Source organism: Neovison vison, chromosome 13 (assembly GCF_020171115.1).
Source record: "Neovison vison isolate M4711 chromosome 13, ASM_NN_V1, whole genome shotgun sequence".
NCBI lineage: Eukaryota > Metazoa > Chordata > Mammalia > Carnivora > Mustelidae > Neogale > Neogale vison.
This window is the reverse complement of record NC_058103.1, coordinates 76,918,645-77,062,823: the sequence shown is the minus strand read 5'-3', so window position 1 is coordinate 77,062,823 and position 144,179 is coordinate 76,918,645. Positions and strand designations below refer to the sequence as shown.

The 144,179-nt window shown below is 43.9% G+C and overlaps 1 protein-coding gene across 1 annotated transcript; it reads left to right on the top strand.

The window, feature by feature from the left end:
- The first annotated feature begins 72,145 nt into the window (after window positions 1-72,145).
- Window positions 72,146-134,103, top strand: GLDN (gliomedin). Its single transcript, XM_044231186.1, has 10 exons — window positions 72,146-72,508; window positions 103,657-103,708; window positions 111,017-111,034; window positions 111,387-111,494; window positions 121,299-121,436; window positions 123,607-123,735; window positions 126,093-126,176; window positions 126,267-126,392; window positions 127,546-127,696; window positions 130,258-134,103. The coding sequence occupies exons 1-10, from the start codon at window positions 72,146-72,148 to the stop codon at window positions 130,724-130,726; spliced, it is 1,638 nt and encodes a 545-aa protein (XP_044087121.1). The 3' UTR covers window positions 130,727-134,103.
- The last annotated feature ends 10,076 nt before the right edge of the window (window positions 134,104-144,179 follow it).

The following is a 144,179-nucleotide window of genomic DNA, read 5'->3' as shown; positions in this document are numbered from 1 at the left end:
TCTAACAGGAAATCTTTGTTTCAAGACTCTCCATTTCTGGCCAAAACTCTTGCTCAGGACTACGGTGTGGTCTCAAGCCCTCTCCATACAATTCTTCCTTCCCTCTCTCCTTTCACAGGTGTCAGACTAGCACTGGGTTCTGACTGTTTCCCTACCTGTTCCTGCTCCCTCCTCTTTTATCCTTCCCATTATTTTCCCCTATAAATCTCTTGCATATCATATCTAATCTAGTCCTGGTGAGAAGTCTGACCTTCTCAAAGGTCCTTAAATGACAAACTTTGGTTATTTTAGGTCTTTGCATTGCTATATAAATTTTAGAAATCAGTTAATGAGATTCTACAAAAAAAAAAAAAGGTAAAAAAGAAGAAAGCCTTCCAGAATTTTAATTGGCAGTTCCTTGACTCTGTAATCACTCTAAGAAGAATTGTTACCTTAACAGTATTGAGCTTTATGTCATATATATGTATATCGCCATTTACTAGGTATTTTTCAGTTTCTCCCAACAATGTTTTGTACTTTTCAGTGTAGAGGTCTTAGCCATCTCTTGCTGGACTTCCTATTTTTATGTCTTTGGGGACTACTATATTGGAATTTTTTTAAAAAAATTATTTTCCAATTGATTGCTATTTATGTCTAAGAATATAATGGAATTTTGTGTATTAGTCTTGCATCCTGAAACCTTGCTACTATACTAGTGCCAGTAGTTTTGTCTCTGTTCCCCTTTCCTTTCAAAATAAAATTTTCTTGGGACCCCAGTGCTGTAGTAAGAGTGGAGTGTGGGTAGCTGATGTTCCTCCTTCTACCAGCTCCTGTCTCCCTCGCCAGAACCCACCCTCACCTTCAAAACTGATCTGGGGAATTTCTGAAGAGCCCCAAGACTCTAAGTAACATAGCTAAACAATCCACTGTTCCAGAGAAGGGGGTATTTACTCAGCGTCTCCCCCAATATTTTATAGGTGTTTTATCCCATTTTAGTCTTTAAAAGAAAACAGAAATGCCTTGTAAGATAAGTAGAAATGATTCCCTTCTAAAGGTGAAGAAATAAGAGATTAAATCTCCTTGAAATGGCCTCAGTTGGTTGCTGTTTACAGAAGGATTAAAATGCATCTCTCTGACTCCAGAGTTCATGCTCCTCCCTCCTGCCCCAACCTGGCTATTTCCCAGGCTGACAGAGGCAGACAGCTGTGAAAGCCCCGGCTTTAGACTGGCTCAGCCTGGCATTCATTTAGCACATGAGCTTACAGGTCAGGAGACCCCCAGGGTGCCAACCGCCCAATCTTGTTTCCCAGCTTCCTCTTCCACCCACAGTGCTTTTGGAGGATATCCGTGACCTCTTGCTCACCCGTCTGACGGGACTGTTTGCAGGCCTAAGCATTTTTTACTTCTCTGCTGCCTTTGCACAGAAAATCTTAGACCTGGGTGATCCAGTTTGCTTTGGGTTCTCTTCTAAAGTCTCTGGTCACCTTCCATCTGTCCTCTGATTTGTAGTTTGGGAGACATAGTTAATATTTCTCCTTAGAAATGTTAGAAATGTCCCCCCGGGGATGGGCATATTTAGAGTATCTATCTAAACCTCATTGAAAAACAAGCTCAAGATATTTCTACCTAAATGGGTAGCTAATTCCTAATTTCTGCTATTTCTAGGGATTCCACCACCCTTTTGTTCCCTTGCCTCCTTCACTTCTGCCATTAAACCACCAACCCTAGCCCATTTGCTTCCAACCTGTATTGGGTTGGGCTCTATCTCTGCAGCTGTTGCCCAGGCCAGGGCCACATCAGTTCACTTTGATTAAGTCAAGGATATCAAAATACTGACCTTCTAGTCTGTGGACTCCCTCAGCCAGGGTCAATAATACATGGACAAGAATCTTTCCTTTCCCTCTGGCACTTTTTGTCACAGGTATCCACAATCAAGTGATATTCAACAGCCAGGAGCCTGCACCAGCAGATTTTGTATTGGTGCCCTAATTTCTGTTCACTAAATCTGAACCCCTTTTTCAGATGTTTAAGGTCATCCATCTATCAGCATCCCATATCACCACTTTAATTATTCATACTATTGCTCTGTATGGAACTCTTTCAGCCAAGAGCTGAAACCCAGGCTCTGCTGGTCCTCTTAAATGGGGCCTGATTATTCTCTCTTGCTTGCTTTTGCCTGAATGCCAATATTCAAATTTCCCCCCTCATTATAAACCTGAAGCCTCTATTTTCTTATCCTAGAACTTCTCCTCTAACTCTTTCCAGGCTTCAAGATGTGAGTTCCGGGGTAAATCTTTTAGGATATGCTTGTAAATATCTTATTTGCTATTAAGCTAACTCTGGTGAACAGAAGTTCCCACATTAACTGGAAATGAATATCATGAGGCTATGAGCTTCTTCAAGACAAGAACCATGTCTTATTTAACTTTATATCACCAGCACCCAGCACAGTGCCAGGCACATCATTTAAGTACAGTAAACACACGCTGGATAAATGAACACCACATTGTGGTGCTACCCCCACCCCCTTCAGCAAGTTCCTTAAATACAAAAGAGTTTCAACTGCCTTATCTGGAAAATTGTACTTAGAATACTGACATCAGAAGTTATGAACATTAAATAAGAAAACCCATGTAAAGGTCCTAGCACTGAACTTGGTAGAGGGTGCCATGCATGTGAGTTCACACATTCCCACTAACTTTATAGAAATATTGTCAGAACCATGGACTTCTCCCAGTTGCTTTTGCATGTCAGTGTATTTTTGCTGGGTCTTCTTTTGCGGCAGTATCAGTTGCAAGCATGGGACTTTTAATAGTCTTGGTCCAATAGGACTACTGTTAATTTCTGGTGTGGGACTTGGCTGCAACAATTCTGATATACAGATACATGCTGGTTTATCTTTTAAAGGGATTCCATAAATGCATAATCTGTTTGGAGGCCAGGCTTCATTGACAGTGGAGACTATCTTCCCCTCCCCTTCTTTACTTCTCACATGAGGGAGGAAATATTATCAACAGCATGAAGAACACTCACTGTGTTCACTGTAACACTGAACTCTGCATATTTATAACTAGCAGGTGGAATGAGAATTATTAATCCTGAGGATCTGTTAAATGAGTTTCATGGATTTAGTAATTTTTATACTTCAAGTGGCCATTTGTCCCTAACATGAAATATGTCCTCAGTTTTTCTATCTGTAAACTAGGAGTAATAGTTTGTACTCTCACCCCCTTAGGATTAGCATTTATGATTATGCTATGATGATTAGATTTATGATGATACAGAGGAAAGAGCACTGGACTGGGAGTCAAGAGAACAGAGCTCTATCCTTCATAATGACTAGCTGCATAGACCTTGGGCATATCATTCAACTTAATCCCCTCACCTCCAAATGATAAGTGTAAACTAAGCAATTTTTAAGTCAGTTCCCAAGCTTAAAATGATGGTTTTTTAAAGGAAGGAAACAAGTTAAGTAACCCCCTTCGTCTACCCAAAGACTTTCTATGCACTCTGCAGAGAGGGGGATTTAGCCTATACTGGCCATAGTAGATATGTGGTGTCTATATGCCAACCATAAGGCAGGAACTCAAAGAAAGTATATGCATGTCTTATTGAGGACAAGAACCCAGGGAAGTAGAGGCATGTGGATTACTTGGGATGCTTTTGCACAAAGCATATCATTATTTTTGTACAAAAATCGAACCTAGCACTATTCATTCTTTTCAGACTTCCTAAGCTGTGCACCAGCCCTCTGACTTATGGTTGGAGGGATTACCCCTCAGCATAACCCAGCAGAGAGGGATTGGAAAAAGAAGTGGGAGCTTGCCTCTTCCACCTATTGGTGTGTTAGTCCCCTCTCCAGGGATGGACTCCAGTGCAGCCGGCGAAGAGCTGCCCTTGGTGTTCACTTGATGATCATGCATACTTCAAGGCAGGTCATGCCACTGTCAGCTCCAAACCTTCCTGATCCATATAACATCTCAGACTCTACATGTGCCCATATATACCGTCATATTTTCTAGATGTAGGAGAGAGCCAAAGGGTTTCTAATTAAATACCCGAGTTTGAGTCCCACCTATACAAACTGCATGGCTTTGGGCAAGACAGTTTAGGTCTCTGAGCCAATTGATATAAGGATCAACAGAAATGGGAATGTGTAGGGTTCTTTGTTTCAGGGCTAGTCATGGCTGAACTCTTTTACAAGTCTTTTACCCAAAAACTGTTTGAGGGAAGTTTTTAAAATTATCTAAGACTGATCCTTTTGTTAGGGAAACCTAAAGAGCGGGCAACAACACAAGCCAGAGGCTTTAGAACCAGAGGGGACAGGGCTCTGCCGCCCTGCAACTTTGAAGCAAGGTCCTTGGGGCAAAGCTCTGCTTTCTATAGTGTCGTTTCTCCCTCCCCCTGCTTTGGCCACACCCAGGTCCTCTTCCCCACCACTTTAACTTGGCCTTGACCCATTCAGGATCTTGGTTTGGCCTCCTCCCCACCTGTGCGGTCCCTAACTGTTGTGGGGTGGGGATGCCCCCCAGAGAGCCCCGACTCAGTCTCTGTCCTCACAGGAAAGTGTCCCTCATAGAGCCCTACACCCCGCTTCATTTGGGATGTGCATCATGGCAAGGAATGGCGACACGCCCGGGGCCCACTGTGGCCACAGCCCAGCCAAGTGCCCACCTCCAGTTCATAGCCTGTGGCAGACATTGAAAATGCAGGATTGGAGTCACCCCCAGCCAACAGAACCGGGGGTAAGAAGACTTGTCCGTGAAAAGTTACCTGAGTCTCCACTGCCAACCCAACTGCTCAGGTTTTGCTTCACTAAGACTGCAGAGACTATTTAAATGTCTGTTTAAAATGATTTCTGGTGCCATTGTGGCACAAGAAAGCACCTAGACAGTGGCAGGGGGGAAACAGGAGGGGGTTGGTGTCAGAGCAAACCCTGGGTTTCGAGCCCAGTGTGCTGATTGACTGTTTAGGGAACATATCGGCAAACTGCTGCACCTGGTTTACACAGGTGTAAAATGGAGATGCTGATGCCTTTGCACAGCTGTTGTGAGGATTAAACAGAACTGCACATTGCAAAGTGCCTAGGCCACAGTGGCTGCTCCAGAGGGTTTTATTTGTTTGTTTTTTGTTCTTTTTTTTTGCTTCCCTCTCACTAGAGAAAGACCAGATTACCCCAAGTATGATTCCTTCAGGAGGGCTAAAATTTTTCTGTTAAAAGTAGTACTTGACCAAGTTCCTGCCTAATCATTTCAATTCAGGTATTACGGTGTCCAAACTAAACGGATTTGTTTGCAGCACAGATCTCCCATGCTGCAGGAATGTTTGGGAGTGGGCGTGTCCCCTGTTATGCCTCCTCCCCCCAACACACCCCTACCCCCACCAACCCAGTCCTAGCCAAGACGTGAAAGAAAAGAGCCCTCGAGTTTTGTCTAGGATGTTTTAGACACCAAATAATGATTATGATGAAAATTCTCATTCATGAAATTAAAACTGCCCTTTTTCCTAGGAAGCCTTCGCTAATAGAGAGCCTTGTTTTGATTTCCTGCTTTAGGATTTATACTGAGACCATTCATGTGTACATGTGTGTATCTCAAGTAACTAATCCCAACACAGCAGAATGCATTGGCTTAGTTTATAATGGCCAGTCTAGTTGGAGTATTTCATTGAAGATTTCAAATCTTGCCATTGTTTGTCCATCAGACGGCTCATTAAGACAGCCAAAATGACAAGCTCTACAGTGCCCCTGGCCCTCTTTGTTTCCTTATACATAGACAAAACACAGATGACTGGAACCTCAAAGGACAGAGTTTGAAAAATCTTCAAGAACCACTGCAACAACTTAGCTGTCACTTGTAATATGTTACTGTATCTTTGTTTATTTTTTCCCCTTCATATTTAGGAGACCATGGTATACCTAAAACTGGAAATGTATCCAGACACAGCCAACAAAAGCAGTATCTTACTGTTATTTACCCAAGTTCCTTAACTTAAAGCTACAGACATGTTTCTACAATAATGCTCACACTACAATATAAGTACATAAAACTGTTAGCTCTAAGTGACAAAGCTATACATTTCTCTGTACTTTCATATTACATTGCTTTAAAAAGAGTTGCTGCAATTCAACTTAAAATACCCAGTTGCTAACTTCCGAGCAAAAACAATCACAAGAAGAAATCCTCTCTGCCTCAAGTTGTTAGCGGTAACAGAAATACAAGTCATAAGCAGCCTTTAAATCAAGTGTAATCATATCGTGCTGATCATAAGGAGCCTTTTCTCAGCAGAACATTAATAAGTCCCAGATTTTTCTAGGATTGTCCCAATTCTGGATGCCCTGACCCATTGCCAAGCTCTGTATCTGAGACAAAATACCCCATTTTCTGATTCTCAGAAGATGACAGCAGACTCTGTCCCCTCTGGTTCTAAAGATTTATTTCAGCTAGCCTCTCAATTTAAAGATAAGTGGCACATGCAATTCTCATAAAAAAACAAAGTATCACCATCCTAACTTGGGTTTATCAAAGCTGCAATTTTCTAAAGTCTGTTTGCTTAGATCTGTGATGTCTCTGTGTAATGTTGCTAAGCTCAATCAGGAAGATTTTTATTTCACTTTCACAAAACATCCCCTTTTTATGCCCCATGCATACCCCCAAGTGGGTTACCCCTTAATCAAAGGGGTACAGATGGAAAAAACAATTGTTCCTCATCTCCAGCTCCAATTTTCTAGAAAGACATTTATTTAAGTCTTTAATTCCTGGGTACCTGAAAAAGCAAACAAGGTACAGATGGCTGGAATTTCTCCTATTTTTAGTTTTAGAATGAAACTTTTCCCAATAGCAACGAAAACAAATAGAAAAATGCTAGCTTTTGTGCTATGAGAGAGAGAAAAACCAGTCCTTGTTATTTGCAACAAAAGAACATCATTTGCTACTGGAATTGACAACTGTATTAAATGGCTTAAATTTGGAGGTAAAACAATTTTGCTATTCTTTAAATATTTTAACAGTCTAAAAATACCCTGGGGGGAATATACGTAACCCCCTAGCAGTGCATACCACTCAGGGTGACATTCTGCACGTTATTTTTGCCACAGTGTGGATTTTTTCCCCTTCAAATGAAAACCTACAGAAATAAACTCTGAAAAGGATAGATTGTTCCCCCCTTCCATCCTCATGTCAATGAAATATTGAGTGAACTGTTTTCTGATCACAAAATTTATTCTAAGTTGTCTGAAACAAAATCAAGAAGCAGTTATTTAATAGAACATCCTATTAAAAGTTAGCTAAAACCAACTAGTAAGATCTCAAAAGAAATGCACATATTTCAAAGAATTTTATTCTCTTCAATAGTTGCATGAGTTTTTTTTTTTTTCTTTTTCAGGAAAATGTGCAAATATCAAGGTTACCTGGGTCTGCTGGTCACTTCTAGTTTTTGGACTCTTGAAGATGGTGAGTTTTGCTAATGATGCGCGGCTGTTTAAGAACCGGGTGGCTTTTCTGGCAATCACTCTTTGTGTGTCATCTTTTATAAAGGTGCTTCTTGTTGCTAAGAGATCAGTTGCTTAGAGACCAAATCATTAAAAAAAATATATATGTCAGGGGCCAACATAAATTATAACCAAATTTTGTCATTTCAGCTGGCCCTCTGAATGTTTGGCTTTTGTAATAGATCATAATGTACCAAGAGAAGCCAATTACTAATCACAAATAGAAAACCAACCATGAGGAGGAGAAAAGATCTGTGCGTGCGCTCGCATGGGCAGAGAGTAATGCTACGGATTCCCTGTGAAGGAAATGCATCGTCGTGAAGCTCTTGGAAACTTTGACTCCCAGTGGGCGTCCTGGATGCATCCTGGGAATATAGATTCACACAGACACAGACACAGACACACACACACAACGTGCACACATGTGCACACATGCATGCACGTGTGTGCGTGCACACACACACACACAAACACACCTGTCCCAGGCAAACTTGAGCGCAGTTTGGAGTCTGAAAACGTGGGAATTGTGAAACCACTTGAGCCATTTCCAAAAGGAAATTAGGAAAATGTAGGGTAGAAATCTGAGGTGATGTTAGCCTTCAGCCAGATGTCTTCATGTTTGAACAATTGTCAGTGCTTCAGGTGTGTGTGCTGTGGGGAGGGGGCTCCGAAACAAATCTGTCTTTTCTCTCTTACCCTGTAGTCAGATGAAGCACTAACCAGGAGATGGAAGTGCGTACAACTGGTTAAGCCTCTAAGGTTTGGCTTTGGAATTCTTCCTTTTCCCCTTTGGGGTGGCTTTGTCCACAAAGCCCCTGTCCCCTCAAACTGTCACCCAAGTGTTACCCCTCCTAAGGACATTGGCATTTTAAGAACCTACTTTTAAATCAAAGACCCTTAAATTCCTTTAAATTCCATTCTAAAGGAATGGTGGGACATTCCAAGCTTAGTAGGTAGGATGGCAGATATTTGGGAGCCAGATAAAGCTGGACACAACCCTTTACTGTAGGACTCCATAACATAACTCCATTGTCCACTTCCCTCCTCTCCCCCTCCCATCCTTCACAGCTCTCTGCGGTCTCATCTTAGGTGAGAAGCAAGCAAGCAAATTAAAAAACAAAACAAAACAAAACAAGAGAAGAGGTAAAAAGAATACCTGGGATCCTAGAGATTTTTTTCCCCCTTTACTAGCCACCAAAACGCTTGTCATTGGGCTTGACTGTGATAATGAATACTGTACAGGTGGAGGAGGAGTGAGGGCTGCGGGCTGGAGCAGATGCAGGGGCAGGGGGTGGAGAGGTCCGGCACCGTCACTCTCTAGCTCTGCTAGAAGAGCATCATCTCATCACTCATTTACAGGGCAGATGTAAGACCCACAACGAGCTTCAATTTACTTAGCAATAAATGGCAGTTAAAAAAAAATTACAGTCTGTGCAAATGGAAAGGGGCTAAAGCTTGTAGAAGTTCATTACAGGAGGAAAGGAAGTGCTGAATTTCCCCAACCCAAGCTGCAAGTGACATGGACACAGAGCACTCGAGCATCACATAATGAACTCAGGTATGCTACTAGGCATACATTTTCCCTTAGAGTCTTTCCTCTTCTTTCTACTCCCCCAGATTTCTCTTTATTGCCTAATTTTTATTTATTTATTTATTTATTTATTTATTTGAGAGAGAGAGAGAAATGGAAGCAGAAAAGGAAGGGATCTGAGAGAGAGGAATTACGGATGGAGAAAAGGAAGAGAAATAAAAATGTCCAAACTCATGGTTGGTCCTCAGGAAATGCTAGTTGAAAGAATAAGGAAGAGGAGGCAGTGGCTGAGGGGAGAAGAGGCAGTGCCCTTGACTATACGTTCCCTGAGGCAAAACCCATCTTTGCTTTCCTTCCCCCTCTCCCATTCCAAGTACTTTATACAGAGCTTTTGCACTTAGAACACAAATGTTTTTGTTAAATTCTAAGTCAAAGGACAAAAAGAGCAGAAGGGAGGGGCCTGAGGGGATTGAACTATTTACTTGGCCCTCTATTCTGTGTGCCTGGTTCCCCCCAAAGGAGCATGTTCTGTAGATATTTGTTTTTTACACCTCAATCCAAAAATACAAGCCTGCCCTTCTTCTTACCCATCCATTCTAGTCTTTCTACTTTGCCTCTGATTGGCTCTCCCTGGCCTTGTGGCCATTTGCTTTGGATTCTTAGCCTCTACCTCGGAGATATGAGGCCCCCCACCTCCCCTGCTTATTAGGAGGCACCATTCTGGATCCCAGTACTTGCAGGCTCCAGGCTTTCATCTACCTGGGTGGAGGTGGGGAATTGCCGTTGTCTATGAAGGATCCACCCAGTTGTCAACACGGTGTGGCTGAAGTATTGAAATAGACTTGGATCCATAAGGGCTTTGTCTGCAAATGTATCAACTTTGAAGATTTGAAAGGATTTTTTTTTTTTTTTGCATGCATGCATGCATGTAACTGTTTGTAGAAGAATATGGTCTGGTGTCATTTTGGGTCCTTCTGTATGGCAGACTACTTACTCACAGATACATAGAAACAGAGAGTCCCCACCTCTGCTGGGAAGCTGCCCAGCCCATGCAAGCTCCATCTCCCATCCTCAGGAATTAGGGGGAGCAGCTGGGAACTCAGAACAGTGGGCTCCTGCCTTGACATCAGGAGATGATACACTGAGAGACATTAAGCCCTAAGGCATTCTCTGCAGAAGTGGCTGCCCCTGCTGATGCATTTTGCTGGGGAAACCAGTGTCCCAAACCCACTCCTGAGAACACAAAAATCCTGATGCCATCAACTGCCTACTGCCCAGTGGTCAGTGGTTCCTCCAGGACTTTCCTCTCCTACAGGAAAAGCCAAGACCCCATTTCTAGAAAGGCTTACACAGGACCTTCTTTAGGTAGGAGGTAGAAAGAATCCACTTGTATCCTGGGACGTTCCAGTGCAGTGGTCCATAACTCTGTTCATATTTCTCCAGGAAATTCCCAGAAGAGGCTTAAAGAGGACCATGACATTGCTAGATAGGAATAGACACTGCTTCAAGTGCTTGCTGTCCTCTCAAGGAGGACCTCTGCATGCAACCTAGTAGAAGCCTGACCAGCACTAAACAAGGTTGTTTTTCCCAAACAACATTACCTTGCCAAATGCCCTGTGTTAGTGTGTTAGGCAGAAAGCTACTCTTAGAAGCCAGGGCACAGGGGGCAGCAGATAAAGTCCTGCCCTGGAAAAGTCACCTCTAGCCACTCAGCCCAACTGTTACTATTAAAAAGTAGTGTTTAGGCAGTGAAAGCAGCAAAACACAACTGCCTCAATCTGAACTCTAGGGTACCTTTGGGAGGCATGAGGTGAAGGGGCAGAAGGTCTGGTGTGTCCCAGGAGGCAACTGCTCAGCCTGGCCAGAGGTATGGCAACCAAGCTTGCCCCTGTGCAATCATGAGTTCTTCTCTAGACTTAAAAATCTTCATAGTAGTCCACAGGGACTCTGGCATGCTAAGACCTTGAGACACAGAGGCCTGGGTCAATAGCGAAAAGACCTCAAGACACATGGTTATAGTTGCCTCTTCTGGTCATACCTCCTGTACCCCCTACTCCCTACCCCCTTACGGTCTTGCCTCCTCTTTGCAGTGGCCTTAAGACATCACATTTCATCCTTCCAATCTGGCACATCATCTCAGCTCTGCTCAGCAAAAATTTCTCTAAACATCTTGCCCCCCCCATCCAGATTTTATGCCAGCTTTGTGGGGTATACACCTGTCCACGTGCATATCCACTAGTTCTCCAATAATTACCTAAAGAGCAAAGCCAGACACGGTGTATCACTTGGGTGCTCGGAAAAGGCTTGTTCTTGCCCCTGTCACCAGCAGTAGACCTGAACCAACTATCCAGAAAAATTTACCTGTAACAACTCTGTCCCTTCCCTGGTGCTGGAACACCCCATTTTCTCCCTGCCCTCTCCTCCTCCACCCCTGCCACCGAAAATATGGTTTCTGCCCACACCAGATTCCCAGTGCTGTGGTCATACCAACACTCTGGCAGCTGGCTTGCCATTTAGGGAGCTAGAGCAACCCTCTAGCAGGAAGGCCTTTGAGAAGACTTGCTCTAACATGTTGAAGACCACAACTAAGAAGTCCACCAACCACTGCTCACTCCAGAGTGAGCATATGTGTCCAACTCATTTTGTTACCAGACATTCATTCAAGGCAGAGATCTCTTGCGGACTGCAATTTGTGTGATAACGTTAACGAAAGAGTGCAGCCTAATAAGCACCACCATTCATCCCAGTTTTACTGCTTTGCTTGAACAAAGAACCATAATGTTCTTCTCATACATTGCCTGACCCTGGTTGACCCTAAATTGATAATTCACCTCTAGTCACTGCCTTTGGTAGCTTACAGGTATTAATTATACCCATCTATTAGGTAGTTTACTGAGTGAGAAAAGACCGGAGAGAGGGATGGGAAACAAGAGAAGAATATTATGTGGTGGGGGAAATGTGGAAGCAAACAGAAGCCTGGGGCCTCTTGAACTTCACAAAGTGATGTGCATACATGAATAGCCACACTGAACAAATTCTACAGTAACTACTGACTCTGAAATCTTCTAACCCTTTAGAGAAAAAATTGCAAATTACTACTAATTGAAATACAATTATAAACCAGTTTGTTTCACCAAAGTGCAGCTAACCTGAGCAAAATTCTCATAAACTAGTCTCCATCCTCTTGTCTCTTATGTGACCCACCTTGGAGTCCATCTCCCCCTGTCTCTTTCCTCTCTCTACCTGTACGTCCCACCAGCCATCTCTCATCTTCGGGGAAGCACCCTCCCTCCCACACCTCTGGATGCCATCGATCAAGCCAAGGACAGACACGTATCTTTAAGTGAGGTGGGCTAACATAAAGGCAAAGAAACACTAAACTGCTCTGCCTTGAGACACTTGTTTTATTGGATTTTTTTTTTTCCTTCAAAGGTTGATTCCTGTCTGAACCACAGCCTTCACAACCAGCAGGGTACAAAGTGCTTTTTATTTAATTCAACACATCACATTTTGAGGCCAAATGTGTCCTGATTATAGTGGGTGTGTCCAAAGCCCACTGTGTAAGGGCCCCCAGTCCTCTGACAGCTTAAGGGAATCCTCCCAAGCAGAGCAAATGTTTTCATGCTGTGTGTGCTCCAAACATCATTGTCTCCTCCCCATTTGGGGTTTCCCAACATTCTGCAGGGGATTTGTTGATTTGTAAGCATGGACCAGGCAACCAGTGAAAGGTCCCACGCACGGGAGATACACTGGCTGACACACGAGCAAGAAGTTGACACCTCACACCCATGGTGTCTTGAGAGAGGTAAGCTGTGGCACATTCAGAACACACCTCTAGGAGGCCTCTAGAGGGGACAGGAGGTGCTGTTCCAGTCTTGCTGAGGATGATTCCAGCAGGAGAAGCTTTCAGTTTGTCTTATCATTTCCATCCATGGGGTGCCGTTGATAGAGGCAAGATGGACAAGAGTGGGGCTTGCCACCATGTATTCCTCCCACCCATAACTCATTCAAGTGACTCCCACTCCAAACAAAACTTAGACTTTTGGGGATGAACTAGGAAGTTTGTCAGTCTTTCTTTTCTTACCCATCCTGTCCTTCCCAGTCCCCTAGACTAGTCCCAATCAAAGTAATCAAAAATATGTGCTTCCAAAATTAAAGAAAAAACAACCAAGACTTTAGCCAAGAGAGAAGGCAGCATGCAACTAATTAGTATGGCTGTTTCCAAGAGGCACTTTAAAGCATGGTGAACCCTGATGTGCCATGTTCTTTGGCAAAAAACATTTGATTTGTTTTGAGTCAACCAGAAAAAACTGAGCCCACTTGAACTGGGGGCTTCTTTCAGTGCCGGTTCCTTGAGCATATTGTGGGCCTCCTCTCAGGTTTTCAGGCAGCTGTAGGTCAGACATTGGTATCATGGTCTGCAGAAAGAGTCTATTCCCACACAGAACCCCCCACTCCCGGCCTCTCCTCCTCTCCTGGGCCCAAATACCTTTGCCTGGAGTCTCTGTTGGCCAGGCTCCACCGTACTCTCAGATGGCCCCCTAACTCCAGGCGTTCAGTTAAAACTACCAAAGTAATAGTAAACAGACTCATGATTCTCTTCAGTGATTGAGGGTTAAAGCTCTAATAAAGCAGACAGAAGCACCATTGTCTTAATGGCCAGCCCAAAGCAGGTCTAGGTAGCCCGCTGATTTTATGGGCAACTAACAGGAAATTCCAACTTATGTGCATCTTGGGAGGTGGGGTGTGAATGGAAAGTGGAATGTTTAAAAGTTCAGTGCCTTAGTGAAATAGTCTGTGACTGACTAGATTTGAGAGACGTAAGCTAGAGTCTTAGTGGAGTAAAATGTAAGTGATAGCTACTTTCAGGTAATAATAACTAAAAGCACCATGAATTTGACAAATCATCTTCAGGCACTGGAATCTAGTTTTCCCCAGCCTATCTCCCCTGAAGATTCATGAACCTCTCAAGAGTAAGGACCATGTCTTACTCATCTTCCTATCCCTGGGCAGCTGCTGCCTTTAGCACTCCATAACTGGGCAGTGAGTTGGAAAGAACGGAACTGTTTATGCTTTGCCTCACAACCCTGCCCCTGCCTTCACTGGTCTTCCTCAGATCCTGGCAGCTGAGGTATCTGAGCTGGCACTCCTGCCCTATTCCCAGACCAATCATGTCTCGAGATAAGGATTCTCATTCTGGCGGCTCTCAGCTCTGCCTACTGTCCAGTGTGGTACCAACTCACTGGCCACAACCCAGGAATTTAATTTGGTTCTTGGTGCTCTGGAGCCGACCCATCATATTCCACAGCTGCTACTCAAGTCGTAGATTCTCCACCACCCCAGGGCCCCTGGGATTCTCCTGCTGACACTGAGATTTCTTGCACCTAAGGCTTCACCACTGAGTACCAAGGGGCATGCACTGGACCTCTTTTGCTTGTTCTGGGCCAGCTGTCCAGTGAGCACTCCAGCTCTGGCTCGTCACCCCACTATGCTCCTGCAGCCCACTATGGAGACAGCTGAAGGTCCTTCTCCCCTGAGCCCGCTCCCCTGCTTTTATTCCCCACCCTCTGCCCCCACCTTCTGTCCTGCTTCCTGGAAACAGAGGCCCTGCTGTGAACCCCTGGCCCAACAGCTCACTTCCTGTTGAATTCAGATTGCTTTCAGTGGTGACAGCTACTTCTCTGCCCTAGGCCCGGTCTTTACTTTGCCCTCGATGGGACACCCCCACCTCCATTTCATGAGCCCCCAGTACTGACCATTTGTTTAAATCAAGATAGGAGATTACTGTGTCCTTTACCCTTTCAACTGGCTCTCCAGTTAGCACCATCTGCCCACCATTGATGAGGGTCCTGGTGTCTCCCAGCCTTCCTTGCCAACCTTCAACACAACAAAGGGATCTGGTATGGTGGTAATTACCGCACCCCCAACACACACGCGCACACACACACACACACACACACACTTGCTTTCTAGCTTCCTTCTTGCACTGCCAAGAGAAATGGAAGGTGAACTAACCCACAGGGGTTATTCTGAAAGCACATAGAACGAGTTTTTTGGTTATTTACATTTTTCATGGAAGCAGGGGACCTGGGGTACAGATAGATCTCTGAGAACCGCACATGCTGAAATTATCTTGGACAGCCCCACTTTCCTAATGTTTTATTCTTTTCAATGAAGAGTATTTTTTATTAATACACATATTTTATTAATATGTGTATTTTTATTAATACACGTTTATTTGTGTATTTATATGTTTATATTTCAAATGCCTTGTTAGAATTCATATATATTTCCAAAAACATTTGAAAAGAATCCCTTCTCAAATCATGAATTTGGGAAAAGAGGGCCCCTGGATGAGGAGGTGACCAGGTCACTGCTTGTACAGCTCTTGGGATGTTTCTGGACATGGAACAGCTCTCCTAGGGTGCCCCTGTCCTGGAGCTCTGCCCCGGGCTTCATGCTCCGAGAGTCATGCTCTCAACAACAGGGGTGTGAACTTGGTTTTGCTCATCATCTTTCTTGGCTTCTTCCTACATAAGGCTGCAAACCACCATCCTGTCTCTAGCTGGGTGGGTACTTTGGGACCTTATGTTATGCTTTGAGGGCAGATTTGTCTGCAGAACTCTCAGCGGCCCACTGTGACCCCCCTTTTCTCCCCACTTTCCTCAGACAGCCAGGACAGGATCCCTGGACATCCTCCCCAGTCCTTGCCAGAAAACTTTCCTGAGTCATCCATTTCTTTTTATAAATGGAAGGTACCCCTCTCACCTTAAAGTTATTTGTATTTTAGGCCTTTTTTTTTTTTTTTTTGCAGTGAATCAAAGAATGAAAACTAGTCCCATTAAAGGAATTTTATTGTTGATCCTCAGTAGAGTGGAGGAGCTGGGGGAGGCTCCCTTCCAGTACTCAAATATCCTACACACACTTCTGCTGCTAGGCCCAGCAGAAGCCAGTGAGGGTCAAACATGAACAGCCCTCACATGCCTCCAACTATGCCCCTTCCCCACCACTGAACTTCAGGACTCCTAGTGGGTGAGTGAAATGCAGACAGCAGGTGTGAGGCTGAGGTTGAGTTGTAAAACCATCTTTTAAAGGCCGCCTTCCTTGGCTGGTCCCAGCCTACATGGGCCCGCATTCCCCTAACTCCTCAAGAGTTTCACATTCTTACTTCGTTTCCCGGGAGTCACCTGGGGATGAGGCAATGTGTTTCCCTTAGCACAGTGCCTGGCACATAGTAAGCACTCAGTAAATGTTAGCTATTAACAATAAAAAGAATAAATCCAGAGTGGGATCCATGAGATGCTTGCATAGGAGCTGCTAGGAGTAGTCAAGGGGCTGAGACAGGGTAGGCAGCTTCATTCTCAGCACACTGTAGCCTGTTCATTTCGTGTACCTGAATTGAAGGGAGTTTCACTTCTTTAAAGTGGAAGAGGAATGCCTGTTGGCCAAATGACAATGATAAGAGCTCCTTATTCCTAAATCTCCAAGAGAGTTAAAAAAAAAAAAAAAAGTTTTCATTCAATAGCTAAACATCCCGTTCAATGCCCAAGATGGAAATTTATGACCAAAACACTACCCATCTGCCTTCTGTTTTGGCCATAAGAATTCTAATTGGCCAGGTGATGTAGACAACTTTCAAAGGACCTGGCACCTTCTACAGAAGGAGGTGAGGCTAGTGAGGTGTGTTAAACCAATTAAGCAAGCAATATTTGTAAGATTCTCACCTAAAGCCAGGGAACAGAAGGAGAAACAGCTGAGATTCTGCCCTCAGAGTCCAGAATTAATATTGCTGCCTTAAAGCGTGGGGTCACAGCATTGCTGTTTTCCCTCCTAACCCTGTCATGTTGCTTTGCACAGAGTGGTTGGAATTTTGCCTCCATTTCCAGAGACTCTGGACTTCCAACTGGTCCTTTAGCAGTGCCTTGACTTCTAAACTGGTTAGCTGGGGCAGAGGCATGGATCCTCTGCCCAAGACCTGTCAGACTTCTTGCCTGAGGGCTAGAGCCCAGAACCTAGGTATAGGTGAAGCACCCACTTCAGTTTGAATATCCACAGGGCCCCACAGTACTGTCCCCAAGCTCTAGATTGAATGTCATTAGGTAGGATACTAGTTACACTTCTCTTCCCTCCCTCGACCCTCAGATTATGTATCATTTTGGTCACAGCATGCCTAAATGTGGCAGAAAACTAGATTGAAGACAGATTATATAAAAACCTTGAAAGTGAAGGTATGGAATGAGGGATGGGGACACTGAAAGCTTTTAGGCAGGCAATTCATATGATCAGAGCTGTGCTTCAGGCCGTGATTATGGTAAAGGTGGATTGGAATGGACAGAGCCTAAAGGCAGAGAGGTTGGCTCACAATCCAGGTTAACTTGCCCTCAAGGTGGACAGGAGGGGACCAATCTGTGAGATGGTTCAGAAGAACTGACATGGATTTGGGGAAGGGTAGGGGAAAGGAAAGTTATTACATTAACTGGACAATTGCAAAACCATCTTTGTATGCTGTCTTCCTTGGCTGATCCCAGCCCATGTGAGCCCACACTCCCTAACTCCTCAGAGTTTCTATCTAACTGGAGGTCCCTGCTCAGTTTTCCTGGAATCACCTGGGAATGAAGAAAGCGTACCTTACAGGGAAATAAATGTTCATGCTAATAAAAAATGGGCAGAAGGACCAACATCTAATAAGTGCTTATTACAGAAAAAGCATTGGTAGCATTCATGGAACAGGCAAAAACAAAACCCAAAAAATTGCTTCAGGAAGTGTAGAACCAGGATTCTAACCTAGGGGTGTGACCCAAAGTCCTTGCCCTTTGCACTGCAGAGTGTTTCTCTAGAGAAGCCAAAAGGAGAAGCAAAATAGAGTGTGGAAAGTGGCTTTGAATATGTTGAGGGGCTTGCAGGCCAGGCAGAGCACACCATCAGCGGTTCGAAATGTGAGCACAGAAATCTGGAAATAGATAAGGAACAGAAGATACAAATCTGGGAGTCAGTTGCATGACCGTTACAATGGAAACTTTGGGACACATCAAATCTCCAACACAGAAGGTAGAGATCAGGGAAGAAAGCTTAGGCTGGAGACCTGAGGGATACCCTCGGCTTAGAAACCAATAAAGAAACAAAAAAGGAGCCATCAGAGTAGAGGGGAAACCAGGAGAGGATCATTTAACCAGAGTTCAAGGAGGACCACATAAAAATAAGAAAGAGAAACCAGTGGCTTAGAACACTTGACACTGACAAAAAATTAAAAAACAAGCAAACAAACAACAAATAAGAAAAGGCTAGCAGCTTCAGCAAGGAACACAGTGGTGCTCTCCATCAACCAGATCCAGTCAGGTGGTGGGCAGGGGAGCTGCTGAGAGAGCGAGGGTGGACTCTTCTTTCAAGAATTTGGCATTAAGAGAAGAGAGGTATTGGGAAAGGTGGGCAGGGGTGGAGGACCTCTTTGGACCAGTCTAACGAATGAATTGCACACCTTCCTTCAACAGTTTTGTAATGCCACCTTTCAACCCCAGCTCCTCCTTGGTAGTAATTCTGCCACCATCATCGGCCTCTCAAGATAGTTACTCTCCAATACAATGCTGACATCTGGGAGATCATCTCGCCCAGCCCTGCATGCAGCAGTGGGAATGGCTCAAGTTGGCCAGGGGTCTTCTAGATCCAAAAATCCCATAGAAAGCTTTGTGCATTTTCATAACCTGGCAAATCATATCTAACTTTCACAGATTTAGCCTGCTCCTTGGCCTCTTCCCTTTTCTTCTGCCTTGGAATTGGAGAGGGGCCTGTCTAAGAGAAAACGACATGAAAAACCAAGGTGGGGGGCGCCTGGGTGGCTCAGTGGATTAAGCTGCTGCCTTCGGCTCAGGTCATGATCTCAGTGTCCTGGGATCGAGTCCCGCATTGGGCTCTCTGCTCAGCAGGGACCCTGCTTCTCTCTCTCTCTCTCTCTCTCTCTCTCTCTGCCTGACTTTCTGCCTGCTTGTGATCTCTCTCTCTGTGTCAAATAAATAAATAAAATCTTTAAAAAAAAAAAAAAAACAAGGGGGAAGCTCCCTTTACTTGGGGCCACGCGAGCAGGAGCCAAGTAGGAGTGACATCCAGCCCCTGCTTCCTTGCCAGGCTTTGGATGCCTCTGTAGGGGACACCTTTTTCTAAATTGCACAAAAGAGGGTAGACTAGTGGGGCTCTGCCTAAACAGTTGTGCTAGGAGAAGGACTGGGTAGAGAGCAGCTCTCTCCTCAAAAGAAGCTGTTTTCTCTGACGGGGGTCCTTCTGTGGCCACAGACCCCAACTCCAGAGCCCAGGCACTCCATTTCTCTGCCTAATATTGAGGGGCCTGTGGGGAGAGCTGGGAGTCAGTGTTCCACAGGACATGATGGTCTTGAGTAGAAAGGTCTGCCTCCCTCCAGGAGGAACACTGGCTCACATAGGGAAAGGGGCCCAGATGATGTGCTGAGTTGTGGGAACAAGCCTAATGCCAAAGAGTGTAAACTGCAGAATTTGCCCAAATTCTTTTAAACAGAAAATTAGCAAGTCTGAGCTACCCGCTCCTCTTGAAGGAGGCTGATGAGACCAGACTCTAAGAGGTTAAATTGTGTGGAAAACCCTTACTTTTAAATGGAACTACATTTAGTCAAGAACCACTTGTATAGGATATGTCTTCAAATATTATCGCCATTTGCCAGAGAAAATGTGCTTTAATTCCTTGATGCCAAGGAATGTCTGATACATTGTATAATGAAACTAGAATAATTGAACCACTTGTTCATTACAAAGCTCTTTAGCCAAATACTCTAAATTCTTCAGCATCCGAGTGGGCTTGCAGTGAATTAACAACGTTCTCTTCTTTAAAAAAAAAAAAATAATAATAATAATTTTGAGGTAGGACACAATATTTACAAAAGAATTTTTGTGAAGCATTACTAAGTGCTTTTTATTCCCAGAAGGATCATGCATTATTCTTTGTTGCTAATGCCAGGGTGATTCAGAAGGACAAGTGAACCGTTAGCCAAGACATTAAGCAAGAATCCAGACCAGCTTTACTTTGGCCATTATTCTCTCAGTTCCCACCAGGGATCGTCCCCTAACCTACTGCCCCTCTCATGGTGTTCCCACAAAATGGCCTTGCCTCCAGGTAACCAAAGCATCAATTCTGCTACCTCCACCTCTCCAACTCCCTTAAGCTGGGGAGCCCTATAAAGGCAGAGACCATGTGGTATTAACATTCTGGTCATCAAAAGCACACAACAGAGTTCTTCACACGTAGGAGGCCCTCAGAAAGGCATTGATGTTGGGTATAGAGAGCTAGAGTTAAGTGAGATACTAGAATAAAAATGGAAAAAAGTCCAAACTCAGACAGATGCTTCCTCCATCCCCCTGGACTTGACGGAGGTAGTCAACTTCTTTGCAATTCCTGGGAAGATTAAATGAGGTGCCAGAGAATCGAGACTGTTTGGGGAAAGAAAGCTGGCCCGGTCATGAATCACAAAACTCTGGCAGCAAGGGAGTTGGGGGAGTGGAGAGAAGAGTGAAAAAAGAGAGAAATGACTCAGTAAAACATGGCCAGGCCAACCAAGGCAGGCATAAGGATGTTTCAAGGTGCATGGGAACATTTTAAAGATCACAGACAGGTTGATTTTAAGGCCAACCAAGGAAGGGCCCCTGGGTTTCAGGAAGTGGCTTCTAGATTTCCACTGTTTCCAGAAAGGTGAGGCTAGAAGCCAGATGGCTGAGAGGTAGAAAGGGCTTGGGAAGATGGGAGGCAACAGGGCAAAGACCACATTTCCAGTGCAGTAGGAGATAAGAGGTAGGAGGAAAGAGTCTATGTCTGACTGGGGCAGGGAGAGGGAGCAGATGCTGGAGTTCATTTTAAAGCAAACCTCCGGGTAGGAGTTATGGTAGAAAGGGCCTTGAGAGAAAGAATCTGAGGAGCAGAAATAATTAAGTACATTCTTCCTCTGAGATTAGAGGATTTGAAAAAGAAAAGAATGGATGTAGATTTGACACGCTTTCACGAGTACCCCTCTTCCAAGTCAAGATGGTGCGCTCTATCGCCTCTAAACTGGTGATCCTTGAAGCCAGTTCATGGACCAGTGTCCTTCCACAGTAAACTTCTCGCTGAAATGAGGTTCTTTTTATATAGAACTCAGTTCAATGTGAAGGACTGTCCTTTGTGCTGAGACTAAATCCTCTACATTTTTGGTATTAATATGTTCTTTTCTGAACACGAAATGATGATAGTAGATCAGAGTTTGATTTTTCCCTTCATGTCTTTACTCAGCAAAAGAAAACAATGCTATTCCTTGTGAGTCCTCCTTCTGCCACCACCACCATTCATTTTTCATGTTCCTGTTTGTGAAATAAATTATTCAGAGTAATTGTTCTGAAACGAAGGTTTATATGCCTCTAAAATAGAGTTGTAGAAAATGGTTATTTTAAATGAACTATTTTGGGGAACCCAAGAAAAGGCATTTCTGGTTTCGTCTCCCTGGTTAGGACTTACAACCTCATGCCAGTGTATCAGTTGAATTGAGAATTACTTCCTTTGAGGATCACCTTAAAGATGAGTGGGAAACCAAGTCTTTTTGACTCAGTGATTTCCAAAAGGACCAGGTGACGACTTTTGTGTACACCTCCCTCCAGAGACACCAATGAACAGGTTTGTGGTAGTGGTAGACATACAGGTTATGCAGTCCTAAGATCCCAGACCTTTAGGCCTGGAAGGAACTTTAGAATTCCTTTTTGTCATCTCTTCTGGATTAGTCTGTCTGAGGCCCTGTGCCCAAAGCCACACAACCAACTAGTAGCAGTGCCAAGATGAGAGAGGCCCAGGCTTCAAATCCCCAAGTGTCCCTCTCCCATCTCTACTTACTCCTGGCTCAGGATCATTCCTCATAGGCAAGCCTCAAGCCAAACAGTAGCAGCCTTGGCCCAGCAAGCTTGGCCTATGGGCTGGTACATAGAGTAGAGAGCCATTTCCTCCTTTATCATAATGGCTGTTGCCTCAAATGTTTAATGCCTTCCTAACTGTATCACTCAGAACTCCTGCTGCAACTCTTTAGTCCCCTCCCAGAAGGGCTTCTCTCTAATGACTCAGAGATCACTTCCAGGGCCCAGGCTTTCATAGTCCACCTCAACCTCCACGATTTCAACAAGGCTTTCCTGCAAATGGCTCCCCTTGACAGCTCCCTTCTCTTATCTCCCTGTTCATTGCCCACCCCAGGAGTGGCATCTTATTTCTAGTGAAACAGACCTTGTGGGAATCTCAGTTTTACCAATTAGCACTAAACATTTTCATAGTAACCTTTGAAGCTGAAAGACCAGGAATTACAAACAAGAATGCACCTAGGGCTGGTGGAGACCTATCAGAGTCACCTTATGCTATGACTATAAGGGACATTGTGTAAGGTGGCAGGAGAGTATGAGAACAGGGGATGATTTGGGTCACTCTGGGAAATGGGGGTGGGGGAACCCAGGAAAGCTTCACAGAGAAGACATTTGAGCTGGCCTTGAAGAACGATTTCAAGGCAGAGGAAGAATCTTCTAAGCTCCTTGCCTCTAGTCATAGAACTGACCTCAGAGAGCAAAACAGGAGCTGGAGAGAACTGCGAAAGAAACAGGGAGGACCCACCAAGCTGGGATGCAGCTACTGTTTGGGATAGCACAGAATCAAATGGTCCTTCCTTACTGATTTGGGTTATGTCCCAGCTGATGGTATAATATAAGGTTATCTGTCCACTGACTATAAGCTGAGATTTAATGCCATAATGACATTAAAGTTACTTTGCATTTTTGGCTTATTTATCGTTTTTAGAACCTATAGAGTAATTCAAACTCTTATGGAGCCTCTGACATGAAAAATTAAGTGTAACTGTTTCAATTGTTATGTTGACAAAATACATTGACATTTCATTACCATTTATGACCTTAGGTGATGATTAAAAGTAGTGATATGTCACTACTTCATGGTGCATATTATGATAAGGTGTTTAGTTGGAGATATGTCATGAGCCATGAGTTTTTAAAAGTTGGTACGTATCATTAAAATTAACATAAAAGAATCCAGAAACATTGTCTTTGTGGAAAGATCAGGTGGGAATCAGGAAGACGTAGTTTCTCCCTCTGGCTCATCTCCTGACTACCATCCACTTTACTTTCTCATTAGTAAAAAGGAAGCAGATGCCTAGTTAATTGATGGGAAAAACGGAATAGATGGTTTCTAAGGACTCTTCCAGCTCTGCCATTTCTATGATGAAATTCAAGGGATTCATTTCTTGAGCAGTAGTCCAGAACATTTCCTTCCATGCCCATCTTATGCATCATTTGCTTCTAAAACCTTGGACCCTTGCTTTCTCAGTAACCCTTAGCATGGTTAGTATGTTGACTCAGAAACTGCTCAAGTACTAACGATCATTATCTCACTTTAACTGGTGCTGAGAAAGTGAGAAAAAGGAACTGGTTTGGGGGCAAAGAATTTTTCTTAAATTAGAAAACAAGTCCTGAACTGACTGCAAATGTAAGCTTGTTCACATGGTTAATGAGAAGCTAGGAAAGAAGGTAGCTGGTCCCCATTGGCCAGCTCCATCGCTTTAGGGTTTCTTGGAACCAACAAAGGCACTTTCTGATCCCTCAGTCCTCTGCCTCAGAAGGTTTCTTAGAGAGGCAAGGGGCCTCTGCCAGAACAGAGGACCCTTGCTACTGAGTTTCCCATGTATTCTTTTCCATTGTTGGTGGCATCTGCTGTCTGATGGCAACTGGGCTTCTTGCCATCACCAGGGCTTCCTTTTGATCCCTGGTTTACATGGCTTTCTGTTGAGCAAATAAACACACACTCATCCCTGCCCCAACAAAACAAAGGCAATTCATTCACAGTAGCCGCTGCCCAGCTGACAGATGTTCTGACCTCTTGACCCTGAAGCCCAGCATGCTGTTGACCTTAAAGGTGAAAGGCTCTGTCACCCATTCTCATCCCCCTGTTGGTCAGTTGCTGCTACACAGGATCATCCAAGAATTCTGACATTTGTCTTTCCTCCTTCACTCCTGCCCCCACGACTCTTAGTGGCTCTTAGGGCAGAGCTATTTCCAAAGTGGCCTTTGATCAGGTCAGCTGGAGAATGAAAAAGATGGGTCATGTGGTCAGGGTTTCCTTGCCACGGCTGCTCAGATCCTTCCTCTGCAGACCTGACTGCCTTTGCAAAGACAAGGCCATGAGGAACTCTTTTAGGTACTTCCCCACAGAGAGAGAGAGCAAGGAGAAGGTCCTTTATAGGAACTTAATGGCTGAAAAATAAGTCCCAACTTTCCCAGCTTTATCATGATGTTGTTGGGGCTCAATAATCTTCCTTTCTTTGATAGTTTACAGCCTAGGGGAGGGAGAAAAGACCTTTGCTAAAATACTGTCCAGGTTTTAGGGTCTAGGGGACTGCTCAAATGTTTGTTGAGCCCAGAGAAGAAAATGTTGACTTCCAAAGGGACACTCTTGAAAGGTTCTGCAGAGGAGGTGACGTTTGAGCTGGGCCAGAGGAGAGGTAGAATTTCATCGGCAGAAGTAGAGATGGGAGGGCCTACGGTTATGCAGCTGCTTCTGTGTGAAGGCAATAGACTGCAGAGCCAATCCGAGCAACAGGGAGGGTGGAAGAGCAGCTGATGAGGCAAGAGGGACCTCGCCACCACAAAGATACTCTTTGAGTGTGTCAGTTAGCCCTCTGAAGAGTACTGAGCCCAGTTTGAGCAACTCTTTAAACGCACTTCTTTGTGGAAATTCAGAGGATTTTGAGAGGGAATTAACCCCTAGGTAGTCTTTAAAAGGAAACTCTATAATCAGAACTCAGCTGACTTCCTCCCTGTCTATGCTGCTTTGGAGTCTTCCAACATTTTTCTACATAAGTTACTGAGTGTTCTATGCTTGTACCCCAAACCACAACTAACCAGAAGGTCCACAAACAGCCTGTTAGCTTATCTTTGAGAGCTAAGACTCTCTAGAAATCACTATGGTGCTTTTCAGCTCTTTTCATGGGAAAACAGCTCTGAAGCAAATGATCAGGTGCACTAGAAAGAGGGTTGAGTCACATGTGACAGCATTAAGGAGCCAATTTCACTCCACCAATAGTCAGAGACTTTCAAGAATAAAACCCTAAAAAGCCTGTTTCCTTCACAGCTGTGAGGCTTGAAGCTCTGGACCTCCTGTGCCACTTGCAGAGTCTGAGCAGTACCACCACCTGTCTCCTCCTTTAGCCCTACACTGGAAACCAGCTCCTGCTGCTTTTCCCTCCTTCAATGAAGAGTGTTTCCACCACATCACATTCCTCTTCAGTGCCTTTTTAGTGTATCAAATGATTGAAGTTCCCTGTTAGTGAAACTATTGTGTTTTGTTTGTTTGTTTAAAAGTGTATTTCCCTTAAGAAAGAACATTTAAAAGAACATTTCCTTAAAAGAACATTTCCCTTAAGAAAATCATCAACCCCAGAAAGAAAACAATTGTAGGGGACAAATTGAACACCAATAAGACTGAAGGCCAGCAAAGTGTGATCAGAGAAACGGCAGGAAGGAGAAAGAGGTGAAGAGAAGTGAGTAGAAAGCTAAGAAAGGAAATCACCTCCCTAGGAGAGAGAATTCAATTAGACCAGGGGGAAACTGTCAGAAGAGAAATCAGATCCAAAGGGACCTGCCACAGTAAGGGTTAATTTGCTTGGGTTGGGAATAGAATGGGTATAGAAAAGCTGGACTTTTAAGGCAACTGACAGAAGGCAAAGGCTAGAAAGACTGAGCTTAGAGGCTGAAAAAATTCATGTGGGCATATCCCCAAAGGCAATTTCTCACACTTGGCAAATTGCCAATCTGACTCCAAGTAGTCGAGTTGGCCATGTTGCCCCTTGTCATTTGCCTCCCAGTCTCTGATGATACTGAGATAATCTGCACTATTGTATGATAGTTCTTGCCCAACAATGGTAGACATTAAGCATAAAACTTAGAGGGCACAAAGCTTCCTTTCCAAATTAGGTCAATTTAGCCTTTTAGATCCTGGGTTGACCAGAAGCAGGGTTCACCTCATGCTGGATCGTAGGGCTACATCTCTAAGGTCAAGGATCCTCTCCCCACCCCCCAGCCATGTGTATAAAAGATCAAGCAGAAAATGAATGTCTCCTCCTCCCACCAGAGGATTCTTAGGATCAGGAACCGTAGATCTGCATGCTGACCCTTCTCTGACTAACCCACTATGCCTTCCTTTTTTTGTTTTTTTTTTTAATGCCGCCATCCAAGGTATGCCACTACTCTCTCAGGTCTGAGTCTTGTGCTCTTCATTCTTTGGTTGACTAGACCTAATTTATCTGCCAATTTCTCTTCTATCACGTATCATTGGGTTGTTTTTTCTTCCAAGGCTATGGTTACTGCTGACTAAATTCAGCTCACTGGGAATGACTAGAATCCTGGGGAAATACTGGTTATATCTGGGCTTGAAAACAAAAGTCCAAAGGGTATTATGCCATGAAAGATTAAAAATTGTTCTTGGAGGTTGTACAAACATTTTTAAAGGAGTAACGTTTTGGGTAATGATTTCCCTGCCAAAGAAAAATTTTGCAAAATCCCTCTGTAGTCTCTACAAAATGGTAGAGCTAAAATTCTAAAACAGCAACAAAGGGGGGGGGGGAAAGAACTGAATTAAATATTTAAGTGTGGACTTCTTAAATAAGTTTCCCCTTTTATCTTATCATTCAGTTGCCCCTTCTTGACGTTTTTTTTTTTTTTTTTGGTTCTCATCAAGTAATTTATTATCAACTCCTCTCTACCCATGTCAGCTCCAGTCCTCCTCTTTCTCATTTCTGCCTACACTCTTCAAAACATGTACCCATACTCTTTCTATTGGCAGACATGAACTAAACATCAACCTGATACTCTGGCAAATTCAAGTGAACTGTTCTGATCATATTCACTCTTTGGGGTCCCGTCTCCCATTCTACTGTGAAGTATCATTGCTTGCTTGAGGGCATTCACTAAGAGACCTTGCCTAGGCCCAGAGGTGTATCACTGGCTCTCCCTCCAAACACAGACTCATAGAATCATGGGACTGAGGGTCAAACTAACCACTCTCAGAGAGCACTTGTCATTCCAGCCGAGTTCTCAACTTTCAGCCATTACTCCATATAAGTAAATAATTACCTATTTTCATCTGGACAACATTGGGCAAAATGTTAAAGCAGGTAAAGTGTCATTCCTGGTGTCCTTACTGGTGAAAACACCCAGAGTCTCCTTGGCTTTTTACTACCTTTCTCCAACTACCTACCCTCCCCCTACAGATCACAGTCTTGGACTGAAGGTGTCCATCACCATAACTAGCACCACCTCCAATCTCTGCCTGTGGAAAGTTCCCTGTCACCTTCCTAAGTCCAGCTCAAATGCAACCTCTTCTAGCAGGCCTTCCTTGATGACCAGCCTGCATCTTTCTCTCTTCTGAAGCCCTATGGCCCTTGGAATTGGCTTTGCTATGGTACTTGGCACTTTTCTACCACTAGACAGTGAGCTCCTCGAGGGCAGGATCCATGTCTGATTCATCTCTGGGTCCCCTGTGGGGCTGAGCCCAGTGATCACTCTTGGAGGTATGCAGGAATGGCTGAGGAAGGAGTGAGGCTCTAAACATGGCACAACACACTCTTTCAGGAGGTTAGGAGGAACATGGGCCTGGGGTCTACCTCTTCATAAAGCTGGTTATTTCCTTTCCTCTTCCATTCTCACTCCCAATCCATTCCTGAAGGACCTCTCCCATTCACTATCTTCAACTAACTGTCACTGTGAGGAGAATTCTCTGTGAAGGCTTTAGCTGTTAACAGCTTAGAATGTTACTGCTCCCAGAAGTCTTTGCACTCAACAGTAGGGGTGGGATGGGATGGGGTTGGGGGAGTGCTGAAGGAGGGGAGGGTGAAAACATTTAGTTCCCAATGACATGCCCTCTTATTAGAGGATTTAGGCATGACAGGTTGGGCAAGGAAAGAATTTGGGGGATTGGGAGAGCTACTTGATACATGTCGAGTCATAACCGTTTAGTATTCTGAGCTACTTTTCTTCTCTTTCTGCCTATGTTTCTTTTAAAAAGATCTCCTAGCACAAAGTAGCCCTTAAATAAGTTATAATCATTAATGTCAGTACTAATAAGTCAAGAACATAAACAACATAGACACATAGCCCAGTATAAGCACATAAATGCTTGGAGGTACCAGGTATAGATGTAGATAAATTTTGTTAGAATTTCTGAAGTGTCAATGGAGATTGTGAAACCTCTGCTTCCCTGGTGGTGGAAACAGTCTGAACAAAGATAAGGAGGTTAAAAACCAGCAAGTTATGTATGCACAGGGAATGGCCAGTGACTGAAGAGAGGGTCCTCCTAAAAGACTGACAAATGGAGTTGGTTAGATGGGAGGAAATGAGAGGGGAGAGAGGGTCCGTGTTGAAGAGAGACCTGATGAAAAATTCAACTTTGAGTTGTTGATAAGTCAGTAAAAGGAAATGTCCCCTAGGAGCCCAAAGATCCCAGGCCGTGAGTAGATAGGTAGGGCTCAGGGTCATAGGCAATGCATGAGTCCTGCAAAGCAACAAATGCAAAGGAAAGAGCAGGGTTCAGCATTCATGTTCAAATGAAAAAGCTGGGGATGGAGAGAGTGATAGTGGTGATAGATAGTACTTTTAGTGCCTCAGTGCTCTGTAACAGAAAAGTCCAGAAATGTGAGGTCAGGTAGAAAAAATATAGGATGGAAGATGGAGAATTTATTAGAAACCCTAAGTGTGTTCTAAAGACAGCTTGGCTTAAATTAAATATTGACATTGTATTTACTTAATGATTTAACAAATAACGTTTTTGCTGTTTTTCTGGGTTGGAAGACATATGCAAGTGTCCATAAAATTGAGCTGAAGGTCCCACTTGGTGCTCTCCTTGGTGCTGGATTTGCACAGTGCATTTCTTGTCTTAGGGGTTTATGGAAACCAATGCTTTCTCCTTGTTCTTCTCCCTTTAGGTGCTAGCCAGGAAGTAAATCTTACCAAATAAAATCACCTTTACATGACTTGTGTTTCTCCTCCACCCAGCATCACTAAGGTTAACATTTGCTGCGAAGTATTGAATAGAGACAGCAGTCCTTTCCAGGAGTAAAACTCTCCATTTTTTTCCCAAACCAAATCATGTTAATAGTTTTCAGGGGGTGGTCAGATTATGAAGACTGTTTATTTCCTTTACATTTTCCACATTTTCCAAATGTTACTTCCATAGTTAAATTTGTATTTCTTTTAGAGAGAAAAGTAGATTGGAGATGGAGTTACCACTCTTAGAAAGTCTTGTAAGATAACCATAAGCTGTGAAATTCTCAGTGACATGGCATTTCTTCTGTGTCTCCTTTAAGAGAAAATTCTTGGCAAAATATTCAGGTTTTTAGAATTTATTTGTAAAGATTTATTTATTTTAGAGAGAGAGTGCACACAAGTGGGGGGAGGGGCAGTGGGGAGAGTCATCAAGCCGACTCCCTCCTGAGCATGGAGCCCCAGGTGGGTTTCTATCTCACAACCTGTGAGATTGTGACCTGAGCCAAATGTAAGAATTGGATGCTTAACCAACTGAGCCACCCAGGAGTCCCTAAAGTTTAAGAAGATAAATGCAAAGAACTCTGTAACTTGAGCTTTAGGATTTTAATTCAAAATAGTTTATGGGGCACCTGGGTGGCTCATTGAGTTAAGTGTCTGCCTTCTGCTCAAGTCATGATTCCAGGATCCTGGGACTGAGTCCCTGCATTGGGCTGCTCAGCAGGGACCTGTTTCTCTCTCTCCCTCTGCTGCTCCCACTGCTTGTGCTCTCTCTCTCTGTCAAATAAAATTTTTTTTCCCAATTTATTTATTTTCAGAAAAACAGTATTCATTATTTTTTCACCACACCCAGTGCTCCATGCAAGCTGTGCCCTCTATAATACCCACCACCTGGTACCCCAACCTCCCACCCCCCCGCCACTTCAAACCCCTCAGACTATTTTTCAGAGTCCATAGTCTCTCATGGTTCACCTCCCCTTCCAATTTACCCAAATTCCCTACTCCTTTCTAACGCCCCTTGTCCTCCATGCTATTGGTTATGCTCCACAAATGAGTGAAACCATATGATAATTGACTCTCTCTGCTTGACTGATTTCACTCAGCATAATCTCTTCCAGTCCCGTCCATGTTGCTACAAAAGTTGGATATTCGTCCTTTCTGATGGAGGCATAATACTCCATAGTGTATATGGACCACATCTTCCTTATCCATTCATCCGTTGAAGGGCATCTTGGTTCTTTCCATAGTTTGGCGACTGTGGCCATTGCTGCTATAAACATTGGGGTACAGATGGCCCTTCTTTTCACGACATCTGTATCTTTGGGGTAAATACCCAGGAGTGCAATTGCAGGGTCGTAGGGAAGCTCTATTTTTAATTTCTTGAGGAATCTCCACACTGTTCTCCAAAGAGGCTGCACCAACTTGCATTCCCACCAACAGTGTAAGAGGGTTCCCCTTTCTCCACATCCTCTCCAACACATGTTGTTTCCTGTTTTGTTAATTTTGGCCATTCTAACTGGTGTAAGGTGATATCTCAATGTGGTTTTAATTTGAATCTCCCTGAGGGCTAATGATGATGAGCATTTTTTCATGTGTCTGATAGCCATTTGTATGTCTTGATTGGAGAAGTGTCTGTTCATATCTTCTGCCCATTTTTTGATGTGTTTGTCTGTTTCGTGTGGGTTGAGTTTGAGGAGTTCATTATAGATCCTGGATATCAACCTTTTGTCTGTACTGTCATTTGCAAATATCTTCTCCCATTCCGTGGGTTGCCTCTTTGTTTTTTTGACTGTTTCCTTTGCTGTGCAGAAGCTTTTGATTTTGATGAAGACAACAGAGAGAAATAAAAGGTATCCAAATTGGTAATGAAGAAGTCAAACTCTCTCTCTTCGCAGATGACATAATTCTTTATATGGAAAACCCAAAAGACTCCACCCCCAAACTACTAGAACTCATACAGCAATTCAGCAGCGTGGCAGGATACAAAGTCAATGTGCAGAAATCAGTGGCTTTCTTATACACTAGCAATGAAAATACAGAAAGGGAAATTAGAGAATCGATTCCATTTACTATAGCACCAAGAACCATAAGATACCTGGGAATAAACCTAACTAAAGAGGTAAAGGATCTATACTTGAGGAACTATAGAACACTCATGAAAGAAATTGAAGAAGACACAAAAAGATGGAAGACCATTCCATGCTCTTGGATCGGAAGAATAAACATTGTTAAAATGTCTATACTGCCTAGAGCAATCTATACTTTTAATGCCATTCCGATCAAAATTCCACCGGCATTCTTCAAAGAGCTGGAGCAAATAATCCTAAAATTTGTATGGAATCAGAAGAGACCCCGAATCGCTAAGGAAATGTTGAAAAACAAAAATAAAGCTGGCGGCATCACCTTACCTGATTTCAAGCTTTATTACAAAGCTGTGATCACCAAGACAGCATGGTACTGGCATAAAAACAGACACATAGACCAGTGGAACAGAGTAGAGAGCCCTGATATGGACCCTCAACTCTATGGTCAATTAATCTTCGACAAAACAGGAAAAAATATACAGTGGAAAAAAGACAGTCTCTTCAATAAATGGTGCTGGGAAAACTGGACAGCTATATGTAGAAGAATGAAACTTGACCATTCTCTTACACCGTACACAAAGATCAACTCAAAATGGATAAAAGACCTCAACGTGAGACAGGAATCTATCAGAATCTTAGAGGAGAACATAGGCAGTAATCTCTTTGATATCAGCCACAGCAACTTCTTTCAAGATACGTCTCAAAAGGCAAAGGAAACAAAAGCAAAAATAAACTTCTGGGACTTCATCAAATAAAATTTTTTTAAAAAAATAGTGTACTACTCCAAGTGCCTGCTTTTCTCCTTTCAATGTAGAACATCACCTGTGAGTACCAACTCTTCAGTGCATTACAGGAAAATTTGGGGTTTTGAAAGATTGCTGAGAAAACCGTAAGGTCATGGCCTATGTTACATGTCTAGGAAAAATTCAGCTAGCAGGGATGAATGGAGAACATAGTCATATGCTTCAGAATGTCTCAAAACCAAAGTCAGACATTATGAACTTGACACATGAAGCACTGGGTGCTGCTCCCTGCCCTCCACTGTTGTCTTCACACACCCATGCTCTTAGCCAGCTGACAATGTCCCCTGAATCCCCACATACTTTCTGCTGGACTGTTGTTAGGCTTTCCTTCCATTCTTTCTCCAACCTTTACAAAGCACCTAGTATGTGCCTTTTACTGCACTTTTGCTCTGATATGATAAAAATGGACATGATAGATCCCTTCCCTAAAGACACTTAAGAACCAAAAGGAGAGGCAGCTATGCCAAGGTGACAGTAAAGCAGATGACTGTTGGCCCAGAGGTCAATACAGGGTGTTAGGGAGCATAGAAAGATCCTAATTTTGCTTGGTGAAAGAGGGTGGGAAATAAATAAGGGAAGAGGGTCACAAAGGAGGGGACACTTACATTAATTCTTCAGGTATATTGGGGAGGGGTCAATGGGAGAGGATCTGGGGGTGCAGACCCAGAGAGAAGAACCAGGAAGCTACTTCAAGAGAAGGGCTCAGGAATGATGAAGGGACTTACCTGGGACCTATTCTGTTGAATTGTTAATTGGAAGACTGAGTCCCATGGACTGAGAACATGCGGGGATGGGGGGGGGGTAGGTATAGTTGGTGGAATTACAATTCTACTGTAATTCTATAGTAGGTGGAATTCAGCTCCCCAAGATTCCAAACCCCTGTAGAATCCTCTCTCCAGGACAGTAAGCAGGACTTGTGAAGATGTAATTTCACGCCTGTGATTATGTTACCTTATACAATAAAGAGGGTTTATGGATGTAATCAAAGTCCCTAATCAATTGACTTTAAATAAATTAAAAGGACAATTATCCTGGGCCTGAACTAAGCAAGTGATCTAAAAGTGTATAGGCCTTACCAGAAGTCAGTGATTCCAAGCAGAATATAGGCTCTCCTGTTGACTTTGAGGAAAAATCTGCCATGTTGTGGAGAAAACCACGTGGCTAGGAAGAGCATGTGGCCTCTAGGAGTTGGAAATGAATTGAACAAGCAGTGAGCTTGGAAGAAAACCCTAAGCCTCAAGTGAGATGTCAACCTTGGCCAAGACCTTGATTCCAGCCTGAGGAGACCCTGAGCAGCTATCCCGTACCTGTGCCCAAGTGGGATAATAAATTTATGCTGTCTTTTTTTTTTAAAAGATTTTATTTGACAAAGAGAGAGATCACAAGAAGGTAGAGAGACAGGCAGAGAGAGAGGGGGAAGCAGGCTTCCCACTGAGCAGAGAGCCTGATGCAGTGCTCAGTCCCAGGACCCTGAGATCACAACCTGAGCCGAAGGCAGAAGCTTAACCCACTGAGCCACCCAGGCACCCCTAAATTTATGCATCTTAAGCCTCTAAGTTGGTGGTAATATGTTATGTAGCAACAGCAAACTAGTTCATTGGGTAAAGAAAGAATAAGTGGTGAAGACAGGAGAGGAGGTAAGATCTAGAGCCCTAGTTTCCGTAGAGAAACTGGGGAACAAAAAACATTCTGGTCAGCTGGTCAGTCAGTGAGAGGTGCTGAAGTATAACACCTGCTCAAGTATAACAACAGGCCAAAAAGCCCTGCCTACTTCAAGGATCCCCATGATAGGAACAAAACCCGTGAGACTTTCCTTCTCAAGAGGAATGCTCGGTGAGTGGTGCTGGCTTCGGCTCTATGACTTTTCTTGCCCAAGAAGAGACCAGTGGAAAGGAGATGATGTTTATATCCTGGGGAGATGTCAAAAGTGTGTTTCATTCAAAGGCAAATACATAATTTTTGTACTATGAAACTTGGCAAGTTTCTTTCCTGAAATTTAGTTGTTTCCTAGCACTTTCTTTCATGTTGTTACTTGCTACCAAAGATGCAAAAGCGTACTCTTGCATTTTTTTTAAAGATTTTATTTATTTACTTGACAGACAGAGATCACAAGTAGGCAGAGAGGCAGGCTGAAAGAGAGGAAGAAGCAGGCTCCGCGCGGAGCAGAGAGCCCGAAGTGGGACTCGATCCCAGGATTCTGGGATCATGACCTGAGCTGAAGGCAGCGGCTTAACCCACTGAGCCACCCAGGCACCCATACTCTTGCATTTTATGGTGCATTTCAATTCTTTCAAAATATTGAAAAAAGGTGTAGCCAGTTTATTTTTCCCTTCAAAGGAACCAATATTTTATTTTCTTCTTTGTCACACTGGTGAATCATTTCAAAGTTTGAATCAATCATTTTAGAAAGTCCAGAGGGACTATTTCTTTAACACTGGAAATAATCAGTGGTTATATAATATACATAAGAAGGACAAATAAGGGGTGCCTGGGTGGTTCAGTGGGTTAAAGCCTCTGCCTTCGGCTCAGGTCATGATCCCACGGTCCTGGGATCGAGCTCCGCATCGGGTTCTCTGCTCAGCAGGGAGCCTGCTTCCTTTTCTCTTTCTGCCTGCCTCTCAGCCTACTTGTAATCTCTACCTGTCAAATAAATAAATAAAATCTTTAAAAAAAAAAAAGGACAAATAATTTTTAAAAAGAAATCCCTTCATTTCTTTTTCTTCTGCCATCTCAAGAACCCTAAGTCTTCACTGAAAATAGTAAACCATTTTTAATGACAAAGTTATCTTCCTATGAAATTTTAAATATCTAGTAAATTTTGCAATAGAATATCAAGTGCCTATTCTATGAGAAAAATATGGCATTGTACTGTCACATCCGCAGGTGCAAGGAAATTACAGACATCTAAAACAATTAACAATACAGGATGATTAAACGTGGCACAAGGAGCCCAGATAATCAAAGGTATAATTGCAGGGGAAGGAAGAATTTCCTAGAATCTAGGTGACCAGCCCATCTTTGAAGGAAGAGTGATCTCCCATCAGTGGTGAGGACTGAAAAGCGGGGGGATGGGGGGGTGGGTTGGCATAAGGCAGGGAAAAGTTGGGAAAGTTGGAAGAGTCTAGGTATATTTGTGTAGCAATAAGTAAATCAGTTAGATTGAAGGTAGGATTCATGTAAAAGGAAGTAGGGGAGAGGTTTGGAAAATATTACTGAGTCTAGGCTTTTCCTATGTACAGTGGAAAGCCACTGAAGTCTTCTGCACCCAACAAAAGCAAATATTTCTTGAAGATCCATGGCAAATTGTGTTTGTTTGGATTGGTGGCAGAGAACCTATTGGGAGTTTATGGCAAAAGTGATAAGGACCCAACCATGGCAGGGGGAAAGCAGACAGAAAGATGACATTCAAAATATAATATATGGAAAAATGCAAAAGATGTGTTACTTCTCTAGGGAATTTATTGATGTCACAAACCTTCAAAGATTTTGGTCAACATCCAGCTTGTTTGGTGGGGACCAGTGGTCTCAGGCAACATTCCTTTCTCTTTGCAGAGAAATATAATTGTATGTGAGCTCACAGTGACATTTTTAGAGAATCAGCTCATGACTCATTGAGAACTTCAGTGGGAACTAGGGATGATTCCACCATCCTGCTGCTGCTACTCCTCCCTAAGCAATCCCTCCTCCATCCCCAAATCACTTTCCTGGTCAGAAGAAGAGGTCCTAGAAAATGATGCCACCCTTACCTCACCTTTCCTTCCTTTGTCTCATGGTCAGTTTCTGACCTTTTTTATTTTTGCGAGAGGGAAATATGCACGTGCCTGAATTATACTCCAAGGAGATACAGGTCTGGGGAACTTGCAGTCTGGCTTCCCAGTGGACTTCTTTCTCTCTTGTGAGCCTCAGATCCCACTATTGGTATCTCTTCCCCGTACTCCTCAGAATGACCCATATGTCACACAGAAAACCTCTGTGGCTCTTGTGGTGTGAGAAGGGAAACTTTCAGACCCCAAAGTCTAAAGGCTGGTGCAGTGGAGAAAATAGAACCTGTACTCGGGATACCTAGGTTCCAGTCTACATTTTCCTTGTTAGGAAACAAGGAAATGGTAAGATAACTAATACACAGAACACTCTTGTTGATGTGATGCATGGCACCTATTTGTGATAGCTAAACAGCTGACCCCTATTCTTTCTCCTGCTTTTTCCAATTTATTTATTTTCAGAAAAACATTATTCATTATTTTTTCACCACACCCAGTGCTCCATGCAAGCCGTGCCCTCTCTAATACCCACCACCTGGTACCCCAACCTCCCACCCCCCCACCACTTCAAACCCCTCAGATTGTTTTTCAGAGTCCATAGTTTCTCCTGCTTTTTATCCTCTTTCCCAGATTGAACACACTGGCATTACTTTGTTGTAGAATGAGAAGGTAAGTGCTTTCAAAGAGAAAAGATAGCAGAGATGGCATGGGGGAGTAGTTAATCTTCCTTATGAAGAATTTCATCCTTGGCAAATGGCCTCAGCTTCTCCCACTCTTTTTTTTTTTTTTTTAATATAAGATTTCATCCTTTTTCCACTTCAAATGCACCCTCTCAAATCTTCATTTCCCTTTTGAGTTCTGGAGCCCCAAACTTGATTGTATTCTCTAAGACTACATTTATTAAGCAAGAAGACTATTACACGGAGTAATCTTGGCATTTTGTAGGATTCATAAAACTTAAAGTAGTACCTTATACACTGTTTTGTGAAAGTGATTTGCTATTGGTTTTCATCAGAAGAGAGAGAGAATCCTTCGATAGTTTTTTTCTAGAAAGGGAAAGCCCCAGAATCAGGCTGGGAAATGCTGACAATCTAACAATATGTTGCAGTTCCGAGGGACATGAGAGACCTTAAGAAAGATTTCAAACTTGGATCCCAAATTTCTAGTCCGAATTTCTGCTATTTCACTGAATTGTGAGCTCATTAAGGTCAGGGATGATGTTTAAGCCATTTTTGTATTTCCAAGATAATAGCACATAGGGACATTCAATACACCTTTGTTGAATGAACATCTATATCAAGTATCAACCCAAATAAGGCAGAACACTTGGAGGCATAGACTCCTGGGACTTGGCACCACCAGACCAGGGGTTATAGGATTCCTAAATACTACTGTTTCTATCAGTGGGCCTCTGCCGGTAAGTCCTAGGGCAGCACCAACTAAAAGTAAAAGAGATGGATTCCAAGTATGTGGCTAGACTTCCAGGTCCAACCAAATGGAGGAGGGACATTGTACTCTCTCACACTGATCGATAACTAAACACTGAACAAAATACAAACACACAAAGCAATTAATTAAGGACTCTGAAAAGTAAGTAAAAGCAAATGGCAGGGGCAAGAAAGAAAAACTCAATATATGTCCAATATGGTGGCAGTGAGTTTCTCAGAATTTTTCTCCTGACTTTGACCTGAGGGTGAGCTGACTCATGAAACTGCATAGCAGTCATAGACAGCAACAACTATAAAAAGCAGTCCATCTTTCTGGACAAATGACCTGGAAAGGGGGTCCTTGCAAGTCAGAGTGTGTGGGGAAAATTCTTGTTCTCATATATTTTCTCAACTCAGTCTCAAAGCCAGATGCAGCTTCCAAACTACACTGCCACCGCCATAGCAGCAGCCTAAGCACCTAAAATCCCTGAGAGAAAAATCTGTACCTCTGGATAGAAGGATGTAGAAAAAGGACCTCTGCTATATGAAGAGTATAAGAGGAATCCTCATTTTTTTCTCTTTTCTCTTGCCATTTTATTCAGAGGGCAGGCCTAGTAGAATGAAACTCTATGATGTCATTATTGGCTCTAACTGAGAAAGAGCCCCATCTTGCTGGTCAGGAGACCAGCAAAAGGTGATTCTAGGAGCTGAAGAATGTGAGGGAAAGAGAGGATGTGAGGGAATGGAGAGGAAAGAAGGGGAGAAAGGGATTCCATGTATGAACCAGCATAAGTCCTAGGCTTTACCTCCAAATTCTGCATGTGTGGAATACACCCAAAAGCACCCAAAATGTTCTTTGGAACCTGAACTGAGAGTGGAACCTCTGCACACAGAAGATGAGAGAACTGCAGTCTGCACTTAACTGGTTTGCTTAAATGCTAAAATGAAACAAAACAAAAAAATCAACATGCTCTGATTTTTCACAGGACCCAGCATTACATAACACTCCATATAAAATACCTAAGATATAATCCAAAATTACCCGATGTGCTAAGAACCAGGAAAATCTGACCAATTCTCAAAGGAAAAGGTAAGACAATGTTGAAATTATAAGAAAAAAGATTTTAAACCAATTGTTGCAATCATTCTTCATGATGTTAATGTAAACACTCTTGAAATGTATAGAAAGACATTGTCAATAGATTTGAAATAGAAACTTTTTTGAAATGGAAATTGTAAAACTAAGAAATACAACATCTAAAATTTTAAAACTTCACTAGATGGGCTCAATAACAAAATGCAAATGACAAATGGAAGAGTCAGTAGACTGGAAGACAGATCAATAAAAATGATCCAATCTGCAGAACATAGAGAAAAATGTTTGAAAAATAATAAATAGAGCCAAAGCCAGAATTGTGATATTGTGGAACAAAATCAGATTGTCTGACATCTGTGTCATTGTAGTTCTTGAGGGAGTGGAGAAAGAATGGGAGATTAGAAAATAGTTGAAAAAAATTAATGGCTGAAGTTTTCCCAAATTTGGCCGGAGATATAAGTTTATAGATTTAAGTAGCTCAGCAAACCCCAAACAGAATAAACTTAAAGAAAACTGAACATCCCACCATGCTCTATCATTTTACCCACCAGTGCCCTTCTTAGACCCTGAAGACATTTGAGTTTTTGACCCCGGAGTCAGGGAAGGAGCACATGAATAGGACTCAGACTCCTAGGGACAGGCTCAAGTTTGAGACCCAGAGAAAACCAGCTCCCCTGCGGGGCCTCAGGTCCTCATCTAGAAAATCTTAGGGTTGAACTACATGATTTTCTAATTTCTTTCCAGCTCTTAAATATTAGCCATTATTAGCTATTCTGTGAACTTTTTCTGTTCAAAATGATAACATTATCAAAACTTAATGCTCTGAAACAAGAAACCACTTTCCTGCCAAGTCTTTCCACCCTTTGTAATGGTGCAACTGACTGAAATGGAGATACTCACAGAACACAACCAAAAATGAAGTTTTGTAGCAACCGGAATGGAGGTTAGTTTTCCCCAGCAGCTTCCTACAGAGCTCTTTGAACACCATGGGAAGCCTGGAATTCATTGCAAAGGAAAGGAAGCTCATCAGAAAACTTTACACTCTCCGAAAATGTATTTCCAATCTCATCATGTTTCTCAGAGGCTAAGGAATGGAATGGAATGCCCCCATGGCCTCAGATACCTAGTTTGATGTCAAGTCTTATCAGAATAGGTTAAATCTAACTACCACTTGTATAGTATCTTAAAGCAAACAGAGCAGTTCTCTTTCATGCATAATTTCATTTCATCCTCCCAACCACCAACCTCTGCAGTAGGTTGTAGCAGTCTCCTCCTGTTTCCTCAGAGGAAACAGTCTGAGAGAGGTTGAGAGTTTTACCCCAGGCCATCTAGTACTAAACTTGAGAAAGTGCCAAATCTCTGGCTTCCAGTTCTGTCCTTTTTTCCCACCACCAGGAACCAGAGGGCCCTAGGCAATACCCAGAGCCAAGCTGTGACGTGAAGCTACTAGGCAAGAGGCCAGTTACCCCACATTTTAAGGACAAGCTGTGGTATATTTGATCTGCTAGATCATTCCTCCCAAGAGAAACATGGTGTTAAAGGTTGGCTCCAGTACTCTCTGTCCCTCTCCCAGTCCCTCCTACCACTAGCCAGACTACTTGACATGGAGAGTCTCTCTGATATTAGATACAAGCTCTTTTGAAAATGTCTTTCCTCCCCTACTTCCAACTGCTTGAGAATGTGCTCGACTTTGGGTTAAGTAGGTTTAGGAAGTGGTGGTTGCTTGTTCAGGTTTTGCCACTGAGGGGCCTTGAAGGGCTTTGCTGCTTGACCCTCCACACAGGCTTCCTCCCTGCTCTCCTCTCCCCCAAGGAATTGCTGTTCCCTCCCATTCTTGTACATTCATTCAGCCTCCACTCTGCATTGATGTTCCTGGAGGTCATCCTTCCCTCCTTTCATGAGCCAATTTCATCTCATTTATTCACACATTATCCCTTCATTTTCAGGAAAAATACAAAGTAGTCTCTTTGACTATGATAATTCTGAGTCATTGCATACCATCATTTCAGAACAAAAAGATGTCAAAAGGTGGGCGGGTTCACTTCATCTAGCCAGAGAGTAGGCTTCTCTTCTTTGTTTTACCCTTAATGACTCATTCAACCTGAATCAAAGCTGAGTAGTATTGGCCTTTGAACAGGAGGCTGGGGCCTGAAGGGGGAGGAGCAGGGTATAGGTACCAACCAAGCTGGGGCCATGTCCATATGGCATGGAGTGGGCAGAAGGGACTGAGAAAATAGAATGGAGCAGGTGCCATATGAAGCCCTTGTTCAACTCTGGACCTCTTGTTTTCCCATCTGTAAAAACCTCAAAAGGATCACACAAGAGTGGGTCAAGACTGGGGTGTATGACTTCACTATAACTATTTTTCTAAATCACTGTGTTTTTCTACTTGGGCATTGGAACCTTGATTCAGGAAAGGAGGTTCAACCCTCACCTGTCTTAGATACCTGAGGAGGTGGAGAAAGGAGGCTTTGCTGGCTGAGTTAGCTTGGATCCTACCTCTACTACTTCCTGGCTTTGTGACCTTGGGTTAAGTTTTTCAGCTCTCTGTGTCTCATTTATAGTTTTCTCGTTTATAAAAAGAGAATAGTACTTATTTTGATAAGGTGATTGTGAGGACAAAATGTAATATCTGCCATAGTTATCTCAGGGAGTTTCTTGACTCACATGCAGGATATACAGGACAGAGGACAGTTAGGCTGAGTGGGCTTGGACAGTCTTTTAATATCCCTCAGTGTATTCTTCGGTAAAACTGTAATAATAACATGTGCTTTGCAAGAGGTTTCTGAGTGTTAGAGTTGATATAGTAAAGAGTCCAGCACAGCATTAAGACTTTAAGTGGTGCTGCTCGTCAGTTAGAGGTTATCAGTATTTACCTTATCCAGGGCCAATGCTGGGTCAAAGCAGGAGACATCAGTGGGTTTTGAGCCAGAGAAGGTGGGACCAAGATGCCATCAGCATACAGGCTAGGGCCAGTACCTAGAGGTATTGTACAGAATGCTCAGACAGAGGATGGCGTCCTGCAAGAGTTTACACCCCAGAACCAGAGAGGCTGCCCCATGCACACACTCATAACAGCTGTATTTTCCACAGTGTTGGGTTCAGGAAGTCTCCCTGATGAGGCCTGAAAGGCCTCACAATATAAGCTGCCAGGCAGGCCTCTGCAGAGGCCTAGAAATAGGATAGCAACACTCCAGGGCAATAGCTCTCAGCATGAGGACCCAGGTCACTGCAGAAGATTCACAAACATAAAAACATTCCCTTTGGGGAAGGAAGACTTTGGGTTTTTCTTTCCTGATGGAAACTGGGATCTATGGGGTTTTGGTCATGCTGGACTATCTAGTGGTTCATAGACCTCTTGAGGTTCCCACACAAGTGGGACGCAAAGGACTCTGAACCATTCTGGGAAGGGAATGGGATTCATTTCCCCAGTCCCTTCCTTTACCAAGTTTTAGTTGCATACCATGGAGAACCAGGTCTCAGCATCTCTCCCCAAAAAAACCACGACCAAACCATCTGCTAAACAAATCATACACTGTTCCGTCTCAATAATCTTACTTGCATCATTGTGTAGCCTAGAATGTCCTCTCCAGTCACTCAAATCCTACCCATATAAAAGGCCCAGCACCCATCCTAACTTTTCTGGGAAGCCTTCCAAGATCTTTCTAGCCCACAGAAATTATCCCTTCCTCAGAATACATGGTCGTGCCACCATTTTCTTTCTGGATAGCTCTTATTTTATGGTTTTGTTAGCATCTGTCTTTGGTATTTTTATTTTTTTTCTTCATGAATATTGGTTTCTTCCATCTTTCTCATTTCTTCCTTCCAGCTCATCACCAAAACCTGCTGTTTGTGTCTCTCAAAATTATCTTAAATCCATCAGCTTCTCTTTACCTATCAGGGTCAATCTCTGGTTCAAGCCACCATAACTATAGAAGCCTCCTGAGAAGTCTCCTCAATCAGGACCAACCCTTCTAATTCATTCTTCACCCTAATCCCAGAGGACTGTTTCTAAAATACAAATCTGCCTTGGGATGCCTTGGTGGCTCAGTCAGTTAAGCATCTGCCTTTAGCTCAGGTCATGATCCCAGGGTCCTGGGATTGAGTTCCATTGTCAGACTCCCTGCTCAGTGAGAAGCCCACTTCCCCCACTGTCTGCCACTCCCCCTGCTTGTACACACTCTCTCTCTGACAAAATCTTAAAAAAAAAAAATACAAATCTGCCCCAAGCCCTTTATCCCACTAGCCTCAAGATAAAATATATACTTTCCAACAGTCTTAAAAGGCCTTCATTTACAGGTTTCTACCCACCTCTGCAGTCATATTTCTTAATATTTCTCTCCTCCAAACCCTTCCACCATTATCACTGAGGCCTGCCACATTCTGGTCATGATAAACCCTTCTTTGCTCCTCACACACACACGCTGTTAGACATTCCATCTGGAATTCTCTTCCTTCCACCCCACCATGACTCTCCCACAGCACTTGCTGCACCTACACGTATTTAGCTCAAGTCTCTAGTTCCATGTTCTCTCTTCCACTGAGCCTTCACTTGATCTTAGCCAAAAGGCCAAGAAGCGATTCTTCCACTAAGCCTACCAGCCTCCAACACACACCCCAGTCTTGGTGACCTACCCAGAGCTCCCTGTCCCCTCCCCATCACCATACTTTTAATTCCACTTTATAGTTGCCTGTTTACTGGTCTTTGTCCCCCAGTAGACTATAAGCAATTTCAGAGCAGAAACTGTATCTGCACAGTTTACTGTTGCATACCCAATGCTGGGTGCAGTGTCTACCTTTCATAGATGCTAAAGAAATAATTTTTTAAAAAATGAATGAAAAGAATCTATACATCCAAATCTTCAAGGGCAATAAACATTTTATATGCTTCTCTGTATCTCCCTTCAGTGCCTGATTCAGGGACCTGTGTTTTCTAGGTACAGAGGGAAAGAGGTAATGCCCTCATTATTTAAATAGAATGCTCTTCTATTTCTTGTTATTTCCCTTTTCCAGACTGAAAGCCTTTTGAACTACATGCTGACAGGAGTACAGCTGACAACACAGTGACCTAGATCTGCTGCCAGGGGTGCCAGATGAGCAAGAAAACCCACAAAATTCAAGGCCTCAGAAGCTGAATGGGCCACTCATCAAGGAGGAGCTGGAAAAAGCCTTGAGGGAGTCCAGAAATTGAAAGCTCTCATCCTGGCTCCTTCATTCAGTAGCTCTATGACCACAGGCAAATCACTTAGCCACTGAAGTTCAGTTTCGTCATTGGTAAAATGTAAGAAAAATGACTGACAGTTTCTCTTCACTTAGAGCTTGGAGTTATCATTCATTAATAAACATATCACCACATTCCCAGCAGAGGTGAGGAAGAATTGGGCTGTTTACAACCTAAAGATCGGGATACCATATCATTACAAACAAGGTAAGCGTTTTGTAACCATAATCTTATATATTATATGAGGTTTTAAACTAAGTAGTGAGTTTTCATATTTTTAATTATTAAAGTAACTGCAGCTATATAAGTATATCAGTAACCATTATCCCCCTCTTGTCTATCAATTTATTAGAAATGGCAGTATGTCCAGTTAAAAACTATATTCCCCAGCCTCCCTTATAGCTACGATAATCATGTGACTAGGTTCTAACAGGTAAGATTTGAGCAGAAGCATGATGTATAGCATCCATGTAAAGCCTCTCTAAAGGGGAAGAATGCACTCTTTACCTTCTTTGTCCTCTCCTTTCTGAAGGCTGAATGTGAAAAAGATGTCTGAACTTGGCAGCCATAGTGGACCATGAGGTGATGTGCTAAGAATAGTGGAGCAGCAAGATAGAAGGAGTTGGGTCCCTGACTCCTGGAACCACCATCCCAACCCTGGGTTATTTTCTGTTGGACCTCTTTGCCATAAGAGAGAAATGATTTCTAACTTCTTTAGACTACTGTTATTTTAGTTTTCTTGTCACATGTAAACTTAGCCCTAACTGATCAAATAATCATCTATTCAAGACCCTAGTGCTAAATCCTGCACCTGCTGTAAAGATATAAAGGTTTTAGATACACAAAGAATTGAGCAGGAAGGCTCTGTCTGGTGTGAAGGAAATGCTTAGAAAGGTTTGGCCTGGTAGGGCTATGTGGATATGAAGAGGATTTTATAAGATGAAGAAAGGGAGTATTATGGAAGGAGCTTAAATGCCAGGCTAATGACATTGGACTTGACCCAGTGATGGACAAACAGAGCAAGTAAGCTTGCCTCCAATTTGTGAATGAAGAAAACCAGGCCTTATCAGATTATAGGACTTGTTCAAGGACACCCAGCTGTAAGCTGCAGAGCCAGAGCCAATCTCAATTCTGACACTTGCACCAATGCCGTCCCATGGTTCTGATGTCTTTGACGGAATCTGGGGAAAAAGAGTAGGAATGGAGATTTTGCACTTTGGCATAGCCAGGGAACTAGACTTTGCCCCTCTTCATACCACCACACCATTAAGAGGAAGCTTTGGAGGGTTGCTAGAAGTTTAGGATCCAGACCTACCTTGAAGTCAGAGGACCTTCTCGGCTTCCTGCTTAAGCACCCCCATGAGGCTACAGTGGCCAAGGTGCTGCTTTGCTATGTGGTAAGTTCTCGTGTGGCAGGCACAGTGCTGGGCACTCTGTACACATTATGTAATTTAGTGCCTTCAGTAGTTTGACAAGAAAGTTATAATACCACTCCTATCTTACAACAAAGATGTAGAAACTGAGGCTCTAAGAAATCAAAGTTGATGGCAGAGTTGAACTTCAAAGCCACATTTGTTCAACTCCAAAGCTGAGTTCTTAGCCCCACATTCTAATGTCTTCCCAATCCCTGTTGCCAAAGCATGGAATAGTATCCTATTACTACTCAGACACCAAGGACTTACCTGGTTTAGTAGGCTGACGGGTACCAGATTCCCTCTTTGCGCATTCCACCTATAGTCGGGAGTCAACCTCCAATCCAATAATCCTATCAACCATGCCTTACACGTGACCCTCACATGGGTGAGGGATCTCCTGGAGAGGTACACCCACAGATGCTCAGATCTTTGTGGCCTCAAGCCTCCCAGGGTTCTTTGTCTTGGCTGGTCATGTGGCTAGGATGTCAGAGTCCTCCCATTCTAGGTTCTAGAATTCACAAATTCCAATGAGCTGTTTCATGGAATCAAGGACACTGCATTCTTTGTGTCCTTCCTGTGGCTGTCATGGTTAGAATGCATTTGTTATGATTTGCACTGGCATTCAGTCAATAAACAACTGGTCATTGGAACTGAATCTCCTATCATTGCCAACATTTGGAAAATTGCATTTTATTTTGCTGGTTATCCAGTGTGCATCTTTCCAGTAATGTGGTATGTCCAGTGTTCCAACACAAACCACATATTCCCCTAAGCTGACCACACTGGTTTTCTTCTGGAACTTCCATAGGAAACACCCTGAGATGTAGCCTGTAGAGCTGAAGGCGACTGATGGACCCCTATCTCCTCTGCATTCTTTGCCCAACAGAGACAAACTACTTTGTCAGGTTTTGCCCTGGGTCATCACCCACCACCCAATTCTTGTGCAACCTCCCTTCCTATTGGAAAAACTTCTTCCTTTCCATGCTCAGCCTGCCATTCTCACCCCACACCCTCTTATTAAGCTGAAGATGGAATGTGTTTCCCTTATTTTAACTAGATATGTTAGGTTTAGTTTAGCCTAAGTCTAGCAGATTTTAAGTTATCGATAGAATTTTCATCCATTTCCTTGTAAACACTATAATCAACATTCCTATTTTCAGATGCACTACTTACAGCATCTGAAATCAGACATGAAAAAGTAATTTAAATTTGTTCACAACAAAGTTTTCTGAAGATATAAGCAGATTCTGTCAGATGCAGAAGCACAATTCTTACAGATACTTTCCGGCATTGTAGTGTAGTCAAACTATCTCACCAGAGCTTACCAATTACACCTGGTAGACATTCTTATCAATGGTTCTTATACAAACCTCATAATCTGCCATTGTCACCCCAAAGTGATGGCCAGTTAAGCAGTTGGACCCACATGATTACCAGAGGCTCACTTCTTCCTTGACTGCAACATTTTCTTTAAAATTATGCCCTACTTATTTCATATAGGTAACATTTGACATTTACATGTTCCCTCAGGAAGCATCAGCAACTGGTGGACCTGAAAGGACTTTGAAACCCTGTATGACACTGTACGATGTGTCAGCTGTCCTTTTACCTGGTAACAGATGGTGGCCGAAGTCCAGCTAAACTCTACCTCTTAACTGTAGTATGATCTCTAGTAGGGCATTCACACTCTCTCACCTCCCAAGTTTTTCATCTGTGAAATGGAAATGATAATGCTTGCCCTACCATGAAGTTCAAATGAGATCATAGTTGGGAAATGCCTTCAACAGTAGAAGACTCAAGCGAATAAGTACTGGAGGGCCTCAGGTCCACACCCAGGTCTCCCTGTTCAATGCTCTTTCCTCTCTGGGAGGAGGTACACTCCACTGCATCATCCCTGTTTATGGCTCTGTCCTCTGCACATTTCAAACAGCACATCATGAAGCTGTTGGCTTAAAGTCTGGCAGTAAATCAATCCTCAAGAGCCACACAATGGAAAGAAGGGGACCAAGGGGAAGGCAGTGAAGCCCCCGAGGCCTCTACTGTCTATTAATCCTACTCCCAGCCCAGCTGCCTGATTTTCCCCAACACAGGTATGTTGGCCATGTACCTGTGGAACACCTGCTTCCACCACAGCCCTGGGGAAGGTAGATGGGATTCAGTGGCAGTGCCCTGAAAAGAAGTGTCACCTGAGGCAAGAACTCAAGAGCCACAGCAGCAATTAACATGAAAGAGTTTATGTTCAGGTGCCTAGGGAGTAGGAAGGACACAGGGACATTTCCAGATGCTTCACTTGGGGAACACTGGAAATCCTTGAAGTTCTCTCTGGCCCCCAAAAGCCCAAGAAATACCTCAGTTTGGGGAGAAACAGAATCGGCATCGTCTCTCCTCTTTCCTCAACCCCACTTCCTTACCACAGAGCTGTTTCACTCACTGGCCTACAAGGTTCTGTGTGGTCAGAGAGCAGATGTTTCCATTGTCATAAGCTCTAGACCTACCCCAGAGTCCACCCTCAGTGAACATCTACTGAACTGAACAGATGTAAGTAGAGTACTTGGAAAACAACAGGGAATCACCCTCTGGCCTCAGAGACCTATGAAGCATATGCAGGCGGACTGGACTCTGTCCTGGGAAGGAAGAGGCCTAGGCCCTCATGTAGGAGCCAAAGGAAGAGAAACCCATCAACATCCTATTAACTAAATGGAGAAAATGCTGTTTAGGAAAAAAAAAAATCCGATAAATGAAATTCCCAAGAGCAGCAACTATCAGGGGAAAATCCCTCCCTTGTGTGAGAGGCAGGGAGGTGGTGTTCTGGCCACCACCAGCCAGAGCTGGGCTGCGAAGGTGAAGGGGCTGCTTCCTGCACTTGAAGTCGACTGACGGGAGCCCTGTGGGCACCTTCCTGCCTCAGTGTGGGGACTCATGGGTGAGTTTTGAGGGCCCTGACCTCTTCAGAGGAAGGAGGCCTAATTGCCAGGTCCAGTATTCTTCCCTGATCTTGTACTGAGGAGTGGAGAACAAGCAGGTGCTTTCTCTGAACCACATGGCCCCTTACCTGATCTGGAAGCACAAAGGGAAATTAATACAGAGCTACTTTATGCAAACACCTCTTTTTTTGTATACTATATTTAGAGAAAGAAACTGCTTTGGCATTCAGAGATAAGTTTTACATAAGAGTTTGTTGCTGCTGCTGTTAACCAAAAAGCCAAGTGGAAACACTCAAATGTCAGTAATACGACCAAAATGCTTAAAACTATCCACAAGGCCCCCTTCAGTCACCACATTTTTAAACTTCTGGAGTATAGAAAACCTTGGAAGAACTTGTCATAATCTAATGCTTGTCAAAATGTTTTCCACCATGCATCCCAACCTCTCCCATTAAGGTTTTTCAGGTGTACTTGATTGCAACGACTTTGGGCCAAGCTAAGTCACTGTGGGGCTTGGGCAAGTCCCTATCCCTGTTGGTCTCAGTTACTGATTGTAGGACTTCTAAGTTTCCCCCGTGCTGAAAGGGGCCCCTTTCAGCACTGTGAGTTCAGAACCAGTGATCCCATTAGGAAACAATGCAGCTCCTAGAATTATGGGTCCACAGGGAGCATATCGCACCTCTGGCCGAACCGTTCCCAGACTGCCGCTAACACAGAGGCTCCAAGCTTTCAAGCCTCAGTAATGGCTCCAAGGAATTCAGTGTTTTGTACCAAATGAATTCTGGCACCATAAGGGGACAGGAGAGGTCTTACTTAGCTGGCCCAGTAAAAAGAAGGAAAGTGACCTTCTGCCCTCTTCCTGCGTTCTCTTCCACTGGTCTCCTGGGCCGCCTTCTCTGGACCTCTCTCCACACCCCTACTACCAAAGCCATCAGCACTGCGAGAGTTTGGGCTCTTGCGTGGCCTGGGAGTACCTACCATGCCTGGCTCCCTCCAGCCCTCTCCTTCCCTGCCTGCTGAAAAACTCCTTCTGTAGGAAGCTGCTCTCAGGTGGGAAGGAGCCAACTGACTAATTCACACGGAGACATACTGCTTCCTAAAGAATTGAAATGCAGATGTCCTATAGGAAGAAGAAAAAATTCATTAAGTTCCCAAGGAAATTTAAGAGTAGAACTTGAGGCATCAAAGATGAACCAAGAGAAGATGTTTTATGGCATGAGAGTTTTCCAACACCAGATTTTTGGATTTGGGTGTGGCTCTGCCCTTTCTTTTACAAATATGTACTCTAGGGAAATTTGTTTAACCACTCTGAAATCCAAGTTCTAGGACTATAAAATGGCTCTGGAGCCACTGACCTACCCCCATGAGATAACAGAAAAGTGCTTGCAAAATGCAGAATTCAGCACAGCCCCCCATGTCACGCCCCCCTCAAACTACCCCCAGTCATCTCTTTCTTAGTTCCACTACTCACTCCCACTACCCTGAGAAAAAAACAAGGGAGAGAAAGATGCTGGCATGTTCCCTTCCAGCCTTCCCCACACTTCATCCCCTCCCTACCTCCTAATCATCACAGGGATTTGGAGGGTTGTTTTTGCATCTGGATTTTCCCTTGCCCTAGGGGAAGCACTCCAAGTCTCTGGAACCACAAGGTTTGACACGTTCTGTAATAGGACAATAGAAGACGGGGTGTGCAGGATGGGAAAGGGGGGGAACTGCATGGTGGACAAAGTCAGGAGAAACAAGGGTCGTGCTTTTTTTTTTTTTTAAGACCTATACAAAAATGTGTCCCTTCTGACTCTTTTGCCAACATCTCTCAGTCCTCTTGAAGACTGGGCAGCATGATGACAAGCTTGGTGCTATTTTATAATCAGGCTATTTCCACATATTCCTCTCAGTGGGGGACAGTTCTCCACCCCCAACAGAGTAGATATTCCCCTTATTTAAATGTAGGCATTTCTCGGGGTGCCTGGGTGGCTCAGTGGGTTAAGACTCTGACTTTGACTCAGGTCATGATCCCAGCGTCCTGGGATTGAGCCCCACATCAGGTTCTCTGCTCAGCAGGGAGCCTGCTTCTACCCCTCTCTCTGCCTGTTGCTCTGCCTACTTCTGCCTATTTGTGATTTCTCTCTCTGTCAAATAAATAATCTTTTAAATAAATAAATGTGAACATTTCTCATTACTGACAAAGATTAATATCTATAAAGTCCTAACTTGATGGGAATTATTCTAGCTATTCCTGATTACCATTAGGCTTATATGTTAACAGTGTATTACCAAGTAAGTTTGGGAATTGGTCTAAAAATATGAACATAGAAATAAGAGTGAATAAAAACAAAGCCAGGGGCGCCTGGGTGGCTCAGTGGGTTAAAGCCTCTGCCTTCGGCTCAGGTCATGATCCCAGAGTCCTGGGATCGAGCCCCGCATCGGGCTCTCTGCTCAGCAGGGAGCCTACTTCCTCCTCTCTCCTTCTGCCTGCCTCTCTGCCTACTTGTGATCTCTGTCTGTCAAATAAATAAAAAAATCTTTAAAAAACAAAAAAAACAAAGCCATTCATAGGACACTAGAACATTGCAAAGAGAGGAACCATCATGTTTATTAAGCCCCTGTATGATGAAATTAGGTAATGCATGCTGGAGAGCAAGGTCACACGCTGATCAGAGCTGAATTAGAACACAGTTCTTCTAATCCACTTTGTGGATGGCTGAGAACATAACAGCAGTAAAATAGAATAAACTAAAAGATAATTACGAGCCAAAAAAAAAAAAGACAAATTCAAAGATGGTTCAAAACTAAACACCAATCTAAATTCAACTAACAAACAAATAGATGGAAATGAAATTCAAATGGGAAAATGCATAAGTGGAAATGCAAATTTCAGACAGGGAGAATGAATGCGAAATGGAACTCCACTTAAGCCATCCACTGATCTGGAGCTTTTACTGTCCGCTGTGGAGCTCCCACTGGGTCATAATACCAAGGAAGAAGTGATTCTATTTGGGAAAACAAGGTTAAAGACAAAAACAATAACAAAATGCTGGGGCTTGTGTTTGACACAAATTGAAGGCAAAAGTGGAACCGTAACCTCATTTTTGGTGACAATCACCAGGAAGAATAAACAAAAGAGTTCTTGGGGCCCACTCCACGAAAAGGAATAAAATGCCAGTAACAAGAAAAACAAAGTAATTAAGAGAATTCTTCAGCCCACATCATCTCTGCTTATTGGGGTGAGTGCCCAAAGCAGGTTGCTCCTAGGCAAGGCCCTTAAAGTTGTTCTGGAAAGCCCCTGAGAAGTAGAGGCCCTGTGGGTGCTTGTAGCTGGCAGGGCAAGAGGTTGTGAAGACTGAGGAGACAGAGAAGAAAGCTTCCATTTTAAGGACTTTGACCCTGAAGATTTTCACCTCCTTCTCCATCTGCCCTCTCTGCTCTGTGCTCTTGGGCTAACAGTGGGACACTTAACCTTGGGGCTTGCACCTCATACTCACCCGGCAAATAATGAAGAGACTTCCCATGCACCCCCTACTTTTCCCAGTTCGATTAGCATAGGTGTCTGAATCAGGCTGCCACACAGTAAACACCTGTTTTACTGAACTCCGTCAGCTCAATTCATAGTTCCCCCATACTTCCCAGCCATAGCTTCCAAGAGGTCAGGGTCAAAGCTCTTCCAGGGAAGTGGAGGAAGGAAAGTGCCTCTGCAATAATTTAAGTCAAATGTTGGGTCTCCCGGACAACAAGAAATGAGACTTGAGCAAAATTAATAGGAACACAACATGGACCTTACAGTCAAGGAATTTTGCTGGTAGAATTCTCAAGTACAATAAAATATAGAACGAGGCTCGAGTTTAAATATTTTTTTTAAAGATTTTATTTATTTATTTGACAGAGATCACAAGTATGCAGAGAGGCAGCCGGAGAGAGCGGGGCGGCGGGTGGGGGGAAGCAGGCTCCTTTTTGAGCAGAGAGCCCAATGCAGGGCTCAATCCCAGGACCCTAAGATCATGACCCAAGCAGAAGGCAGAGGCTTAACCCACTGAGTCACCCATGTGCCCCTCGAGTTTAAATATTTTAATAGTAAATCCCACAGATTCAGACTTTCACTCAGTGGTTTTATTTTCTTAATAGGAATTGTCCAATATCATGCCTAGTACCTAAAGAAAGTAACAATGTACCTTTGACACAGCAATGTCCTTGACACTCAGAAATAACAGGTTCTAAAACTGGAGAAGAAAATGCCCTTCCTCAAGCCCGTTGGCCAAAAATACAGAATTTTGAACCTGGAAGAACTCTTAATTGGAGACCCAGGTTTAGGGTAATAATATCATCTTGACAAAATAAGGCACAGGGCCTTAGGAATAGGTGATTGTGAAATGAGGGGCCTTAAAGTGTGAGCAACTTTAGTTTCATGGTATATGTACCTCTGCCAATGACTCACAGTGTAATTCACTTAAATAGTAATTTACTGCATTTTGTTGATTTGTAGAATTTTCAATCTGAAAATATCAACTGGCTTGTCCATTGCCATGCATTTAGTTGTTGGAAAGCGTCAGGGATCAAGCCCTGTATTTTGAACTCCTATCCAGAACTGTATTACCTCTACTGGCTACGTCTGTAACTATTTTGTATACCCCTAAACATCCAAACGCATCACATACTTTTGGTTTCAGGTAGTCAATAAAAGGTCTTAATTAACATAAGGAAAGAGAATAAACCTATCTACTATTTAGAAGTAAAGTAACTTAGGACTTAGGCCAGCCCTAAATGAAAGCCAGTGGGTGATACATGGCACCATATGTCAGGTTTGTTAACAGCTTAGCTCTCTCCTGCTTGTACTCATCTTTGTTCTTCTTTTCTTCCAGAATCAGGTGCCAGGCCTAATTAAATTCCTGATTATAGCCCAAGACATCACTGGGAGTTCAGCTGGCCAGCTGGCTAGGTATAAAGGACAAAACAGTCTCCCCTATTAGATTTCCAAAGATACTGGTATTGTATTGGTAGAGCCATCTGTTGGACTCTCCCAAATCATGCACTCATTTATTCATTCATCCATTCATTCACTAATTTGTTCATTCATTCATTCATTCAACATTCATAATGAGCGCCTCAGGACATGGGACACATCAGTCTCTCTTCTTAAGGAATTTATAGTCTATTTGAGGAGATAAGAAATGAACTCATGAAAAGAATTTTAGGTGGAGCACATGTAGGCAGAACAGAGAGGGGAGAGAGCTTCCTCAAGGTGGACCTGATCCAGGACCTGTAAGTCCCTGGAAAGTAGGCACAAAGCCCTCTTGATCTTTCCAGCCCTTGACTGAACAAAGAAATATCTCATTGACCCTCAGTGACATTAGCCAGTTGCTTAGGGACTTGCTAATTTCTTTTTTTTTTTTTTTTTAAGATTTTATTCATTCATTTGACACAGAGAGAGAGAGAGAATGCAAGCTGGCAGAGAGGCAAGCAGAGAGATGGGGGGGAAGGAGGAAGCAGGCTCCCCGCTGAGCAGAGAGCCCAATGCGGGGTTTGATCCCAGGACCCGGAGATCATGACCCGAGCCGAAGGCAGAGGCTCAACCCACTGAGCCCCCCAGATGCCCCTCTTTTTTTTTTTTTAAGATTTTGTTTTTTAAGTAATCTATCTCTACACCCAGCGTGGGCCTTGAGCCCACAATACTGAGATTAAGAGTCACACGTTCCACTGATAGAGCCAGCCAGGTGCCCTGGGACTCATTAATTTCTGATGATGGAAGATAAGATTATTGGGGACCTAGCTGCCTCCACCGCACATAGACCCCTTGGAGCCAGGCTTGGGCCTGACAGGTAGATGAGCATCTCTTCAGAGGCACTGGTTCATTTAGAATAGTGGCTTTCAGCCATACTAAACTTAATGCCTCTTTTTGTAACAAATAATTTGTAACTCTCCCTTTGTTATGCTCAAATGAAAACCATAAATAACACAATCTGCGTACACAAAGAATTTTCCCTCCAAAATCCATAATTTTAAAAATTATTAACAACGCACTCACTGTTATAATGAAAGACCAAAGAAATGTAATTTTATAGTAAAACATTAAGTATTTCGGTACCTGAAAAAAAAATGTACATAGTTACACTGGACCACCTAATGAGTAGTTAGATGTCTGCACCTTTGGGCAGAATCGCCATGAATGCAATATGTAAATGCACAGATCCACATGTATTTTAAGGGCCACTCGAATGCTGATTGGCTTTGCTATTCATTATATAGTTTTCCAGAATCATGGGAATCCTAGGGAACAACACTCCATAAAGTCCTAAACAAAATATGCCACCTTCACTCAATTTTGCATTCCTAGAAAAATTCAGTTCCTGTCAAAATTGAAAAAAAAAATCCTTCATGTTTATATGTAAAATGGAGTTGGATGCTAGACCCATATAATTACAAACAGGGTTTTCATGGACAAACATCTAGTGGGACATTTGAAAGTCATGTTGACAGTACCTTGTGGTATAGACTGTGCTGATCATGGCAGAACATCTGACACCCCATCCAGTGACAGCCCCCCCCAATCATTGGAACAAACTGATTGTGACAAATGCTTCCATAAAATCCCAAAATTCCTCTTAGGGAATGAAACTATCCTTTCTGGGAAGCCTAGATTAGAGGGCAAGGGTGTGTGTGTGTGTGTGTGTGTGTGTGTGTGATAAAGTATGTGTCTTCTCTAACAGCTAGAGGTAAGGATCACCCACTCACCCTGTTGCCTCCTGAAGTGGTTAATTTAATGTGATGGGGTACCAGCTGGCTCAATCATTTGGGGTCTGACTTCTGCTCAGGTCATGATCTTGGTATCCTGAGATTAGAGCCTTGCATCAGGCTCCCTTACTCAGTGGGGAGTCTGCTTGTCCCTCTTCTTCTCCCTCTGTCCCTCCCCCCACTAATGCTCTCTCTGTCTCTCTCTCAAATACATAAAATCTTTAAAGAAATTTTATGTGTCAACCTATGAGCTATAGGGTGCCCAGATATTTGGTCAAACATTATTCTTGAGTATTTCTGTGAGTGTGTTTTTGGATGGGATTAACATTTAAGTTTATAGACTGAGTAAAGGAGATTGCACCCTCTAATGTGGGTGGTCCTCACCCAATTAGTTGAAGATCTGAATAGAACAAAAAGGCTGACCCTCCTAGAGTAAGAGAGTAAGAGAATTCTTAGACTGCCTTAAACTGGGACATCAGCTTTCTCCTGCCTTCCGACTCAGACTGAAACATGGGCTCTTTCTGAGTCTCAAGGCTGCTAGCATTCAGACTGGTACCACAACGTCAGATCTCCTAGGTCTCCACCTTGCCAATTCATTCTGTCAACCTCCATAATCACCTTAAGCCAAGGTAGAAGAAAGGATATAAGGTACAGGTGTGGAGTGAGGATAACTAGGCTAGAGAGAGCAGGCAGGAGTTGGATTGTGGGATGCCCTGTGTGGGTCATGATAGGCTGCTTGGTTTTCACTCAAAAGGCAATAAGAAGCCACTGAAATATTTTCAGCAGGAGAGTGGCCGATCAGATTTGTATAATAAATGTATCACTCAGACTGAAGAAAAGAGTCTGGTTGCATAAACTAGCAGACAAAGAGCAGGAGCAACACTCAGGAAAGTGTTGCAGTAATTTGGTGGAGGTGTGATGGGGACCGAAATTAAGGCACAAGTCAGGGAGGAAGGAAGGGGTATGCAGAATATCAAGTAGAGAAAGGATTTGCATATACACACACATAACTGATTAGTAAAACATGAAAAAAAATTTTTTTAAGATTTTATTTATTCATTTGACAGAGAGAGGTCACAAGTAGGCAGAGAGGCAGGCAGAGAGAGAGAGGGAAGCAGGCTCCCTGCTGAGCAGAGAGCCCGATGCGGGACTCGATCCCAGGATCCTGAGATCATGACCTGAGCTGAAGGCAGTGGCTCAACCCACTGAGCCACCCAGGCGCCCCACATGAAAAAATTTTGCTATAACTAATAAAGCAATTAAGAAAGTGATAAGGTACTTTCTTCTATTGACTTCATAAGGGTTTTTGTTTTATTTTATTCTTTGGGAATACAGGACATGTTGAGTTTGAGGTCCCTGTTGGTCTCCAAATGGATTACCTCCATTAGTAGTTGGCCCTGTGGGTCCATAATTCAGGAGAGAGTCCTGGGCTGCAGATAGAGTTTGGGAGTCATCCATGGTAAGTGGTGGTCAGCAGCTTTGGAAGTGAGCTAAATCACCAAGGAAGAGTCTGTATAGAGAGGAAATAGAGCGAAATCTTGGGAAACACTAGCAATCAAGGTGAAGAGGGGTAAAAGAACAGCTAAAGGAGGCTAAGAAGGAATCGTCAGAAAGGTAGAAGGAAACCTAAAAGAAAATAAGGTGGAAGCCAGGACAGGAAGGAACACCAAGAAGGAGGGAGTGAGGGAAACCACCAAAGGTTGCAGAGAGGTAAAGTGAGGTTGACCTTCATACTGAATATTATGCACTGCATTCAGCAAACAAGTCATCGGTGACTTGTTTCTTCTATTTTATTTTTTATTTCATCCCCCCCCCATTTCCTTGTACGAATTAGTTGTTACTCAATTTTTTTTATTTTCCTTGTTAATCTGGGATCTCTACTTTTTCCATAATATCAGCTTTCTTCTCCTTTTTGTGACTTATACTCAGACCTATATTTTTATTCCATTGCATGAAGACTCCAACTATTTCCCCTAAACTCTATTCTCCTGCTGTTCTTCCTCCCCTGAAGGATGAATCCTTTAGAATGCTTTCACTTCCCACTCTCACACCAACATGAGACGTGTGGGAAAGTTTTCCTTCCCCTCTTTCTCCTTTAGTACTTTCAGTTCCAAGCTATTATTAACATTTCCCTTGAAATATGTCTCTTCTATTTTGAGTACTTCTATTACACATCCTTAAACAGTCTATTATTATCCATACAAATGTAACTAGTTATATATTGTAAAGGTTCTTTCTCATCACTATTTTTTTTTCTTTTTATCCTCCATCCATCTTGACGCCTTTATACAGATTCAATTATTGTTTGGTTAGATCTTTTATTAATATCTTTTTTGTCTGATGGAAGATGTGGGTGACACGTCCTTTGAATCTTTGCATATCTTCAAATATATTTCTTTCACTCTGACAGGGGAACAATGTCTTGCTACAGGATTCTTGGTATGCACTATTTTTTTCTCAGTGATCTTCACATGATTCACCACAATACTGTTTCAAGCATTGAAGAAAAAGTTGATTTCCCCATGATCCTTTTTCCTCTGTCAGTAACTTGTACTTTCTTTCTGGATGATTGTAACATTTCTTTTTATCCTTACACTTCAGGAATTTACCAAGCTGACTCACTTGTCTTGTCCAGAACTTGCCAAAACCTTCTAATCAGCAGTCTTGGGCCTTTTTTTAGCTTAGGGATTTTATTTTCTGCTACTGAAATATTCTCTCTCTCTTTTCCATCTACTTAACTTGTGTGCAGATCTTATCTTTTGGCTTCAGAAAGTTTTTTGTACTCTACAAGAATCTTTACATCCTAATGTTCTATTTTTAAAGGTTATTATTGTCCTTTAGTGGCTTGTTTTTATGCAAGCTTCTTTCCTAAGAGTATTGCTGGGCTTCTTAGGTATTCTAGTAGTTTCTTTTGTCTGCCCTCAGGGCTCAGTTCCAGTCACTGAGGTGCTTTAAGGTGGAGCAGACCCATAAGTAGTGGGCAGTACTCACCCAGTCAAGATGCCAGGAGGATGGCTCTCATCCTCCAGTTTTCTCACATTGCCCAGTCTTGACAGTAGAGGTAGAACATAGTACACCTATATAATTTCCCTTCTTCTCAATCAGCTGAGTCTCTTTGCCAGAATGGCTACTGGTACCCAGATGCTGGGGCCTTCTTCTGATCACAGAAGAAAGGGCAGTTTGGAGACTAGGTGCTTACATGCACAGCTTTAAGAAAGCAACACAGGTCCCATTCAAGAAGTTATCTCAAAGTGACATGAGCAAGATAGCACAGTAGGAAGACCTTCATTCTCCATAAATACATTGATTTAGCAGCAATTCATAGACAAATTCCTTTTGTGAGAAATTCAGAAATTAATTGAAAGGCTTTTGTACCTCAGGCAAACATGAAACCAGTTTCACTGAAGCCAGGAGGGAAATTCAGGACACAATTTTGCCAGAATTCCTATACTTAGCGCAGTACTATATGATCAGGAAAAGACTCGCCAGGTCCCAGGTTTTCACAGGGGAGGGAAAGAGTTGATTCATGCATCTAGTGGCCCCCCTTTTCCAAAAGGGCTCCTCAAGAACTGGCTTCTGTCTTGCCAAGCTTGTCACTCTTATGGGTCCAACACGGTCTAGCCACCCAGGGGAGAACGGAGACAGTGACTTGGACTCCACGACTCCTCCCCTTTGCACAGCACAGAGCAAGCAGGCAAAAGGACAGCTGCCTGCTTCTCCCTGGTGAAGTAAAGAATTGGTCCAGGCTTCCAACATCACTTTTCTGGGAGTTTCCCAAAGGACTAGTTCTGACTTGCCTGTCTTGGAGTGCTGATGTGACCTGACATATTCTATCTGCCTGAGGGCTAGTGAGCACAGAATCAAGATTTGGGTTGGAAGTCATCATACTACCCTTCCCTGGTTCAGCACAGAGCAAGCAGAGATAGATAGATACAGATGGATGGATGGAGAGATAGATAGATAGAGGTTTCCCGATTGTGCCTAGGGAAGGAAAAGTTGGACAGAGTGCCCAGTGATCCAACTTTTCTGGGTCCCATCCAGGGAACTGGCTTCAATCTCACTTGTCCCAGATAGAATCCAGGATACTCCAGACATCTAGGAGCTGTATAGAAAGTGGGTTGGTTTAACACAAAATATTGAAAAGCCCCTAGAATTTCTGGCCAGCCCAATTGATGGGGGGTCTTCTCCTGTACACAGCCAGTCAGTGAAGACTACGAGAGGTGGCTGTTTTGTCTAATACACAGACACCAACACAGAGTCCAGGAAAATGAAGAATCAGATAAAGATATCATAAAGGTACACAATAAGTCTTAATAAAACAACCCTAATGAAATAGAGATATATGATATACCTAACAGAGAATTCAAAATAACTGTCATTAAGGTGCACATTGAGGTTAAGAGAACATGAAGGAAGTAATAATTTCAATAAAGAAATAGAAAATATTTTAAAAGTCCCAAATAGAAATCTGAATCTGAAGAACACAATAGCTAAAATTAAAAATTCACTAGAGGTGGTTCAATAACAGACTAGAGCAACAGAAGAAAGAATCAGTGAATTAAAATATAAGTCATTGAAAATAATTCAGTCAGAGACGCAAAAAAGGGAAAAAAAAAATGAAGGAGTGTAGAAAGCATAAGGGACTTATGAAATAAGTTGGCCAAACAGGGCCAACATATACATTGTAGGAATTCCAGAAGGAGAAAAGAGAAAGAAAGGACCAAAAAGCTTATTCAAAGAAATAATGGTTGAATATTTCTCCTCAATTTGTCTGTAAGGAAATAGACATCCAAATCCAAGAAGACCAAAAAATACCCAAAAATGTGAAACAAGAAAATTTCACACTGAAATACATTATACTCAAACTGTCAATTCAAAGACAAAAAGAGAATTTTAAAAACAGCAAGAGAGAAGCAAATTGCCTTATACAAGGGAACCATCATAAGACTATCAGCAATTTCTCAGCAGAAATCTTGCGGGCCAGAAGGGAATGGTAGGATAAATCCCAAATGCTCAAAGGAGAAAACTGCCAACCAAGCGTACTGTACCTGGCAAAACTGCCTTTCAAAAATGAAGGAGAGAGAAAAACTTTCCAGACAAACAAAAGGTAAAGGGAGTTCATCACCGTTAGACCTCCTTACAAGAAATACTAAAGGTAGCGTAAGAAAGTATAAAATGTGTTGGTAAAGATGAATATATACACAGATACAGAATACTGTGTTACTATAATGGTAGTGGGTAAAATAGTTTTAATTCTAGTATTAAAAAAACAAAAATACTAAAAATAACTATCTAAAATATGTTAAAAGAGAAACAATATGAATAGATATTATGTTGTCATACAGCAACAAAATATGTGAGAAGTTATAGTGTAGAGTTTTTATATGTGATTAAACAGCTTAAAATAGACTACTTTTATGAGCTTAAAATAGGCTTTTAACTATGAGATATTTTATGGAAGCCCCGAAGTAACCATTAACACCAAGAATATCTATACAAGTTACACACAAAAAAAGGAAAAAAGAATTTTAAAAATATCAGTACCAAAAAATCAACAAAACACAAAATAAGATAGCAAGAGAGGAAGACAGACAACAAAATTAGAAGATCAACAAAAAATAAGAAAACAGCAATAATAATTTAAATGTACAAATAATTTAAATGTAAATGGACTTGGGGCACCTGTGTGTCTCAGTGAAGCCTCTGCCTTCAGCTCAAGTCATGATCCCAGGAACCTGGGATTGAGCCCCACACCCGGGCTCTCTGCTCAAGTGGCGAGCATGCTTCCCCCCTCTCTCTCTGCCTGCCTCTCTGCCTACTTGTGATCTCTGTCTGTCAAATAAATAAAATCTTAAAAATAAACAAATAAATAAATAAATATAAATGGATTAAATTCCCCAATCAAAAGAGATAGAGTGATGGAGTGGCAGGATAGATAAGAAAACAAGACCCAACAATATGCTATCTACAAGTAACTCAATTTAGATTTAAGGACACACATGTGCTAAAAGTGAAAATGGAAAAAGATAGTCCATATATATGGTAACCTAGAGAGAGCAGAGGTGGCTATAGATATACCACACAAAATAAACACATAAAAATGAAGTAGAAAACTATCACAAAGACAAAGAAGAGACAAATAAAGATAAAAGGGTCAATTTACTAGGAAGGTATAACAATTATAAATATATATGCACCCAATATCAGAGCACCACAATATATATAAAGCAAACACTGACAGAACCAAAGGAAGAAATATATAGCAATACAATAATAGTAGGAGACTTCCATACCTCACTTTTAATAATGGATAGAACATTCAGACAGAATACCAATAAGGAAACACAGGATTTGAACAACACTATAGATCAAATGGACGTAAGAGGCATATAGAAAACATTCTTTTTTTTTTTAAGATTTTTTTATTTATTTCACACACAGAGATCACAAGTAGGCAGAGAGGCAGGCAGAGAGAGAGGGGGAAACAGGCTCGCTGAGCAGAGAGCCCGATGCGGGGCTCGATCCCAGGACCCTGGGATCACGACTGAGCCGAAGGCAGAAGTTTAACCCATTGAGTCACCCAGGCACCCCTCATACTCAAAATATTCTAACCAACAGCAGAGAAACACACATTCTTCTCAAATACACATGGAATTTTCTCTGGATAGATCACATGTTAGGTGACAAAACAAGTCATAACAAATTTAAGAAGACTGAAATCATACCACATACATTTTCGGAAATGAATCTAGAAATCAATACCAGAAGGAATACTGAGAAACTCACAGATATGTGGAAATTAAACAACATAGTCTTGAACAAAAATTAGTTCAAAGAAGAAATCAAAAGGAAATTAGAAAATACCTCAGGTCAAACAAACAACAACAAAACCATGACATATCAAGATTTATGGGATTATAGCAAAAGCTGTTCTAAAAGGGAAATTTATTGAGATTAAAAAGAAGGAATAAAAAATAATAAAGATCTCAAACAATCTAACTTTACACCTCAAGGAGCTAGAAAAGGAACAAACTAAACCTAAAATTTGGAAAAGGGAGGAAATAACAAAGATTGGGGCAGAAATCAATGAAATAGAGGATAGGAAATTAATAATTAAAAAATGAAAATAAGAGTCTTTTTTTTAAAAGATAAACAAAATTGATTAACCCTTAGACTAAGGAGAAAAGAGATAAATTTATTATAAATTATATAATAAATAAGTATATGATATAAATATAATTTATTTATCTCTTTTTATATTTTTATATTATAAATGTCTTTTTAATAATTTATTATTAATTATACTTAATTTTTATATTATAAAATATGTTATATTTTATATAATATATTTTAAATTATACTTATTATTTATAAAATATATTTATATACTTATATATTTATTATAAATTTATTATTTTAATAAATAAAATCAGTAATGAAAAAGGAGACATTACCACTGATGCCACAGAAATGTAAAGGATCATAACAGCCTACTATAAACAATCATACCACAACAAATTGGGTAACCTAGAAGAAATGGATACATTCCTAGAAACACCATACAAGCTACCAAGAAAGAACAAGAAAGATACAAGAAATCTAAACAGACCTATAACTAGCATGCAGGTTGAATCAGTATTTAAATACCCCTTAATAAACAAAAGCTGAGGACCAGATGGCTTTACTGGTGAATTCTACCAAATATTTAAAGAATTAATGCCAATCCTCAAACTGTTACAAAAGATTGGAAAGAAAGGAATACTTCCACACTCGTTTTATGAGGCCAGCATAACCCTCATACCAAAAGCAAAGACACTGCGTACAGAAAAAGGAAACAGCATCCCTGATGAATATAGATGCAAAAACCTTCAGTGAAATACTAGCAAATTTAATCTAATAGCATATTTAAAAGATCATACACCAAAACCAAGTAGAATTTAATCTCTGGGATACAAGGATGCAAATATGAAATTTCATATTTCAGCATATGAAAATAAATTAATGGGATACATCATATTAACAGAATAAAAGGTAAAAATCACATGATTGCATCCAGATGCAAAAACAGTTTTGACAAAATTCAACACCATTTCATGATAAAAACTATCACCAAATTAGGAATAGAAGGAAATTACTCAATATAATAAAGGCCATATATGAAAAGCCCACAGCTAATATCAGACTCAATGGTGAAGAACTAAAAGCTTTTCCTTTATGATCAAGAGCAAGGCAAGGATGCTCACTTTCACTACTTCTATTCAATATGGTATTGGAAGTACTAGCTACAGCAAATAGGTAAGAAAAATAAATATAAGTCATCTACATCAGAAAGAAGGAAGTATTACCATGCTTGTTTGTAGACAACATGATTTTATTTATATAAAAAATACTAAAGACTACATGAAAACCCGTTAGAATAATAAAATAACTCAGTAAAGTTGCAAGATACAAAATCAACATGTGAAAATCAGTTGCATTTCTGTATACTAACAGCAAACTTTCAGAAAAAGAAATAATAAAACCATCTCATTTATAATAGTGTCAAAAAGAATAAAGTACTTAGGAATAAACTAAACTAAGGAGGTAAAAGACTTCTATACTGGAATCTACAAAACACTGATACAAGAAATAGAAGAAAATACAAACACAGAAAGATATTTCAACGTCATGGATTTGAAGACTTAATGTTGTTGAAAATGTCCATACTATACAAAGTTACCTACAGCTTCCAAGCAATCTCTATTAAAATCCCAATGATAGTTTTTACAGAAAGGCAAAAAAAATTCTAAAATGCATATGGAACAACAAATGACCATGAATAACCAAATCAACCTTAAGAAAGAAGAACAAAGCTGGAGTCATCATATTTCCTGATTTCAACATACATTACAAAGCTAGAACAATCAAAACAGCATAGTGCTGGCATAAAGAAAGTCATATAGGCAAATGGAACAAAAGAGAGCACCCAGAAATAAAACCATGCATATATGATCAACTGATGTTTTGACAAGTTTATCAAGAATACACAATGGGAAAATGATGATCTCTTCAACATACAGTGCTAAGAAAACTGGATGTAAATATGCAGAACAATGAAGCTGGATTCCTATCTTATGCCAGACACAATAATCAACTCAAAATGCCTTAAAGACTTAAATGTAAGATGTGAAACTGCAAAACTCCTGGAAGAAACAGTGAAAAACTTCATGACCGTGGTCTTGGTAATAATTTCATGGATCTGACACAAAAGCACAGGCAGCAAAAGCAAAAACAGAGAAGTGGGGAAAAAATAGACAAGTAAGACTACATCAAACTACAAAGCTTCTTCACAGCAAAAGAAACAGTCAACAGGGGCGCCGGGGTGGCTCAGTGGGTTAAAGCCTCTGCTTCTGCTCAGGTCATGATCCCAGGGTCCTGGGATCGAACCCCACATCGGGCTCTCTGCTTGGAGGGGAGCCTGCTTCCTCCTCTCTCTCTCTCTCTGCCTACTTGTAATTTCTGCCTGTCAAATAAATAAATAAAATCTTTAAAAAAAAAAAAAGAAAGAAAGAAAGAAACAGTCAACAGAGTGAAAAGGCAACATAGGAAATGGTTAAAGTATTTTCAAACCATGTATCTGAAAAGGGGCTAATCTCCAAAATATATAAGGAACCCCTTACAACTCAGTACCAACAACAAACAAACCCCCTAATGACCCAATTAAAAAATCAGCTAAGAACTTGATTAGGTATTTTCTGAAAGAAGACATACAAATGGCCAATAGATACAGTATGAAAAAAAGCTCAACATCACTAATCATCAGGGAAATGCAAGTCAAAACCACTAAGATATTACCCTCACACTTGTCAAGATGGCCATTGTCAAGAAAAAAAAAAAAGACAAGTATTTTTGAAGATGCAGAGAAACTGGACACTGTTGATGGAACTGTAAATTGGTGCAGCTGCTATGGAAAACAGTATAAAAATTTCTCAAAAAAATTAAAATAGAACTATCATATGATCCAGCAATCCCACTCTGGGTATTTATCCAAAAGAATTGAAATCAGGGGCGCCTGGGTGGCTCAGTGGGTTAAGCCGCTGCCTTCGGCTCAGGTCATGATCTCAGGGTCCTGGGATCGAGTCCCGCATCAGACTCTCTGCTCAGCAGGGAACCTGCTTCCCTCTCTCTCTCTCTCTGCCTGCCTCTCCATCTACTTGTGATTTCTCTCTGTCAAATAAATAAATAAAATCTTTAAAAAAAAAAAAAAAAAGAATTGAAATCAGGATCCTGAAGAGATATCTGCATTCTGGTGTTAGCATCACTCTTCACAATAGCCAAAATGTGGAAACAACTTAAATATCCATTGATGGCTGGAGAAAGACAATGTGGCACATGCATACCATAGGATATTATTCAACCTTAAAAAAGAAATTCTTCAATATGCGACAATATGGATGAGCTTTGAGGGCATTATGCTAAGGGAAGTAGGACAGTCACAGAAAGATAAATACCACATGATTTCACTAATACGAGGTATCTAAAATAGTCAAATTTGTAGACTGAAAGACCAGAATTAGTGACTGTCAGGGAATAGGGTTAAGGGGGAAATGGGGAGTTACTAATCAAAGGACATGCTTTAGTTAAGCAAGATGAGTTAAGTTTTAGAAATCTATAGTACAGTATTATACCTGTAGTCAACAATACTGTATCATATAACAAAACTTTTCTAAAGATTTTTATTTATTTAACAGAGTGAGAGAGCACAAGCAGGGGGAGCAGAAAAGGGGGAGGGGAAAGCCCACTGAGCAGGGAGCCTGATGTGGGACTCCATCCCAGGACCCTGGGAGCATGACCTGGCTGAAGGCAGACACTTAACAGACTGAGCAACCCAGGCACCCTAAAAATTTGTTAAGAGGGTAGGTCTCATGTAAGTATTCTTACCATAATAAAATATTTTTTTAAAGAGACCAAGTAAAATGACATACAAGAGTAATTCATTCCTAATAAATTTGTGACACTGTAAACCAAAGGAAGAAAGAAGGAAGGGGGGGGAAGGAAGGAAGGAAGGAAGAAAGGAAAGAAGGAAGGAAGGAAGGAAGGAAGGAAGGAAGGAAGGAAGGAAGGAAGGAGAGAGAAAGGAAAGGAAGGAAAGGGTAGGAGAGATATAGCCCATTATCAGAGTTATGCACATCTCTTAAAAAGAAGAAGAAAGTCATCTGGGTTCAGGGTCTGTAGTCTGACCTGCATTCCCCCTGGCTGAGGATAGTCCTCCAGTCCCCTTGTTCTGCAGGTGGAGTGCCATCTCTCCAGACTCGGTATTGGCAGGAATCCCTTTTGGTCCCTTTCACTTAGACTTTGGAGAGGTGAGGCATATCTACTTTTGCTTTTTGCAGTCACTGCCTTCTGACCCCAAGGAGGAAAAGTCTTGGTTTCTCAAGCCCCAAATTCACCTTCATTCAGGTTCCATATTCATCTCTGAGATGCAGGGATGACAGTTCCCCTACTTGGTCTCCAGGAAATCGTTCTGACATCACTGCTCTCCCTGAGCCCTCCATAAAATGCTAAACTGGGGACCGGCTTGCTTTCTCTTGCATTGTTTACATATTCTAGCAATCAGACTTGCCCCGCCTTTGTTTTGAAGTTGTGGAGCCAAGTGCCGCTCTAAGCCCTTTTCCATTTCATCAGTTTGAATCCTTTCCCTGCCCTATTTTTCCACTTCCTGTCCATCAACTTGAGCATTCCTGACTGGCCCAAGATTTGGGTCAAGAAAGTTCCCACTTTCGATGAATACTGGTGAGGTTGCAACCGTATGATCTTGAGCAAGTCACTTAACCTTCGTGAGTCTTGCTTTCTCATCTGTGAAATGGTTCTAAGACCTGCCCTGCTCACTTCACAAGCCGATTATGGGGCTCAAATGACATGAGAAAGTACTTTGAAAACTGAAGTGCCCTATGCATGTAAAGCTTTGTTTTGTCCTTTCAAAAACAGTGGTTCAAGTTTCATAAGTGGGGCTTTACAGTATTAAGTTACTTCCATGGATCCAGCCATTTCAAAGCTACTAGTTGAGCTTTTCTTCCTATTTTCATTTTTCTGAAAACAATCACTTTTTTATTTACTGAACGGCCATAACTCTAGGTGAAAAAGAAGGTTTCTCTCCACTGTCTGCTAGGATTACAACTTCAAGTTCACTAACATTGGAATTGCAGAACTGTCTTTGACACTAAGCAGGTTGTTGATATGGTAGACGTAGAGATGTGCCCCACTTTCCCTTTCAAGGAAGGACTTGCTGCCCAGGGGCAGAGAGTGAGGGCAGGGTATGCCTCTGCTTTGAGAACCAACTGGCCCAAGATCACACTCTTCCTGAAGCAGCCCACAGCTGCCCTGTGACTTGGTAAGACTGGTGTGAAAGCCAAGCCCATTCTGGCCTGACAAGGGACACTCTAATGGACAATACTCAACTCACAGATCCCTAAAGTGTTGGCCGAGGCTTTGCAAGACTGCACTGAGTTGGACTTCTCCCTCTACCTAATCCAGCTTCTTCTATTTCCTTCATAGATACTGATCCCTAATAAACATCTTGTACCCCAAATTCCATCTCAGCATCTGTTCCAGGGAACCCCATCTGTGATAACTGGCTATGATGCACTGGGAGGGCAGGATGGGTGGGGTGGGGTGGGGCGTGTTTATCACAAACAAAGGAAATGAAGCACAGAAAGGGTAGAGGGGGAATTTGAAATAACACTACTGTATAACCTCGGACAGCTCCGTGTCTAACAATGCTTGGGTAACTCTCAGATACTGCACCTATGGCAGGTGGAAAGCTGTTGTTACTTCCCCAACTTAGAGCAAAATCTTGTAGGGGAAGCAACATCTTCTATCCTTCCTCTCAATTCTAGAGATGGCTTGATTTGATGATCTCACCTTGAGGTACCAAAGGCTGGCTTCTCAAAAAATGTAAATACCTGCTAGGTATCATACAAAAACTCCAGCTAATGTCATGACTAGCTAAATTATCTAAATGTTAGTCATGGTTCTATTTTTCAACTACTTTTTCATGTGCTATGAAAGAGAAAATGGCATTTTCTAGAACTAAATGTCTTCTCATTTCATTTGGAAAGATGGGTTTGAAGGCTGAGATTTAGCCTGGTGGAGGTCAGAGATAATTTCTTTAGTGACGGAAGCCACTGCAAATCCTACCAATAAAAGGTAATCTTTGAAAATGAAAATCTGTCGTTTATCAACCCAACCTCCCATCCCAACACATACACTTAAAACTCTTAACTAACGTCCCATTTCTCCTACAATAAAGACCCCAGTCCTACAAGTTCTCACCTACAGAATCTGGCCCCTAACTCAGTCTCTAGCCTCACTTCATTCCCCTTTCCTCTTTACTCCCTATGGTCTTTCTCCTATAGCCACATTGGACTTCTTATGGTTCCTCAAATAAACGATGGTACTTCCTGCCATAGGATCTCACATGTACCATCCCCTCTGACTACAACTCTCCCACTCATACCTAGCTAACTACTGCTAATCTTCAGATTCCAGCTCAACCACAATCATTTCTTCAGGGAGACCTTCCCTGACCCCACACTCCACATCTAAGACAGGTTTCTCAGTGATTAGATCTCACAGAATAGCACTCCTTTCCTTCAGGTCTTCTATCTCATTGTCGCATTTAGAATTATACCCTCACACAATTACTTGACTCATTCCTTCTCCCCACTTAGACCACGGACTTCAGGAAGACAGGAATAGTGTCTGGTTTTTCTCTCCGTCCTATTTCTAGTTCCTAGCACAGTTCCTGACAAATAGTAAGCACCTAATTTGTTGAATAAACGGATAAAGGAATGAGTGAGTGAATGAAGAAAAGAAATTTCTGACTCTTTTTGTTTGTGAATCTTGAAGTTCATGGGGTTAAAACGTAGAAATGTTGAGCTAAAAACCCAACGCGGTTGGCCAAAAGATATATTTTGGTGGCAACTGTTACAGAGATTTTCTCCCTAATCCCTGGCAAGGAGGAAGGGTGGGGTGGGGAGGCAGCATCTAGCCCCATCAGGAGTCACAGCATACCTGCCAACCTCATCACAGAGGATGACAATCCCCAAGATCAGGCCTGAGAGTAAATGAAAATCATTCACTTCATCATCATGACGAAATGCTGTGGACTTAGAGTATATTCTTGAATTGGGTATTTTTCTCCAGGGCCCTAAAGTTTACTATCTGGAATCATTTTTTAAGGACCATTCTATTTAACCTTTGAAAATGAAGCATCTGTCTTTTAATGGAAAAGCTCCTTCTCATTGTAAAGATAGCTCAGAATGTTCTTGGCTTTTTTGGTCTCCAGAAAAGGAAAGTCAGATATCTCCCTGTGTCCTCACTGTATCTTGAACCTCTGTGTCAACAAAATAGGCCATATTAATAGTGAACTTTTTTTTTTTTTTAGAATTACTTATTAAGAAAAGTATCAGCCCATCCTGAGAAACATTAGGTAGGGCAGTCTACACATATGTATCTACCCCTAAAGGAGTCATGGGAGGCTTAGGAAGCCAGAGATGGAAAGGTTCCAGACAGCCAATCTCAAAGCCACTATGTTCAGAAAAGAGGCCAAGTTTACCATGCATTGAAAAATTCTATTCCTCAGAAAACATCCAAAAAAGAGGTAATTAGCTAATCAATTTATTAATCTGATATTCTTATTTGGCGTAAGCCCCTCCTGTGTCATAGTAAAGAGAGGTCTCCTTCTTAAGCATACTATAACCCAACAAAAGAAGTAAGATCTAGAAGAACTAAGATGTTGGTAAACAGGCCAAAGCACAGCAAGGGTGTCAGCAAGTTCATAGGCAATAGCACTAATGTCCACTGAGTGTTTACTGTATGCCAAGTGCTCTAAATGTGTATTCTCACTAAATCTTCACAAGCTATGAGATGGATATGATTACCCTCTCCTTAGAAAAGCTGAGTAACATACCCAAGGTTGTAAACATCAAAAACAGTTTCAAGCTTCGTTCTATCTGATTCCAAAGTCCATGCTTCTAGGCTCCGAGTCTCCGAGGCTTCCAGAATTCAGGAAGGCAAGGCTTGATGAGGGACAGGGTTCTGAGCTAGGCCTTAAATGGGCACAACTCTAAGATAGGACAGAGAAGGAGAAGTGTCAGTGCATGGAGCTGTGGTGGAGTGAGGATGTGGAGAGAAGAGAGAGAAGAAAGGGAAAAGAGAGCAGAGAAAGGCCAGTTGCTTGGACACAGCCATCTTGGGGGGAGGGATGAGTGAAGACACCTGCCTGGTAGGCCATAACAACTTGCCCTACCCTTCTCCTTTCCAATAAAATATTATATTCCTACACAGAAAGACTTGAAGAAGGAACTGGAAGAAGTGGTGAGTGGAAGAGGAATCTTGTCTTCCCTTTGCTCTTTCTGCCTCTCTGCTCTCTGTGAGTGCAGTACCCAAGCACTCCACCCAGCCGGCCCAAAGTCCATACCACAAACTTTTCGAGCCCTACATCCCAAGAAGGGTAGCATCTTCACGTGAGCTCATCAGATAAAGCCTGGCTGGTTCCAAATAGAACTGGAACACCACTCCCCTACTAACTGGGCTCCGAACCAAAGGGGCTGAAGGCGTGTAGGGTAGGCTGCGGTTACTCTCCCCAGTGAACAGGCAGCCTTCCAAGGAAAGTCGCTCCAGTTCGGTGGCACAAGTAGAGTTTTGTGCTCTACTTGTGCCACTACCACTAGGCTTACTACCTCTAGGCACACAACATCTTACACAGACATACGTTCACTATACAGGCATTTGTTCATTCACTCATTCAATAGGGAATTATTGAACAGCAATTTCAAGCCGAAGACTGTGCCTGGTGTTGGGGGAGACAAGGTCAAACAATATGTGTCCCCTAACCTCAGGAGCTATATACTTTGTTATTATTGGTGGTGCCCTTCCTCATGGACACAGTCAGGCAGTAGTAACTATAATGAACATTAGGATAAAGAGAAGCTCAGCAGGTTCTGTGGGACTCCAGCTGCTCACACTGCAAACTGCTTGCCTCATTCATTTCTGTACTTCCAATGCCCATCACTATGCCTGACACACAGTTCATTAACTTTTAGTGAATTAAATGAAGATCTTACTGAACCTGATTCCCAACTCTTTCTGTGGCTTCTATCCACTGGTTTAAGCCTGGCATCCTAAGCCTGGATGAGATAAGGATATATGGCATTCTTCAAATAGATCATAGTATGTTTAAGTTTGGAGAAACTGGACAGATTTGTCTGTATCACCTCGGTTCCCTCCTAGACATCTTGTCCCTGTAGTTGAGGACCTTCATGAACCACCTGGAACTTCATGCTTTCCTAAGGCCTCCTCATCCTAGATGCTCTCCTAAGAATATGCAAAGTTTGTCAGTGTCCCAATAAAAACTTGGGAATCCAGACCTTGATACAGAACTGTGACAGCTTCAGCTAGCTGATGGCAGGGGTCCACCTCCTCCTTTGAAGTAATGGATTGTGGAAACAGAAATCTTGGCTTCTGATTGGGATCTTCCAACACCACTAGGGTATCCTGTGGGGTCTGGGGCTGCAGGGAGGCAGAGCCATTTGGGGAAAGTTGAGAAATGGGGTGGCGAGGTCCTCTGAGGAGGTTGAGCCATGACTCCCCACTTCAAGGATAGTGATCCTTGAGATATAGGCATGTGAGCTGACAGGAAAAGGAAGGGGTAACTAGGAGGCTTGAGGCAACTGTCCCCTCAAGCAAGGCAGGCTAAGTAAGGTCCAGAAAGAGCCTAGCCAGGGTCCCAACTCTTCAGCCAGAAAGCACCTCAGAATCTATTCAGAGTGGTCTTGGGGCATGCGCAAAGCCCTTCAGCTGAGTAGTAGCAGAATGGGGTTAGAATCAGGTCTCCTGATTTCCACCCTGGAGGTTTTTTTTCTCCTCACCCTGCTGTCTCCCAGATATGGATCTCATGTCAGAGTTCTTGGCCTGTCACATCCTAGAAATCTCCTTCATAGAGGACTCCTTCTCAGACAGAGCAAGGCTTTTCTCCTTCTGATGGGTGGCCTTTTTAATCCTCCAATGCCAACTGTCTCCTTGTCTCTCTCCATCCCCTTCCTCCGAAAGATCTCACGGGGTCTTCAGTGGCCACGTGATGGGCAGCCTGGGTCCCTGCCCAGCAGCAAATCTAGGGACAGTGGGCATATATCTTGGCATCTGGGCACGCTGACCCTTTTCTCCAGAGAGGTCAGCGTGTGGGGAGAAGGGAGTGGAATTCAGTGACTTCTAGCGCCTTAAGAATTTCTGCTCTCCCCCTCAGTCTGACCCTCATTCTGCGGGCCTGGGCCACAACAATGCCCACAGGCAGGGCAGTGAGAAAGGGAGGGAGACCTGGGTTTGCCTGTTTTCTTGGCCAGGCACCAGGAGCAAGAGCCCGGCCCACCTCTCCCCCGCGCCGGCCATCTCCACTTGCTCCTCTCCCCCTCTCCCCCGCCTGTCCCTCCGGGTTGCTCAGGCGCCACCACTACTGTCCCCAACCCGCCCCGCCAGCCCGGGCAAAGGGCAGCGTGACTCACGGCGCTGCCACCAGCCCACGGCTTGCCCGCGGCGTATATAGGCTGCCCGGTGGGAGGCGGCGAGCCCTGCCCGGCCCGAGGTGCGCAGAGCATGGCCAGGGGCGCGGAGCGAGGCCGCGGGGGCTCCGGCTGGGGGCTGCGGGGCGCGCTGGCGGCGGTGGCGCTGCTGTCGGCGCTCAATGCTGCGGGCACCGTGTTCGCGCTGTGTCAGTGGCGTGGGCTGAGCGCGGCCGTGCGGGCGCTGGAGGCTCAGCGCGGCCGGGAGCAGCGCGAGGACAGCGCGGTGCGCTCCTTCCTGGCTGAGCTGAGTCGCACGCGGCGCAGGACGCCCGCGCCACCCCCGGACCCCGCCAGCGCCGCGCGCAACAAGCGCAGCCACAGCGGGGAGCCCGCGCCACACATCCGCGCCGAGAGCCACGACATGCTGATGATGATGACCTACTCCATGGTGCCGGTAGGCGGGGGCTCGGCTCCGCGTGGCGCCTCCGCCAGGGTGGGCGGTGGGCAGTGTGGGGAGAGAGGCCCGGACGCCCTGAGCTCGCTCCCCTGGCTAGATGGCGACGTGCTGCGAGGGAGGGTCCTGGGCGTGAGCCCGGCTGGGGAGGTCACCCCGGCAGGCAACTTAGCCCTTCCGTTTTCTCCTCTGTTAAATCGGGGAGGGCGTAAAGGGCTGTCTTCCACCTCTGACATCTTTGGGTCTGCAGGTAAACACGGGGTGCAGGCAGTGTTTAAGAGAGACTGCTTTCCTTCCTAACTCTGGATTAAAGTTTTCACCATCTGAGGTGAAGGGAGCCACAGCGGCCCTGGACTTTGCCTGTGAGACAGGCTGGGGCCCCCCTGAGAGCACAGGGAAGACATTTCTGGGAGCACAGACATCTTCAATAAAAGGGTTCTTTACCTGGCTTCAGCAAGTGGTCTGGCTTTTCACCTGGCCTCGGACCAGCCTCATGAGATTGATTGGTTGAAGGGAAAACAATCAGCCCTATTTTACCAGTCACCTGGAAACTTGGTGCTGAGAAAGTTGCTCTTGGGTCTAAAGCGATTCCAAATGGGAGAGATCAAAATGGAGAAATTTTCTTAAAATCCTCTGTGAAAGCTGAGATTCTCATGTGGGCTCCAGCAGGTGTATAGAACTCCAGAAATTACCAGTGTGCACTTAGGGGTCGTGCATCTGGGTAGAGTCCATGGCTTTTCATTAGATTTGCACTCCCCCTAAAAGGTTTAAGAAACTCTGCTTTTAATGTCTTTAAAGCAAAACCTCAAAAATCTTTTTTTTTTCCAGTTTGAAGTTTCTTTGCTTTTGCTGATTTTTAACTCAATAATTATCTAATGATTACATTTAGATCACATGGCCTTTCCCAATTCTGTTTCATTATCCATTACGACTGCATTGGTCTTATTTCAGTTTACAACTACAAAGATTTCAGTTCTGGCACCCCAAGTCAACTGTGAGCCATACTTGGGAATCCTAGGGATTTGAAGATAAACTCATTTAAAGCTTCTGCATCAGGAAAAACTTTTTGTTAAGTACCTCATACGAGTTGAAATGCTTTTACAACCACATGATGGAAGTACTAGATACTGCAAATACATCTTTTGAGAGAGATCAAATTTTCCATTCCTGGCTTCATTTTTTTTTCTTACATCCGTGTTATCATTTAAAAATCTGGCCCCAAGGGGCGCCTGGGTGGCTCAGTGGTTTAAGCCTCTGCCTTCAGCTCAGGTCATGATCTCAGGGTCCTGGGATGGAGCCCCACGTCGAGCTCTCTGCTCAGCAGGGAGCCTGCTTCCCCCTTCTCTCTCTCTGCCTGCCTCTCTGCCTACTTGTGATCTCTCTCTATCAAATAAATAATCTATAAAAAAATAATTAAAAAAAATCTGGGCCCAAGCAAAAAAATAAATAAATAAATTTTAATTAGATGTCTGATTTTTTTTTTTTTTGACAAAGAGAGACACAGCGAGAGAGGGAACACAAGCAAGGGGGAACAGGAGAGGGAGAAACAGGCTCCCCACCAAGCAGGGAGCCCGATGCAGGGCTTGAACCAGGACCCCCGGATCATGACCTGAGGTGAAGGCAGACACTTAACGACTGAGCCACCCAGGTGCCCCCAGGCAAAAAAAAATTTTTTTTAAAGACCTCTGTAAAGTGAAGAAATCTTCTTTCAGGGAATTAACTCTTTCTCTTGACTCTCTACCATGCATTTTGAGGATTTTTTGAAACCCTTCAAGAAGGATGCATCTGAGCATCAACATTTTATATTTTTAATTCCTGATTTTAAGGTAGAAGCTTGCGTATTAAAGCTTATTCAGTCACTAACCCAAGAGAACAGAGATCCATTTCTGTCTCAATCTGAGAGCTAGATTTAACTATCACCACCTGCTCTGTTAGAGGTCAGAGAGCAGAAACATCACATTTGTTGGGCTGAGAGGCATTCATAGGTTATCACCAGCTCATTCCCCGCTGTAATGGGTATGCTTTGAGCGAATTTCCATGCTGGTTGGGAGAGAGTAGCTGTCTTCGTGCTGGTTGTTCTCAAGTTCTCAAGCCGTAGGGAAGGGGGTCACCTGGAAACACACTGAAGCACAGATTCCACGGTCCCACCCTTGAACTTATAAAATGATCATCTCCAGAATTGTCTTTCTTAGTAAGTATGCGACTCCCCATTCTCCCACCTTCCCAGCCCCTCGGTGAGTTAGATACAGGTGATTTCAGGTGCCACTCTGAGAAAGCTCTAGGTCTCTACTTCTCTACTGTAATAAGCAGGTGAATACCTTGACAATCTTGTTCAAATGCAGATTCTGAATCAGAAGGCCTCATTTCCAGCTTGAGATTCTGCATTCCTCATAAACTCCCCCTGAAACCAATGTTGCTGTTTTGAGGACCTCACTTGGAACAGCATGCTTCAAGAGTGGCGGTTGCACACTGAAGTCCCGTAGGGAGCTTGCAAAGCGACTGACGCCTAGATCCCACTACCAGAAGTTCTGAGTTAACGGTTAGAGGTGCAGTCTGGCATGCCTGGACATTGACCGGCCTTCCTGCTGACAGTGAACAACATTGAGCATCTTGCTCTCACCATGTCTCTTTGAGGCCTCTGTCTGCTTCAAGCAGAGGTACCCATTTTATTGCTGAAAGCCCTTTACTTTATTCTAGCATCATTCATCTTGGCACATTTTTCTCATTTTTACTCCCTGTTTTTTTTCCTCAGAATACAGAATTATTCACATGAGGAAACAATGTTTTAAAGGGTACTTTCAGGGCTGCCTGGGTGCCTAATTCAGCTAAGCATCTGCCTTTGGCTCAGAGCATGATCCCAGGGTCCTGGGATCAAGTCCTATGTCAGGCTCCCTGCTCAGCAGGGAGTCTGCTTCTCCCTCTTCTTCTCCCTCTGCCCCTGCTTGTGTGCACACTCTCTCTCAAATAAATAAATAAAATCTTTAAATAAATACGTACAGAATCTTAAAAAAAAAAAAAGAAAGAAAGAAAGAAAGAAAGCTCTTTCATGGGCACCTCTACTAGAAAAGTTGCTTAGAGAACTGTTTAGTATACAGTATGGAAATCAGTGTGCACACTCCTTATGGTTGAAGTCACATCTTCCCACACCCTGTTATACAGCACCAGTAGGTTCTGAATGAGGATGAGATCAGAGGTCCCCTCACTGTGGTTCCATGTCTTTAAAGACGGAGAAACCAAGAAATAAGCTAATGTCAGCAGACTAATGTCAGCATTTTAAAAAGTCTTCCAAATGGCTCATTTATCTAAGATGAGCTTCCTCAAGCTATCTGACACTCCAGAATTCTGTGCTTTTGGCTGAAAGTATATCAACTCAGCATGGAAATTTCGGTTAGCACATTCTGCCCAGAAACTGGTTGTTAGAAGGGCAACGTAACTAGTCATTACTTAGAACAGTTAGTTTCGTACAACCAAACACATTAAACCCTTCAGAGTAAATGGGTACTTTGGAGAAAAGTAATAAGGGTCCTGGGTACCACTGAGCTAAACTAATGATGGGAAGCCATCTGCCAGGAGCTCCCGCAGGTGAGGGGCCTCCCGTCTAGTCCCCATCCTACCTCAGACCACTCACATCTTGCTTCTCCCATCAGCTGCTCTCTCATCCCATTTTCCAGGTCTTATACTTATTGATGTTCTGGAGGTCTCGTCATCCTGTCCAAAATCTAGGGTCAAGCCCCCAGTACAAAAAAGATTTTACTTCTCACAATGTGTGTCATAACAAGCTCTAAATGGGTTGAAGATTTACGTTTTTAAAAACCGAAACCCTGAAACTACTAGAGGAAATATGGGTAAATGTGTTTTTAATGTTGGAATGGGGCAAATCTTTCTTTCCAACAAATCAAAAGCCAGAAGCAAAGAGTGAATAAATTTAACTACAGCTTGAAAAGCACACACAAGAACAACAAAACATCTGGATGGCAAACAACAACAAAAACAAACTTATACCTCACAAACAGGCAAAAGATAAAGGACAAACTGGAAAAAAAATATTTGCACCTCATATCACAGATGCAGGGCTAATCATATATATATATATATATATATATATATATACACACACACACACATGGGGTGGGGAGATATATATATATCTATATATATAGATATATATATAATATAATATATATATATAATTCCTATATATAATATAATATATATATATAATTCCTATAAGTTTATAAGAAAAAACCAAGAATTTAATAAGAAAATCAGCAGAAATAGGGATCCAATAGGAAAATGGAGCATAGTTCTCAATAAAAGAAATACAAATGTCTCTAGGTAAACGTGAGAAAAGATGTCTTGGTTTTAAAATGCAAATTGCACCTTGTCTTGAAACATAATTTTTACCTGTCTAACAAAACTACAAAAGTTTAACCACACATTCTCCTGGGGAAGTGGAAGGGAAATAGACACGCTTTTGCATTGCTGTCTGGACCACAAAATTGTACAACCCATGGGCAAGGCAATTTGGCAGTACCTAAAAATATTATAAATACATTTACCCTGTGACCCAGCAGTCTCAATTGTGGGAATTTATCCTGCATGACAGACTTTGTCACCTATGAAATGACATATGCACATATTCACTGTAGAATATTGGTAAAAGCCAAAGACTATTTACAACCTGTGCCCATCCATACGGAATTATTTCATTTTATTATTTTTTTAATCTTTTTTTAAAAAGATTTTATTTATTTATTTGACAGACAGAGATCACAAGTAGGCAGAGAGGCAGGCAGACAGAGAGGAGGAAGCAGCTCCCTGCTGAGCAGAGAGCCCAATGTGGGGCTCGATCCCAGGACCCTGGAATCATGTCCCAAGCTGAAGGCAGAGGCTTTAACCCACTGAGCCATCCAGGCGCCCCCAGAATTATTTTAATAAGCCAACCTATGCACTCACTGGGAGAGGTAGCTGTAAAATGAGAATGAGGAAATTCTCTGTGTCCTGTTATTGGAATAATCCTTAGGATATATTCTAAGGGAAGAAAGCAAGACAGAAAAAAATATGTATATTGTATTACCTCGTGTAAGGAAGAAGTGGAAAAATAAGTGAAGATATTAACAAAAGTACTTTACTTTAGGGTGGGTGGGCATAAGATGGGATTGAGCCTCTCACTGTGTAGCTTTGTGTATTTGTGTATTTGTTGACTTTGGAACCATGTGATTGTGTTACTCTAATTGTGAGTGAAACGGCCATAACCACAAAGTTACATGGGTGCTGCCCCTGGACTGGGGGGTAGTAGGGCATGGTGGAGACTCTGCCAGCCTGAAGTTTGCACTCTTTCTAAAAGGGTGGGGAGCGTGCTCTCCCTGGTTGTTCCTGTACAAAAGCAAGAGCTCAGTGTGCCTGATCTTTTGATTTTTTTTTTGAAGTGAAAAACTCTGACTTTTTATGTAAAATCTCTTGGCTTTGAAATATTGACCAAAAAATTCCAAAAAATTGTTTTTAACTGGTTGAGCGTGTTGGCCAAACAACATTCACATTGTTAGGGGCCATCTTAGGACTACCAAGCTTAGTTCCCAGCAATCTCATCTTATAATCATGCATGGTTTTGAACAGAAATGGCCTTATTTAACTCCACCACGTCCCCCTCCCCCACGGAGTTCCCATCCTGGTTCTGCAAGGGTACTAGTAACTGTGCCATTGTTATTGTTGGTTGAGTGGAGCTAGGTTTCTTTGTGTGTTTTGTTTGGTCTGGGTTTTGTTTAGTTTTTTGGCTGTTTCTAAAAATCAACCCCATCTTCAGTGGATGGAGATTTCCCAGCACTGTGGCTTTTTCAAAAGCCTGTGGTCCAGTTCTGAGGATAGTTCTCAAGGAAGAAATGCCTGCTGTCTTGAGCTGTCTAACGCAGTATTGTAACAGATAGAGCTTTTCATGATGAATGTAATGAATTACATGGATCTATACATTATCTCGTTTATGGGGTGGAATCACGTTACCTATAGCCACAGGTCCTGCTTGCAGAGATTCTAGCTCCCTGAAAGGCCTAAATTGGCTGTGTCAGGGTTTACCTGCCTTTCCTACCTCTTGGAGTCAGTCAACTCCAGATGGTGTAAAAGCTGAGGATTCAGACCAGGGGACAGTAGACTGTGCCCTATAGCCAAGTCAAGCCTGCCACCTGCAAGCCCACAAAGAAAGAATGATTTTTTACACCTTTAAAGGGTTAAAAATCCAAAAGTAGAAGAATATTTTGTGACATACAAACATTATGTGAAATTCAAATTTCAGTCATCATAAATAAGGTTTTGTTGGAATACAGCTATGCCCATTTGTTCACATATCGTCTGTGACTACTTTCACACAACAACAGCAGAACTGAGTAGCTGCAGCAGAAACCATATGGCCCACAAAGCCTAAAATATTTTCTTTTTGGCCCTTTATAGAAAAAGCTTGCCAACTCCTTGTTAGACTGTCATCCATCAGAGTGGAGATGACACTGGGGGTTGTTCCTTTGGAGAACCTAAGCAACAAAATCAGGGTTGTTCTAGGATTGGGTTAACCCTGGGTTTTTTTAAATTTTGTTTTTTGTGTGTTTTGTTTTGTTTTGATTTTGGTTTTTTAGCTTAAGGGTAGAATTTAGTGATTCATAGTCGCATATAACACTATAACACCAAGGCTCATGAGATACATCACATGCCCTCCTTAATGCCCATCACCTATTTAGCCCAACCTCCCACCCACCTTCCCTCCAGCAACCCCCAGTTTGTCTCCTAGAGTTAAGAGTCTCTTACAGTTTGCCTCCCTTTCTGTTTTTATCTTATTTCATTTTCCTGTCCCTTCCCCTAATGTTTATCTATTTGTTTCTTAAATCCCATATGAGAATGAAATCATACGGTATTTGCCTTTCTCTGATTGACTTACTTTGCTTAGCATAATACTCCCTAGTTCCACCAACGTCATTGCAAATGCTTTGCAATTTTTGATGGTTACATAATATTCCTCTGTGTGTGTGTGTGTGATATCTTCTTCTTTTTTTTTTTAAGATTTTTTTTTTAATTTGACAGAGAGAGATCACAAGTAGGCAGAGAGGCAGATAGAGAGGCAGTCAGAGAGAGAGAGGAGGAAGCAGGCTCCCTGCTGAGCAGAGAGCCCGATGCGGGACTCGATCCCAGGACCCTGAGATCATGACCTGAGCCGAAGGCAGCGGCTTAACCCACTGAGCCACCCAGGCACCCTGTGATATCTTCTATATCCATTCAACTGTTGATGGGCATCTGGGCTCTATCCATAATTTGGCTATTGTAGACATTGCTGCTATAAACCCTGGGGTGCAGGTACCTCTTTGGATCACTACATTAGTATCTTTAGGATAAATACCCAAAAGTGCAATTGCTGGGTCTTAGGATAGCTCTATTTTTGAGTTTTTGAGGAACCTCCATGCTGTTTTCCAGAGCGACTGTACTAGCTTGCATTCCTACCAACAGTGTAAGAGGTTACCCTTTCTCCATATGCTTGCCAACATCTGTTTCCTGACTTGTTAATTTTAGCCATTCTGACAGGGTTTTAAGACCTCCCCCAAGGAGACAGAATCTAGAATTGAGCTGACCCAAAGAGCAGTCCCACCCTGGAAGGGGGCTGCCGGGCCAAGCTGGCCCTCAGGCCTTTCGCTCCTTCTAGGCCAGCTCCCCAAGTCAAAAACAGTCGTGTTAGGACAACATTTAACCTACACTAACTCCATATCTAAGCCTTGCTTCAAACTCCATTGTTCTCTTCAATTCCATTTGAAGGGGGAGGTTTGTACTCCATTAGGTCCTATGGAACAGTCCCTGATGAGAAATCAGAGGCTTGATACAGAAGAAAAAAAGACCGGGCAGCCAAAGGCACAAACCCGCATGCAGTGCCTGGGATGTATGTCTCCATGGCTTTTGTCATAGCAGCAGGTGCATGTAGGCACTTGGGATGTCACACCTGACGCTGCGGTTGGTTTACATGTCAGAAGCCATTTCCGAGTGTCAATTAAGGGTGGGGAAAACTTGAAGCTTTGTGCCTGCAAAGATTTTGTCTGCTGTTGATACTGTGAACACACGCATAAAATTAACTCATGATGGCACATTGAGGAAGTCAGGTGAGAGCTAGCTCCTTACTAGCTTCAGACACTTTATCAAAACACATTTTGCATACATGGAAATAAGTCACTCAATGTAGATATACAGTTGCCATGATTCTCTAGGGACATGTGTAAACACAAGTGGGCCAAGACTGAGCACCTGGACCCACGAGAACAGAGCAGTTGTGTTGACCATGTGAATGGCATTCCTGCCTTTCCTTTAACCTATGCTGCCTCTATGCCAGGGACGGAAAGAATTTTTTGTCTTTGGAACTCAAAGCCACATGCCCCCCCCCCCCGAAAGGTGTTACTCCACTCTGGGAAGACAGCAGAACCCCCAGGCCAGCCCACCTGTTAGTGGCACCGCCCCCAGACCACTGGCTGAGAGATCTTCAGGCATAGGGCCCTTCCTGGGTGAGTTCCAGAATGACTTCTCAGATCATGAGGCTTCCAATGCCAGGAGGTTTTTTTATCATTCCCAATACCCTTGTCCCAGGATCTGTTCTACCGCTGGCCCAGGCTCACCAACAACACAAGACTCCTGCCACCTTCAGCCATTGCATGGCAGCCCTAATTTGAGCAACCTGGGATTCCTTCCTCACTCTCAGATTCTCAGCCAAATTCTCCTTCCCTGATGGTTCCCTGAATACGTTGTGGTGGTGAGCAGAGCGAACTAGGGAGTCAGATGGGTTCATATCCTAGGCCCACAGCCTTGTAGCTGGGTGACCTTGGATGAGTCTTTTTTTTTTTTTTTTTTTTTCTTGGATGAGTCTTAACTGCTCCAAACTTCAGTTTCCTCACCTGCAAGCTTGAGATAATAACGTGCACCTCATACTGTCCGTAGGGGGGTTAAGGGAAGGGAGGTATGTCAAGAACAGCACCTGGTGTAGTCAGGTTCCCATGAGCTCTTTGTTGTTGCATTATGAAGATTTCTCACTCTTACTTTCACTCTTACTTACTTTGTTAGCCCTTCTTGTCCCATTATCTCAGCATCTTCTTTCTGGATTTATGGTTTATCACCAGTTCCCTCAGAATGCCAAGTTTTCTGTTCACATGTGCTTCTGTCAGCTGCTGCTTCGAGATCATATTTGGCTTCTTGATAGCAGACTGACATCACACCAGCCTAAATCACCTTGTCATGAAAGCAAAACGGAGTTAACCTTGATAGGATCATAGGGCTTCTCAAACTGGTCAGGATTTCCCAGGCCCCTATCCCTTCTACATGGCCACTGATGACAAGCTTTGACACCCACTACAAGAGAGTCATCTTGACCCCCTTTCTGAGTGGCTCAGCTGCTGTCATCCCCTACTGCTTACTGTCAGTGGCAGTCCTAAAAAATGTTTTGGTTTCTTTCATTTGGAAAACTGACAAAATGTGAGCTGAAGGTAGAGCGAAAACAACTTCCAAGAAAGAAAAACAATTTACTTCTTAGGGGTCTCATGTTCTCCAGGATTGGATTACTTATGTGGAAACTGTTAGAACAGGCTTCAGATCTGACAAAACACATTTATCTGAGGAAAAAAAAAAGCTTTTTTTTTTTTTCCCTCTGCATTCCTCAAACTCCTGCCCTCCCCCCCTGCCCCCCCCCCCCCGCCTCCCCCATCACTCCCATAGAAGAAATCCTTGGTCAGATCTCGTTGACATTTAAGCTTAATTTACATGCATTTTATCTACAGACTAAAGGTCATGTTGTGTGAAATAAACTGAAGTTTTTGGTTGTGATTCTGCTACAAAGAGAGCATTTTTCAGCCCATCAGTTGCTTTTATGTAGCTCTTTGGGTTTTAACAGCTCTGGATTTTAAGTAGAGATAATTTACTTCTAGTTTAACTAAAGTTCAACCACAATTTTCTTTACTGAAAGGTAGAGTTAAAACAACAAGACCAACTGAAGATCATTCAAAATGCAATTTGTGGAGTTTGTTCTGAATGCAATAGGTAGAGTAACCTTTTATCTGCCATTCAGAAAGTTTCCTGTGTTCACCAAAGTGCTGGGAACTTTGGAGACCCTGCCTGGGTTGTATGTAAAGACGTGAAGTATTTGGAGAAAAATTGTGGCTAACTATACCTGAGCTAAAATGATGAACTGACAACTGCAAAATAATCCCCTGGTTTTTCATTAACTTGATGGATGACTATTGGAATCTGAATTCATTTTCACTCAAAGGTGGAAAATGCCTTCTCCCTCTAGGTAGCACTTGAGGACCTTGGAAACAATCTCGCTGAAAAGGGAGACCTTTAGGGGAAAATCCTTCATAGTGAGCTGTGTGGTAAGCATCAGGGCAGTCAAGAAGAGAGAAAATCAATTCTCACCAAAGTGATGAAGGAAGATTTCTTGGAGGAGACAGAACTTCAAGTGGACAATGTGGGTTTGGTAAGATTTGAGCAGGCAAGGAAGGTGAATCATTCCAAGGACAGAGAAGAACTTACGCCGAGCTCGAGGGACTAGAATGACAATGGTTACAGGCTAGAAGAGCAAGGGACCAAGAAGATCTTCCCGCCCTGGAGAGTTTGGGCTACAGGGAGGGGAATTCCTTCAATTTACACTTTCGAGAAGTTGAGAATGAATCTGATAGACAATTGGGAGCATTGTAGATCTTTCAATGGGAAGGAGTCATGAAGAAAATGGTTTTGTAGGATTGGTCTTGTGTGTAGTGCAGGACAGGCGGGGGAGAGACCAGAGGCAAGAAGAAAGGTGGGAAGTTATTGCCTGGGTCCAGGCAAAAAAAGAATTGATGTCTGGCTAAGTTAGTGCATCAGAAATGGAGAAGAAGATCTATATCCTACAAATACCAAGACAGAAGAATGAAATTAAACTGGTAACTAATTGGATATAAGAAAGAGAAAGGAAGTATCTGGTCCAGATCCATCCAACACTGAGAAGAGTGAAGACATCACAAGGAGAATTGAGGAAACACTGAAGCAGGTTAATTCAGAAGTGAGGATGCCAGGGGGCATCTTGGTGGCTCATTCAGTTAAGCTTCTGCCTCTTGATTTCTGCTGAGGTCATGGTCTCGGGGTTCTGAGATCAAGCCCTCTATTGGACTCCATGTTGGGCATGGGGCTTGTTTAAGATTTTCTCTCTGTCTCTCTCTTGTCCCCTCCCCACCCTCTAAAAAATAACTTAAAAAAAATTTAAGTGAGGATGCTGAATTTGTTTTGAGATTAAATATGAGATGAAAAGAGGGAGAAAACGGGTGGGAAGAGAGGTAAACTAAGAAAAGAAAGCATTCAGGGAAAGGAGAACATCCTGTTTCCAAGCACTCTGTGTTTGCTCTAAGAGAAAGGGCTTTACAAGCCTAAAAGAAAAAGGCAGACCCAAAGCCTTTACAGTGAGTACTAGAATCATACTACATGTTTCCTCCTGGCTCCCTTTTAGGTGTTTGACCTTTGACAGGTCAAGCTCTCTGTGTCTCAGTTTTCTCATCCTTAAGAAGGCAATGACAGCAGTGTCTACCATAAGGATTTAATTCAGTAACCCATGTAAAGTCCTTGGCGTGGTGTCCACAACTCAGTATATGTTAGTTTATTATTATTGATATTTCAGTGTATCTCAAATGCTTCCTTTCTGAGCTTCAGGGAATTCTGAAACCTTGTAATAAAAACAATGCCAATTGAATCAATGCAATTTGCCAAAGAAAGGGCAGATTCTAGGATGACTCTAAAGTTTGGAATCTTTGGAATACATATATATGTATTCCAATACATATATATATATATACACACACACACTATATATATTTTTTAGGGAATTTAATTATATTAAATATAATTTGCAAATATCTTTATTTATGTCCAACGTGAACTCATGCATTTATTCTTTCACTGACCAAAATTTTTTGAACCCTATAGGAACAACATATTTGTCAAACCAATGATCCCATTGTGTTCCAAGGCTAATAGAATCAATAATTATTTTGTGGGTGAGCATCTCGTCCCTAAGGACCTCCTCCAAATGTTTTCTGGAGTAACCACTTATAGCTATTCCCTGATACAAAGAGGAAGGAGGAGGGGGCTGAGCAAGGAGTAGATTGAAAAAACATCTTCACAAACGTTTTTGCTATGTACAAAGAATGCTGCAGGGCAGAGTTTGGGGATAATGGTTTAATTCTTTGTCCATTCCCCCATCATTGACAAGTTACTTGTTATAGTTTATAAATACTTTTCTGACTAAAGGTAAGGATAAGAATGCTTAGATAAAAATCAGAAATTATCTGAAGATGCCTGTTGAAGGGAACAATGTGAGCACAAAGTGTTGTTATTAATGGTTGGTGAAAGATTATTCCAGCAACACTCATGCTTCAGAGAGCTCCATTAGAGGCCAGGAGGGGACAAGTGATTCTCAGTCACTTCAAAACACTTATCTTTTCCTTCCCTGACTCCTTCTGCACTTATATATCTATACCACACAAACTAAAACTCTGTGCACAGTTTTGGTCTCCAATTTGTCACCCTCAGTCACCTTGTCTCTTTAAATACATCTCACCATTCTTTGCTATGCTTCTAGTGAGGTAGTTGACAAATACCTCTTCACTGATGAATTCATCTGCAACTCAACAAGTACACATCTAAAGAAGGTATCTGTCAGTTTCTGAATCTGGTTTCTTGCCCTGCTGAGAGTTTTGAAGGTGGGCCCTGGGGCATTTTTAAAATTCCTTCCCCAGAATTCATGCTACTCACCAAATAGGAGATGGTGTCAGGTATCGGTAAGACTTAGAGTCCTACTCTACCTGTCAGAGATTTGTTTATTCAATATGTGGTTATTGAGCACCTACTATGCCCCAGACACTGTTGTGGTTGTGTGTGAAATAGTCTGAAGAAAGCCTACAAATCCCCATCCTCTTGGACTTCATGTTCTGGAAGGGAAGGGCAGGCAAAAACCAAAGTACATAATTATCTACAGTATTAGAAGGTGATGAATGCCATGGAAAATGGTAAAGCAGGGGTGACAATTAGCGGGGAGAAGATGAAGATGGAATTATAAGTCATGTGGGTGGGGAAGGCCCCATTGAGAAGGTGGCATATGAGCAAAAACTTGAAGGAGGAGGAAGTGAGCCATGTGGATATCTGAGAAAGGGCCATTCAGACAGAGGGAACAGCAAGTGCAAAGGCCCTGAGGAAGGAGAATGGAGCAGAGAGAGTGGGAGGGAGAACTAGGTCAGAAAAGAGGTCAGAGAAAAAACTGAAGGGACTGGAGAACAGTTCACATGTTGCTTTGTGGGCTGTTGTAAGGACACTGACCTGAAGGGAAAGTCTTTGGAAGATTTTAGGCAGAGGAATGGGAGAAGTGACCTACCTTTTCAACGAAATCACTGTAATTAGACTAGACTCTGTGGGGGGTTGGGGTGGGCAGTGGAAGCAGGGAGGCTTTCTATGTAGCTGTTGTGATAATCCAAGTGAAAGAAGAGAGTGACTTAGATCAAGGTGCTGGAAGCAGATAGGGTAAAGAGCAGATACGGTAAGGAGTGGACAGTGTCTACATATGTCTGATGGTCAAACTGATTGAATTTTCTGACAGTGTGGGGGGAAAAATGTTAAATGACCTCAAGGTTAGTGGCCATTAACTGAGATAGCAGAACTACAGATGTTTGTGGGGAATATCAGGAGTTCAGTGTGGGGCACGTTAACGCGAAGATTTCCAACGTCACGTGAAGAAGTTGAAGAGGGAGCTGCATACGAGTCTGGGAAGGGGCCCCAGTTGGAAGTGTCCCCAGGTTATAGTAGAAATGCTGAATATGAGGATATTCATTACCTGGACCCTGAGAGGCTCTAACCAAGAATCTTCCCACTCCATATTAAACTCAGACTGTTTAAAAAAAAAAAAAGTATTTGATAAGCAATGAAATTAAACCAATTAACTGTATTGTGAGGCTTTTGTGCCCAGAGATTTTCTCTTACCCTTATAAGTACAGGGCCTGGCTTATCAAGTGTTTGTCGATGAGTACTTCTCAGTTAGAAATATCTTAGAAGTTTAACAGAAGCCTTTAAGCAAGTAAGTAATTTGTAAGTTAATATAACAAACTCTAAGTGCCCATTCTGGGCAGTGAGGGTGCACACTGTGGGTGATGAGGAAGAAGAAAAGAAGCCCAAACATACTTATTGGCTAGTAGGAAGGAAGCACTTTTGACACAGAGCAAAGAATAATAGGACCCTCAGAGAAGTAAGACTAAAATCCAGTGGGCAGTCAGGGAAGGTTTCAAGAAGGAGGCAGCATTTGAGCCACGCCTGGAAGGGTGGGGAGGACTTCACAAGGCAAGTGCTGGGCAGAAGCAAGAAGGCATTTCAACAGCAGGTGGTCTCTTTTAGCTTCAGCATGGTACCGGTCAATATAAAAATGTCTGAAGTCTTTGCCTTCATTGTTGAAAATTATTTTGATTTTCCCTTCAATACTTTAAAGATGTTCTGGGGCACCAGGGTGGCTTAGTTAAGTGTCTGCCTTCAGCTCAGTTCATATCCCAGGGTCCTGGAATGGAGTCCCACAAGCCTGCTTCTCCCTCTGTCTCTGCCTGCTGCTCTCCCTGCTTGGGAAAAAAAAAAAAATGTTACCCCACTATTTTCTCACTTGCTTTGTTTCCAACAAGAAAACTGTTATTATCCTTGTCTTTGTTCCTATGTAGGATTGTGTCTTTTTTCCTCTGGCTACCCCTAAGATTTTCCTTTTAATACATGTTTAAGCAGTTTTATTATGATATGCCTTAGTGTCATTTTCTTCATGGTTCCTGTGCTTGGGTTTTTTTGAGCTTGAAAGAGGTACAGATTTATAGTTTTCTTGAAATCTTGGAAAGTTTTCTGCTATTATTTTTCCAAATATTTTTCTACCCCCCTCCCCACCCTGCCAGTCATGAACTCTGATTACACATGTGTTAGGCTACTTGGAGTTGTCCCACAGCACATTGATGATCTGTTTACTTTTTAAGTCTTTTTTCTGTGTGTTTCATTTTGGCTAGCTGATATTGCTGTGTCTTCACATTCACCAAACTTTATTCTGCAATGCCTAATGTGATTTTAGTCTCATTTCACCCAGACATTGTAATTTCCATTGCTAGAAGTTTGAGTTAGTGTTTTTTATATTTTTTATGTTTCTACTTAACATGTGCAGTCTTGTCATTAGCATCTTGAATGTTTGGAATACAGTTAAAATAACTGTTTTGTTGTCTTTGTTTCATAATTCATTTACATCATTTCTGGGTGAGTTTCGGCTGATTGATTTTGTTCCTCCCTCATTAAGGGTTGGTTCTGTTTACCTGCTTCTTTGAAGATCTGGTAATTTGTTATTGGTTGCTAAGTGTTGTGAGTTTTACCTTGTTTTGCGTGCTTATAGTTCAATTAATCACTTAGCACTACACCCAGCATGGAGCCCAACATGGAGCTCAGTCTCATCCCTGAGATCAAGAGTTGGACGTTTAGCCAACTGAGCCACCCAGAGGCCCCAATTAGGCACCCTTTAATTATACCAAGGGGAAGAAAACGCATGGCCTTGGGTAATTTCCACGTGGTTGACAGGTCACTGAGGCTTAGAAGGTTAAGTTGCTCAAGATCAGAGTCAGCAAGTAAAAGAACAGGAATTCAGATCAGATGGAGCTGGATCTGATTCCAAAGCCTGTGTTCTTTGTACCGCACCTTGTGGCCTTGGGTATTTTCTGTCTTTTCATTTTGTTTCTAGAGTTTTTTTCTTTTGAAGGGGATTGAAAATTTTTTATTTCATATACTCACATCTATAAAGCCTTTCATTTAGAGGCTCTTCTTTTGCTTTTATGCTTAGACTGTTGTTCCCCATCTCAAGATCGTAAGATCAGATCGTCCCCTCTGTTTTCTCATAGTTACATATAATTTCATTTAGAAGGTATTCCATTAGATTCACATGTGTTTGAACTCTACAGAAATAAAAACGAATGTTCTTTTCCCTTTAAGAAGCAATTGGCCAGAATTAGTCAATAGATTGCTGGATGTGAAAATAGGCAAGATAACGTCTTAAAGTATGGGCAAAGATTTGAGCTTAATAACTTGTTACCTTTTTTTGTTTGTTTATTTGTTTAAATGATGGGTGCTGTGGAGAGAACTGTCTCAGGATAGATACAATGTCACATTGTCTCTGTGTTTGCATCTGTCTCCCATTTGGTCGAGAACGTGTTCTGAGCCTTCTCTGGGAGTGGCCCAGGTTTCTGGTTCTGGAGCTGGGTCAGCCCATTGGTGCGAGGATGCTGTTTGCTGCCAATGACTCTCCCCCAGCCTCTCAACAGAAGGAAAAGCAAAAGGTCTGGCCATTCCTGAGCAGCAGCTTCTTAAACAGCAGACAGGATGAGATTGAGAACCTGGGGCTTGTTGGTGCCTGAGAGGTGCCTGGTAGAAGGGAAAAGCTTAAGAAGGGGGTCATAATGACCAATGGCAATTTCTGCTCAGTGGGTTAGGGAGCTTATTGATTTGTCTGGCGGTTTTTATAAATCTTACTCCATTTTACATTTTAAAGCTAGCAATTAGACTTTAGTCTAATTTTTTTTAATGACATGAATTAATTTTTTGAAAAGTAGAACCACCTCATTTATGTGCAAATCATGAAGTATCTTTATAAAACATCAACACAAACATAAAAAGTTGTCTGTATGAGGGCATCATTACTCCCCCCAGCTCCTCTCTGGGTAAGTATTGTCATGAGTCCTATTTTGTCAAGGGTCCGGGTCGCTTTTACAAGGTCCTGAGCGGTCAACAAGAAATATCAAATATCTGCCACCACTGTTTGACCTGAGGTCAGAGCCCAGAGACGTCTTCGAAGCACACCCAGGGGAGGAAATGCTCCTTCAGGAACTTAAACTGCACATTTTCAGATGTTCCCAGTGTTAATAAATGTCCCCAGGCCCTGATCCCAGCTCAAAGCCATTTTGCCAGAGACATCAGTGAGGATGTTTGCTGGAACCACCTCTTCCAACTGGGATTGTTGATGAGTCCTGAGCCCAACCCAAGCAGCTTCAGCTTCTGTGGGTTTGCACACAAGAGGGCTGGCCAAGACTTGTGGGTGGACTCTAAACCAGCACTCCTTAATTATTTGTTGGGCATGTTGTTAGAGTCTGGGCAGTGGCTAAGACAGGGTGAGAAGGAGGGTGGCAGGAAGCTGTACAGTCTCCAGCAATTCAGTTCAGCTCTGCAGACCCTACTCCGCAAAAGAAATGTCTCAGGGAGAAGACATCCAACCGCTGCTTGGAGGGCAGACTAGCCTCCACCCCCATATTAGTAAAGCAAGAGTAGCTGGTAAATAGCATGTTCTCCCCATGGCACTGGATTTTCACTGACAATTTGAGACTCCCTTACATGTCAGCACCCCAGTCTCTGCCTAGCTGACCCAGGCCCTAATCAACTGGATGCAGAGCTCATGCAGTTGCCTCTACTCAAGAGAACATGAAAGGTTTAGGTTATTTCCCTACATGCCAGGGGAATAGCAATTGTTTCTGGTTTTACAGTGATGTTAATGAGGGCAGGAAGCAGACAGCTGTGTCTCAGGAACCCTACTAGGATAATCCTGACAGCTCCAAGCTCCTGTTTTCTAGGCTTTCGTGGCATGTCTGCCAAAATAAAGTTATCTTAAACAAGCAGGCATGAAGATGCTAGATGTTTACTTCTCATAAACAATGTTAGTGCTGGTCAGAAAGAAATAATATCATTGGTTGAGGAGTACATTCTCCTTCCAGTTGAGTGAGTAACGAATTATGAAGGACTTATTGAGCATCTACTTTGTGTCCAATGCCATTCCAATGCTGGGAATGAGGACTAATGAGTCAGTAGGGCATACAGAAAAAGGATTGGACAGTCCCTACCAATGAGCCCATCTTGTTGAGAAGCCAAAGCAACACATGGGAAGTGTGCCAACACCATCCATATCATGATGCTGCTGGGCTCAAAAGGGGCATGGCTGGTGGGAACAAAGGTCTTTGGGGAAGGCTGGGCAGGGTTTAGTTGGCCTCTCAGGATTCCAGTCTGGATAAACTGACAGGAGAACTCAGGCCCAAGGTCATTGGAGTGGGATGGCCAGGGCTTGCTTATTTGAGCTGACAGATGTCTAGACCTTTGGCTGATCTTCCTGTGGGCCTGCAGGAACAAGTCCATACCCAAGAATTTCAGCCCCATACAAGGCAAACTCCACCTTCCCCTTGGGCCACCATGTCTTGGCCCCAGTGTGAATTCTTGTCTTTCACGGGGGTGAGTCCATGGTGGCTGACCTCAGCTTCAGGACCCACGAAGGATTTCGCCAACACCTGTGGTCCAACCCTCCAGCAGCTGGGCCCCCACACTCAGAACCCCATCTCCATAGTCAATGGCAGGCTGATTATCAGCTCCCGGGAGCTGTTTCTAAAGGATCATTTGTATGTGCATAATAGCAGCAATTTGCATAATTATAGGAAGTCATAAAGAGTATTCAGTTGTCCAAGGAAAATGGAATTTAAGTTATGGCATAGGTCAGATCTGAAAGGTAACTTGGAATCTGCACAGTGTTCTGGCTAGCAAACCAGAGACTGTAATTGGGGAACAAAGAAGCAGCCACTGCAGCATACTTTGTTTGAGCAGGGCTCAAACCAGAGCAAGCTGGGGTGGATGGGCAGGTTTGCTGTCTTACTTTTTCATGAACCATTTCTGAGAGTAAAAGGTGAAGGAAGATAGTTCAAGAGGGGAGCCAGCCAACCACCCTCAGTTTTGTGTTCAGATGAACAGTGTTAACTCGCTGCAGTTAGCAATGCTCCTTCTGATGAGAAACACTTTTCACTAAACCTTTCGCTTTTGCACAGAAAAGATTTCTTAAGATTGATGCATTTTAAAATAGTAAAAAGTCTAATATCCTATTCATATTCAAACGAAAGCAAAAATTTGGTGGGGGGAAAGCCTTTTGCAAAGGCTCAGCAGTATGAAAAGGTACCTGTGGAAGAAAATAGTACTCAGCTCTGGAAGCTACCTGAGTGAACCTGGACCAACTACTCCACTTACTCTCTCTGGTCCTCAGCTTTCTCTTCCATCCTCCCAGGACTCTAGGTCTCTGGGTGTCCCTCCCCACCTCCTCTCTCCCCCATCTTCCGGTTGGAGCAGAATTTGAAGTCAAGTCTAGTCCAAAGCTCTCATTTCATAGATACATAATGCCAACCTCACCCCAGTTCACCCAGAGCAGCTCAATTTTTTTTTGTTTTGTTTTCTATTTTGGGTTTTGGCAATTTATATGGGAAAAAGAAAAATCCTATGACTAATGAACACTTTGAAAATCACTGGGCTAGACAACTGTTCTTATCCATTCTATGTTCATTTGCCTAGAAGCAACAGAGGTCTGAGTTATTCCAAGTGTTGGGAATAATTGTGAATGTTGTACCCAAGTTTTCGCGTCCGAGAGACCACTAAGGAGCCAACACCAATGCAATCACACTAGGGTTTATTCGACAAGCTTAAGCTTGGGCCCAAGTATACCCGACACAGTGGAGTAGGGACTTGGATCATGAGCTTAGTTAAGGCGGGGGTATTTATGGGTTCCTGTTACTAAAGCAGGGTGGGGCTTCCTGTTACTAAAGCAGGGAAGGGGGTCTCTGGAACCAAAGCACGGTGGGGGTTCTTGTTACTAAAGCAGGGTGGGGGTCCTTAGAAATAAAGTAAAGTAGGGGAAAGTTCAGCCCTTGGGCACAGGGGTCTGAGTTGGCTGCCGGAGCTAAGATGGCTGTACTTATGCTAAGGCTAAACCTGAGGTGGGATGGCCTTAATTTTTCTGGGCCTCCACAGTGAAGGTATGGTGTTTGGGTTCCCAGGGAAACCTGGGCCATTAGACCCATCTTTTGAGTTCACATAATGTTTGCATGCTCCCTCTCTCCCACTAAATTACTAAAAACCTAACAAAGTAAAAATCAGTCATTATCTTTTAAAACTGTGTTCACGAAGAAATTAAAATTTCCTTTTCGTTCCCCTGATCTCAGCCGCCAGAGGAAAAAAAAGAATCTCAATTAATAATTGGTTTATGATGCTCCCAGCTTTTCTTTGCGCTTATCTACACATTTCTAGATATCCTTCTTCTTTTTTTTTTTTTTAAAGATTTTATTTATTTATTTGACAGAGAGAAATCACAAGTAGATGGAGAGGCAGGCAGAGAGAGAGAGGGAAGCAGGCTCCCTGCTGAGCAGAGAGCCCGATGCGGAACTCGATCCCAGGACCCTGAGATCATGACCTGAGCCGAAGGCAGCGGCTTAACCCACTGAGCCACCCAGGCGCCCCTAGATATCCTTCTTTAACCAGAAAAGTTGTATTGTGTGTTGTGGCTCTGACTGTACCTTGTTAAAGACTATGCTAAGGCTGTCTTTCCAGCTGAGGACATATCATTTTATCTCATTCTTTTTCATCTGTTTATCAGCTGCCTTATTGACAAACATTTAGGTTGTTTGGGTGCTTTTGCCATCACAATGTTGCCATGACCATTCTTGTCCAGGATATCCTTATGCTGAAAGGAAAACTGCAGGCCCAAATGGCATTGCTTAGATCAAGTCACCAAACCAAGAACTTAGTACCTAAACTAACAGCAGTTTCAACAATCACCCCCACTCCCGACCCCCAACCTCCAAGGAATGTAACCTTTAGCTAGTCAACATGGAATTTCCTGGTCAATACTAGGAAATTTACTGACAGACCCCTGATGCTCCCCTTAAGAGGGCAACCTTGCCTAAACAATGCATTCCTTGCTAAAAAAAAAATTCCTGTTTTCTTTTTTAATGCTCTTTCTCTGCCTTTAAAACCCTTTCTTCTATTTAGCTCAGCAGAGTTCCCTTCTACTTGCTAGATGGGGTGCTTCCAATTCATGAATCATTTTAATAAAGCCAATTAAATCTTCATTCTACCAGAGCCTACAGAGATGCACCCTCTTTGAGGACCTGTCTTACACCCAAGGGATTATGCAATACTGCCAGAAGAATTTAAAAAAATTAGAAGTATGTGGGACGCCTGGGGGGCTCAGTTGGTTAAACACCTGCCTTTGGCTCGGATCATGATCCCAGGGTCCTGGGACTGAGCCCCACATCTCATTGGGCTCCTTGCTGGGCGGGGAACCTGTTTCTCCCTGTCCCACTCCCCCTGCTGGTGTTCCCTCCCTCACTCTCTATCAAAAAATAACTAAAATTAAAAAAAAAATAAATTAGAAGTATGTATCCAAAAGGAAAGAAACAAATCGAGAATAATGTAGTTGCACAGGTGAACCAATCTATGATGTCATTTCAGTTATAAGCCAATTCTTGGAGGAATTGAGAGCAATGGTCCTAATGTTACAGATTTTTTCACAAAACCTAAATTAGCTCTAGAGACAAGTCAAAATTCATCTATTCCTTTACCAATCCCCAAACTTTCCTTATTTATCTCAAAAGACTTGTAAATTATTGACCTTAGGAAACCCAAGTCCTTTTTAGAAGAACTTGTATTCTTTCTCTTGTTGGGTCCCCCCAAAATTGGGTACCCCAATAATGGGTCCGTGATTAAAGGAGCCAGACTGATACAAAGCAAAGGTCAAGCAAAGCTTTATTTCAAGCCAAGCATCAGGAATCAGACCCACCATCAAACAGACCAGTCGTGGCTGCCCCTGCAGAGAGGACGACCCCTCCCTGCTTTCCAGACTAACTTTTATGGAGCAAAGGCCATGTGGTTGGGCCTGGCCACACGCAGGTGGCCAATGAGATTGGAACACACACAGGAAACTCCACAGTGCTGCTAGGCAACCAACTGAATTACAGTTTACCCTAGTAGACATTTGATTTAGCCTATCACACCTTGGTTAGGATTGGCGCCAAAAGGCTCCCAAAGGGCAGGGGCCCATACTCCTTGGTAGCTAGGAGGCAGTATGCGCCCCCACTAATTGAATACCTCCTCCAGGCCTGACCCACCCTTGTACTTGGACTTTGTTACGTGGGACTGGTTTCCCGGACTTGCTTTTAAGTAAGTTCCCCTTGGGTGGGGGAGGGGAGTCAATTTAAGTTTTACAACAAAATGGCCGTTCAACAAGGGTGGGGCCGCTCTGGCTGAATAGGCCCTTACACTCTGTCCTTTGATGTATACATTTTATCATGTCTTTGAAATATAAACAGAGATCACAATCACAATAGACTGAAGGGGAAAAATAAAAGGGAATGAGGCGTTTTTTAATTGTTTGTTTTTCTTTTGGATCAGATTAGTTTAAATTCTTATACCTCCTCTCCTCTAAACCCCTCACCCCAATACTGGACACCATCCTCAACTGATTCTGTATTTGATACTGTACAAAGTTACTCTCAAAATGATTTAACATATTAAAAAAAGAAAAGTAACTCCCATTGTTATTGCTCCAATGTCCACCTACATAGTAAATGATAGTTTAAATGTCCGAATGGCCCTCTAGATTCTGAGCTCTAAATGTACAGAAGTGTGCTCAGTTTTCTCACCTATAAATTGGGACAATATTTTTCTTTTACTATAAATTAAGTGTAACTACATGTGAAGCCCCTAAAATCAACTTTAGCAATGTCAGTTTTTATATCTTCCCATCGGAACAAGATACAAGAGAAAACTGTGTTAGTCATAATTCTGCAGAATACAGGAAAATATTTAAACCTGAGAATTTCTCATGCATAGTAATATTGGAAATATTAACCTAAGATTATCCCCCAATGTATTTCCTTATTGATCCCAGGATATTGAGTTGTTCCAGGAAAGGGAGGACACAAAAGTATCTTCTAAACAGATAATTTGTTATTGTGGCTATGATGAAGTTCTAGAATATAGGTGAGGTTCGGTGGGATGAGGTCCAGAGCCGATGACCAAGAAAGAATTCTTAAGACGTTTTTGGTGCAAAATGGTGGTTTATTAAAGCATGGGGACAGGACCTGTGGGCAGGAAGAACTGTTTCCCTGGGTTGTGAGGGATGGCATGTTATGTCATGCCATAGGTTTCAATAGAACTTTCATACGCTAAAGAGGACCCAAGATACCTGAGGTCTTGCTGGTGTCAAGTTGTTTTTCCCTTTTAGCAAGCCATTGACATTAAGATAGTCGGCGCATTCTTAAAGAATGTCACATTTGTCCCACCCAGGAGTGGGGGTGAGGGGGAGATTGCAAGGTTTCAGCCTTTTGTTTTGTCCTCAGCCAGCTTTCTGCTCCCTCATCAGTTAGACCCATGTAACATAAAATTCACCATTTTAACCCTTTTAAAAGTGTACAATTTGGGGGCACCTGGGTGGCTCAGTGGGTTAAAGCCTCTGCCTTTAGCTCAGGTCATGGTCTCGGGGTCCTGGGATGGAGCCCCGCATGGGGCTCTCTGCTCAGCGGGGAGCCTGCTTCCTCCTCTCTCTCTGCCTGTCTCTCTGACTACTTGTGATCTGTCAAATAAATAAATTTTTAAAAATCTTTAAAAAAAACGTACAGTTTTGTGGTACTATTTACATTTGCAGTGCTGTACAACTATCAACACTCTCTAGTTCCAGAAATTTTGCGTCGCCCCAAAAAAGAAACCCTGTCCCCCTTGAGCAGGCACTGCCCCTTCTTTGCCCACCCCCCCCACCCCCAGGCCTTGGCAGTCTATTAATCTTCTCTTTCTATCGGTTACACATACTTAATCTCATTCCAGAAAATTGATTGAAAATCCAGTGCTCTTTGAAATTTTCAAGACACAAGCTTTTAAGACAGAAAAGTTTTTAGGAGGTCTTCAACTTAGCTTCCAAAGATAGGAGCCACTTTGATATTCTGCTGATACATTTTTTCCTTTCTTTCTTTCTTTCTTCTTTTTTTTCAAGAAAGAGAGAGGTAGGGAGGGGCAGACAGGGAGAGAGACTCTTAAGAGGCTCCATGCCCAGCACAGATCCCAACACAGGGCTCAATCTCAACAACCCTGAGATCATGACCTAAGCCCAAATCAAGAATCAAATGCTTAACCAACTGGGCCACCCAGGCACCCTACAGCAAATACACATTTTATTCCAAGAAGTACAGCTACAAAAAGAATGCAGCTCACCTTTTCTTCTAGTCATAGGTCAGAGGTCAACCTGAAGGCCTGTAGAAGACTGGGGGAATTTAAGCTGTCAGTCAGAACCACAAGACACCCAGAGAGGGAAAACAGCTCTCACTGGACCCGGCTAGTAGGTTGATATCAGGTCCTAGTTAAGGACCTAACTTTACCTGATAGATAGCAAAACTCCAGTGATGGTTTTTAAGCAACAGAACGGCATGTCTAGAAATCTGCTCAGGGAAACCAAATCCCATACAGAAGATTTCACAGCCACCACATTTGCCTAAAATCAGAAGAGGTTGACTTTGGTTATATTTCACAGCACTGGGAATGTTTGCTTCAGCTCAATGCCATTGAATTCCATGCTTTAGCTCTAATTAGCTGTGGGGTCTTGGGCCAGTCAGTCAGCATTCTGGGGAAGATAATCTTTCTCTGTAACTTGGGAACAATAAAACCCACCTCTTACCCTGAGGATAAAACAAGAGCGTATTGAGGACCAACCTGGCACAGTGTTACTGGGTGGAGTGACTAATTAGAACCACAGTTCTCAACCAAGGGTGACTTTTGCCCCCATACCCCTAGCCCTTGGGACATTGGGCAATATCTGACATTTGTGGTTGTCACAACCCTGGGCTTAGGCGAAAAAAACCTTTAAAATATAAACTTAAAAGGACTCTTGTGCCCAAACTCTAGCACAACCTCTTTAAGTCTTTAAGGGCAAACATGCATCTTAAAAATCTTCTCCACAAATATTAGTAAGACTTTTGCCATCCTGGTGTCCTTGTAACATGGCAACAACCTGTTCCTAAATCATAGAAATTAAGGTGGGTAAGCAATGGCTGTAAATGAAGAGAAGACTTAGGGCTTCAGGAAACCCAGATCCCTTGGTGCCTCTCAGCTCTCTGAAAAACCCCATTTTTTGTTTTGTTTTGTTTTGTTTTTGCATTCCTTCACCCACCATAGTACATCAAAGATGACTCAAATTATGAATAGATATTGGTAGGGAGAGACTTATATAAAGTTGCAAAAACAGTCTATCAGCTACATCTGACTTGTCAGGTGCATAATCCTGAAAAGACTGTTTTTCCCAGAGCCCTCAGACCTCCAGCTGGATCTTTTGAGCACCTGCATCTGGGACCTCATTTAGCTGCCATTTCATGTAGGTTAGCCATATGTTTTTGCTACTATACGTGTTTTCAAAATGAGCTAAAGCGTCCCCCGCTGCCAGGCTGATGCCCTCACAATGGCAAAGGAACTGTTAAAAAGTATGTGTCCTCCCTGGGGTATACCTTTCATGATCTCCCATGATTGAGGTATCCACTTCACTGGACATATATGCCTTAACAAAAGCATATGATATGTCTTAACAAAAACCTTGCAAACCTCTTAAAATTTCATCACTATACAACCTTCTGCTTTTCCTTTGTCATCTCATGCTGATATGACCAGCTACTGTAGGTCTCTAATGTCTTATACTCAAACCTAGCATCAGCAGGTTAAAGAAGCCTTTCCCAGGTTCCAGTTCAGAGAATCTAACTTGGTCACAAGTTAGAGCCTGGTGATTGGATGTTCTGAAAAAGATGGCCCTCAAGCCCCACTGGAAAGGGGATCTTACCAAATGCTCCTGTCCTCTGACACTTTTGCAAAACTAGAAGCTGTTGAGCCAAGGACACTTAGTTTTTCCTTTGTCCTTGGACTGTGAAATTACCTACTTTGGTTAACCAAAGTAAAGCCATTTTGGTCTAGGCTGACCCTTAACTTAAAAATCAGCAGGTTATTAAAAAAAGTTGTAAGATCTGATTCATGGATGATCACCAGACAGTAAAAGCCACCAAGGCTGGACATTCTTAAAATTGTTCCCTGTTGGTAATTGCACAACCTTGGGACAATGGAAAAACTACGGTTCCAATGTAAATGATAAACCCCCAAAGTTAAAGAGTAAGGCCCTCCCTATACAGTTAACTAATTTTAAAAGCATAAAAAATTGGGGCACCTGGGTGGCTCAGTCACTAAGCATCTGCCTTCAGCTCAGGTCATGATCCCAGGGTCCTGGGATCAAGCCCTGCATCGCATCATCAGGTTCCTTGCTCCATGGGGAGCCTGTTTCTCCCTTTCCCACTCCCCTTGCTTGTGTTCCTGCTCTTGACGTCTCTCTGTCAAATAAATAAATAAAATTTTAAAAAGATATATAAAACCTTTGGGTTTTATAGAAGCAAAGGGGGATGCTCTACCCCCTCTGGGAGAAGAGGCTGCTACTTTGTGAAGTAGCTCCTTTCTTACTTCTCTACTTGATAAATCTTTGATCCTTCTTCTAAATGGATTGTTCTTGAATTCTTTCTCAAGCAAAGCCAAGAACAGTCATGGTGAGGAACCCAAGACCCTTCCTCCCATTTTGGCTGTCTTTTCTCCCATGACCCACATGTTGTCATTGCTAAGAACAAGACCCCATACAACGTGTCCCTCTCCATTACTGTATTGATCTTCCCACTCAAGAGATGACCCCGACAGGCCATGGTGTCTCTTCTGGGGAGGTGATTCCACCCCGTTGACACGTTGACCAAGGGTGCACTAAGCCTGAGCACTCAGGGGCACCATTCTTTATATAGCTCTGAGGGAGGGTGACAGCCATTTGTTCCCATAAAATGTGTCCTCCAAATAGTGTCTGTGGGTTGGGGTGGGCCTTCCCACAACTGTTCTGGAGCTTTTTCTGCATCTCACCCATCCTCTTCCCAATGCCATCAAATTCTCACATCATAAACCCAGGTTAGCAATTTATTGTCAACTTCTGTCAAGGTAAGATCTCCCTTCAAGACCACTGACTTACTTTTTTACTTGAAATGTATCTCCCCAGTGGAAAAATTCTAGGTCTGGATGCAGGCACTATTTTATACACAAGGGATAGAGACAAAACAGCAAATTCTCTCAAAATTCTTCCATTCTTTGGGAGGCAGGAGTGAATAATAAATAAACGCAGACATTAGTAAGATAATATTGGATAGTGATGAGCGTTACAGAGAAAACAAGCCGGGTGAGGTGATGGAGAGTGGCCCGTAGGGGTATTTTCAGCTGGGGAGTCAGGGAAAGTGTTCCTGATGCGGTGACATTTGAGCTGAGTTCTCAGCAAAGAGGTAAGCACTGCCTACAGACGCAGCAAAGACCAGAGACAACCATCAGTACGATTGGAGCAGAGTGACGGGGAAAGTGGCAGGAGCTAGACTCTGTGGGGGAGCAGAGCTACATCTTGGACCGACTGTGCCTGACACCCCCAGGACAGTGAGCTGGAAGGCCTCTTCCAGCTTCACCATTCTTAAGTCCTAAATTAAGATTTAGAAAGCTCTCTATGCCAAATGTGATTCCATAATTTGACAACCTGGGTTGTGTGACAACCCATTTTGAGTTCTTTTATTCTGAACCAAGCTCTTAATCACTATCAGAAAGACAGCTTCTGACTTTCTATGGCCACAACTTTTCATTCCCTCTATTTCCCCCACTACAGTCTTATATAGCCCAAGTCTGTTCAAGGACTATTTCTGCATGAACATTAACACAATTTACTGGTAAATAACTAAATGGACATTTAGCATATAAATGGAGCCAAAAGGTCGGAAATGAAAATTCTTTCTTCATCATCTTTTATAGACGCTGTGCCTACCCCAGACCGGTGATGAGAAGGAAAGAGAAAGGCTAATTTTCCCTATTGATGCTTCTGTTGTTTCAAACGACTCCCTTTGCTGTGATCCCCCAGGCAACAAATGAAGCATTGTGAAGTCTTTAATGGTTCTCTCAATGGGCAATTATACATTTTTTAAGATAAAAAATCTTGTCCATAGTGCAGCTGATTACATTCATTTATGAAAATGACTAAAAATAGCAAGTCGAAATTTCTTCTGTCTTTTTCTGTTGAGGGAATCATCAGAGCAATAATCGAAAGCACAGTAGACCTGGCATCAGGAGTTGAAGCCAGCTCTGATCCCAGCAAGTGACATGACCTTGAGTACAGGATGTCACCTCTCTATGCCTCTGTGTTCTTACTTGTATGAAAGAGAGAGGAACACCACACAATACACTTTGTCTCAGAGTTGATGGGGCTGGCATGTTATGGGAAGAAGCACCTCTAGTTTTTTCCCAGGGATGGTGAGTGGGTGCGGGATATATATGTTTGCTTTACAATTCATCTTTAAATGGTGCACATTTGCTCTATTTGTGAGATGTATGTTTCACAAGTCATTTCTAAAGTCGTCAATAAATATCTATAGATACACTTGACAAAGTAGACACGGTATGACTTTTCCGCTGGATCTCCTAGCAAACAGACTAAGCCTAGGTGGAAGGCAAAACAGTCTTTCCCCTTCCATCAAAACTTGTTCTTTTTAAATAGAGTTTAACTCAAAGAATGATCAGTGAAAATTTCCAATGAAACAAAAGGGCATAGCATGTTTCCTATGGCCTCCTCCCACCCTGGTCCTCCATCCCTGCCCCACCCTCGAGGCTTTTTAGGTTCTTTCCATAAATACTCTGGAAAGCCAAAACCAGAGAATCTTGAAAGCAACAAGAGAGAAGCATATAGAAATATTTGTGTGCACAGTACTTTTTTTTTTTTTTTCGTAAATGAGAGGACATTACACATGCTGCTCAGTACTTTGCCTTTTTTTTTTTCTTCATTTATCTTGGAGATAGTTCAGTGTCATTCTTACAGATTTAAATGTATTCTTTTTCACTGAATTCCATGCTACGGATATGCTGCCCTTCTTTCCATAAGACCCTCTGATAAATATGGAGCTTGTTTTTGCTCTCGTCCACATTTCCGCAATGACTGTCTTTGTACTTCTCTCTCCTCACGTGTATTTGAATATATCTGAAGACTAAATCCAAAGTGCAATTGATGGATCAGAAGGTAGACCCACTTACATTTTAGTAGTTATTGCCAAAATGCCCTCCAGCGGGATAGTATGCCTTCACTTGATCAGCAGGATGAGAGAGTGGCTTTCCAGCTGCTCCCATGATAGTCTGTTAGTCTTTTTATTAACAAATCGAAGAGGTGGGAAATAACATTTCATCATTTGAATGTATTTCTTTAACTGTAAGTGAAAATGACGCATCCTTTTGCTTTTCTTTGAAGTTCCTATTTGGGCCCACTGTTCATTTTTCTTCTGGTTTCTTGTTCCTTATTGGTTTGTAAGAGCTCTTTAGATACTAGCCTTTCACAGTTATTTTTCAAGGTCTACGGTTCTCATTTGTTATTGGCTTGTAGGATTTCACCTTTTGCAAAAAATTTAAATTATTAGTCAAATTTATACATTCTTCCTATATAGTATGGGGGTTGTTTCTTTCTTGGAAAAGTCTTTCCTACTCTAATGCCAGTATGAATTTTTCCCCCAGGTTTTCTTCCAGTGTTTTATCTAAGTTTATTTTTCACTTTTAACTCTTTTATCATATTGCTTAATGGACTTATTTAGTGTAAGGAGCAAAGTAAGGATTCAACATTTTGTTTTTACCCCGATGTCTAACCTGCTATCTCAAATCCACTTCTTTTTTTTTAATTTATTTTTTATTTTATTTATTTGACAGATCACAAGTAGGCAGAGAGGCAGGTAGAGAGAGAGGGGGAAGCAGGGTCCCTGCTGAGCAGAGAACCCGATGTGGGGCTCGATCCCAGGATCCCAGGATCTGGGACCTGGGCCGAAGGCAGAGGCTATAACCCACTGAGCCACCCAGGCGCCCCTCAAATCCATTTCTTAATAAGTTCTCTGCATAGTTTTGAAATGTCACATTATTAGGGTCTAAAAATTACTGAATCTATAAGTTGAAAACCATTGGGTGGTAAATTTATGAATTAATTCAGTCATTCCTGGCATATTTAAGGAAAGATCTAACACAATAGCATAAATAGCGTGTGCTTATTATGTGCTAGTTCCTGCTCTGAGTGCATTGCATGTACTTGCTCATTTAATACACACAACCATGGTATAAGGTAGGTGCCGTTAGCTTCATTTACAGATAAAAACACGGAAGCACAGAGAGGTCACGTAACTGCCCTCCAATCACACTGCTTGTGAGTGGCAAAGCCACGATTTGAACATAGGCAGGTTGACCTCAGAATCCATGCTTCTGTCCACACTCTCTATTACCTCCACTGGGTGGAAGATACTGTTGTGTGTGCTTCCCAGATTGTTCTAAGAACTTCACATGAAATGATTTCACTTACTCTTCACAACAATCCTCAGATGTAAGCGCTATTCCTATCTCCATTTTGAGATGAGCAAACTGAGGCAAAGCACAGCTGGAAGATAGAAAGAGAAAGGGGAGTGGTGAGAAGACTCCAGAGAAGGAGGAACTTTGTTCTGTGTCTTTAGAGCAGCAAGGAATCACAACAGTGTGTGAATCAGGGCTCACCTGCTCAGGATTGGTTTTTGTGAAGTTCCCTGGGAGCAGCATGGAGAGTGGAGAGGGGAAGGGGCTGCAGAATGGGTGTGGGGAGACCAGACCCCAGGCTCAGACCATGCTGCAGCGTCCACCTACCACAGACGGCCATCCAGTGTTGAGTAGGCTGTACCCACAAGGCACGAGAATGACTACCATCTGGGGCAGCATTTGTGTACCGGGGACAGAACTCAAGACAGGTGCTTATAGTATTTAAACTTTTCAAAGGAAACCAAAGCGCCTGGAGGTTAAGTACCTTGCCTGTGCTCGCCCAGCTAGTGGGTGCTAACTCCCAGTCACAAACCCTTCCCTCTTTACTCAACCCCCACGCAGATTGAGTCCTTCAGATGCTGGAGGGCTGACTCATGACAGCCTTGAAAATTGGATTTAGCAATTCCTTTACCATCCTCTCTTCTCAGAGCTAAAGAGAAATCAAGGAGATTTGATGAATGATATTAGTAGATGAGCTTCTATTATCATATATCACTAGGTCTTTTAAGAGTTTCTTTTTCGGTTGAGGTTAACTTTTCTTCAGACTTCGGCATGTTCTGCTGAGGTTACTTTGTGAATCCTTGTAACTGCTTTCCTCCGGGTGAAGGTCAAGTTCGGGGCCCACTGTATTCTGTGGTGCTATTAACCACCCTCTCTCCCTACAGATCCGAGTGATGGTGGACCTCTGCAACAGCACCAAGGGCATCTGCCTTACAGGTAGGCCGGCCTGGCACTGAGCGAGAGGGGTTCACACTGCACACACGTGGGCTCACCAGAGGACCAGGGCAAAATGAACACCTAGGAACACTAAGAGTTATAAAAACACATGTTGGTTTACTTATACCAGATTTTTTTTAAAAGATTTTATTTATTTATTTGACAGAGAGCGATCACAAGTAGCCAGAGAGGCAGGCAGAGAGAGAGGGGGAAGGACGCTCCCTGCTGAGCACAGAGCCCTATGCGGGACTCGATCCCAGGACCCTGAGATCATGACCCGAGCCAAAGGCAGAGGCTCAACACACTGAGCCACCCAGACGCCCCTTACCAGATGTTTTTAATGAGCTCAGTATCAATTGAAATATAATTATGAAAAATAATATTTTTGGTATTACCATAGAAATATAGCCATGAAAAATAACTAGGTCTCGGATAATTAGAAACGTGTGGTACCTTGAAATGGGGCCATAGATGTTTTCCTTATTCACACGACTTTTTAAAAGAGGAAAAAAAAGGGGTATTTGCTTATCAGAAGTAACTGTTTCCTTATACATATGGCATGAACAGGAAGTTCTAGAAGCAAACTGCTAATTAGTCAAGAAAACATTATGAAGAGTGCTCTGTGTGTGGTGTCTACTGTTTGCTAGGTGAGATGGGGGGTTATGTCACAGCTCCCCTCCACTCAGGAAATCAAGGACAAATAAACAGGAGGGAGGGAATCAACAAGGAGGCACAGCAAGCCAAGGGACACAGCATGGCTAGTGGGTTGGGCGGGTGGGGGGAAATGTGCTGTTAATAGACAATGTACACCTGAACCTAAGGTGTCCTGCCTCCTGCCTGAGGTGGTGGGGGGTGCCTGCCTCCTGTCTGCTGCCTGAGGGAAGTACCTGATTCCTGCCTGAGGGGAGCTGGGTGCTTGATTCCTGCTTGAGATGAAGTGCCTGCCTCCTGCCTGGGTCGGGAGTGCTTGCCTCCTGCCTTGAGAAGCTTGGCGCAAGGAAGAACACAGACCCCAGACAGTTCACCTAATTCATTTTACCCTAGACCAAGGAAGGCTCTGGCCAGGCCCAAGGATGGGCCTACGGAGCCTGATATCAGACACAGCTATTTCCATCCTCTCCCCCATTCTGAGGAAATGATTTTTGCATTAAAAGTCTACTATGGAGTAAATGCACAGCTCTCCTGAACTTTAACACATAACCAGAAGACTTTGAAGCCTGATGAAGCTTCTGTTGATCCTTCTCCGTGTCTGCCCTCAGGCCCTGGGGTGTCCCACTGACAGGGCACACTGGTGGAGGTTAGAAACCCTGCAGGCTGCGTCCAGCCGTGAGAAACCCCGTCCTGCGTGCCAGCGTTCTCCCGGCGACCGCCCATGACCTGCCCTGCACTGGGAGCTCAGTGCAAGTTTGGTGAACGACTAAACCGATGGCTTATGGAAATGATTAAATTGGGGGCAGTGGGCTGGTGAGAAAGACATTTCCCTGAAGAACCCTGGGTCCAAGTTTGCCTCTTGTTTGCTTAGTTTAGTTTTAGCGAGAAAAGCTATAATCCTGTGGCTTCTTGGGAAATGCTAATTGAATTACTCAAGACACATTTCGACCCTCAGAGAAAATTAAATCTCTTCGGAAGAGCTTGGCCCTTCATTCTGAAACTCTTGTGTCTTACGCACCTTTCTTTCATCTTCGAAAGTCCTGTTCAGAGTTCCTCATGTGACAGTAATGAGCACTAGAAAAACGCTCAGATGGATGGAATTACAGGCACAAAAATCCTGTTGAGAGGCACAGGAAAAGCCTCCTCCTTTTTGATATTTATTATAGAAGTGCTAGAAGGAGAGCCTCGCTGTTCAGTGAATGCTGGTGGAGCTGTCGAGACCACTTAGGGAAGATTAGGGGTGGGGGGTGGGGATCGCATCTGTGCTGGAAATGGGTTGAGGAAGCTATTCTTTGGTACCTCAAAATCTTTTCAAAAGCCAGCACCTTCTCGTTTCATGCCAGCTTGAAACTGAGCCCCCTTTTCACACAGAAGGCTCTTCAATTAAAACTTAGGTGTGAAACTTACAAGTTGCCAAGCGCGGTTGTATCTCGGGACAGATCACGCTGTCTGGACAGGGGGCAGAAAGGTGATAGGATCCAGGACTGCACTGGCAGCTACAGGGGCAAGGGCAGAGAGTCTTGGTCCAGAGCTCCAAGAAGATACTGGCAGGAGCGGCTGCCAGAGTGGACCCCGGGCTTGGGGCCTGAGGCCTGAGAACAAGATCCAGCTTTACATGGGACTCAGCTTTGAAAAAGCAGGCACTGTGACTCGAGGCTAGTCTAGCTGGGACCGCGAAACCCCATCCCTGTTCCCTTTTCTGGAGGCAGCTGTCCGTGGTCTGGGGACAAGGACGGATGTATGCAGCCGGTAACCGTCAGGCAAATAGTGAGGGCAGTTCAGGAGCTAGAGCAGGTAAGGGTTTTGCTAATGCACATTTTGTGCTTTTGAGTACAAACGGCATGCTTTTCTGGATGCATCCCATCCCAAAGCCCAGATTTCCTGGGACCCCAGAAACATATTTTCTGGAATAGCAGGTGTCTTAAAGAAGGCAGGTTCTTGGGTTCTTCACTTCCAGTGGGCTCAGAGCATAGGCTTTTTGGGAAAATCTCAAAACTACGACATTACTGACCTGCTTATCTGGGCAGGGGTGCTTCAAATCCACATTGCCCATTCTCCTTATGGCCAAGGGGCTCCAAACCCGTGATGGCACTCCTTACAGATCCTTACCCTGTACCCCGGCAGACACGGAGAAGGGATCCCAGCCGCCACGGAGCATGGCCTCATGTCATTCTTTTCTGGCCTTCCAGAAATCTGTACTGACAGGTGAGAACTGGCACTTGAAATAAAACCTATTGGCCATCCCTACTCTAAATCTTGAAGGTTGCCGTGCCATGGTCCAAAGTTGAAATGCACCAAACAGATGGGATTGGACCAAAGCTGCAGTTTAGCGGGGACATAGGAGGAAAGACGCCTTTCCAAGTTAGGTGGCCTGGGACTGGCCCCGCGGTTGGTGGCAGGGGCAGCCGCAAAGGGTGTACCGTCGGACACAGGCTGGGTCCTGAGGCCTCCGAGACTTGACCAGGGCAACGCTGGTCAACTGACAGGCTGTTCTCAGAAACAGCTGGTGTTTGCTCATGCTCTCGCTCAGCTGGCCTCACTGAGCCACTAGCCTGTTGTTCTAGTTGGTAAGTTCCAGTTCCACATGCGAGAACTAGGGCCCTCTCAGGCCATCCCTGAAGGACAGCCAAGTACTCCTGACTCCCAGGGGAAAGGGGAGCCACACTCCCTTTGGCTAGAGCTCCCGTCTGGCCCTGAAGCCTTGGCTGGCTGAACCCCAAGCCCTGGGGAGTCCCTGCTGGGAACAGGAGAGGAAGAGAATCAGGGCCATAGGCCCCACAGGCGCCAGGCCTGGCTTTATCAGGCTTAGTGGCTGAACCGGACCTTCCTTTCTGACATGTTTCTATTTGGATTTTTATTTGGGGGCTTCTTTGTGTTCCACTATTGGTGAGACTTCAGGAAATGTGGTCATTCCTTCCTCATAACTGTCGTGCCCGTGTTTCCTGTCTACATTGAAATCCTTCTCTTTGCTAGCAGCAGAGCTTATCCGAGGCGGGGGTGGGGGGGGTCAAGAAGTTACCAGTTGTTGTAAGGACAGAGGGATGTATTTGTCAAGGTAGGTTAGGACAGGCTCTGGTAGTGATTAAACCATAAAATCTCAGTGGCATAACCCAGCAAAGGCTTTTTTTCCTCCATGAAGTCCGGACACTCCAAGTTGGTTCTGGGGACTCCGGGATCCCAGTATTGCCATCTTGTGGTTCTGTCATGTCAATGCCAGTCACCACCACTCCTCTCTGATCTCTCTCAGCACAGGGGCATTGTTTTGCCTTGCGTGACAATCCACAGACCTCCGATTTACATAACTGAGGCCACTGTGGGTCAGTCTTAGATTTCAAGGAGAAAAAAACTCTAAGCGGCTCAGCTCCTCCAGCATCCGCCCACTTCTCACCGATTCTGGTTAGGAATGTGAGTTGGGGCAGTCAGAGCCTGCTGTGGCAATGAAAATTCAGGGCCCCTTCTTCAAAAAGCAGGAAAAGGGCTTCCTCCTTTCTTTAATGGTTTTACTCTCTACCTGCTATGGTGGGGCTTTTTATTTGCTATTTAGTGTCATACTCCTCAAGGTGAGGGATGCTCACAGAATGGGTACAGGCCCTCACAAGCATAGGAGACCCCACTCTGTGACAAAGGCGTGTAGGACATATGTCAGGCCCAGGCCCCCACCCATGTGGAAGGTGGTGGCAGTCTCTAACCGGGTGGGGAATGGGGCAGACGCATCAGAATCTTGGGAGGCAGCAGAAAACTTGTCCTGCGGAAGCCAGGAGGCAGTGGGAAACAGGGAGACAGTAGGAGGCGGGATCACATGTGAACCAAGTCTCCAAGTCCCAGAGACATTCTCCATTGTCCCATCGCTCCAGCCCCGCATACAGTGCTAACATGAACCTGGCTGTCCACGTGTATCCCCAGGGTTTCTGTTATTCAAGAAGAGAAGAGTCAAGAGTTGAGAAAACATCCTGATGAACAGTTTTCTCAAGACCCAGTTGGCACACACTATTTGACATTTGACTTTAGTATAATGGCACATATTTGGGGCTTCTTTCAGGTGTAAGCAGCCTTTGGGCAGCTCTGTAGGCATCCCGAGCGGGTGTCGGGATACAGGTTCACCATCACTGTAGCACTCTGCTTCTGGGCTCTTTGAAAGTGTTTGTCTCCTTTCTCTTCTGAAATTCTCTTCTCCTTTAGGTTCAGGGTTCAGGACCTCCTGGATTCCCTCCTGTACCTTTGGTTCAGTCTCTCTTTCCTGATGCCTCTTCTATCACCCATCTCCCTCCAGATGTGGTATATGTCCCCCCCCCTCCATCCCACAATTTGGCTCAACATTTTACTTTTGCTCCCAGACTAATAGCTCTCAGGCTTTCTAGAGTCAGGGACTCCTTTAGGACTCTGTTGATAGTGACTGATTGTTTTTCCAGAGACGTTTCGCATCTGGTCGGGGTTCCCCATGACCACCTGCTTCCCAGTCACCTGTCATGCCTGGTGAAAAAGCACTTCCCTGGGCCCCACTCTAAATGTAAACTGAATTAGATTCTCCAGCTGGGGTCTAGGTAGCTGCATTTTAACGAGCATTCTAGATGATTCTATGGACTCAGATGACTGAGAACTATAACCATAGGTGTCAATGATCCTCAGGTCAATGTCAGGAAATCCTAATCTAAACATTTCTCCATAGCAACATTCTTGGCCATGACCAAAGTGTCCTAAATATACAGCTCTAGCCAGGACTTCTCTCCAATACTCCTACTGCATAGAAATGGTTATTGGACTATCTTGAGAACTCTTGAAACCTATATAGACAACTGATTCCTGCTTGGTGACCTTTTATCCAATCTACACATCTGAATTTGGTTCCATCTGTAGTCGGGAATGATGACTGATTTCTTCTGCCATCTACACACCTCCTTACGTGTGTACAAGCATGTGCCATCTGGGGGTAAAAATCATGTCGCCACAGGCTATAGTGGTACCATTTTCACCAAATCATTTTTGCCCCAAATGGGACTGCATGTATAGAAAGAATACATCCAAACACTTCTTCCAAGAGTCGTCATTCTCTTTCCATCCATATCCTCAGTTCCCCATCATCTGAGAGTCCTCTTCTCTTGCCCCTACCCACTCAGACATAGAGCCCTGCTCATTCTTCTGCTGATATACCTCTTGAATTTCTAGCTTTCTCTACAACTCTACAGTTACCAACCAGTCTGTCCACAACCTTGCCCCTCATTTTAACTACAACGGTCTTCTGAGTGTTTTCTCCCCACCCCACCTCTCTTTCTCTCTTCTTCTTTTTCCCCAGTTGTATACAACTTCCATCTACAGAGAGGATTTCAAAAACACACTGATTTCATGGTATCATCCCCCAATTAAGACCTACTGTAGCTCCCCACTGCCTTGCAGACACCACCTACACCTCTCCTTTTGGTGTTCCAATGCCCCACACCCACCCCACCAAGTACTGACTCAGCCTCATCTCTACACACACCAGGTTGGCCAGGCTTCCTCCTTTCACTCTCTCTGAATCATGCAACTTTCCACCCCCGCGTCTTTGTTCCTGCTGGTCCCCGACCTGAGCTGCCCAGCCCTAGCCCCGTGGCCGTGTCAGGCTCATTGTTTCTTCAGCACCATAGCTCAAACCTCACACACTCTGGAAACCTTCTCAGACTGCCATGTGCCACATTGCCACAATAGTCCTTGGAGGGACTGCTTTTCTGTAACTCCCTCCCTCGTGTTTCATTGTGGTTTCCAGCTAGATTGTAAACACCAGAGACACAGGGACCAAGATTTCTGCTGCCTAGTAGACTTTAGTGCTAGACACAGGAAGTGCTTAGTAAATGGCTTAGTAAATCGTTTTGTGAAAAGTCATAGGCTTGGATTTGTAGAACGACCTTTCTACTCCAATATGGGTAATCATCATATATGTTCTGGAAAAACAGAAGGACCTCAGCCGCTCATGTTATAAGCCCATTGGCTTGTCCGAGTGCTTAAATAAAATAATTGACAATGAGACTCTCCTATTTGTGGAAGCAAAATTGTTTTGTTGGATTATGTGTAAATGGTTCATCTGAACCCCATAGATCCTCAGGTAATTACACACTAAGCAAGATGTTTGTTACCTGATCTGGGCCCTCAATTGTTCCCAGGCTATTTCGTGCAACAGAATAGAGACCTGAGAACCAGTTCTGCTCTCAGTTGCCCTAGGTGGCCTGGAGGAAACGCGCTCGCTGGATGAGAGCTCTTGGGACTGCTTTCTCACGACAGCCAGATCTCAGCCCGGCAATGACAGCACCACCATTTCCCGATGCTTACCTGGGCCCAGGCTGCACTAGTGCCCTCCTGCGTTCTTACCAAGCCTCATTTAGTGAAGCTGACGGCTTGAGAGATGACTGACGTACGAATCTATGGTGAAGCCCACTCAGAAATTATTCTTAGTCCATTGAAACCTAAGCAAAAGTGGGTTTGACTGGCAAATTATTGAATTGCTTTCAAGGATCTTTTGAGTGAATATGCTGAGTTCTTAAAAAAAGGCATGGAGTGGTTGCTTAGGGCCAGTAGATGGTTAATAATCATTAGGAGGGGAAGGTGCCCTTTGATTTGGGGTTTGTGGTGCTGGCTTCACTATCTACCAGCCATGCTTTACCATCTAAATTTGTTTTTTTGTTGTAGGACCCCCTGGCCCACCAGGTAAGAGCCCATGGATTTTCCCACTTCCTGGGGAATGGGGAGGGGACTCGTTCCCCAGATGGCTCAGAAGGGATGGAGGCGGAAAAGGGGGAAGAACATGAGTGTGTCCCCCTCCTTATCTCTACCCACATCATGAGCTCGTCTGTCCCCTCCCACTCAAGAAGCTGCCATTACTATTCCTTCCCTTCCTTCAAGGGGGAGGGTGGGAAGGGAAGGTAGAAAAGGAGGGGAAGTGGGAGGAGAAGATCTGGGAATGGCACTGATGCCCATCCAGTTTCACTGGCTAAAGCTGATCATATTGAGCTCAGTGACGATTTTTTAAGATGGTCTTGTTTCCTGTGTTTCGACGCAGGATCTCCAGGAGTCGGTGGGCTTCCGGGACACAACGGATCAGACGGACAGCCTGGTCCCCAGGGCCCAAAAGGAGAAAAAGGAGCAACTGGAAAACGAGGAAAACTGGGTATTTTGGCAACTTTTCTAGTTAATCCCCTATTGCTTGTCTCAATTACCGCTTTTCAGACGGGCCCAAGAGGAACATAGTGGGGAGACGGTGTTACCCCTTTGCCTATGAGACTGGTTTAACTCTCATCAGGAAGCCGCTGTGGGCTGAGTTGCCACAGGCATGCTTTTGAGTGCAGGCCTGCAAAGGTTTACATCTATCTAGAGAGCGGCCTCCCTGGGAACTGATTCCGCTCTTCTGCTCACTCCGAGGCAGACGAGACAGACAGAGGGATGGAAGGGGCTGGAGCAGGCAGCCCTGGGGAGGAATGCTGCAGGGGCTTTGGGACAGCCTCCGTGTGTTCTGACATCCAAGTTCTTTTGAGGCTCAGGTCCTGCCCCGCCCTCTCGCTGCCTCCTCCTGCCCAGCAAATCCTTGTGTCTGACGGAGTGTCAGCTGATTGATGCCGGCCACAGGGGTTCTTGGCTAGAGGAGTAGCTAGAACTGTTTGAGTAGCAGGCCCCCCTGGGGCTGGTACTTGGATCACGTGGTCCCGGCAGCGGCGTCTCCTGTCCTGGTGCGAGGCCCAGCAGGAGGCTGTGGGCCAGGGTAGGCAAGTTCTGAGGGGCTCTGAGCTCCAATGCTGGGGCCATCTGTGGACAAGGCCAGGAAGATGCCCCGATGCGAGCGGGCCCACGACACGGTGGGGGCCCCACTGCCAGGGGTAGGGATGCCCCAGGAGGCTACCGGGGCAGGCCTGGCCCTGAGCCACAGCAGTCAGGACCGACTCTACCAAACCCTCTTGTTTATTTTCAGCCTCTTAGCTCTGCCATACCAACTCACCTAGGCAAGCCCAAGGCTAGAATAACTACTAGACCAGTCTTCCAGATGACACGGTACCCTCTTCCAGCACCTCTGCTCTTCTAAGCACTTTAAGTGAGAACCAGTAGAAAGTGAGAAACTTGTTAAATGGCTCTGCCGTTCGGTCAAGCCGACACGCTCCTGTTCCCGGGGGCTGCCTCTGAGAATGGGCCCACATGGTCCCAGTCAGCTCAGTCCCCAGAAGGCCGGCCATTTCAGCGTTAATTACAAACCAGTAATGGACCCTTACATGGTGGATAATAATCGTAATTATAAATGAGCATCGGCGGTGAATAATGATAGCCATCAGTGTGTAGACGTTTGGTTTATTCCAGAAAGGCCCCAGAAAGGTAGTCCAGTCCTGAGGATCCAGCAATGAGTATTTTGAGGGCCAACTCGGGGGGAGGAAACCTCCATGGTTCACTGGGTGTGGAGCAGACAGGAATGGGGTGACTTTCAAAAAGCTTACAGACCCTGGCTTTGAAGAGGGGTATTTGCTTGCCACCCATGACCCAGTGAAGCCCAGACAGAACAAGCTCATTCATCTCTATAATGGTGGGTGCTGTTCTAGATGTTGCAGATCCAGAAGTGAAAAAGCTGACAAAATCCCTACCTTTGTGAAACCCCCATTCCATTCTGGCAGATGGACCATAAACAAGCTAAATAAGTAGGAAAGGATCAGCTGTTCCGCGGTGCTAAGTGCGACAGGGGAAACAGTGTCAAGAGAGGGAATGACAAGTGTGTGTATGCAGTGGGAGTGGGGGGTGGGCTGACTGTGGATTGGGAGGCCAGGTAAGGCCCCCTTGGGCCTTTGAGCCAACACCTGGAGATGGGGAGAGAGGGAGCCACAGGCTATAGGGGGACAGGGGGTTTCCAGCACAGTGTGTGAGGGCGGTGTCCCCACAGGGTCTGAGGAGCAGCAGGGCAGTCAGGGCAGCTGGACAGAGGGGATGCAAAACGTGAACCTGGTGGAGATGAGGCCAGAGAGATAGTGGCCAAGTCAGCTTGGCCCTGGTATCGTAAGAACTATGGTTGGTACTCGGAGGAAACTGGGAGGACTGGCAGCAGTGTGGAGAACTGCCTTGCCTCACCAGGAAAGGGAAGGAGGCAGTGGTGGGACAGTGAGAGGGGACCCAGGTCCACTCATCAGGGCAGGGGACCAAATCCCACGGGACCTCCAGCAAAGACGCAAATGCTCCTTTGCAGCGGGCTTCCAGCACCGGAGGCCTCCGGGAGTCAGCAGCATTAGAAGGAGAAGCCTTGGCTAAGGTTGAGTAGAGAACCTGAGTCACAAAGGGCCCAGGCAGTTGTCCTTGCCCCAGGCCAGGGGAAAGGGAGCTGAACACCATCCTCCATGTACAAACACAGAGACTGTCTGACGAGCCCCGCTCTATGGAGAGGTTGTTAAAGCACAGCTCCGCCATCGGCCAGCTACGGCTCTGACCTAGACCCTGAACTACTCCAGCACGTGGGTCTGGTCACCCTGTCAAAGCCCTGAATCTGTTCTTTCCTTCCTCTGCTTCCTTCCCTCGTCCCACGATGGGTTCACTTCCTACCTGACACTCAGTGTTCTTGCAGGGAGGGGAGACCGGAGCTGGTCAGAGGGTCTGGGCTTTGTTCAGACAGCACTGAGAAGCCCCCGAGGGGTTGCAAGTAGGAGAAAGTGACAAGGTCAGGTCTGCTTTTCTAAAATGACACTGGGGATGCTGCCTGGAGGGCACACAAAGGGAGCAAGGACGGAAGGAGGGAGACGTTCAGAACTTACTCAGATGCAGGTCAAACGGATGGCAGGCTGGGGGATGGAGAGACCGGTGGAGTTGAGTGATATTCTGGGGAGAAATCAGCAGTACCTGGTGGTGGGTGGATATAAGGAGGGGGTGCCCAAGACTGACTCAGATCTTTGCCCCTGATGACTGCTGTGTCCCAAGTAGGGGAGCCCTGTATCAGCTCATGTTCAGGGAAACAACCTTGGCTGAGCATTTGATGTGCTGAGTTTGAGGTGCCTTGAAATGTCCAGGAGGAGATGTTGGGGGACGTTGGAGATGCAGGCAGGTCTACAGTCAGAGGAGACCCTGGGGCCAGAAGTATGCATGAGGGGGCCACCTGAGGCAGTGGGCATGTGGGCATGGGCACTGTCACTTTCAGAGGGAGCTAACAGGAGAGGAGGGTTGAGCCTTGAGAAGCAACAATGTCTAATGACCAACTAGGAGGGGGGTGAGCCAGCAAGAAGTCCAAGAACGGGACTGAGTAGCAAGTAGAATACCAGGAGAGGGTGGGACCATCTGTCAGCAAATATTTATTGAGCAGGTTCCCAGCCCTAGTAGGGAAATAAACAGATGCAGCCCCTATTCTGGAACTTTCCATCTTTGGTGAGAAGGCAGGAATTAGGAGTCGATAGTCAAATCACAATGCGAGATACCTGTTTGAAGGAGAGAACAGGGTTTTAAGAGATATGGTAAAGAGAGGGGGTGTCGGGAAGGTCAAGTGTGCGGTCAGACTTGAAAGATGTGCGCAGGCAGAAGGTGGCCCAGGGGGAGTGCATGGAACCTACAGGGCCCGACAGGTATGGCTGGGGAAGGGAGATGTTCAGGAAGACCTTCCAGAACCTTCTGATTAGTAGTCTGGGTCTCTTGGTCAGCTCCCAGGAAGGCACCTCAGGGTCTCATACAGGGTGTGACCTGCTGGGCCAGGGTCATGACTGTGGGGAAGGAAGTGTTGTGGTTCCAGCTGAGAGTTCCAGGATCAATAGTGATTTGCCAGGCAGGGGTGGGAGAGAGGAGGAGTGGGTGTGCATTCCAGAAAGAGGGAACAACAAGTGCTGTTTCTAAAAACAGGAAAAAGAGCCTGTGTTCCACAGAGACAGGACTCAGGCTGGACTATGCCCTCTAGCAGGATTCTCTGAACAATAGTATGCAAATAGCTAACATCTATTGTCAGGCATGCTACCAAGTATTCTCTATACTTAACCTCTTTTGGTCTTCAAAACAACCCTGAGGAGAGGGACGTTTTTGTTGGCCATATTTTTTCCAGCTGAAGAAGCCCGATCTTTCTGTTTCTCAAACAGGCCAAGCCCACTCTTGCCCCAGGACCTTTGCACTGCTTTGCCCACTGCGTAGCACACTTTCCCTGCTCTTCCTGCAGGTCTCAGATCTGTTGCCACCTCTCAAGTTGGTCCCCCACTTCTGTGTCTAGTCCCTGCCTCACCAATCTGGTCACATTCCCCATTCCATCAAAACACATACCCCCTCCTGGAAATTCTCTCCTTGTGTTTGCTTGTTGATGTGCTGATGGTCTGACTCCCTAGGAAGGATGTGAGGCCCATGACAGCCAAGCCATGTTTATCTTGCTTAGAACTAACCTCCAGGGCCTGGAAAACCCAGCAAAGGGGGGCAATAAAGACAATGTTGACACAAATGGACATAAGTTGCTCACTGTCACAAAAGTAAGAAGTAGAGGAGACAGGACTTGAAACCAGGGCTCTCTAATCCTGGACCCCTGCTTTTTTTTTTTTTTTTAAGATTTTATTTTATTTATTTGAGAGAGAGAGACAGTGAGAGAGAGCATGAGCGAGGAGAAGGTCAGAGGGAGAAGCAGACTCCCCATGGAGCTGGGAGCCCGATGTGGGACTCGATCCCGGGACTCCAGGATTACGCCCTGAGCCGGAGGCAGTCGTTTAACCAACTGCGCCACCCAGGCGTCCCTGGACCCCTGCTTTTAAACACCGCTTAAAACCATGAACTTAGAGGCACCTGGGTGGCTCAATGGGTTAAAGCCTCTGCCTTTGGCTCAGGTCATGATCCCAGGGTCCTGGGATCGAGCCCCGCATTGGGCTCTCTGCTCATCGGGGAGCCTGCTTCCCTTCCTCTCTCTTCCTGTCTGTCTACTTGTGATCTTTGTCTGTCAAATAAATAAATAAAATCTTTAAAACAAAAACAAAACCATGAACTTATAGGCTGGAGGAGCTGACTCCCAGCTGGTAGAGCAGCGTCCCTGATGTGCCCCAGAGCAGAAGCAGACAGGAAGGAGGCCTGGCCTTGGGAGCTAGTGTCATTAACTCCTGCAGGACATGGGGCAGTGGACCCCCTCCAACTGCAGCCTGCCGCGGAGTCTGGCAGAGAGGGCAGGGAGGCTGCCAGCCCTTCCGAGATAACCTGCAGGATGCGTACAAGATTACCCAGCTCAGAGGGGAGCAGCCTGGCAGGCAGGCAGAGATGGCTTTGTGTCTCTTATTTCCTGTTCTCTGGGCAGAGGAGGGCAGTGGAAGGAGACTCGGGCACACCAGCCTCAGTCCCCGACTGCGCCATGGCCTCGCACAGGTCACTTAACAATCCAGCCTTGAATACTGTTTTTCTGAAAATAAATTAATTAATTTAATTAAAAACAAAAACACCTCCATCTGGAACTCTTAGCGCCTTTCGGAAGTGGTACACACATTCCATTGGCATTTGTGCCTCCCAGTTCAAGGGACCCTACACGGACCACCCCCAGGAAGCCAGCAGTGTACTCAAGAACCTTCAAGTGTTGATCACTGTCAGGCAACGCAGCGCCCAAAGACGCGTTCGCCAGATTTCAGTCAACCACGGAAACCACATCTTCACGAAAACCATGAGATTCCGCTGAGTGGGGAGATAGTGGCTGGGGTTTCCTGCCTCAGCCGGTGGTGGTGGCGCGGCCGGGTGGGCGAGGCGCTGATGGAGGGGCTGGGGACGCAGCGGGAGAGGACTCGGAGAGCAGCCGGCCGCCCCTCCGTGGGGGGCAGGTGCCGGGGTTGGGGTGGGGGGAGGCGCAGGCCTCGCTCACAGCCCCATGGAAGCCCCCCGCCCCCACCCCGGGCCCGGACCGCTCGCTGGGAAGTGGCGCCCTCACTGGAGAAGAGCCCTTCCTCAGGGCCCTCAGCGTAGGAGGACGTCCTTTTGTGGGGATTTTAAATAGGCGCATTATCTGAAGGACACAAAAGGCGAGAACGTTGCCCTAGAGCCGGCCGCACTGTGTGGAGGACAAGGGATGCCTTCCACAGGTTTCGCCTCACCCCGTGCCGCAGTGCTCAGGGGAATGGTGTCCTGCCGTTACTCCGGGGTTTTCTCCTTCAGGCTTTTATTCTGGTCACTAAGAGCCTCTCCGCATCAGCACCCGATTTCCCCTTTATCCGTCCCTTTTGTGCCTTCTCTTTCTCAAAAAGGCCTAGTGTGAGACAGGAAACCCCTCCTGCCTGAATGTGGCGGTGGTACTGACGCCCCCCACAGGGGTGAGACCTTGAAGCTAAAGATACTAAAAACCTTCGCTTAGGAATGTATTTGGACTCTCCGCTGGGCTTTTCTGCTTTCCTTAAGGAAGGGCGGGGCATGTTCTGTCTCCACAGTCTCTCTCTCGTGACAGTTTCCTCTCTGCCCGCCTTGGTGGTGCCCTGGCCGTGGCCCCACTGAGGTCCAGCACCGCCTCATCCCATCGGCCGTCGGAGGACCCGAGGGGGGGCACTTACTTCCCTGGCCTGACTGTCACACAGTGCGCGGCCCGGCCCCCCGCACAGTGTGTCCGGTTGAGTCCTGGCCGGCTTCGAGTCAGCACATTCTGCAGGGAAGAAAGGCCGGATTCTGCTCACCCGCCTCGTCGGCTAGGAGTGGCTCTCTGCTATTTTCCTTCCCCCATGGCGCCCACTCAAAACAAACTGTCTCACCAGCTTTACCGTTGGGGGTTGCCTGACGTGGCTGGGGTCAACTCCAGCCTCTTCCCGGCAGGGGGTGAAGGAGGACAGCTTATTTTGGGGGAGACCATCTGTCACTGACTGAGGCAGGGGGGGCACTAAGGGGTCGGGGGCGTTCCACAAAACCCAGTCCCAAGACTGGGATGAACAAAGAGGAGGGCATTTCTTTCTGTTGCTGGAGGATTTGGTTTTTAGAGAAGACAGTGCAGTACTAACTCTTAGTGAGAAAGTGAGACACAGATGGGGAAAAAAAGCAAATGCTTGGTTTTGAGGCAATGTCAAACGTCATAGGAGATGCCAGTTGCAAAACGGGCCACATTTAAATCTCTTTAGTTCTCCTCTCCACTTGTAAGTCAGTGTTTTCTTTTTTTTTTTTTTAATTTATTTATTTTTTTATTTTATTTTTTCCAATTTATTTATTTTCAGAAAAACAGTATTCATTATTTTTTCACCACACCCAGTGCTCCATGCAAGCCGTGCCCTCTATAATACCCACCACCTGGTACCCCAACCTCCTACCCCCCCGCCACCTCAAACCCCTCAGACTGTTTTACAGAGTCCATAGTCTCTCATGGTTCACCTCCCCTTCCAATTTACCCCAACTCCCTTCTCCTCTCTAACACCCCTTGTCCTCCATGATATTTGTTAACAGATGGAGGTTTTAGGGAATATTGCCTCTGATGGCAGCGCAGACTCTTCCAGCACAATCTGTGATACGATGGGATGTAATAAACCGCCCACTGCTGACATTACTCCAGAAGACCCAATCGGGGAGTGTAGAGAGGCTTCTAGGCTGGGACATCGGGTTAATCTGGATGACCTCCAAGGTGCCTTCCAATCCCAAATTCTCAGATTCTCTTGGGACAGTGATTTTGGAATCCTATGGGGCTGTAGGGAGTGGGGCTGGGGTGGGTCCAGATCTTAAGATCTCGAGTGCTACTCTGGAGGGAGGACAATCGCAAGGCTGAAAGGATGACAGTTGGAGAGTGGGGACTGGCCAAGTCGATGAGGATAAGAGAGGGGGCCTGGGCACTTAGCCAGAGCTTATAAGAAGGAACACCTTGTGGGGCGAGGGGCGCCTTGGTGCTCAGTTGGATAAGCGTCTGACTCTTGGTTTCAGCTCAGGGCATGAGCTCAGGATTGTGAGAGTTGGGTTCCACACTCAGGGTGAAGTCTGCTTGAGATTCTTTCTCTGTCCCCCTCTATCCCTCCTCTCTCTCTCTCTCTCTAATTAATAAATACCTTAAGAAAAAAAGAAGAGGCTTGGGGACTGGCAGGGTAATTAGAAAAGAAAATGAATGGATCCTAAGCCCTCTTGGTTATAGAGGTTGAGACGAACTAAAGGTCTGTTTGCACTAAAAGATGCCCTCTGGCTCTTCTTGTTGCCTGAAATCACAGCCACTTGGAGCAGTATCTCTAGGAAGCAATCTCTCCAGGAAGCTGTTGTGGTATTGAGTGTGTGGGCCCTGCAGATCGGGGACTGTGTTAATACATTCACAGCTGGCAATACTTCTTCCCAATACTAGGCAACCCCTTTCCTTCTCAGGGTCTCAGGGTGCCTGGGTGCTGAGGAATTCTAGTACATTTTTTATAGGTTCCATGAGATTTTCTACAAAACAATCAATTATCTGAAAGACAATTTGAATCCATCCTTTCCAATCTTGTCTTTTCTTTCTTTTTTCTTGCTTTATTGCACTATCTGGGACCTCTGGTATTGTATGAAATAAGAGTGATGAGTATGGATGCCCTTGTCTTTTTCCTGATCTTAGGAGGAAATCAGTTAGTTTTTTGTCACTAAGGATGAAGTTGGCTGTACGTATTTTTACAGAGGCCCTTTTTCAGATTGAGAACTTTTCTTTCTATTTTTTGTTTGATGTGAATTTTTATTAAGAATGGGTTTAAATTTTATCAAAAGCCCTCGTATCTGCTGAGACGATACGATCCTTTTCTTTCTTAAATAGTTAATGTTCTGTGTTACATTCGCTAAACGATTCAGATCATAGACTCTATTCTGGCAGTGAAACTCCTCCCAGCTCTGTTAAATATTTCTGAAGCTGTTTTTAAGCTTAGGTATAATGGATCCAAAGCAGCCTTGACTCTTGGGCTAATTTAGCTTCACTACTGAGACAAGACTTTTCCAAGGACTTTACCCAGTGTCTCATCATTTTCTGAGATCTCTCTGCTTTGCCCGATGGGAATGAAGCCCTTTCCCTGGACAGGCATGAGAGTTGTATAGTGAACTTCCTGTTTGTCCCTGCCCTGCCTTGTAGAGTTTCACCCTGCAGGTCATTGCTCAGCCAAAGATCCAATGACACCTGTCTGAAGTTCTCCAGAGCTCTGTCTGCACAACCTGCTCCTTCTGCCTCATGAATCCTAGCCACCTCCACCTCCCCAGAATCCAGCTTTTGTCACCTCACCTCAGTGAAACTGTGGGGCTCTGTCTGGGTACCACTCCCTCTGTGGCTGTCTGGAAACTAGCTGCCAGCATGACCAAGGCAGTCGGATCATACTCCTAGTTTCTTCCTTTCTGCCAGGGATCAGAATGCTGTGCGGTCCGTAATCCATGCTGAGAGGGGCCACTGCCTAGATTCTTACCCACATCTAGCCGAGAGGGAGCGGTCCACAATTCTTGGAGTTAGGGCTCCCCAGTAATGGGGCAGACCATCCACCCACAAGATCACCATCCGTCTTAATGCTTGTGCTAGAACAACTTTACCCATTTTGCTCATTTGATGAAAAGCATTTTGCATTGGAATGTCACAGAAGAGCACACAGAATCAGATCTCTGCTGCTCACTTAGTGGCCTCAGTGATGATGCGAGCCTGAGCTCCAGCTTCCCTATAACAAGAGTCAGGATGACTAAGCAGCCTACCCCTCCAGGATGTTTTGAGGAAGAAACCAACAACGCAGGGGACAACACCCACCTTTCTGGATGCCACACACACCCCTCTGTGTGCTCCTTCCTTCCCGCAGGCAAACGGGCTCAGGACTTACCTTCCTTCCACTCTTGCCATGCTTGCCCCTTTTCTGGTGCATTCCCTGTTGGCCCAGCCAAAGGTCCCTAAGATATTCAGAAGAGTCACCTGGAAATACCGGTCTTTAATGAGTTTATATCATGCTGCCATCCTAAAATGGTCACAGAGTCTTAGGTATTTGGTTGTTGAAGCTCCTTCACCCTAAAAGTGCAACTTGTGATATGATATTACAAAGTGGGGTACCACAATTTCTTGCATTACAGGCTAAGAAATCATTTCCTCCTTCAGGGCTGCCTGGAGCCACAGGAACTCCAGGGGAGAAGGGAGACCCTGGTGAGCTGGGCTTGACTGGAAATGAGGGCCCAGCAGGGCCAAAGGGTGACAAAGGAGACAAAGGGGATGTGTCCAATGATGTGCTCCCCACAGGTAAGTGGCCGGCCCAGAAGTTGGCCTAGTTTTTAGGACAAACGCTGCTTGGGTCTTCTCTCCTTATCTGCTTTATGTGCCCATCTGCTTTGCAGCGTGTTTTAGAATTTTGTGCTTTCAAAAAGGAGAAAACTGTGCATGCTATCCCAACCTTGGTGAGACAAAATCTGAGATCTAAGCAGAAGTAGTTTAGATAATCCCAGTCCAAACATCATGGTTAGATTGAATGAGGATGAAGGGAGCTTTCTTTTTCCAAATACCTATTAAGTCTAGCACAATCTAGAACAAGACGAGTAAGCAAGCAATTTAAGATACGTCAGAGGACAACTGACAGAAAGCTCAGGCATTTTCTTCACAGTCCAGGTAGGGACATCTTCAGATCTTTATCCTAAACATTTTGACATAGAATTGGAGCAGACTTCATTGCTGATCTCCTTTTTCTGGTTTCCAACCCAGGCTCAGAGCACACAGTTGGCACCTGGCAGCGGTAGGGGGTGTAGAGATCCAGCAAACCACAGAAAGACATGGTGGAAAGAGTAGGTGACAGCTGATGGTCATGGACAAGGAAGAGGCAGAAGAATTTTACAAGCACAGTACTTCAGAGACCACTTCTATCCTAAAAATATAACTATCCTTATGTATTCAGTAAATATTTTTGAGTGTCAAAGAACACCGCTTATGAATTAGCAACTTTGCTAGTAGCTGGGAATATGAAGATGAAAGTGAGACAGGACATCTGTCCCAAAGAAGCTAGGATGATAGATGGTCAAGAACAATGATCCTGAAGCAGTTGCCCATCTAGCTACTCAAAATGTGCTGAGCACCTTCTGTTTGCCTGGTACTGTGCTAAGACCAAAGCTCAAATTATGTTTAGCATGATTTGTTTCTTAAACAGGGAGGTTGCTGTACAAAATACTCAAAATTTAAGAAGTGTTTTGACTTCAAAATATAGGATCAAATATAGGTGAATATACTTTGAAAACACGAGACCATGTTATACTTCAGTTATATAGGAATTTATACATCCCAACTGCTATACTCCCCTATGCCCCTTAACAAGTGAGGGGTGTTGACAAACCATTCAGGAAAAGCTACGTCCCTCTGTGTACCCCAATTCCAGAAAGCAGCCAGAGCTGAGTGTCCGCTGGCCAGAGAGCAAACAAGGCTTCTGAGGGTGGATCTTGTCTGCCCTGCCTACAGGTCTCTGGCCCTTTCATAGTGGGCTTGGACTTGCCTCTAGCCTCTGGGACCCTGGCTTGCCCCTAGAAAGCCTAGAAAGGCTTATCTAGTCTGGCTGGGAAGAAGTGGCTAATAAGATCTGAGATCACCAGTCAGCTCAGGACGGGAGGGTAGAACCAAAGAGCTAAATGGCCCAGCCTCGTGGCATCCTTGTGAATGGTCCAGACAATAGCACCTGCAATAGGCTGTACCCATGCACAATGGCCACCTAAAGTCAGAGCACTCACAACAGTGACCTCAGTGTCTTCTCACGGGGCAAGACAGGGAGGATGAGACTCAGTATGGAAATGAAGAAACAGGCTCAGAGTGTTCAGCTATCTGCCCCAGGTCACAGGTGTGGTAGGCTCGCCTGATTTCTTCTACCACACGGGGCAGTGCTTCTCACACCTGGCGGCGTATAAAGAGACTCAAAAATACAGACGACCTGTCGTCATTTGACCTAACTGTTCTGGGTGGGGTCCCAGCATTAGAATTGTATTAAATCTCCTCAGGGGACTCTAATAAGCTGTCAGGGTTGAGATCCTCCAACAAGGCGGGTGAAACGAGCGCCAGCTTTGTCTTTGTCCCGAGACACACCTAAGGTTCGGTTCTACCCTGTTCCCAGTTGTGACCTTGGGCAAAGCACTGAACTTCCCCAAGACTCAGGTCACAAAGGGGCTACTAATACCATCTCACAAATGATTGGAAAGAACAATGGAGAGGAGATTTACAAAGTTCTTAGCACAGTTCCTGGCACAGAGGTGGAACTCAGCATCTTCTATGGCTGCTTTCTCAACTTTGCATGGACAAGTTCTAGAATGCAGTTATGTCCAGGAAGGGGGCACTCGGCCATCCTCCCTGGGGCTGCTTGTTCTCCTTTCCCCTGGGAGAAACCCATCTCTGTTTATGGCTCTTGAATCAAACTCTCTCCCCACCCCGCTTCTCTCTCCAGGTGCTAAAGGCGACCAAGGCCCACCTGGACCCCCTGGACCCCCGGGCCCTCCAGGTCCCCCAGGACCACCTGGAAGCAGAAGAGCTAAAGGCCCTCGGCAGCCAAACATGTTCAATGGCCAGTGTGCAGGTCACTAGCCCCTGCCCCAGGGAACCCAACTCTTTGGCTAATGATCCCAAACGCTCAGGCTTCACCCAGGCTCTGCAACCAGATTTCTTAAACAGAGGCTTTGCCTAAAGCAAGAGCTCCCCTGTGCACCAGGCTGGTGGGCTACTTTGGCGCTTTGCCCTTGGGGTGAGAACTTGTAGCAGGTTTAGAATTGGGCCCCCCACAACCTCCCCTGCTCACCCTCCCCTCGTTTATCCCCAGACTATTCCTCTTCCTTGCCAAACCAAGCCATTCGCTCTGGGAGCATGAAGGGATTGGCTTATGTTGGGGAGACGAGGCGGGGTTTCAGTTTGGTTACCTTCCCATGGTTCTCCAGTTCTGTCCTCTCCGCCCCTCTGCTTCGCATGCTGACCACAGTGCTAAGTGCTTAGCTCGCTAGAGGCTTATAGCAATGACATGATACACCAGTCGGTACTGCCACCAACTTAGAGATCCCAAACTGAAATGCCCAAGAGCTGTGTAGCTTGCCCAAGATCACTCAGTAAGTGACAGAGCTGGGACTCACATCTGCTGGGCTCTAAAGCTCTGCTCTGAGAGCTTCTTCCTTTCAGAGCTGGAAAGTCACACTTTGGGACTAAGCCAACCAAGGGCAAAGGACACCTGATCTCTGGAAGGCCAAGAGGACTTGCCCATGGGTCAGTCAGTTCCAGAGGTGGCCACGGGACTGAAAGCTAATTATAAATGAAGGGCCATGTTAATGAAAAATACTTCCAAGGTGAGGCTAGAACTTCCCCCTCCAAGAGGCCTTCACTGCCATTCAGCATCACCCTCTCTGTGAGCATCAATTCTTTGTTCAGCTGCCCTTGGAGAATGAGCTGAGCAGGAACCTTCGTCTGGGAGAAGGGGGGTTCTGACCTGAGCATTTGCCACAGGCTGTGTCAGCCAGGACAGGGATGCGAGGAGAAGCAGCCGCCCCTGCCTCGCCTGCCTACTGAGAGGCTGGTCAGCAGGGTCTAGGCCACAGTGTTGTGAAAACTGCTTAAATGAGAGGCTGTGGTCTTCCACTCTGCCTCCTAGAAAGGAGTCTTTGGCTGCCAGGCATCGTGCATCTGAACTTGGCCTTCTCTCCTCCTCCAATTCCATTTCTTTAAGCCCCCTCCTGCCCCCACAGCTTTAGAACCATGTTAGTACAACATGAATTAATGAGAGCCTTTTCTTCAGACTAAGAACAGGAGGGTCTCTCTGTCCCTTTCCTGGGCAAAACCCACGTTCCTGAACAGAAACTCCAGATGAAACTCCGAGGCAGCAGGAGTCATCACACTGTTCCCAAGACTGCTCTCATCAGGGGACAGGAAGACTTCAGGGAAACACAGGCTCATCCTGCTAGAAAGAAGCTTAGAGTACAGGGGGCCCTGCCCTTTATTTTACTGATAAAGAAACCTCTCTAGATTATTCTGTGAGCTTCCATTGGAACAATGGAGGTGCCCTCAGCACCTAACTAAAAGGTGATTTGAACCCCTCAGAATTGTTCTAGGCAAGTGGGCTGAACTCCAGAAAGCTTTATTTGTCCCCACCTGCCCCAGGTCAGGTCCTTCTCCCCAGCCAGTCCACTCGCTCTGTCTTCATCCTGGCCACCTTCCTCCCTTTTGTCCTGCTTCTGCCAGCCTGGGACACCTCTTCACCAAAGGTCTGAATTAAGCCCATCTCTTAAAGGGAACAATTACAACCCAGGTAGGAAGGCTTCTAGTTCAGGTATGGCCTCAAACCAGCTGTGAATGAGGCACCTGTTGAGGACCCATGTCCCGTAGACCTTCAAGCCAACAGGGGTAGGAAATGGTGGAGGAGAGCTCAAACATCTCTGGGGTCCTTCTCCCTCTGTGGCTCCTCCCTTTGGCTGTCCAGGAAGACAAGGTAAAGGGGGCCACCACTATCATGAGGCCCTGTCAGTTTCCCTAAAAGTGTAAATCCTTCCAGGAAAATGCAATCCGTGATAGTGATACCACCAGGCCAGAGCAGCCAAGAAGCATCAGTATGGCTCTCCGCTCCCCCAACCCCAGAGTGCTGAGGGCTTGAATAGGCCACTTTTCCCCTTTGACTGACACCCTCTTGGGATTGCATTTTTTTAGCAACTGTGATGATGGATAGTTGTTGGGAACTCCCCCAGCAGAGGGTGGGGATGCCAGGGGCTGGTGGTGGGGAATTGGAAGTATTTGACTTGTTGCTTAAAAGCAAGCAACTAAAAAACTCGGTGCGCTTATTGTAAGGGAGGCTTGTAGGACTAGAGCCTGGGGCGAAGTGGGGAAAGCACCAGTAATAAAGTTACATGACTCTCCCTGTGCCACCTGCATTTGCTCTGACAATTGTCATTGTTGTTGTAGGTGAGACGTGTGCCACACCGAACGATGGTACGTTGGTTGGAAAGGCTGATGAGAAGGCCGGGGATCACCATTCTCCGCCAGCAGGTACGTGAAGCAGAGCATCTTGTTTTGAAATTCAGAAGCTGGATGCCTTCAAGTCACGATGAGTGATTTTTCTTTCTCTCCCTTTGGTAGAATCTGTGATCGCTTCCATCGGGAGTCCAACACAAGTACTGAAAGTTAGAGAGACATTTGGGACGTGGATAAGAGAGTCTGCAAACAAGAGTGATGAGAGGATCTGGGTGACAGAACATTTCTCAGGTAACTTCCCTTGGTGAGGAGCCCGATCTGTGTGGGGCTTGGGCCTTTCATCGGGTTCATTCTACGTCTGTGTATCTGAACCCCCTCCTGATTAGGGTCACACAGAGGATCTTTGTTTTCCAAAGCACAAGTGAGTGGGTGGCACACTTGTCTCAGTTGAGCCCACTGGGGACAAGCCTTGCAGGTCAGGTCCCAGGGTGCTCCCAATGTCACTTATTCAGTTTTAGGTGAAATATCTAGAAAGAAACAAATAGCCTTATGATGACAGCCTTATCAAGCCCAAAATCATAATGTGGAAGAAATGTTAGAGACAAATTCTTGCGCGCTGTCTGTCTTTCTTTAAGGAGAGCACTCGTGGCCATCTTTCTGAGAGCTCTGCCGGACAGCCCAGGGGAGAGGGTGAGGTACCCTCTTGCCTCCAAGCATGACCCCAGTTGCGCGGCCCTGGAGGGACAGCTCAGGGACCACCATCAGCGGTAGCAGGAGCCTCGTTCCAGAAAGGGTCTGGCCATCCTCACTGATCAGAGCGATGGCTGAGACCCGACTTCATTTCCTCAGGGCTCTGTGACAGCCCAGGTTACCAGCTGGGAAGGACTCTGTGGCTCAGAAGGAAGGAGGAACACTCAGCAGGGGCAGGAGCAGGCAGAGGGGATTACACGAGGGCCAAGATTTCGTTGTTGCCGGTCCAGGCCTCTAAGGGTCTCATAAAAGACTTTATAAATAGTCTAGAGGGGTCCTGGAGGAGCAAAGGCAACTCTGTGGCTTCTGCCATGGAAGGACGGTTCAGGAAACAAGAGAAGAGAATTGGCCTTGAGTCTGGGAGTCTGAGACTCCAACCTGGACATGGACCCTTGCTAGACACCTCATTCTCGACTTACTTACGTCCTTTTTTTTTTTTTAAGATTTTATTTATTTGACAGAGAGAGATCACAAGTAGACAGAAAGGCAAGCAGAAAGAGAGAGAGAGGAGGAAGCAGGCTCCCTGCCCAGCAGAGAGCCCGATGTGGGACTTGATCCTAGGGCCCTGAGATCATGACCTGAGCTGAAGGCAGAGGCTTAACCCACTGAGCCACCCAGGCAGCCCTCAACTTACATCCTTTTAACGTCATCCCCCTGCTCCCTCCCATGCCTTTCCCTGGCTTCTCCCCTGCAGGCATCAGGGTGAAGGAATTCAAAGACCAACCATCACTGCTAAATGGCAGTTACGCACTCGTGCAGCTGCCGTATTATTTCCATGGCTGCGGGCATGCTGTTCACAACAACTCTCTCTACTACCACAAAGGAGGTTCCAACACCATAGTGAGGTGAGTCACCCGGGCCAAAGCTGCCCTGCTCACGCATCCCAGATAGCACCTATGCGATGTCTCACTGATCCGGGAGCTACTTAGGCGTAGATGGTTCCCTCATCTTTCTGTCCCCAGAGCTTCCACATACGGGTCAGTCAGGGTTTGCTAACTGAATGAACCACAGGACACAGTGAGGGAGCCCCATGACCCACCCCCAGCCTGGGATCTGCCGTATTGCTGGTGGAGACATCAAGAGTAAGGTCAGAGCCAGAGAGAAGTAGATCTGGAGTGATAAGGGCTGTAGCTCTCTTAGCCCTGGAAAAACGAGGCAGGCAGAATCTAGCACTCCCCTGTCAGGAAGGCGTCACACCTCGAAGTCGGTTGTATTCTGAAAAACTTGCGGTGTGAGAATTTCATGTCATAGCTCAGATCATTGAAGACTAAAGACTGAACACAGTGCAAACTCAGGGAATCTTTGTGTTCAGATTGAGCTGTCATCCTGATGGAGCCCTGGCCAGGCCCCCTCTCCTCCTCTTTGCTCTCCTAAGGGGAAGGGAGATGGCTACCTGGGTAGACTGAGCCATGGCCTCCTGGTTCCCCCAAAAGAATTGCTAAAATTCTGTCTTTGTGGCTTAAGAAGACATCAAGTTCTGGTCTTTAGAGACAGAAGCAGGTCATCTTGGACAAATCGAGAAAGCAGGGAACTCAGTCAGGTTCCATCTTTGCCTACTGACTCCATGGCCTTGGACAAGACTCCACCTCCTGGGGTCTGCAGGTCCTCAGTAAAAATGAGAAGATGGACCAGAACCTCTGCAGCCGTCCAGCGGCAGCCCTATCTGAAATAATCCCAGTATTATGAAAGCCGTGGTCCGAGTCATTCAAAACAAGAGATGGGGACCTGCGGGAAAACTGGGTCCCACTTCTCTCACCCTCATAACCCCCCCCACCCCCCCGCCCATGAGGCCCAGCTGCAACAACCTTGCTGGCATTGGAGTGTTGGTTAGGCTGGGGGCGGGACACCTGTGAGCTATGGCTGGAAGCATTCTACCCTCCTTGGCCTCTCACTCCCTTCCCCCACCATTTCCACAGCTCCTTGGTTACTTCTTTCGCATAGTCTTGTGCTAACAGAAAAAGGCAACCAAACCCCTCCTGTTTAGAAGCCAGGACTCCCCCAGACACCCTCCTTTTGGGGCCCTTTCTCCCATGTAATCCTACAGCTTCTTATTGCCCACCCCCCAGGCTGTGTTTCCATAGGAACGAGCATGGTGAGGGAGCTCCGGGGTGAATGAGCCCCAGAGAGAGAATCGGCCACTCCAAGAAAGAGTGGTTTCTTTTTTTTTTTTTTTTTTAAAGAATTTATTTATTTATTTGACAGACAGAGATCACAAGGAGAGACAGGCAGAGAGAGAGGCAGAGAGAGAGGAGGAAGCAGGCTCCCTGCTGAGCAGAGAGCCTGACGTGGGGCTCTATCCCAGGACCTGGGATCATGACCGTGAAACTTGGCCCGAGTGATGCGCTGCTTAGGTCTGTCCTGCAGCCCTGCTCTCCTCCAGCCACAGGGGAACTAGACCCCGTTTCTCCTGTGAGAGACAAGTCCCTTCAAGAAACGCACCACCAGGCACCAATACCAGAGCAATGGCAGTCCCGAACTGCAGGCATTCGGAGGACAGAGAAGACCGTGAGCTCAGCTGGGCAGGCAGGCTCTTCTCAAGCCCTCACTTGCCTCTGGCTTCTTTTCGCGCTTACTTCAGGGGCTCCTAATTGGCTTCCGGCTTGCGAGGCTTCTGTGCACAGTCCCACTGTCCCCATTTCTTCTGCTGCTCAATGGCACCCTCTTGTGTTCTTCTTTTCTTTTAGCCCAATGTTCCCGAATTCTCGTTCCTGGAGTTAGGGTACTTTTTTTTTGTATCACAGTCAACGTTTCTGATCAGGTCTGGGTGTGGAGTCTGCCAAATCAGCCTCCAGGAGCCGAGGGCGGGGGACCCCCCGAGCTGTAGCTCAAGTTATCCCATCACTTTCCTGAAGAGAAAACTGCCTTCACGGCAGTGACTTGGCTCCATCGCTTCCCAGCTGACGACGACCTCCTGCTTCATTTAGACTGTTGTGACATGTTTGTTTTTAAAACTCCAGCAGAGGTAGAGGAAAAACCCCCAAACTTGCAGTTAGAAAACTTAAATTCAAACTCTGGCTACTTACTGATGTTCCCGGGTCAGTCACTTCTCCTTTCTCATTTGTAAAATGAAAAGACTGGACTAGTTCATTTTTTAAGGCCTCCTGCAAGCCTAAGAATCTTGGAGAGGACATTTCAGGAGATTAGCAAACATCCGAGAATTAGGAGAGTAAGGAATGTCCCTGGGTCACGTGGCTCGCAGGTGGACACTCAGACGGTGTCACCATCCTTGACATCCTTGACGCGCAGAGGACTGCGTAGAATGGGCACAACCGGTAGAATGGGCATGACCTGGAACTTAGAAATGCAGCGTCCCAGGCTCCACCCAATTTAATAGAGGATAGCCACAAACAAAGCTACCACTGTCCTCAAAAATGCTGACTCATATCTGTCCTTTTATACATTTCAGATTTGATTTTGGCAAAGAAACATCCCAAACTCTGAAGCTTGAAAATGCCCTGTATTTTGATCGAAAATACCTTTTTGCAAATTCCAAGACTTACTTCAATTTAGCTGTGGATGAAAAGGGCCTTTGGATTATCTACGCTTCAAGTGTGGATGGCTCGAGCATTCTCGTCGCCCAATTGGATGAGAGGACATTCTCTGTGGGGCAACACATCAATACCACATACCCCAAAACCAAGGCCGGCAATGCCTTCATTGCCCGAGGGATCCTTTATGTTACAGACACCAAAGACATGAGGGTAACATTTGCTTTTGATTTGTTAGGAGGGAAACAGATCAATGCTAACTTTGATTTAAGAACTTCCCAGTCTGTTCTTGCCATGTTATCATATAATATGAGAGACCAGCATTTATATTCGTGGGAAGATGGCCATTTAATGCTTTATCCTGTGCGGTTTTTGTCATCTACATGAAACCAGTGAAGAGAGGCATCCTGTTCCCCTCAGTAACTTTCAAATGTTCTCTGGCATCATTTATATCCCAACATAAATCTTGTCTGTAGGGTAACCAGGTACTTAGCTGTCATAATCTCATGACATGAGTGTTGATATGGTCAGGGAACCCCCTTTAAGTTCAGATTCCTTAGGGGGAAATAGCAAAGACGAAGTCAAAAAAAGCTGAGATGTGGTGATTTCTCCACAGACTAGCTGGCCAAGTTACCCCTCCCTCGTTAGGCCTTGTTTTCCCGACCGGTAATAGGCAAGGCCTGGCGAAGATGATTGGCAAGAATTCCTCCACCTGTAGGAAACTCCATGATTCTTGCCGTTGCTGCCCTCCCAGCGGTTATACATTTGGTTTTGGATTTCGGTTATACATTTGGTTTTGGATTTCGGGTATTTAGCCGCGTGCTGAGCAAATTTACCTCTGAGTTTCTAAGCCTAGTGACTTGAGCGGAGAATTCCTGAGTACTGACTTGTTTTCAGTGCCTAGGGAAGCCTCTTGGACCCTTTCAGGGTGCGGAGGAACCAGATTGCTTGTAATTTATTACCTTTCTCTGCCTCTGCACCTGCCACCCCAGCACCACAATGATCATTATCCTCAGCTCCCGCTGGTCCCTCCAGGATTAGCAAATAAGCCAGGCACAGGCTACACGCTCGGGTTTGCTAATAAAACAGAAATAGGCCCTTCTGGGCTTCCATCCATCTCTGAGCATGCTGATTTGCAGGTGTGGATAAACGTTGACTCCTCAGGTCGTCCCGGCTTCCACAGCGATGCCTCTGCTCTGGGAGAACTAAATATTGTGTAAGTAGGCATGAACCTGGCTAGAGCCGTGGGACGACGCCCTTGGCAGTTCTCCAGAGAGGCCCGGTATGTGGCTATTATCTAGAATGTGGACGGACTGACTACGGCCCTGAGGCCAAGCGTGCCCACTGCCGGTTTCTGTAAGTTGTGCTGGAATGCAGTCACATGCATTTGCTTATGTAGACTAGTTTGTGACTACTTCAGCAGAACTGAGTCGTTGCAAAAGAAGTTGAGGAGGGGCCCGCAAAGCCTAAAACACCCGCTGGCCCTTTACAGCAAAAATTTGCCGATCCCTGATCTAGGATATAAAGCGAGCCTGTTGGAAGGTTGATTCACCAGGGGCCGTTTGTTATATTTTGTTTCGTTTCACATTAAGAAGGAATAAGTTATACGGTTTGAGTGTTTGGTCGAGGCGAATGGTGGGAACAGCATAAAATGAAGTGGCCCTCCCCAAAAGCAGTTTGTAAACTGTTCTTTCCCTAATAATAATCTCCTTGGGTGCCCTGGGGAAAAATCCGGCATAACTTGCACCTGAATGCCCTTAAGCATGTATTTTCTGCCAAATCCATTCTTCAAACATTCTGCAGCCTGGGGTCCAGGCAGGGCTGGTAAGAGGAGAGAGGAATCTGGGAAGTTACTGGAGTCCCAAGGCCAGGAAAGGGACTTAGGGATTTTCAACACTTTGTCTTTGTTGAACTCATGTGTGGGGGAGAGAAGAGCTATATGCTCGAGGGTTTTTCCCCTGTGACTTCCAATTCTCATTTGGGAGGCCCGGGAGTTGTGGCTTTATACCATATTAATAAAAGCATTTTGAAACTTAAGAGCTATAGAGATTTGAATATTTAAATCCCCCTAACCCTGAAAACACTTGGGCAGCTACTGGAGATGTTTGATATTGTTGTATTCTCAAAACAGCCGGTGTTTGAAACTTTTTCTCCACTTTTCTATTGGATTGGTTGTGTCATGTCCGCATAGCTTTGAAAAAAAATACTCTGCAGATTTATGTTTAAGATTTATGTTTATGCATCCAATGAATACTAGTCTTCTTCATTTAAATACATGTGTCCCCATGTGGACACAGGGGACCTTAATATGAATACAGCTCCATAGTAAAAGTGGTATTGGTAATAGTAATATATACAATGCTAATTGTATATATGGTAGCAACCTAAAAAGGTTAATGAATGAGCACATATTCTTTTAGAACAAATTTTTTAGAAACCTCAATCTTGATATCTGAGCTATCCTGGTTCCCTTAATTGTGGGGACAGAATCCTATACTTATGGCTAGAAAAGCTCATTTGGGATTTTTTTTTTCTATGACAGAGTAGTATCAGGACAACAGAGTCTGACCGAGGTATAATGGGGAATGCTATAATATGCTTGAAAGTTTGTCTTTACAGAGGAGAGACTTTATAAGATTTGAAAAACTTAGAAAATTAAGATTTTACTCATTCTTGCCAGCAAGCACTACTTTATTTAAAAAAAAAAATGGTTTGGGCTCACTGTTAGAACATAAAATCTAATGTTTTGAAACCAAGATATCACTTTAGAAGTTCACGCTGTCACTTATAATCAAAGTTGTTTTAAAGCAGTTTCCAAATATCTGTACTTCTGATGTCAGAATCAGAGCTGATAATGCTCTAATTCTTCTTTAATCTGAAGTAGATAGCTTTTCCCTGGAAAGTAAATAACACCATCCTCCCAACCTCAGCTGTAGGCCAGACCCTATTTCAAAACATTTTCTCTCAAACCGATAATGTGTCCTGTTTGAAGCTCTGCAGGCAGCCGGAGTCTCTGTGTATCACTAAGCACAGGTGTTAGGAGAGAGAAACTGTTCTGGGGTGAAAGTTTTAAAATGAGGTGTTCTGGTCTTCACGCCCCACCCCCCACAGCCCTTTAACCTTCAAGGTTGCAAAGTGAAGGATCTAATGAAACCCTATGATCCTTGAGAGTCAGGAGTCCTTTTGCAAGTGCAAGAGGACATGTGGGCCGTGACTATCTGAAGAAGCACGTGATGGGACTTCTTAGTTTTCAGCCCACTGCCATAACCTGGTGGGTGCGCTATTGGGGGGGAAAAAAAAGGCTGTGGTTTCCAGATCTGGACCATTCTGAGCAACAAACAAATCATGGTGAATGGCTCTTCTTTGGTTGTCATTTATTTAATGTTAGTCCATAAAATAATCACTGCTGGATACAATCACATGTTGAAACAAGTGTATTCTCATATTTATCTCTCATTAATTCCCATATCACATCTAAAAGGAAAAGTAACCACCGAAAACAATCTGTGGAAGAGGGACACTGGTTGGTCCTGGTGAAACTCTTGCAATTTGCTAACTCCTTCCGAAAACTGAAAGGTCATGGACTGTGTGTTTTCTATAGGGAATCATGAAAGCAGTGTAAAACCATAATGTAAAACTAGTCACTAGAACCAGAAGCAGATAAATGCAGTGGAGATCTGCTACTTTATTGGCATAGGCAAAGCCACTTGAAAAGGACATCACCTCTTGGCCTAAAAATAAAAAAGGACAGATTTAAAAAAAAACCAAACTGACTGTGTGTGAATTGGGGCAGATATCTTCACTTCTCAGCGCCTCTGGTTCATCTGTGAAATGTGTAACAGTGTTCCCACTTCCTTGAATTTTTCTATGTGAAATGAGAAATGCTATGAAAATTGTACAATTCTTAAGAAATTACTGTTGTTCCTTTCATAATTCATCCCTGCGGAGAATCAGAGTGACCCTGTGGTTCTCACACCCTGAGTCAGGGGCTGCAGAGATGGGTCAGGATCATGGCATCCTGGTTTCTGCCTACTGGCCTGTTCGATTAGGTAGTTAACGCTCCATACCAGCGCTAAACAAAAAAGCGTTCTTAGTTCTACAACAAATTTACAGTAAAACTGGCCCACGGGGAAAAAAAAAAATACTGCTTGAGACCCTATTGCTGTGACCCGTAAAGTTCTTTCTAATCTCTGCTTTCTAACCTCTGTGTTACTGGGTAGGCCATGCATGCACTGATGATAACTTTTGTAAATAAAATATTACAAAGCAAAAAGAAAGAAAAGCCTATTAAAAAATAGTAGTCTTGCCACTTCATTTTTTAAAATTTAAATTCAAGTTAGTTACATAGAATACAGTATTGGTTTCAAGGGTAGAATTTAGTGATTCATGCCTTACATAAAACACCCAGTGTTCTTTACATCATGTGCCCTCCTTAATGTCCATCACCCCATTACCCCATCCACCCCACTACTTCTCCTCCTGCAACCCTCAGTTTGTTTCCTAGAGTTAAGAGTCTCTTATGGTTTGCCTTCCTCTCTGTTTGTATTTCATTCTATTTTTTTCCTTTCCTTCCCCTATGTTCATCTGTTTTGTTTCTTAAATTCCACATATGAGTGAATTCATATGATAATTGTCTTTCTCTGACTTAATTTGCTTAACATAATACACTCTAGTTCCATCCATGACCTTGTAAATGGCAAGATTTCATTCTTTCTGATGGGTGAAATATTCTGTGTATGTATATATCACATCTCCATTCATCAGTTGATGGACATTTGGGCTGTTTCCCATAGTTGGGCTATTGGGGACATTGCTGCTATAAACACTGGAGTGTATGTGCCCCTTTGAGTCAGTATTTTTGTATCCTTTGGCTAAATATCTAGAAGTGCAATTACTGGGTCGTACGGTAGCTTTATTTCCAACTTTTTGAGGAACATTCATGCTGTTTTCCAGAGTGACTGCACCAGCTTGCATTCCCACCAACAATGTAGGAGGGTTCCCCTTTCTCCGCATCCTCGCAGACATCTGTTGTTTCCTGACTTGTTAATTTTAGCCATTCTGCCTGGTGTGAGGAGATAATCTCGTTGTGGTTTTGATTTGTATTTCCCTGATGATGGGTGAGTTGAGCAGTTTTTCATGTGTCTGTTGGTCATTCGTATGTCTTCTTTGGAGAAATGTCTGTTCATGTCTCCTGCCCATTTCTTAACTGGATTACTTTTGGGGTGTTGACTTTGATGAATTCTTTATAGATTTTTGGATACTAGCTCTTGATATATGTCATTTGCAAATACCTTCTCTCATTCCTTGCTATTTAGTTTAGTTTTGTTGACTGTTTCCTTTACCATCCAAAAGTTTTTCTCAATGAAGTCCCAACAGTTGATTTTTGCCACTTTTCTCTTGCTTTTGAAGACAAGTCTAGGAAGAAGTTGCTGCGCCTGAGGTCAAAGAGGTTGCCACTTGTGTTCTCCTCTACAAATTTATGGTTTCCTATCTCACATTTAGGTCTTTCATCCATTTTGAGATTACTTTTGTATGTGGTGTAAGAAAGTAGTCCATCTTCATTCTTCATATTGCTGTCCAGTTTTCCCAACACCATTTTGGAAATTGAAGGGAGGTCTCTTTTTCCATTGGATGTTGCTCCTTTTTGGTCAAAGATTAGTTGACCACATAATCATGGGTTTACTTCTGGATACCTTATTCTGTTCCTGTTCCATTGACCTATGTGTCTGTTTTTGTACCAGTACCACCCTGTCTCAATGATTATATTTTGTAATATGGCTTGAAGTTGGGAATTGTGATGCCTCTTGCTTTGTTCTTCTTTTTCAAGATTAGTTTGGCTATTTGGGTTCTTTCCCGATTCCATACAAATTTTAGGATTGTTCTAGTTTTGTGAAAAGTGCTGGTGTTATTTTGAATGGGATTGCATTGAATGTGTAGATTGCTTTACGTAGTATAGATGTTTTAATAATATCTGTGCTCCCAATCCATGAGCATGAACTAGCTCTCCATTTGTTTGTGTCATCTTCAATTTCTTACATCGGGGTTGTATAGTGTTCAGTGTACAGATCTCTAAGCTCCTTGGTTAAGTTTATTCCTAGGTATTTTATTATTTTTAGTGTAGTTGTAAATGGGATTATTTTCTTGATTTCTATTTCTGCTACTTCTTTATTAGTATATAGAAATGCAACAGATTGCTGTATATTGATTTTGTATCCTTTGACCTTACTGAATTCATGGATCAGTTCCATTGGTTTTTTGGTAGAGTCTTTAGGGTTTTCTACCTATAGGATCATGTCATCTGAGAAGAGTGGATATTTTATTTTCTCCTTGCTGACTTGGATACCTTTTATTTCTTTTTGCTGTCTGACTGCTGTGACTAGAATTTCCAGTATTATGTTGAATAAAAGTAGTGAGAGTGCACATCTTTGTCTTCTTCCCAATCTTAGGGGAAAGGCTTTCAGATTTTTACCATTGAGTATGTTAGCTCTGGGTTTTTCATATATAACCTTTACTATATTCCCTCTAAACCTACTTTGTTGAAGATTTTCATCCTGAGTGGATGTTATACATTGTCAAATACTTTTTTTTGCATATACTGAAATGATCACATGGTTTTTACCCATGTGAGGTATCACATTGATTGATTTATGAATATTAAGCCCACTTTGCTTTCCAGAAATAAATCCCAATAGATCATGGTGAATGATTTCTTTAATGTATTGTTGGATTTAGTTTGTCAATATTTTCTTGAGGATTTTTGGATTTATGTTCTTCAGTGATACTGGCCTGTAGTTCTCTTTATTTGTAGTGTCCTTATCTGGTTTTGGCATCAGGGTAGTGCTGGCCTTACATAATGAATTTGGAAGCTTTCCTTCCTCTTATATTTTTTGAAATAGTTTGAGAATACGTATTAAGTTTTTAAAAATTATTTGGTAGAATTCACCTGTGAAGACATCTGGTCCTGGATTTTTGTTTTGGAATTTTTTGATTACTGATTCAACTTCGTTACTGGTAATTTGTTCAAATTTTATATTTCTTCCTGCTTCAGTTTTGGTGGATTAGATGTTTCTATGAATGTATTCATTTCTTCTAGGTTATCCAATTTGTTGGCATATAATTGCTCATAATATTCTCTTGTAGTCTTTTTTATTTCTGTGGTATTGGTTGTTATTTCACCGCCATTTATGATTTTGTTCAAGTTTTCTTCATCCTTTCATCCCTTGGTCCTTTTGTCCCTTGGTCCTTTTGTCCCTTGGTCCTTTCATCCCTTCATTCCTTCCTTCCTTCCTTCTTTCCTCCCCGCCTCCCTCTCTTTCTCTTTCCTTCCTTCTTTTTCTCTCTCTATTTCTCTTTCTTTCATTCTTTCTTCCTTACTTCCTCCTTTCCTTTCCCCCATTCCTCCTTTGTCCCTTTCCGCCTTTGCCCCTTTGCCCCTCTCTCCCTTCCTCGCTTCTCTTTCCTTTTCCTCTCCTCTCCTCTTCCCTTCCCTTCTTCTCCCTCCCCTCCCCTCTCCTCCCCTCCTCTCTCTCCTCTGGTTTTTCCTTTCCTTTCCTTTCCTTTTTCTTTTCTTCTTGTTTTTCCAGCTAAAGATTTAGCTATTTTGTTGATCCTTTCAAAGAACCAGGTCCTGGTTTCATTGATCTATTTTTTTTTTATCACTTATTTATGCTCTAAGCTTCATTATTGTCTTCTTTCTGCTGGCTTTGGGTTTTGTTTATTCTACTTTTCCCAGCCCATATAAGTATAAGGTGAGATTGTTTGAGATTTTTCTTGCATTTTGACTTAGGCCTGTATTGCTATAAGCTTCCCTCTCAGAACAGCTTTTGTTACATCCCAAAGATTTTGGACTTTTGTGTTTTCATTTTCATTTGTCTCCATGAATTTTTTATTTCCTCTTGAATTTCTTAGTTGACCCATTCATTGTTTAATAGCCCATTATTTAACCACTAATATTTGATCTTCTTGAATTTGTTGAGACTTATTTTATGGCCTACGATGAGATCTATTCTGGAGAATATTCCATGTGCATTTGAAAAGTATGTGTATTCTGCTGTTTTAAGATGGAATGTTCTGAATATGTCTGTTAAGTCCATCCGGTTCCATGTCTCATTCAAAGACAGTTTCCTTATTTTCTGCTTGGATGATCTGTCCATTGATATAAGTTGCGTGTTATAGGCCCCTACTATTATTATATTACTATCAATTAGTTTCTTTATGTTTATTATTAACTGATTTATGTATTATGTGCTCCCATGTTAGGTGCATAAATATTTACAATTATTATGTCTTCTTCTTGGATTTTCCTCTTTGTTATTATATAACGCCCTTTTTTGTCTCTTATTCCAGTCTTCATTTGAAAGTCTATTTTGTCTGATAAAAGTATTGTTACTCCAGCTTTCTTTTCACTTTCATTTGCACGATAAGTGTTTCTCCATTCCCTCACTTTAACAAAAATTAACATATAATGTATTATTTGCTTCAAGGGAACAGGTCTGTGAATCATCAGTCTTACACAATTCACAGCACTCACTATAGCACATGCCCTCCCCAGTGTCCATAACCCAGCCACCCTAGCCCCTCCACCCCCCAACAACCCAAAATTTGTTTCTTGAGATTAAGAGTTTCTTATGGTTTGTTTCCCTCCTGATCTTATCTTGTTTCATTGTTTCCCTCCCTGCCCCTCCTGACTCCCCACTCTACCTCTCAAATTCTCACATCAAAGAGATCATATAATAATTGTCTTTCTCTGATTGACTTTTTTGCTTAACATAATACCCTCCAGTTCTATCCATGTCGTTGGAAATACCAAAATGTTATTTCTTTTGATGACTACATAGTATTCCAGTGTGTGTGTGTGTGTGTGTGTGTGTGTATCACATCTTTATCCATTCATTTGTTGATGGACATCTAAGTTCTTTGCATAGTTTGGCTCCTGTGGACATTGTTGCTATAAACATTCAGGTGCATGTACCCCTTTGGATTACTACATTTGTATCTTTGGGGTAAAAAACCAATAGTGTGATTGCTGGGATAGGGTAGCTCTATTTTTGACTTTTTGAGGAACCTCTATACTGTCTTCCAGCATGGCTGCACCAGCTTGCATTCCCACCAACAGTATAGGAGGGTTCCTCTTTCTCCACATCCTCTCTAATACCTGTGCTTTCCTGACTGGTTAATTTTAGCCGTTTTGACTTGTGTGAGGTGGTATCTCACTGTGGTTTAGATTTGTATTTCCCTGATGGCGAGTGATGTGGAGCACTTTTTCATGTGTCTGTTGGCCATTTGCATGTCTACTTTGCAGAAATGTCTGCTCTTCTGGCCATTTCTTAACTGGATTGTTTGTTCCTTGGGTTTTGAGTTTGATAAGTTCTTTATAGATTTGGGATACTAGCTCTTTACCTGATAAGTCATTTGCAAATAGCTTCTCCCTTCTGTCAGTTGTCTTTTGGTTTTGCAATTTCCTTTGCTGTGCAGAAGTTTTTTATCTTGATGAAGTCCCAATAGTTCATTTTTGCCCTTGCCTCCCTTGCCTTTGACGGTGTTTCTAGGAAGACACTGGGGCAGCTGAGGTCGAACACATTGCTGTCTGTGTTCTCCTCAAGGATTTGGATGGATTCCTGTCTCACATTGGGGTCTTTCATCCATTTTGAGTCTATTTTTGTGTGTGGTGTAAGGAAATGGTCCAGTTTCATTCTTCTGCATGTGGCTGTCCAATTTTCCCAACACCATTTGTTGAAGAGATTGTTGGACATTCTTTCCTGCTTTGTCGAAGGTTTAGTTGACCATAGAGTTGAGGGTCCATTTCTGGGCTATCTGTTCTGATCCATTGATCTATGTGTCTATTTTTGTGCCAGTACCATATTGTCCTGATGAGTATAGCTTTGTAATAGAGCTTTACATGTAATGCTGCCAGCTTTGGTTTTTCTTTTTCAACATTGCTCTAGCTGTTTGAGATCTTTTCTGGTTCCATATAAATTTTAGGGTGATTTCTTCCATTTCTTTGAAAAAAGTTGATGGTATTTTGATAGGGATTGCATTAAATGTGTAGATTGCTCTAGGTGGTGTAGACATTTTCACAATGTTTGTTCTTCCAATCCATGAGCATGGAACGTTTTTCCATTTCTTTGTGTCTTCCTCGGTTTCTTTCATGAGTACTTTATAGTGCTCTGAGTACAGATTCTTTGCCCCTTTGGTTAGATTTATTCCTAAGTATCTTCTATTTTTGGGTGCTGTTGTAAATGGAATCAACTCCTTAATTTCACTTTCTTCTGTATTGCTGTTGGTATATAGAAATGCAACTGATTTTTGTGCATTGATTGTATATCCTGACACTTCATTGAATTCCTGTATGAGTTTGAGCAGTTTCGGAGGGGAGTCTTTTGGGTTTTCCATATAAAGTATCCTATGCTCTGCAAAGAGTGAGAGTTTGACTTCTTTGCTGATTTGGATGCATTTTATTTCTTTTTGTTTTCTGATTGCTGTGGCCAGGACTTCTAGTACTATGATGAATAGTAGTGGTGATAGTGGACAGCCTTGCTGTGTTTCTGACCTGAGGGGAAAAGCTCTCAGTTTTTCCCCATTGAGAATGTTATTTGCTGTGGATTTTTCCTAGATGGCTTTGATGATATTGAGGTATGTACCCTCTATCCCTACACTGTGAAGAGTTTTGGTTAAGAAAGAATACTGTATTTTGTCAAATTCTTTTTTAGCATCTGTTGAGAGCATCATATGGTTCTTGTTCTTTTTTTTTTTAATTTCTTTTCAGTGTTACAGAATTCATTTTTTATGCACCACACCCAGTGCTCCATGCAATATGTGCTGTCCATAATAACCACCACCAAGCTCATCCAACTCTGTACCCCCCTCCCCTCCAAAACCGTTTGTTTCTCAGAGTCCACAGTCTCTCATGGTTTGTCTCCCTTTCTGATTTCCCCCAACTCACTTCTCCTCTCCATCTCCCAATGTCTTCCATGCTATTCCCTATGCTCCACAAGTAAGTGAAACCATGTGATAATTGACTCTCTCTGCTTTACTTATTTCACTCAGCATAATCTCCTCCAGTCCTGTTCATGTTGATGGAAAAGTTGGGTATTCATCCTTTCTGATGGAGGCATAATACTCCATTGTATATATAAATCATATCTTCTTTATCCATTCATCCATTGAAGGGCATCTTGGTTCTTTCCACAGTTTGGTGACTGTGACCATTGCTGCTATGAACATTGTGGTACAGATGGCCCTTCTTTTCACTACATCAGTATCTTTGGGGTAAATACCCAGTAGTGCAATTGCAAGGTCATATGGTAGCTCTATTTTTAATTTCTTAAGGAATCTCTACACTGTTTTCCAAAGTGGCTGCACCAACCTGCATTCCCACCAACAGTGTAAGAGGGTTGCCCTTTCTCCATATCCTCTCCAATACATGTTGTTTACTGTCTTGTTAATTTTGGCCATTCTAACTGGTGCAAGGTGGTATCTCAATGTGTTTTTTTTTCCAATTTATTTATTTTCAGAAAAACAGTATTCATTATTTTTTCACCACACCCAGTGCTCCATGCAAGCTGTGCCCTCTATAATACCCACCACCTGGTACCCCAACCTCCCACCCGCCCCCCGCCACTTCAAACCCCTCAGATTGTTTTTCAGAGTCCATAGTCTCTCATGGTTCACCTCCCCTTCCAATTTAGCCAAAAGGACATACCCTCCCCAATGTCCATAACCTTACCCCCCTTCTCCCAACCCCCCTCCCCCCAGCAACCCACAGTTTGTTTCGTGAGATTAAGAGTCACTTATGGTTTGTCTCCCTCCCTATTCCATCTTGTTTCATGGATTCTTCTCCTACCCACTTAAGCCCCCATGTTGCATCACCACTTCCTCATATCAGGGAGATCATATGATAGTTGTCTTTCTCTGCTTGACTTATTTTGCTAAGCATGATATGCTCTAGTTCCATCCATGTTGTCGCAAATGGCAAGATTTCATTTCTTTTGATGGCTGCAGAGTATTCCATTGTGTATATATACCACATCTTTATCCATTCATCTGTTGATGAACATCTAGGTTCTTTCCATAGTTTGGCTATTGTGGACATTGCTGCTATAAACATTCGGGTGCACGTGCCCCTTTGGATCACTACGTTTGTATCTTTAGGGTAAATACCCAGTAGTGCAATTGCTGGGTCATAGGGCAGTTCTATTTTCAACATTTTGAGGAACCTCCATACTGTTTTCCAGAGTGGTTGCACCAGCTTGCATTCCCACCAACAGTGTAGGAGGGTTCCCTTTTCTCCGCATCCTCGCCAGCATCTGTCATTTCCTGACTTGTTGATTTTAGCCATTCTGACTGGTGTGAGGTGATATCTCATTGTGGTTTTGATTTGTATTTCCCTGATGCCGAGTGATATGGAGCACTTTTTCATGTGTCTGTTGGCCATCTGGATGTCTTCTTTGCAGAAACGTCTGTTCATGTCCTCTGCCCATTTCTTGATTGGATTATTTGTTCTTTGGGTGTTGAGTTTGTTAAGTTCTTTATAGATTTTGGACACTAGTCCTTTATCTGATATGTCGTTTGCAAATATCTTCTCCCATTCTTTTTTTTTTTTTTTTTTTTTTTTTGACAGAGAGAAATCACAAGTAGATGGAGAGGCAGGCAGAGAGAGAGAGAAGCAGGCTCCCTGCTGAGCAGAGAGCCCGATGCGGGACTCGATCCCAACACCCTGAGATCATGACCTGAGCCGAAGGCAGTGGCTTAACCCACTGAGCCACCCAGGCGCCCCATCTTCTCCCATTCTGTCAGTTGTCTTTTGGTTTTGTTAACTGTTTCCTTTGCTGTGCAAAAGATTTTGATTTTGATGAAATCCCAAAAGTTCATTTTTGCCTTTGCTTCCCTTGGCGATGTTCCTAGGAAGATGTTGCTGCAGCTGAGGTCGAAGAGGTTGCTGCCTGTGTTCTCCTCAAGGATTTTGATGGATTCCTTTCTCACATTGAGGTCCTTAATCCATTTTGAATCTATTTTTGTGTGTGGTGTAAGGAAATGGTCCAATTTCATTTTTCTGCACGTGGCTGTCCAATTTTCACAACACCATTTATTGAAGAGGCTGTCTTTTTTCCATTGGACATTCTTTCCTGCTTTGTCGAAGATTAGTTGACCATAGAGTTGAGGGTCTATTTCTGGGCTCTCTATTCTGTTCCATTGGTCTATGTATCTGTTTTTGTGCCAGTACCATGCTGTCTTGATGATGACAGCTTTGTAATAAAGCTTGAAGTCCGGAATTGTGATGCCACCAACTTTGGCTTTCTTTTTCAATATCCCTTTGGCTATTCGAGGTCTTTTCTGATTCCATATAAATTTTTAAATTATTTGTTCCATTTCTTTGAAAAACATGGATGGTACTTTGATAGGAATTGCATTAAATGTGTAGATTGCTTTAGGTAGCATAGACATTTTCACAATATTTGTTCTTCCAATCCAGGAGCATGGAACATTTTTCCATTTCTTTGTGTCTTCCTCAATTTCTTTCATAGTACTTTATAGTGTTCTGAGTATAGATTCTTAGCCTCTTTGGTTAGGTTTATTTCTAGGTATCTTATGGTTTTGGGTGCAATTGTAAATGGAATTGACTTTCCTTAATTTCTCTTTCTTCTCTCTTGTTGTTGGTGTAGAGAAATGCAACTGATTTCTGTGCATTGATCTTATATCCTGACACTTTACTGAATTTCTGTATCAGTTCTAGCAGTTTTGGAGTGGAGTCTTTTGGGTTTTCCACATAGAGTATCACATCATCTGCGAAGAGTGATAATTTGACTTCTTCTTTGCCGATTTGGATGCCTTTAATTTCCTT

What these genes read in the sequence shown, in the direction of transcription:
- GLDN (XM_044231186.1), top strand. Translation starts at nt 72,146, where the DNA reads ATGGCCAGGGGCGCGGAGCGAGGCCGCGGGGGCTCCGGCTGGGGGCTG. An exon ending in CAATGATGTGCTCCCCACAG is followed by an intron (nt 121,437 to 123,606) that starts GTAAGTGGCCGG and finishes TTCTCTCTCCAG; the next exon opens with GTGCTAAAGGCGACCAAGGC. An exon ending in GTTCAATGGCCAGTGTGCAG is followed by an intron (nt 123,736 to 126,092) that starts GTCACTAGCCCC and finishes TTGTTGTTGTAG; the next exon opens with GTGAGACGTGTGCCACACCG.